We start from the raw sequence: 144,179 nt of genomic DNA, 5'->3' as shown, positions 1-144,179 counted from the left end.
ACCGTGGGTACCATTTGTTGGTGTTAATTAGATATATATCTATACCGTGGGTACCATTTGTTGGTGTTAATTAGATATATTTCTATACCGTGGGTACCATTTGTTGGTGTTAATTAGATATATTTCTATACCGTGGGTACCATTTGTTGGTGTTAATTAGATATATATCTATACCGTGGGTGTTATTTGTTGGTGTTAATTAGATATATTTCTATACCGTGGGTACCATTTGTTGGTGTTAATTAGATATATATCTAACCGTGGGTACCATTTTGTTGGTGTTAATTAGATATATATCTACACCGTGGGTACCATTTGTTGGTGTTAATTAGATATATTTCTATACCGTGGCTGCCATTTGTTGGTGTTAATTAGATATATATCTATACCGTGGGTACCATTTGTTGGTGTTAATTAGATATATTTCTATACCGTGGGTACCATTTGTTGGTGTTAATTAGATATATATTTATACCGTGGGTACCATTTGTTGGTGTTAATTAGATATATTTCTATACCGTGGGTACCATTTGTTGGTGTTAATTAGATATATTTCTATACCGTGGGTACCATTTGTTGGTGTTAATTAGATATATTTCTACACCGAGGGTGTCATTTGTTGGTGTTAATTAGATATATTTCTATACCGTGGGTACCATTTGTTGGTGTTAATTAGATATATATCTATACCGTGGGTGTCATTTGTAGGTGTTAATTAGATATATATCTATACCGTGGGTACCATTTGTTGGTGTTAATTAGATATATTTCTATACCGTGGGTACCATTTGTTGGTGTTAATTATATATATTGTTATACCGTGGGTACCATTTGTTGGTGTTAATTATATATATTGTTATACCGTGGGTACCATTTGTTGGTGTTAATTAGATATATATCTATACCGTGGGTACCATTTGTTGGTGTTAATTAGATATATATCTATACCGTGGGTACTATTTGTTGGTGTTAATTAGATATATATCTATACCGTGGGTACCATTTGTTGGTGTTAATTAGATATATATCTATACCGTGGGTACCATTTGTTGGTGTTAATTAGATATATATCTATACCGTGGGTACCATTTGTTGGTGTTAATTAGATATATATCTATACCGTGGGGTACCATTTGTAGGTGTTAATTAGGTATATTTCTATACCGTGGGTACCATTTGTTGGTGTTAGATATGTTTCTATACCGTGGGTACCATTTGTTGGTGTTAATTAGATATATATCTATACCGTGGGTACCATTTGATGGTGTTAATTAGATATATTTCTATACCGTGTGTACCATTTGTTGGTGTTAATTAGATATATTTCTACACCGTGGGTACCATTTGTTGGTGTTAATTAGATATATATCTATACCGTGGGTACCATTTGTTGGTGTTAATTAGATATATATCTACACCGTGGGTACCATTTGTTGGTGTTAATTAGATATATTGCTATACCGTGGGTACCATTTGTTGGTGTTAATTAGATATATATCTATACCGTGGGTACCATTTGTTGGTGTTAATTAGATATATTTCTATACCGTGGGTACCATTTGTTGGTGTTAATTAGATATATATCTATACCGTGGGTACCATTTGTTGGTGTTAATTAGATATATTTCTATACCGTGGGTACCATTTGTTGGTGTTAATTAGATATATATCTACACCGTGGGTACCATTTGTTGGTGTTAATTAGATATATATCTACACCGTGGGTACCATTTGTTGGTGTTAATTAGATATATATCTATACCGTGGGTACCATTTGTTGGTGTTAATTAGATATATATCTATACCGTGGGTACCATTTGTTGGTGTTAATTAGATATATTTCTATACCGTGGGTACCATTTGTTGGTGTTAATTAGATATTTTCTATACCGTGGGTACCATTTGTTGGTGTTAATTAGATATTTTCAATATCATTGGTACCATTTGTTGGTGTTAATTAGATATTTTCTATACTGTGGGTACCATTTGTAAAGCCATCAAGGCCTTGGGATTTCCCATTGCTCATACTTTTAAAGCTTTCAGACATTTCTCTACCTTGAGTGGACCATTCATTGAATTACTCTGTTCTATAGTCATTTTATCTAAATATGTTTCATTGTCATTGAAGAAGGTTGATTTGTTTATTTTTTAATAAAACTGTGATTGTTCTTTTAATATATCAATGTCATTTATCTCATTTCTCTCAGATTGCATTAGTTCATTAATGATCATTCTCTTAGTGTATTGGCTTTGTTCACCACCTATTATTCCTTAATCTATCTGTCATCTCCTTCCCCGACTCTGGGTAACTGATAGATTTCACCCTGATCATTAATGTCAGAGTTCCCCATAACACTTTACCATCTTTGTTATCTACTGTATCCTCTCTGTCGTCGTTATCATCTATCCTATTCTGAGAAATCACCTCGTGTATGGTGTTTTAATCATGTTTACTCTGTATCCCCCGATAAATCATTATAAAATCTTCATTCGAATATAAGTTTGCAGTATGACGAGATCAGAAAATAGTTCAACCGACTTTTTTCCTCAAATGGACCAAAACCGTGTATATTTTCCTTGACTTTTCATTTAACTCTCACATGATATCTACTAAGTCTATGTTTTACATGATATTAAGAATTTGTCTATTAGCCTCTTTATTATTACGATTAATACTACTAGTTGTATCAATTTTACATTCTAAGGGGACACTCAAATCGCTTGCAAGTATTGTAGTATCCTTCGCAAGGAATACTTTGTACGCCAGTAAAGATTCTTGATTGCCATCATTGGGACCATATATGCCATAAAGGGTTGGTTTTATATCTTGTATTACAATATTCAATAACAAATCCTTTCCTTTTTTGTCTTGGACATTATTTCTAACCTCCTGTTCAAAAGAGTTTTTGAAACAGAATTGCAATACCACTGCTTTGAGAGGCAAAAACACTTTCCTTCTCTATTCGTATTCCATACGTTTTCAGTACTTGAATCACGTTAGAAATCTGTTAGAATAGAAATGATATACTTGGGTCGACATCCTGTCTCTTGATGACACCTCTGGAAAGGCCAAGGGAATTCAAACATCCTACTCTTATTGCAGTAAAATTAAAACTAAACAAGAGTTAGACAACATTTGATATGATCTGATATTTTATATACAAAGGGGGGACACGTCAAAATATCAGTCATGATAAAAAAGAGAGGTCAGATATACCTTAAGGGTGACTCAACAAAATATCAGTCATGGTAACGAAAGGAGGGCACATATAGGAAAGGGGGACAGGACAGAATATCAGTCAAGTTAACGAAAGGAGGGCACATATACGAAAGGGGGACAGGACAAAATATCAGTCATGGTAACGAAAGGAGGGCACATATAGGAAAGGGGGACAGGACAGAATATCAGTCAAGTTAACGAAAGGAGGGCACATATAGGAAAGGGGGACACGACAAAATATCAGTCATGGTAACGAAAGGAGGGCACATATAGGAAAGGGGTACAGGACAGGGTGGTTTTTCTCCGGGTACTCCGGCTTTCCTCCACCTCCAAAACATGGCACGTCCTTAAATGACCATGGCTGTTAATAGGACGTTAAACAACAAACAACAAACAAACAAATATACGAATGGGGGGACAGGACAAAATATCAGTCATGGTAACTAAATTGACATTAGCCATACAAATACAACATCGGACCACACTATTTCGGGGATGAATGAAACAGTCCAACTATTAAAAAAAACAAATCAAAAAGTCTCATTCTGTCATGAAACAAAAATTTAATAAAGAAATTGCTTCCCCCAATAAAATCGAAACTAAACGTAAATTCCCTACTACAAATATATCAACTTAACATAACTGCCGACTGACGCCAAAATCATTCTCAAATCCACTTACCCTGGAAATACCGAAACTATACTCTGTTCTAGAAAACCAAAACTATACTCTGTTCTAGAAAACCGAAACTATACTCTATTCTAGAAAACATAAATAGCACACGTTCACTACTTTACTTAATTAGAATACACATACAAATAGCATATATGATAAATGGCTAGTAACGCGACTTTTAGTAAGGTTTGTGAAAGCTGTTAAAAGAACAGAAATAGAAATTAAGAAGCGCACCACGGTTTGCTTTACTCAATAAATCTGCAAGAGACTTATTTTGTGATTTTATCCAAAAAGGAACCCAGATGAAAATATCCTTTACAATAATAATGAACGCTTGGTGTATTATGACGACTAGATCTGGACAAACCATACAAAGTGAGACAAAGGCAAAGTCACCAGTTCTCAATAGTATTACTACATGTATTTATACAATAGAATGACATGACGTAACATTGTTCTGTGATAATAAAAATGGTAGTTCCTACTCCTGCTTAGCGCTCAGCATAATAGGAGTGGGACGACTGGTTCGCGCGTTGTCAGTATAATGTGACCGGGTGGGGTATCCTGCTGAGTGTCTTCGGCAGTTGCTTCAGTGAGGTAGCACTATAAATCGGCAAAAGTATCCGGCCTATCACAAGGAGACCTAACACAGACATACCGCAGCCTCCTAAAACACACATACGCACTCACCACACGCATGCTCTGAACATCTCTGAAAAGCATGTTGCGAACTTTTGTTGAGGTAAATGTAAGTTCCATCTTGGACTACACTCGTTTTGTCGCCAAAAAATGTTTTTGTAAACACTGCTATGGTGCATTGTTTCATCGCGTGTTATATGTTTTATACCCAGGTGTTTTGGCATAAGGGAGACGACAACGGGCGAACCAGTCGTCCCACTCCTAATATGCTGAGCGCTAAGCAGGAAGCAGAACTACCATTTTTAAAGACTCTAGTATGTCCCCCAGCTACCTGACCAAAGGTACGGGTGTCCCCCAGCTACCTGACCAAAGGTACGGGTGTCCCCCAGCTACCTGACCAAAGGTACGGGTGTCCCCCAGCTACCTGACCCCGATGATTTCTCCGGGTACTCCTGTTTCCTCCCACACTGAGACCCCTCACTTCCATCGGAGACAAAAGGATTTATAGATATAAATTGGTATAACTTATTCCGGAACTGTTCTAAAATAAATACAGTGTATATCCTTAATGTGATGAAGCTTGGTCCAGACTGAGTAACTCGTCAATTCGAGGGTGTTGCGGCAAGGACATGTATTTAAAATACTGAGTGATATGATTTTATCTATTATATACTGTGTAATATATAGCATGCTCTTCTCATATGTTTTGTAGATAAGATCATCATTACCATTTTTTTTTTAATTTCATCGTATTTTTCACGGTTTGTTACTGTCCATCAGTCTGTCCATGCATTTGTATTCCTTTATCGGTATAGAAATATGAATTTATTTAATACAAAATATTTGTAAAATGAAATAACTTAAATACTCCGTCAATATGTACGCCATGACTGTATCGGTATGTTTAGGGGATCTTACTCACCGTTGTAACGTGATGACCAACTAAAGAGGATTATGATACGATAGCCACGGTTGATTCAGCATGTCTGACCTTGGTGTACACGAGGAAATAAATCGGTTAATAACCGCATTTTGTCAAATAATTGACCTCACTTATAAACATTCAGTAACATTGTCAGTAACATTATCATAGGCATTGCCATACACATTGTCAGTTATATTGTCAGTTACATTATCATAAACATTGTCAGAAACATTGTCATAAACATTGTCAGTTATATTGTGATAAACATTGTCATAGGCATTGCCGTAAACATTGTCAGTTATATTGTCAGTTACATTGTCATAGGCATTGTCAGTAACATTGTCATAAATATTGTCATAAACATTGTCATAAACATTGTCAGTTACATTGTCATAGGCATTGCCATAAACATTGTCAGTAACATTGTCAGAAACATTGTCAGTTACATTGTCATAAACATTGTCAGTTACATTGTCATAAACATTGTCAGTTACATTGTCAGTTACATTGTCAGTTACATTGTCAGTTATATTGTCATAAACATTGTCAGTTACATTGTCATAAACATTGTCAGTTACATTGTCAGTAACATTGTCAGTTACATTGTCATAAACATTGTCAGTTACATTGTCATAAACATTGTCAGTTACATTGTCAGTTACATTGTCAGTTACATTGTCAGTTATATTGTCATAAACATTGTCAGTTACATTGTCATAAACATTGTCAGTAACAGTGTCAGTTACATTGTCAGTAACATTGTCATAAACATTGTCAGTAACATTATCATAAACATTGTCAGTTACATTGTCAGTAACATTGTCAGTTACATTATCATAAACATTGTCAGTAACTGTTGCAGTTACATTGTCAGAAACATTGTTATAAACATTGTCAGGAACATTGTCAGTTACATTGTCAGTAACCTTGTAAGAAACATTGTCAGTAACATTGTCAGTTACATTGTCAGAAACATTGTCATAAACATTGCCAGTTACATTGTCAGTTACATTGTCATAAACATTGTCATAAACGTTGTCATAAACATTGTCATAAACATTGTCATAAACATTGTCATAAACATTGTCAGAAACTTTTTCAGGTACATTGTCAGAAACATTGTCAGTAAAATTGTCAGTTACATTGTCAGTAACATTGTCAGTAACATTGTCATAAACATTGTCAGTAACATTGTCAGTAACATTGTCAGTTACATTGTCGGTTACATTGTCATAAACATTGTCAGTTACATTGTCAGTTACATTGTCATAAACATTGTCAGTAACTGTTTCAGTTACATTGTCAGTTACATTGTCAGTTACATTGTCAGTTACATTGTCAGTAACATTGTCAGTAACATTGTCATAAACATTGTCAGTAACATTGTCAGTAACATTGTCAGTAACATTGTCAATAACATTGTCAGTTACATTGTCAGTAACATTGTCAGTAACATTGTCATAAACATTGTCAGTAACATTGTCAGTAACATTGTCAATAACATTGTCAGTAACATTGTCAGTTACATTGTCATAAACATTGTCAGTAACATTGTCAGTAACATTGTCAGTAACATTGTCAGTTACATTGTTAGTTACATTGTCAGTAACATTGTCAGTAACATTGTCAGTAACATTGTCAGTAACATTGTCAGTTACATTGTCAGTTACATTGTCATAAACATTGTCAGTAACTGTTTCAGTTACATTGTCAGAAACATTGTTATAAACATTGTCAGTCAGTTACATTGTCAGTTACATTGTCAGTAACATTTTCAGTAACATTGTCAGTAACATTGTCAGTAACATTGTCAGTTACATTGTCATAAACATTGTCAGTAACTGTTTCAGTTACATTGTCAGAAACATTGTTATAAACATTGTCAGTCAGTTACATTGTCAGTTACATTGTCAGTAACATTTTCAGTAACATTGTCATAAACATTGTCAGAAACATTGTCAGTAACATTGTCAGTAACATGTTCAGTTACATTGTCAGTAACATTGTCAGTAACATGTTCAGTAACATTGTCAGTTACATTGTCATAAACATTGTCAGTAAAATTGTCAGTTACATTGTCAGTAACATTTTCAGTAACATTGTCATAAACATTGTCAGTAAAATTGTCAGTTACATTGTCAGTAACATTGTCAGTAACATTGTCAGTTACATTGTCAGTAACATTGTCAGTTACATTGTCAGTAACATTGTCAGTTACATTGTCAGTTACATTGTCATAAACATTGTCATAAACATTGTCATCAACATTGTCAGTTACATTGTCAGTTATATTGTCAGTAAAATTGTCGTTAACATTGTCATAATATATCAGTATTCGCTCTGACGTTTTATTATATAATCCCTGGGAGCACGTGTCATTTTAACCGAATTTAATGTTCTATACACACTAGAGAGGGTCCAAAAACTCCACTTAGACTGTAACCAAATTCTCGTGTCCCTGTGGACTGACGAGTTAGACTGTAACAAATTCTCGTGTCCCTGTGACGTAGACTGTAACAAATTCTCGTGTCCCTGTGGCCTGACGAGTTAGACTGTAACAAATTCTCGTGTCCCTGTGACGTAGACTGTAACAAATTATCATGTCCCTGTGGACTGACGAGTTAGACTAACAAATTATCGTGTCCCTGTGGACTGACGAGTTAGACTGTAACAAATTCTCGTGTCCCTGTGGACTGACGAGTTAGACTAACAAATTCTCGTGTCCCTGTGACGTAGACTGTAACAAATTCTCGTGTCCCTGTGGACTGACGAGTTAGACTGTAACAAATTCTCGTGTCCCTGTGACGTAGACTGTAACAAATTCTCGTGTACCTGTGGACTGACGAGTTAGACTGTAACAAATTCTCGTGTCCCTGTGACGTAGACTGTAACAAATTCTCGTGTCCCTGTGGACTGACGAGTTAGACTAACAAATTCTCGTCTCAAATTCTTTGACTACTTAATTTCTGCTTTTCTCTTTTGATAGTTATGTTTTTCCACATAGGTGCTTGCTGTCCTTTCTGTATAATTTTATAACCGGATTGTTGTTCACCAGTAATTAATTAAGTAATTAAGCATATTAACTATACTATATATTAGAATCCCCAAAAATGTCGTATTTTATAATTATTGGCAATTCACACTTTTTTTATTCAAATCGTTGGCAAAAACTCCCATTCTCTGAGTGTAAAAAAAAAAAATTCTCGTGTCCCTGTGGACTGACGAGTTAGACTAACAAATTCTCGTGTCCCTGTTGACTGACGAGTTAGACTAACAAATTCTCGTGTCCCTGTTGACTGACGAGTTAGACTGTAACAAATGCTCGTGTCCCTGTGACGTAGACTGTAACTAATTCTCGTGTCCCTGTTGACTGACGAGTTAGACTGTAACAAATGCTCGTGTCCCTGTGACGTAGACTGTAACAAATTCCCGTGTCCCTGTGACGTAGACTGTAACAAATTCTCGTGTCCCTGTGACGTAGACTGTAACAAATGCTCGTGTCCCTGTGACGTAGACTGTAACAAATTCTCGTGTCCCTGTGACGTAGACTGTAACAAATTCCCGTGTCCCTGTGACGTAGACTGTAACAAATTCTCGTGTCCCTGTGACGTAGACTGTAACAAATGCTCGTGTCCCTGTGACGTAGACTGTAACAAATTCTCGTGTCCCTGTGACGTAGACTGTAACAAATTCCCGTGTCCCTGTGACGTAGACTGTAACAAATTCTCGTGTCCCTGTGACGTAGACTGTAACACATTCACGTGTCCCTGTGACGTAGACTGTAACAAATTCTCGTGTCCCTGTGACGTAGACTGTAACAAATTCTCGTGTCCCTGTGGACTGACGAGTTAGACTGTAACAAATTCACGTGTCCCTGTGACATAGACTGTAACAAATTCTCGTGTCCCTGTGACGTAGACTGTAACAAATTCTCGTGTCCCTGTGACGTAGACTGTAACAAATTCTCGTGTCCCTGTGGACTGACGAGGTTCCTTGTCTGACTGTCATAATCTAGAAAATCTGGACAGAGGCTGACATTTGATGTGACACATCTAATTAAATAATTCTAAAAATAATTTGATGCTGGAATGCTTTATCAACTGTGATTATAAACATGAGGAATGGTGGAGAAAAATTACATCTAATTTACGGTTACTCATCTCTGATGAACAGATTGTACGGCGGGGACACGATTGGGTGGGAGGGGGGGGGGGGGGGATTATATAGGCTGAAAAAGTTGTACATATACTATAACAAACTCTTATAAATACTGAAATTCTTATTTATTTTCGTTTTGGTAATATCTATATTTCATTTAGATATTTAAAGTTTAAAGTTTTATCTCTTTCACTTCTTTTGGCTAGCTACTGGGGGGAAATGTTAACTTGAAAAACCAATCCGAGAACAGATTGATGTTGCTGCATGTGTGCTCTCGCTATTGTGTAAAGTGAGACCGGGTAAAGGGGTGAGGGTTGGTGGTGGTGGTGGTGGTGGTGGTGGTGGTGATGATGGAGGGGGGGGGGGGTGATGGTGTGGGAGGGGTGTGGTGGTGGAGGGAGGTGAGGGGGGATGATGGTGGTGGAGGGGGGTAGTGGTGATGGTGGTGGTGGTGGATGGGGGAGGGGGGGTGATGGTGTTTTGGTGGGTGTGTGGTGGTTGAGTGGAGGGGTTTGGGTGGTGGGTGGAGGGGGGAGGGGGGTTGTGTTGTTGTTGGTGGTTTGTGTGTTGTTGTTGGAGGGGTTAGGTTTTTTTTTTGTGTTTTTGTGGTTGTGTTGGGTTGGGTGTGGTGGTGGTGGAGGGGGGGGGGGGTGAGGGGGGGGGGGGGTGATAGGGATGTCGACTGTATCTCGCTGCATGTGGATCGTAGGATCGTAAATAAACTGATTCAAGCGATCTCCTTGACATCCGTCCTCATTTGACCCTGGCTGTTGGTGTCTCCTTGACATCCGTCCTCATTTGGCCCTGGCTGTTGGTGTCTCCTTCACATCCGTCCTCATTTGACCCTGGCTGTTGGTGTTTCCTTGACACCCGTCCTCATTTGACCCTGGCTGTTGGTGTCTCCTTCACATCCGTCCTCATTTGACCCTGGCTGTTGGTGTCTCCTTCATCCGTCCTCATTTGACCCTGGCTGTTGGTGTCTCCTTGACACCCGTCCTCATATAACCCTGGCTGTTGGTGTTTCCTTGACACCCGTCCACATTTGACCCTGGCTGTTGGTGTCTCCTTCACATCCGTCCTCATTTGACCCTGGCTGTTGGTGTTTCCTTGACACCCGTCCTCATTTGACCCTGGCTGTTGGTGTCTCCTTGACACCCGTCCTCATTTGACCCTGGCTGTTGGTGCCTCCTTCACATCCGTCCTCATTTGACCCTGGCTGTTGGTGTTTCCTTGACACCCGTCCTCATTTGACCCTGGCTGTTGGTGTCTCCTTCACATCCGTCCTCATTTGACCCTGACTGTTGGTGTCTCCTTCACACCCGTCCTCATTTGACCCTGGCTGTTGGTGTCTCCTTCACACCCGTCCTCATTTGACCCTGGCTGTTGGTGTTTCCTTGACACCCGTCCTCATTTGACCCTGGCTGTTGGTGTTTTCTTGACACCCGTCCTCATTTGACTCTTACTGTTGGTGTCTCCTTCACATCCGTCCTCATATGACCCTGGCTGCTGGTGTTTCCTTCACATCCGTCCTCATTTGACCCTGGCTGTTGGTGTTTCCTTGACACCCGTCCTCATTTGACCCTGGCTGTTGGTGTTTCCTTGACACCCGTCCTCATTTGACCCTGGCTGTTGGTGTTTCCTTGACACCCGTCCTCATTTGACCCTGGCTGATGGTGTCTCCTTCACATCCGTCCTCATTTGACCCTGGCTGTTGGTGTCTCCTTCACACCCGTCCTCATTTGACCCTGACTGTTGGTGTCTCCTTCACACCCGTCCTCATATGACCCTGACTGTTGGTGTCTCCTTCACACCCGTCCTCATTTGACCCTGGCTGTTGGTGTTTCCTTGACACCCGTCCTCATTTGACCCTGAGTGTTGGTGTTTCCTTGACACCCGTCCTCATATGACCCTGACTGTTGGTGTCTCCTTCACACCCGTCCTCATTTGACCCTGGCTGTTGGTGTCTCCTTCACACCCGTCCTCATTTGACCCTGGCTGTTGGTGTTTCCTTGACACCCGTCCTCATTTGACCCTGGCTGTTGGTGTTTTCTTGACACCCGTCCTCATTTGACTCTTACTGTTGGTGTCTCCTTGACACCCGTCCTCATTTGACCATGGCTGTTGGTGTCTACTTGACACCCGTCCTCATTTGACCCTGGCTGTTGGTGTTTTCTTGACACCCGTCCTCATTTGACCCTGGCTGTTGGTGTTTCCTTGACACCCGTCCTCATTTGACCCTGGCTGTTGGTGTTTCCTTGACACCCGTCCTCATTTGACCCTGGCTGTTGGTGTCTCCTTGACACCCGTCCTCATTTGACCCTGGCTGTTGGTGCCTCCTTCACATCCGTCCTCATTTGACCCTGGCTGTTGGTGTTTCCTTGACACCCGTCCTCATTTGACCCTGGCTGTTGGTGTCTCCTTCACATCCGTCCTCATTTGACCCTGGCTGTTGGTGTCTCCTTCACACCCGTCCTCATTTGACCCTGGTTGTTGGTGTCTCCTTCACACCCGTCCTCATTTGACCCTGGCTGTTGGTGTTTCCTTGACACCCGTCCTCATTTGACCCTGGCTGTTGGTGTTTTCTTGACACCCGTCCTCATTTGACTCTTACTGTTGGTGTCTCCTTCACATCCGTCCTCATATGACCCTGGCTGTTGGTATTTCCTTCACATCCGTCCTCATTTGACCCTGGTTGTTGGTGTTTCCTTGACACCCGTCCTCATTTGACCCTGGCTGTTGGTGTTTCCTTGACACCCGTCCTCATTTGACCCTGGCTGTTGGTGTTTCCTTCACATCCGTCCTCATTTGACCCTGGCTGTTGGTGTCTCCTTCACACCCGTCCTCATTTGACCCTGACTGTTGGTGTCTCCTTCACACCCGTCCTCATATGACCCTGACTGTTGGTGTTTCCTTGACACCCGTCCTCATTTGACTCTTAATGTTGGTGTCTCCTTGACACCCGTCCTCATTTGACCATGGCTGTTGGTGTTTCCTTCACACCCGTCCTCATTAGACCCTGGCTGTTGGTGTTGTCTTGACACCCGTCCTCATTTGACCCTGGCTGTTGGTGTTTCCTTGACACCCGTCCTCATTTGATCCTGGCTGTTGGTGTTTCCTTGACACCCGTCCTCATTTGACCCTGGCTGTTGGTGTTTCCTTGACACCCGTCCTCATTTGACCCTGGCTGTTGGTGTTTTCTTGACACCCGTCCTCATTTGACCCTGGTTGTTGGTGTTTCCTTGACACCCGTCCTCATTTGACCCTGGCTGTTGGTGTTTCCTTGACACCCGTCCTCATTTGACCCTGGCTGTTGGTGTTTCCTTGACACCCGTCCTCATTTGACCCTGGCTGTTGGTGTTTCCTTGACACCCGTCCTCATTTGACCCTGGCTGTTGGTTTCTCCTTTACACCCGTCCTCATTTGACCCTGGCTGTTGGTGTTTCCTTGACACCCGTCCTCATTTGACCCTGAGTGTTTGTGTCTCCTTGACACCCGTCCTCATATGACCCGGTTGGTGTCCTAGACACAAGTCCTCATGGAACCCTGTTAAACAAATATCGGACGACACATATCGTCGCGTTACATGTATATATCTCTTGTTTTCAACATCATAAACTGGAGCCCAAACTTTTCTATGTTGATATGTGGTCAATGTAATATATCTAAACATTAGTATCACGAACTTCTCCTCCCACGCTTCAATATCTGACATCAAGAATAAATAACAACAGACATCAATTACTCTCATTTATTGTGATTGTGATTTATATTAGACAAGACTATTTAACGAATTATACGGTCGTGGAATACACAAATTGTCATTAATTTCAAACAAACGATAGTAATGACTTATTACTGTTGATCCGTGTTGTAGAGCGTGGTAGTTATGACCTGTTTCTCCTCCGTGACAATCGGAATCTGGTGCCTGGCATTACAAATGACTGATATATCAAATCACGTTTCTGAATTATGTCCTTAGCCCCCGGTCGGATTAATCATTTATAAATTAGCCATGTTTCTGATCGCTCTATCTAAACATCTGTATATATGTCACGGACGTAACAATCGTAGGATGTTTATCGCACGTTAGAATTGTTGTATATGTATATCAGCTTCAGCACGTAGCCTGGGTTAATCAAGTTTTAAATCAAATATCTGTTTTCATTTTACACTGGATTTGGGTTTTTTTTTTACGAAAACTTCTCGTGGAATTATGATCAAATACTTAGACAGGCTAATTCAATTATATTATTGTCTTCGAATAAACACCGTTCGGTTTTATTGCATTGAAAAAAAGTAAATTGAGTCTCGAACTCTAAATACTCAAAAAAGGAAGGCGGGCACGGGTGTTAAATACTGAAAAAGAGAGTAGGCAATCCTGTTTATTATTGAAAAGGTGTGCAATACTTAAAAAGGAGACAAGGCAAGGGTGACCAATACAAAAAAGGTGAGTAGACAAGGGTGTCCAATACAAATAAGGTGAGTAGACAAGGGTGTCCAATACAAAAAAGGTGAGTAGACAAGGGCGTCCAGTACAAAAAAAGTGAGTTGACAAGGGTGACCAATACTGAAAAAGGTGAGTAGACAAGGGCGTCCAATACAAAAAGGTGAGTAGACAAGGGTGTTCAATACTGAAAAAGGTGAGTAGACAAGGGTGTTCAATACTGAAAAAGGTGAGTAGACAAGGGTGTTCAATACTGAAAAAGGTGAGTAAACAAGGGTGACCAATACAAAAAGGTGAGTAGACAAGGGTGTGCAATACTTAAAAAGGAGACCAGGCAAGGGTGACCAATACAAAAAAGGAGACAAGTCAAGGGTGACCAATACAAAAAAGGTGAGTAGACAAGGGTGTCCAATACAAAAAGGTGAGTAGACAAGGGTGTTCAATACTGAAAAAGGAGACAAGGTAAGGGCGTCTTGAATATACTGACGTATCTATTTTCCTTTGTCTTCCATGGTATTTTTTTCAATAGCAAATGTATATGAATGGAAATTAAAGATTTTTTCATGAAATAGAAAGTTATATCATGTTTCCTTCGGAGGAGGAGGGGGGGGGGGGATTTGGTTTACATAAGTGTGTGTGTGTGGGGGGGGGGGGGGGGGGGGGGGGTACATTCTCATTTTTACTGACATGTTCATCATAAAATGGACACGTTATTATACAGATGTAACACAGTTCGATGCAATTGAGCTAGCAGATACAACACCGTCAATCTACGGTGAGATATATTATGTGTGTAGGGACAACACCGTCAATCTACGGTGAGATATATTATGTGTGTAGGGACAACACCGTCAATCTACGATGAGATATAGTATGTGTGTAGGGACAACACCGTCAATCTACGGTGAGATATAGTATGTGTGTAGGGACAACACCGTCAATCTACGGTGAGATATAGTATGTGTGTAGGGACAACACCGTCAATCTACGGTGAGATATATTATGTGTGTAGGGACAACACCGTCAATCTACGGTGAGATATATTATGTGTGTAGGTACAACACCGTCAATCTACGGTGAGATATATTATGTGTGTAGGGACAACACCGTCAATCTACGGTGAGATATATTATGTGTGTAGGGACAACACCGTCAATCTACGGTGAGATATATTATGTGTGTAGGGACAACACCGTCAGTCTACGGTGAGATATATTATGTGTGTAGGGACAACACCGTCAATCACGTCAATCTACGGTGAGATATGCTATTGGCCTGAAGTAGGGATAATACTGATGAATTTTCGTACAGTACTAATTCATAATGACATCAGACAAAGGAAATTTAACACAGATAACTAAAAACACAAAACTCAAATATATCTAGAATCTCTTTGAAAGCAGATTTTATGTTTATTCTAGATGATGATGAAAAAGAAAACCAGATTTTGTACATTGGAAAATCTCCAAAGCCACTGCGACTTTTCTTTGAAACAGATATTATGAATAAAGCATTAAAATATTGGAGAAAATAGTGTGTTTTCGTCTGTTATGTCTTACTCGTTATTACATGTTTTGGTATTTCTCTTCAAACTGCTGATATGCTGAAAAATCTTCCACAACTACATGCATGTATCGAACATCTTCCATCAGTATGTTTGAATTTTTTGTGTAATGAATGATTTCTGACAAATGTCACATGTGTATGGCAGTGTAGCTTATATATGTCGTGAAAGACGAATCATCACCGTGTATGACCGACACCGGATATAGCTACATCTGAAGCGGTAAACAATTAGATGCTGGAGTGAGATTGCGGTAAGTTTTCAAACTAGTTTGTATGAAATCAAGCTTAATGTCAGATGCACAACAAATAGCAAAAGATGTCAAACATATGTTTAGTGAATGTTTACTCCACAGAAACGTGATGGAAATTGCTTCAGAAATCAACGTTGAATTTGTAGATTTAAAAAAAAAATGTATTCTAGCTAAAAACTTGATAAAGTTGATCAAGGTATGACTATAAAGTGGAATCGCCAGAACTATGTACTGATCCCACAATGTAAATATCGGAAAATGCAGAAAACAAAATCTGTCAGTGTACGGTGTATAGTAGATTTCATACTTTTAGCTACATGTATACGCCGTACATCTAATAACTACACGCCGTACAGTAGCTTAACTACGACAATTCATGTATCTCGCATATTTCTTCATGTATCTCGCATATTTCGTGCATTCCAATAACTGCCATTGAATAGAATTGTTTTACTCTATAATATGTATCATTTTAAATGGCAAACTCTATAAAATAAAATCTTAAGATACATTTTCCATGTCTAAAACAGCGCTCATGTGAACGTTTACTCGCTACCGGGAGGCTGATTTTATGTCATAGAAACGTATTTGTTTGTTCATTGAAAATCGCATACCACGGAATCATCAATTAATCATATTCAAACATGCATGACAAATTTGGAGTATAATCTTAGCTTAAAGCTTCATTAAATACCAGAATATTTACCGTGATTTGACCTCTCGTTGTGTTTTTGTCCGCTTCAGCTGATGTAGCTATATCCGGTGTCGGTCATACACGGTGATCATGGGATATTGAATGCCTTCGCAAAGCGTATCCGTCCTTAAATGTCTTGGAACAAATGTTTTAAACGTTCTTGTTTCTCTGCAGTTATTCTAAGCAGTTACACGTATCGAGGAGAAAAGGGTGTTTGAGAACGAAAGCGCTTTGGGAAACGTCGAGTTCCGGTGAAAGTGCTTTCCTTGTTGCGGTCCGGTCCGGTCCGTGCACAAGTTAAATCAATGATATATGTTGAATATTTGGAGAAATACACTTTCTTTGCCACAGCCGAGGTGCCTACCTCCATTAAAACTACCCCCAACAGTTGGCTGTTGGCCTACACGGTGATATTGGATGTACTGACAGACGAGGCCAGGACCTGTGGTCGAATCAGAGTCCCATAGCCCTCGGTAGGTGTCTTCGAGGTAACGTCAGACATACAAAACAATACCCGAGTTTAAAGAAAAAGGTAGAGTGGGCCGTCGAGAAAACGCAATTCAACACCACATAACAATTTCAGGCTATCATACATAGTACATCGTTACAGTTTACGGAGTAACTCGCGACACCACTCTCGCATACCAAAATAGCGTACCAGTAAATCCAGCAAAGCAACACTACAGTAGGCATGTAAAACTCGAACTCCCCACTCCGCTCTCACTCTCTCCCCTTTTATACAGAAACCAGCGGCAGTAGCGCTCGCTGGAGCAGGAGTTCGAAATTAGTGTGACGAGATGGTATAAAGTGTGACGAGATGGTATAAGGTGTACGAGATGGTATAAAGTGTAAAGTGTGCGAGATGGTATAAAGTGTACGAGATGGTATAAAGTGTGACGACGAGATGAGGCTGTAGACTGAGAGAGAGAGAGAGAGAGAGAGAGAGAGAGAGAGAGAGAGAGAGAGAGAGAGACAGACAGACAGACAGACAGACAGAGAGAGAGAGAGAGAGAGAGAGAGAGAGAGAGAGAGAGAGAGAGAGAGAGGTGAAAAATTCCAGGCTGTTTGTTTTGGAAAGAAAACCTTTCACCATTTTAACATTTTAAACCCTGAAATTGTCTGTGAAGATAGTACAAAATTATTAGGCATTGATATCGACCATCTTTTAAAATTTGACAAACATATTTCAGTTCTATGTAGAAAAGCCTCCAAACAGTTAGCAGTCCTAAAAAGGATCGGACATTTTTTACCAAAAGCAACCAAAATTTTAATCTACAAATGTTTTGTTTTATCCAATTTTGATAACTGTCCCCTTATCTGGCATTTTTGCAGTGTTTCTGCAACAAAGAAAATTGACAAGGTGCAAGAAAGGGGCTTGCGAGTTTTTGTCTTTGAAAAAATTATCGTACTTCTGACCTGAGAGAACTACTTACTAAATCTGATTTATCTTTCCTCCATATTCACAGGATGAAAATTATGGCCTGTGAAGTTTTTAAATTCTTTAATAATATTGCTCCGGATTATATTTGTAATCTTATTAATAAACAAAAAACTTTGTGTAATTTCAGGGCAGAGAAACCTTCAGGTACGGGGCGTCTCGTATATGGAACAGCCTTCCAAATACCAGGCGGAAAGTTGAAAACTATGTAGAATTTCGGAGGCTGTTCCGTATGTGTGACGGCCCGGACTGTAAGTGTACATTGTATGTTCAGCTGTCTTTTGGTGTACGCCTTTCTGTTTTTTATTCCTTACACTCCTTATGTGTGATTTCAGAGAGGTGACATCTCGTGTTCTGCTCTGGATATTTTATGCTTTGTGTCTCGTATATTTTGTCTCTAGTTTCGATTATATTTTTCTGTATTTCAGTTTAATTTTATTTATTTAAATGAATATCAAGATTATTTTTTCTTTTAATGTACACTATATTAGTGTGTATTCTGGAAATTTTTACTCTTTGCTACACTAGAATATATGTACATGTATATTACACTTTTCTATAGTGTTTTAATTAAAACTTTAGTAAGTTAACAGTTTCTATGTTATAGATTCTACTGGTGTTCATTCTTAGATCTTTGTTTTTCTTAATCCACAAATCTGTGTTTTAAATATCTGTGATGTAACTATCTAACTAATGCTGTGATATATTTGTAAATGGAGACTAAGTATTAACCCTTTGAAATCTAAAGTTGTTCACTTTCGACCTAAATCCATTAAAGAAACAGGTGTCCAGTTTACATGCGGAAAACATGTCCTGGATATTACGAGCAGTTATAAATATCTTGGCCTTTCGCTTGATGAACAATTAGATTTAAAACTTGTCGTAAAAAAACCCTAGCTAGATCGACAAGTAGAGGTCTGGGTGCGTTGACAGCTAAGTTTTTATCTGCTGGTGGTATGACGTACGCTGGTGGTATGACGTACGCTGTTTTTAGTAAATTATATGAATCGCGTGTGGAGCCTATCTTATTGTACTATAGTACCATTTGGGGACAATCCGAACATCGGGCTATTAGTAATGTACATAACAGAGCAATGAAATTATTTTTAGGATTTGGAAGATGCTCTTCCAATTTAACTAAAAAGGGCGACATGGGTTGGTTGTCTTGCGTTTCTAAACAACAAATCGAAGTTTTTAGATTTTTTCTGTAAATTGAAATCTATGACCGGATTCTGTATAAAGTTTATTCATGGTCTTTAAGGAAAGGTAAATCATTGGATTCAAGAGCTAAAATTCACGAAATGAAGTGTGAGTACAATAAAGTCGTGAACAACCTCGAACAGAAAATTGACAAGTTATATAAAGAAAAGGACACAGCACAGAAAAGAAGGGAAAAAACACAAACAGAAACGCGACAACAGCTAAAACAAGTAACAGACAATAAGCATGAAAACAAAGCCCTACTTGAAACTGTGAACGAGCTCCAAAGAGAACAAACAGCAAACAAGGCGGAAATTGAGGCTCTGAAACTAGAAAATAAAAAAATCAGAAACGAACTTAATGAAATTAATGTAATTTACCAAGATTCATGTAAGAAAATTGAAGATGTCGAGAAGCAGGTAGTCACCGTGAAAAAGGACATGAAACAGATTGTTGAATCCGCTTCAGACTTCAAAAATATGGCGAGTCGGTACGACAATGACCAGTTAAACGGCGTCGCAAGTACTAAAAAGTCGCTCAAACTATTATCGGAACGCGTTGGTAACTACATCAAATGCTACGATTCCGACATGACCAAAACTCAAGATTCAATACAAACATGTGCATCTTCTGTAGAAGGGATAAAAAAACAACTAGACAAGTTGAGGAAAAAAGTTGATAAGAGCGAGTCTCAAGGTTCATGTAAATCAAAGTCTACTATTGATGATCGCGCAAAGCATACTGTAGAAACATACAACAGATTCAGTGTGCTAGACGCAGACACAGTTCCTCAGTCGAGAGGTATACAACGACATGACCCCGAAACACAAACGAACGCACCCCTCAGCCACAAGTGCGTGGATATACCAGAGACTCACACGAATGCGCCTATCCATTCGAACTCCGCAACAACGTCAGGCGCGAGTCCACCCAGTAGTACAGGAGTAGAAAACAACGACAGTAAGGTTTGCGGAGAGAAAGCCAGAGAAAGGGAAAGTCGATCGTACTCCACGGTTGCATCAAGTGCTATCCCTGTACATTTTCCCACTTCGGCTTGTCGAAGTAACACATCCGCTCCCCGTTGTGAAAAATCTGATTTTGTAAAAGAACAGTCAAGCTTGGCAGACCGATTTGTTGGATACAAGGCTGTGTCGAGACAAAAAATAAGCCGGTTCTATATACATGGTATTAACAAGAGAATAGCGTCAGAATCAGCGATGAGGGATTTTCTTCATAAATCAGGTGTGCGCGTGACGCATATAAAGTATTTTCAGAACAGTTGGAAATCCACAGCCTCCGCCCAACTAAATATACAATCAGAGGACGTCGGAATCATATCGGCTGGTGGCTTCTGGCCTAGTGGAATCGGTATGAGAGAATGGGTTCCGAGACAAGTCTTTTACAACCAAATCAATGATGGTTGACTCAATTAACATGATGTGTTGGAACATAGAGGGCGTTATGGCCGGCTCTCCATATTTACTGGAATGTTTAGAAAAATATCATATAGATATTTGTGGTCTTTCAGAACACTGGGTGAGAGAATATAATTTATCTTTCTTCGACATGTTTAAACAGTATGGTTATACTATGGAAACGTTTTAGGGCCTCTACTTGTTGTGATATATGTCACTTTCTCGACATAATTTATGTCGATTTGTTCACTCCTAACAAGACATGTCGTCATTGAGATGTCGACATGTTAAAATAACATCACAATTTGTCGTAATATTTAAGTCGCGAAACAAAAATATCAAGATGCATCAAGTCGATTTAGTTATGATGTCGATATATGAAAGTCGACTTTTTCGTAACAACACAACTTACCGTCGTATTTAAGTCGTATAAACAAATTAAAATGTTGAAATGTGTTGCGACTTGTCGTGAAAACTAAATTACGTCGATATCACGAACATCGACTTGATGCTTTAGATCGCCTTTTTCGGTGTTCGGATCATTTTTTGCTGTTGATGAAGAAGGCTGGCTGCATGTAAGTACTTTACTTAATAATACAGATTATAATTTAATATAATTCCCATTTAAATGCGTAGAAGTACATGTATGAAGTTAATGATTGAATTAATTATGTTTTTTTTTGTTTATGCTGTATTTATAAGATAGCATTGCCATTGCACCGTATTATATATGCAACGTGAAACTTAACCATATTTACTAATTTAAAAAAGAGCTCCTATCTCTTTTTGTATAAATAGGGGTAATTACACAGTAACCATTGTTTTAGCCTTGTGAGTACTTATGCGGTTTATCTAGTTAAAATAAATCAATGAAATTGCATCAGTTATATACGTTGATTTCCGGATTTACGAGCCCGCTGTCGGTTTCTCGAGTTAGTTGGCCTACTTCTTTGTTGTTCCTGACGCGGGACTGTTTGAGGCGGTAGGTAAGGCCTTGTCCAACGATATTACACTGTTGAAATTTTGATATTGGGATTAATTCAGGCAAAAAATATCATCGTAAAACACACATGCGGATCTTCCTAAAAATGAGCATTACCAACTAGAAATAACTGTAAGTAGGCCTAGTTCATATTGGTCTATATTTAGAAATATGTCATAGCTCATACTTTTATTTAAAAAATTACAGACTCAGTAAAATGGAAAAGAACGAGCTCGAGGAAGCAACACAGACAACAAAACCTTTCAAGGTTTTTTCCAGAGACAGGGAGGCTAGGAAGGGTACCAAGGTCAAGGTCACCATTACTATTTATAGAAATCTTTGTCAGCGCTCTTTCGACTTCATTTTTGAACGGATTCTGAAGAAACTTCATATATGGGTCCAGCATTGGAATACCTTGAACGAGTTTGTGTTTCAGGGTGCCAAGGTCAAGGTCACCATTACTATTTATAGAACATCTTTGTGAGCGCTATTACGACTTCATTTTCGAATGGATCATGACCAAACTTCGTACATTTATTTATAATAATTTATTTATATTGGCAATGAGCACATGCTTGATAATAACTCCTTCCATTTCTATTGAAGATCAGTGTAAATGACAACTGATATTATTTTAATGTCCAATAACCCCACCCACCATTTTGCGTCAAGAGTTCATGTGATAGCATGCGAGGGGAATTGTATCGCTTGCGATGCCTTGTTTACATGTATTTTTTGTTTAAGCGTAACATATAACTACCGGTAGTTTAAACAAGCAACGCTGTAAAACTACAGTATAACAGACCATGCCATTAGTGTCAAGCCAAGATCCTCTTTGTAAATTCATTATATGATTAATGCATTTTTTTATTTGTTAGTACAGTAACTTAGAAACTAGTTGTTGTAATTATTTTCTTTAAGGTTAAAGTTCCAGTAAAATTTTTATTACGAATATTGTCACAAGTTCCTGTATTTTTTATGATTCCAAATGTCTGCTTCCCGATTTTTAAAATAAGAAGTTGAAACTGCCACAAAGTTGGATTCTGATGATATCAACTGAGAGTTGAAACTTGCATATGTGCCGTTTTTTTTATTCAGAAAATCTTTGCAAAGTTACTGGGAGGAAAGAACTGAGGTTACTGTTGAATTTAATTGTGTTTTGATTAAACATATCAATACAATTGGAAAGAGACTAACTTTGTTTTATTTTTTACTTTTACCTGGAATCCTTTTTACTTGTACATGTACATCTGACAGGAATCGATGGAGGAAATAAAGGAAATGAATGAATAACAAATCACAAATCCATCACATTTACCATGTAAAGATTGTTTGGACAGTAAAAGCACTGTATTAAACTATGCAGTCGAGCAGCACACCGAAATTCAGTGCTTGTAAAAATAAAACTTTATGATATTCATTTCCTTCGAGCTCTTCCATTTTTTCATGCATGTTTGCTCTTTGATTTCTTGCATGTATTTTTGTTTGAGAGTAATGTATAACTGGTTTATACAAATAAAGCTGTAAAACTATGATGTTTGTGTGTTATGCTTCATAGTTCCCTGATGCAAAGTAAATATCAATATAACTTTAGTTTATTCCCACTTAATTGAAATGAACATACACATGTAGCTAGATTCGACCAAGAATCAAACAGAATTATTCCATTACGAACATATGATTTAGGTATGTTTCACAAGTCAGGTTCTTTTATGTATGTTTTCTCTTCGTGTTACCTTTTTGACGAATCCTAAATTTGAGTACAAATCAGACTTTGATTGAATGTCAAAATGTAGGTCTATAGGTGACCTGGTTTTGGTCCACGACTCATCGTCTCTGCTAGATGGACTAACAAACCAATCATGAAGTTCCAGTACCATATAATAAAAATAGAATCAGGGCAGCGTTTGGAGATTAAAAGAATATTAATGATTCTTGAAATTGTGTATAATTGTAGATGTGCTGTCATGACGTTTATAGTTACATAATAAATGAAAGCATCAAACTCTCATATGTAGTACAGCAGATAACTGTGGTATTAATTGGATTTTCACCTATTAATACAGATATCTGTATTTAAAATAAAGATATCATTATTGATTTAAAAAATAAAGATATCTTTAATTTAAAAAGAGATATCTGAATTGAATCAGAGATATCTATATTTAAAATACAGATATATCTGTTTAAACACAAAGTAGATATCTTTAAATATTCAAATACAGATATCTCTAATTTATTTAAAGATATCTTTATTTCAATAAGAGATATCTGCATTCCATTGAAAATAAAGATATCTTAAATTCAAATACAGATATCTCTGATTTAAATACATATATCTCTAATTTGAATACAGATATCTCTAATTCAATTAAAGCTATCTCAAATTCAAATACAGATATATCTAATTGTTGTAGAAATACCGATTTTTCTATTTGAATTAAAGATATATTTATTTTCAGTAGAAATTGAGATATCTGTATTTAACTTACATTTAACATACAGTGAAACCTCGTTAACTCGAAGTCGATGGGACCGTGATACAACTTCGAGTTATCGAGTATTCGAGTAAAGTGTAGCTGAATTTATAGCATTTAGTTAGTTGGGACCAAAAACCACTTCGAATTATCCAGGGTTTTTTGAGATAAGTGAGTTCGAGTTAACAAAGTTCGACTGTATCTTTAATGATCGAGATATCTTTATATAAATTACAGATATCTCTGATTAAATAAAGATATATCTAATTAAATAGAGATATCTTCATTTTAATACGCAAAAAGAGGCCCAAGGGCCTTAACGGTCATCTGACTATCGATCATGGGTAAATATACATCAGAGTCCGCAGAATATTTACCAATGGAATTTGGTCCCTCCCCATGGGGGTAACGTGAAACTCCAAGGTAATGTAATTCCTAATTTCTGTAAAGGACCTTATAATGCTTTCATCTATGAAGAGTATTTCATTCTACCTTATCTAGAAGTTAAGAGGACGTTTTTAGAAATTTTGGCCAATTTGACCCTTTTTGGCCCCTCCCCCTCAGGCCCCAGGGGGTTGGGGACCATATAATTCACAAATTTGGTAGACCTTCAGACATAGAAGCTACCTGACAAATTTCATTGAATTTGGTTTAGCAATTTTGGAGTGAAGATGAAAATGTAAATTGTTTACGACGGACGACGACGGACAAAAGGCAATCGCAATATGTCATCTAACCCTTCGTGACCCAAATTAAAACCCAAACAGCTTGCCATAGATAACTGGCGATTTTCAGAGGACTACTGTATTTGATGGATCACTACGGGAAAAGAGGCAGCACAAACTGTACATTGATTAACCTGGATCCAGAGTTTCCTACATGATAGGACACAAAGGGTATATGGAACACCGTTTTAACACAAATTCAATAATTTGAAGATATCTTCAATTCATTAAAGAAATCTTAAAATGGCAAAACGTATTTAAAGATATCTTTAATTCAATTAAGGGGTCAGTACTGGGTCCGTAGCTCTTCGTCGTCTTCATAAACCACTTGCCCGAGTGTGTGCAGTCGAGTGTGCGGTTATTTAAGCAATTAATATTGTAGAAAATGTTGTTATATGGCCTTACATTTGTATGACACCCATTGATATTGATGACAAACTAAATAAAGTCCGTTAGGGCTTTAAATGTAAGTTTAATTTGTCAGCAATTGAAATGTGTGTCATAGGACCATAACAACATTTGCTAAAATATTCATTACTTATATTTACATTTGAATACAGTTATATGATTTATTTATTGGAAACAATTAGGTCATTTTGTTGTAAGATCAATTCAGTATGGATTTAGTCATCAAAATTTATCAGTAACACAGAAGCAATTAAGGAATTATAACATGTTTACCAAAGGGAGATAAGCCAAGACAGTATTTGAATAATTGGAGACCAATCTCACTTCTGAATACAATCTATAAAATTGCTTCAGGCGCTTTTGCTAATAGAATAAAAGCTGTTTTAGATTAACTTATTAGTTCTGACCAAACTGATTTTATTTCTTGTAGACACATAGGGAAAAATACTAGGATTATAACCGACATTATGCACTATACAGAAGAAAATAATATTCTGGGTATGATACTTCCTATTGATTTTGAAAAGGCTTTGGATACTGTAAGTTGGAATTTTATCGAGAGAGTCCTTACATTTTTCAATTTTGGAAATGACATCAGACAATAGATACACAATTTTCAAAAAGGGTCAAGCTCGTCAGTAAATCAGGGGTAGGGGGTGTGGTGGATTTGTCACCATTTTTAAATATTAAGCGTGGATGTCGACAAGGGGACCCAATATCCCCATAGCTATTTATGTTATGTGACGAAATACTTGCCATTATAATAAAAATATAAAAGGAATTAATATGGATGCCACTCCAATACTATTGTCCCAATACGCAGACGACACTTCAGTAATACTTGATGGATCTAGACACTGTTTGAGAGAGACACTTAATGAGTTAAAAGAATATGCTAATATTTCAGGATTGAAAATAAATAAAAGTAAAACTAATGTGATTTGAATTGGTAATAAGAAATATAGTGAAGAGGAATTTTGTCCTGAATGGTATTTACATTGGGGAAGCAGACAGTTTACAATGATTGTACAAAAGACACACATGATTGTAAGCACCTTGAAAAATTTTAATCAGGTATTGATTTTCATGTCGATTTACACAGAGTTGTTAAAATGAATTTTGACAAAAAGTTAGTGAAACTGAAAGCTTTATTGAACATCTGGAACAGAAGAAAACTTACACCTTTTGGTAAATTACATATAATTAAGTAACTTTTAATATCTCAATTTAATTATCTTTTTACAGCTTTACCCAATCCCGACACATGATTTATCCGAAGATTTAATACTGAACTCTATATTTTTTTTAGGAGTAGCAAAGTAGACAAGGTGAAAAGGTGACCATGTATCACCACGCGTCAATGGGGGACTTTGATTATTTCCCCAGTACGTTGGTTGGGAGGTACATCAGGATGTGGTTATTTACTTTGGGGGTATTAGCCTGGTAGGCATATAAACCACACCCTTCTGAAACCTCTCTGTTGGTGACCACGTGGTGATATTGAGTCTTTTAGATTGAACTGCAGACACTGTCACTTTTCTCTATAATGTTTATTTACACATAATTTTTACAATACAACAATTCCTGTTAGGCGCTGGCCCATACTTATACTGGGTAATTCCTTGGGTACGCGCCTCACAACTTCTTGGCTCACTCTGGTGTTTCCAACTCACATACTCTCTCTCTCCGAGTGTCTATCTCTAAGTCTCTTCTTTATTTTATAATTCAAACATTCCTTATATAATTCCTAATTATTTACATTCTGACATATATCATTTGATTGGTCGATTTACCTAAATTGTGGGGGAAGTCTACATATTAAGCTGTTGACCAATTAGTATGACCGACCACTGTTTATACTACCACTGGACAATTATATACAAAGACCCTAATTAACTAAATATGTCCAGACCTGTTTTGTATCTAGATAAACTGGTTTACTTATAATATTTGTTGTGCAAGGTATTTAACAGAAACAATTGTCACTGGTTTTTAGCCTAATCTTGTTTATATAACTTATTGAAACATCTCACAGACTACATAATTATTAAAGTACAATGCCATGTCTAAAGACTGGATTATCCCCTGGGCAAACATTCTTAAATTCTGATAGTTTCTCTATACTTGAAAGACCTAAATAATAAACAATACTCTAAAATTAAAATTAACACTAAACTGTTATCATATATGAAAACTATCATTTTTATACCATGATACATTCCTCCCTGTTAGTTATTAAAAAACTATGCCGAAGGCGGATTAAAAATGGTAGATATACAGTCTATTATTATGGGATTAAAACTAACTTGGATCAGGAGGTTGTACTCTAAAACAAGCAAGTGGAATTGTTTACTAAGAAATACCATTGATAAAATACCATTGATACAGGACTTTTGGCTAACTGGGGTCCAGAATACATCAAAGAATGTTAAAGGAAGTGTAAAAATAGTTTTTGGAAAGATGTATGCAAAGCTTGGAGATATCTTAAAGATCACGAAAACCTTTTAACTAGTAAGAATGCTTCCATACTGAAAACTCCTATTTGGTTTAATGAAAATATAAAAGTAAATAGAAAACGGTATTTTACAGGAACTGGTACAGTAAGGGCGCAAGTTTAATTAATGACCTGTTTATATTACCAATTTCAAGAATTTAAAGAAAAAATATGACATCAATACCAACTTTCTTATATTCCATGGTATAATAAGTTCTGTGAAAAATTACATTGCACATAAGGAATTAGATAACAAACTTCCATCTTATTCGATAATACCCCCTAACCTTGAAATTTTGTATAACAAGAGACTCAAAAGATTTCTATAATAGACTTTCTTTAAATAACTGTGTTTCTACTGGGAAAAGAAAATGGAATAACATATTTCAATTTGATGAGCAAACTTGGAAAATTATTTATCTGACTCCTTTTATTGTCACTAAAAGTTCAAAATAACACTGGCTTCAATATAGAATAAACCAGCATATATTAACTACCAACTCATATTTATTCAAAATTGGATTATCTGATCATCCGCAATGTTTCTTTTGCAAAACAGAACAAGAAACAATAGTGCATTTACTGTGGGAGTGTAAGGAAGTGCAGACTTTTTTTGAGGAGTTTGTGTTTTTGTTAGATTCTTTATTTATACCATTTACTATCAATAAAGAAACTTTCATCTTTGGTATGAGAAACAACAAAAATGTGTATTTTAAAACTGATAATTTTATTTTACCCCTGATAAAGCAGTATATTTACTCAGCAAGATGTTTACAACAAGCCTTCTCAATACCCGTTCTAAAATCTATAATCAAAGACAACTACAGAATTCAGAAATATGGATGCACAAGTAAAGGTAATGAAAGCCTAGTGCTTAGTATAATTTAATGATAACTGGAAAAAATGCCATGAGGGCTGTTTTAAATAAAAATCTCCAAGAAGTTCACAAAATTGATATAATTTTAAGAATTACTTGTCATGACTAGAAACTAAGCATTGGCCACGGATTGTTGACATTAACAGTTCAGGCTTTTGTAAATACGAGTTATTAACTAATGAAATGTCAATTGCACTTTTTTCTCAGGGGCTCTTTCCCAAATTAGCTGACAAAAACCCTGCTGCAACCGATTCCCACATCTCTTTAGTCGCAGGATGTGGGAAAGTTAAAAGAGGTTTTTTTTTTTAAATGTTTTTTAACTTTGTGGATGTGAGGGTTTCATGGGTTAATATAGAGAGATGTGCATATTAACCCTCAAGTTGTGTGCATTTTACTGCTGCTTGTGGCAGGAGGTTCCATTGTATTATTGAATGAAAGAATGAACATTTATATGTGTCCTTTGTTTGAAGTGATAGGTTTGAGTGTGAGTGAGTGTGTGAGTCTGGTTCCTGGGTTAGTTGGTATTAGTGTGGAGTACAATTCTGTAGAGTAGTATGAGACAGGTTTGCATGCATCTTGCTTGTAGTGCTGGGTACTGTAGTGTATGTAAAATGTCAGAGACTAAACTAGTGTTGTGGTATCTGATTTGTACGTATCATGCTGCTCCGCGTTGTGTTTTAGCTCACCTGGTCCGGCCGTCCGTCAACAATTTCTTCAAATGACTTCTTCTTCATAACCGCTGATCATAATCTAACCAAATTTGACTGGAAACATCCATATGAGATAGGAATTCAAAATTGTACAAATGGTGGGGCTACCCCCGGGGCCTGATGGGCGGAGCCTAAAGGGATCAATTTGTCTATAATGATATAAACGACTTCCTCTGTGAAAGTAAGCAATGGATCTGACTCATATTTGGCTGGTAGCATCCTTATGGGTTGGCAATTCATAATTGTACAAATGGTGGGGCTGACCTCCCTGAGTGGTCTGAAGCGCGGGGTCAAAAGGGGTCACTTAACCTATAATAATATACAGCAGTACTATTGTAGCAGATCTTTCCAATATTTACTGAAATATCCAGGTGAGCGATACAGGCCCTGTGGGCCTCTTGTTTCCATTCGTTGTGTTTCAATTTAGTGCGTGGGTCCCAGATGGAGGCACAGTACTCCAGTTTGGGTCTTTCTATGGCTTTGAATGCATGTTTATCTATGTGTGCTGAATTTATGTTTCAGTTGCGTTTAAGAAAACCTAGTGACCTGTTCGCGTTACATGTAATGTTATTGATAGGCTTGTGTTTTGCAGTGTAATGCCTAGATATCTGCTGGAGTCAACTGACTGTAGAATGGGATTGTAAAGTGTGTATTGGTGGGTTATCTTGTTATGTTTGGGTGTGATGTACATTACATTTGTCTGGGTGAAAAGACATGAGTAAGTCAGACTCCCATTTTTTGCTACTGTGCGGTCGTGTTGTAGTTTGAAATTGTCGTTTGCAAGTGATGCATGTGAAATATATGGATCTGTAATTTACATAGTACTTATTATAAAAATTACAACATCGGATTTCGGTATAATTGAAGTTTAACATGTCAATCAAATTTAGCACCACTGAGGAGTCCTAAGTGTATGGTGCGGTTAAACTTACTTGGGTATTTTACCCGGATTTTACCTACATTTGTATGGCGAGTGTCGTCGATGAAGCAGAGAACGCTTACTCTTCTGGAACACCTGGTTCTATTCTCCTTGTACCTTTCAGGAGTCTCCATGCATGTCTAGATTTTTGTTGATGTTTTGCCCTTGTTTAATCGATGTTGAGTTTGAATTATGATTATGTTGAGATGATGGTATTTCTTATTATTTGCAAGACTTTTAATAACGGACGATGAATGGCTTCTTTTTTCGTTTATGCAACTTTTGTTCCTATTTTGTTTTGTAACTCCTAGTCTATTGCAACAAGAGCATATTTAACTAAAAATTTCGATCAATCATGGTTTGCAACGAATGGTGTTTCAATTTCTTAATTTGAGCCGACTCTCATACAATGCACTTAACATCCACGCTGCACAACAAATTGTCTTCCCAAATGTTATTTCAACAAGACTTTGGAGATATGATGCAGTCGTTTGTTAGTGACCAGAAAGAACTAAACCTACAGTGATCAACTGCTGGCAGAAGATGCAGAACAATCATCCTGATAACTATGAAAGCCAAAACAAGTGGTTGTTTGCTTACCACTGTAAACGTCAAACCATAGAATGATCTTTAAAGAAGGCTGGATATCACATGACTGTGATAAAGGCGGGTAAAGTAGAGTATACGGTAAAAGTAGATCATAATTTTTCGAGTTTAGAATTAGGGTTTAGGATTGATCAATTTAAAGGTTGGGGTTAAGGTTAAGGAGTTTGTGTTGAAGGTTAGGTTAGGGAATAATAATCAATATGCTACCATCACCAGTGACATTTGTCAGCTAAGATTACAATGTCGGTATTTCATATTATTTATTGCAGAATAAAAACCTCTGTGAAAATAATGCAAAGAAACATTAAAGAAAGTTGAACCCCAATCATCGCACCTCCATCTCAACAGCTTCAATTAGTCCACGAAATGAAACTGGGAATGGTGTCCACAATGACTTACAGCTGGACTGGATTTTCCGAGGTTATCGTCATCTCTAAAAAGAGTTGCACAGATGAGAATCTCACAATCTTTTTGTTGTGGTAGAAGCCATGTTTTGATGTGATATTAGGTTGACAAAATAGTACTTTATGCACCAGTCAACCTTAAAGGCCGAAATCTGTTTAGGTACTGATGTCAAAATTGCAAAAATGCAAACGTTCCAAGTAAGTTGGCAAATATTATTCATTATCGACACAGTCACAATATCATACCTGAAACTCAAAATCGGTCAAACGAGGGCAAACCATATTGTAAAATGTAAAATATTCATTAGCTCACTTGCCCTTATGCCATGGTGCGGTGTCCGTCGTCCGTCCGTCCGTCCGGCGTCAACTTTTTCCATTTAAACGACTTCTTCTCATTAACTAAAAGGCCTAGACACCTCATATTGGTCCAGTAGCAAGCTTGGATGGAGGGCTACAAAGTTTGTTCAAATGAATGACCTTGACACTCATTCAAGGTCACATGGGTCAAATAGGCTAAACTCTTCAAACGACTTCTTCTCATGAACCAAGAGGCCTAGTGACCTGATATTGGGCCAGTAGCAAGCTGGGATGGACCGCTACCAAGTTTGTTCAAATGAATGACATTGACCTTCATTCAAGGTCACAGGGATCAAATAGTCTAAAATCTTCAAACGACTTCTTCTCATGAACCAAAATGCCCAGAGACCTGATATTAGGCCAGTAGCAAGCTTGGATGTAGGGCTACAAAGTTTGCTCAAATGAATGGCCCTGACTTTTATTCAAAGTCTTTAAAGTGGTTTAACTCACACTATGTTCATAAGTTAGCAGGTGAGCGATTCGGGCACATTGTTACTTATTTTGCTGGTAACTATAATAATCCCCCAATAAACAAGAAATTGAATAAAAGACTTGGACGCTTGTTAATTCTAAGATAAAGCAGTATATATATATTCTCTAGCATATACTGTATGTATTATAAATAAACAAAGCAAAACCTGCTTAATGTAGACGATATATAGAGGATCTCAAATGGGTTTTCATTTCGTATTCGATTTTATGAAACGACTCTTGAAGTTACTTATTGTTTTGCGAGCCTGTGGCGAGCAAAAATAATAACTTCGAGACGAGTTTCATAAAATTGAATATGAAATGAAAGCTCATTTGAGATATTTTTTATCGCATAACTTAATAGGTTTCTCTTTTGATAGATGAAAGTCCAAATCGTGTTGGAATAGGCAGATATTTCTATTCCGCCATCTTCATTTCATAACATCGCGTAATTGTTTCCAATGTCACGTCATTGTTCTTGACAGCACGTCATTGACTCTGTCACAACGTCACAAAGGTTCATATGTAACTAGTTACAAATACGAAAAATATTAAACGGGCGAATTCACTGGATAACAGCCAAGTTGTGGGATAATATGAATTATCCAATATATCGAATGCAGAGATGAAATCAGCAATTAAAACATGTACCGCAAGTAAGTAGTAATTTTTTGGATATATACATGATAAATGATCTTCTGTTTGGATAATTCTTCCCCGTTAAGAAGATTCACACAAAAAGTTGCCCAAACAAACTTTTTCATATAATTCACCCCTATTTTCACATTTGAATGGCAGACATCTTCAAAAATATCGAAAGTAGTTTTGTCATCTTATTTTATAAACTTTACATTTTAATGGTCTGAAAGTGCTTCCTGGATATTTAAGGATTAGCTTGAATATATTTTTATGTTATGGAGATGTAACACAAAAATCAGAGTAAGCGGTTTATGAAAAAGAGTACACTCTGATTTTTGTATTACAGCTTCATAACATAAAAATATGTTCAATTTAATCCTTAGAATTTAATTTACTACACGAAATTCTGTGAAAATTCCAATTTGTTCAGCGAATATATTTTTAAAGAAATCACTGCGCCATATTGTATCAGCCAATGAAAAACGACGTTACAAATGGTGACGTCATTTTTACGTAATGAGATGACAATCTCTCCCAGGGTTCCTTGCGCTATGCTCCATTCACCTCTGTCAACGTCTCACAAAGTACGCCAAATCGCGACGTTATGTATTGTTATGTGCATTATGACGTCACATAACACAGCGGCCGGCGTATGCAAATCGTGACAATTGGCTCACAAATACCCGTCCGCGATATAAAATCCATAACGTTTATGTAAATATTCTAACGGTCTGGTTATTTTCACGAACAATTAGAAATATTTTATAAATGAACCAAACAGAAAGAAGTTAAGAAATGCTTTAAAAATATTATCAATGGTCTGAAATACGTTTTACAAGAATCTTGAAATTCTGGTGAGACGTTGACAGAGGTGAATGTAGCAGAGCGCAATGCACCCTGGGAGAGATTGATGAGATGATAACGTTATTTTTTCAGTCAAAAGAAATGCTTGTTGCAAGGAAAATTGAATTTTATATATACAAAGTTTAATATGATTGAAGGCAAAGCCTTGGAAGAGCGCAGTTACATATGTAATCTTTTAAACTAATTAAAACAGCGTTACTCGGATTAGCATTCGTACTGTCAACTGCAGAACTGATCAAACTGATTGCCTGTATCGAAATTCTCTGGAAATAGTAGCGTCATCTTTGACGTAGACTGGATTACCTGCCTTAGTACCAATTCTCTCCGCTAGGCTGCGCTCATTAATACTAATTTTCGGAGCGAAGCCTAGCGGAGAGAAGAAAAACTACGGCAGGCAATCCAGTCTATCTTTGACGTTGTATTTAATGACGTCACTCATGGCAACAAACAGCGTTATCTCGTATGCGTTTTTGTTTCCGACGCAATTTCAATGCGAAAATAAAAAACAAAAGCAAATTAGTCATACTTTCTTTTTTTTTAATTTAAAGCAAAAGAAATGTGGCTAAAATATTTCCATACTCCAATTAAGTTTTTTTAAAAGATAGCAACTTCCGGTGACTTTGGTTTAAGGTTATTTCATCATTAGACTGGATTGCCTGCCGTATTTTTTCTACTCTCCGCTAGGCTTCGCTCCAAAAATACAACTACGCGAAATTCTTTGAAATTAGTATTAATGAGCGCAGTCTAGCGGAGAAAATTGGTACTAATGCAGGTAATCCAGTCTATTTCACCATGAAATACTACTTCCGGTTTTGGACCATTAGACCATCTTTGTCCGTATGTATGGAAAGGGAGGCAACTCTTTTTAGAGGTACCACTTATCAGTCATAGACAGAGCTCCGCTCGCGGCCCTTCGAGCTGCGCTCTTATAAAACTTGGTTTAGTACCCTTACCTCACCATGCTTTAAATTCATTATCAGCGTTATAGATACATAACCTTGCAAATAGTTGTAGATAACTTCTCATAAGGGCCGTTCAAGTAGCACTTAATTCCAGGTACCTACTTTCTAAACACAACTTTAAAGAGCTTTTTTGTTACTGAGAAGACGTCGTTTGAACGAAAAGTGTTCGTGCAGCGGACGACGACGGACAGAGCAAGATGGCTATCTGTCATCCTGAACCTCCGAGTCAGATGACCTTAGAGATAGGTATCAAAGTATCATGAAGAAGAAACAAACAATGTTTCCATACAACGTCTATCAATTATTTAATCACGCATACTAAGAAATTGATAATTAATCACATGTAAGTAATCTAACAATCAAAACATTAACACTTAAAGCTATCTAATGAAGTAGAGATTCGAATGCATTATATCTTTTTTTATCTATATGCATCAAAATAAGATCCACACTCAAATCCTGAAAGGTTAGCATGTAGATTGTTCCAATATTATGAACGTAATCATTCTTTATTGAGGTCCATTAAATTGGTCAAACATCTGTATCAAAGCAATCAAGAACTCATCAGCATCCCTTAGTGTTTGAATACGAGGAATTTCGTCTCTAGCCATTCCAGTTGCAAGTTCAAGAATTTGCAGCAACTCATCTTTACAACCTCGAGACGGATATTCTGTTGTGTATTCACTTGCGATTTCGTCTATGGTCTCCAAATTACAAGGAAGTGGATGAGAGCAATCAGAAGTTTCGTAGATATCAGGTTGATGGTAAAGTACATCTGGGATTCCGTGAGGTATTCGGAGTTGTCGTTGGGCTCTGATTCGGTGAGAGTTCCAGTTCAAGACGAATATATCCAATTGTTCTTGAATGATGGGTAAATAACAAAATCGTATGCATTCAATATGCAGAGGATTTGTTGTATCCAACATGCCGCTATCTCTCATGTCTTGGAATTTATTTCTCCAAAAGTCAGTGAATGTAGTTCTTAAGGTACCCCATAAACGTTCAATTCGTTGGTTACCGCTTGATCTGGCTGTAATGTAACTTCTAATGCCGTCCATTTCATCACCGTGATGCATTCGGAGACTCGTTTGCAAGTCCTTTACTAATACATTCTCGGTACCAGCATCTCCTCTTACAATGTGCGGAACCCTTCCCAGCGTGATGATGAACTTAAGATATAAGTTTGCAATTAATTTTGGATTGTTATTAGAAAATCCAGCTTTTAACCACAATATCTTTCTTGAGAATCCATCTATAGCTCCATGAATAGCAACACCAAACGGTTTAAGCTTATCATATCCATCGATGTGTACGAGGTAGTTAGGACCTTTGCTATAATATAATCTCCGTCTTAAGCAACGTCTTGATCTCAGATACACTCCTTCTACGTCCATGATGCTTAAACATGCTCTTACTGTGTTCTGAGTTACTCTTATCCCATGGACAACATTTAGTAATCTCCACATTGCTTTGTAACCTAAATTGCAAAAACCATCTCGGTGCATATCAATAATTTTCTGTATTATTATTTGTAATGGAACTTCACATGCGTGTCTCCTTAATCGAAGTCTTAATTTCATTCTTTTCAGTGTTGACGTACTTATGAGAACTCCATGAACAAACAAAAGAAAACCGCATATTTCGCGTGAATTATACAAAAGTCCGAAGTAGTATCTGACTAGGTCTTCAACTTGTGCATTATCGCCTGGGTATGGAATAACAGCCTCTGACCGCATTAAACAACACAGAAATATCAGGTACTGAAAATAGAACCACATTATTTTGATATATATAAGCACCTTTATAAGCTTAGTACACATACAGCTATAAATAATGCACGATATACACAAAGAAAACCTCATTTTAAGTTATGGAGATAAGCCTCAAACTGTGTAATATGTGTGAGAATGAACAGTATCCGTCAGGGCCGAGATTTGTTCATTCTCACACATATTTCCCAGTGTGAGGCTTATTTCTAACTTAAAACATAGCCATCCTTTGTGTTAATATAGAACACATATACGTTTAATTTAAACCAGAAATGCAGCCTTTTGTTTATTAACTTTCTAAAACAATGCAAACTCTAGAGCAACATACTAGTAATATATGCAGGTGCATTTTGTGCAAGTTAACAAGTTTTGTTCTCATTCAATTTTCCCCTATTTTGCTTTGAAATACAGAAAATGTGACCTTTTGTTTGTTGCTTAATGCGAATACAAGGGGATTATGACGATATTACCTTTTACTTTGTTATATGTTACTGTGTTATATTAGAGTCACATATAAGACGGTAAAAGGTAACATTTAGAACAGTTACAGGAAAATAATTTTGCATATGTAGATATTTCTTTCTTTTTTTTTAACAAATCAAGAATTTATCGATCTTCAATATAAATAGACAAACAAAAACAATAAAGCTTAGTTATAGTAATTCACTCATATTGTTTTCATCAAATACATTGTATTTTCATTACGTTCATGATAATAAAATCCTTGGCAAACTATGTAAATTACTTGTATCATGCATATACTTATTTGTATCGCATTAACAGTGTTGAACCTACCTTTGATAATTCCATCTTTATTATCAGCGTCGCCAACATCCAGCTATACACTCATGCATGGACATCACCAATGATGACTGTACACGAAGGAAGTTACCAAGTGATTTCACAACAAGACAACATCATGATGTCGACTTCTTTATGTTTCAAAGACAAGTCAATTTGATCATGTCGACATGGTGTTATAACTTTTGTTATACGGGCGACTTTATTAAGTCGTCTTTATGTCTAGATCGGTACAAGTCGATTTTGCACTAAGTCGTCTGTCGACTTTCGAAACAATTATCGCGATGGTTCATCTCGACATTCTGTGTTCTTTACTGCCAAGTCGAACAAAACATATCGCCAAGTCATGATAAATGCTCGTCATGTCGTTTTATTTAAGTCAATTTAAGTAAGTTTTATCACACCAAAAGAAGGTCCAAATACGTTTCCATATTATACAGCTATAGTTAAACCGGTTCATGAAATTGACCCTTTCCGGTATAAATGTAACGTTAGAGGTGGTGTGGTAATTCTTTGTAAATCTAACAATTTTATTTTTTCGGAAATAGAGGTTGAAAGTTCAAGGATAGTTGGTGTGGAGATTCAAACTCCCAATAAGGAATATTTGTACTGTTTCGCAGTTTATATGCCAGCCTCATCAAGACCAATTGATGTTTTTATTGAGCATGTTGAAATTCTAGAGTCACTAGTTACAGTTTACTCAAAAAAGGGTAGGGTTTTTATAATTGGTGATCTGAATGTTAAAATCAGAGGGCACAGAAGTAATTTTGAAAAAAATGAAAGGTCAAGTGTATTCCAATCTTTTTTAGATAGAACTAATTTGTATTCTGCTAACGTTCAGTTAAATTGTAAAGGACCAGTGTACACCTTTTATCCTCAAACAGGACACTGTACTACCATTGATCATATCTTAATTCAGTCAAACGTTTTTGACTTGATAAATTACTGTGAAGTACTAGACGATGATCTTCATAATTTATCGGAACATCACCCTGTCATATGTTCCATATCCATACCAGTTTCTGCCCCTCATTCTGCGGGATCTGCATATGTAAAATATAATTGGAAAAAGGCAAAAACAATCAATGCCTTGAAATGTTATACAATATGTCTAGATGATAATTTAAGTTCAGTGATTATACCTGAAGGTATTATATCGAATAACGACATTGACGGATATTATTCTAACATAGTATTGTCAGTCAAGAAAGCTGCTGACTTAACATTACCTAAAAGTGAATACAAAAGTTATCTTAAACCGTATTGGAACGACGAAGTATCACAAATGCATAAGGTAATGACTAATAAAAGGAAACGTTGGATCTTAGAAGGTAGGCCAAGATCCGGAAGCGTCAGTTTTTTGGAGTATAAACAAAACAAAGCTATTTTTCGCAGAAATTTACGTACTGCCTTTCATACTTATATGTCAAATCAGTTTTCTGAAATTGATAAGTGTGGTGAGATAGACCAAACATTGTTTTGGCAATTGTATAAACGTAAAGTTAATAAACGACCCCAATCACAAACTGAATTAAGGTACAATGGTAAAACCTTACGTGAGCCTGCTGACATTGTAGAGGCATGGGCGTTACATTTTGGTACGATATTTCAAGATAAATCGGATGAATGTTTTGAAACAGGCTTTGAAAATGATATTAACACGCATATTGACAATATTGAGTCCAATGTTAAGTTTGAACAGGATAATTTCCTGAATGACGTCATTACGTCAGTAGAGATATCGACGTCATGCAAGAAACTCAGCACAAATAAAGCTGGAGGGCATGATGGTTTAGTTTATGAGCATTTTAAGTACGGAAGTAATAAACTATTCGAACATATGGCTGCGTTGTTCAATATGATAATAAAAAATGAATACATCCCAAAACAGTGGAAAAAGGGATTAATTGTTACGTTGCACAAAGGTCAAGGGAAAGTAAAAGATGATCCCAATAATTATAGAGGCATCACCCTACTGCCAGTCATGTTTAAGTTATTTGAAATGTCTATATCAAATAGAATCAGCCCAGTCATATGTTCTGATACGTTTCCCAATAAGCAGCAGTCTGCATACCAAAGTAATCTGTGTAGCCTATGCACATCTTTTAACTTACAAGAATGTATTAATTATAATTTAGAAAATGGATCAAATGTATATGTTGCATTTTTAGACAGCAACAAGGCGTTCGACACAGTGTGGCACGCAGGTCTTCTTTTTAAAATACATGAAATTGGACTGAGAGGCAAGATATGGGTTATTCTTAAAGAAATGTATACACATGTAGAAAGTTCAATCTTATTTAATGGCTTAACATCACCTTTGATCAAAATGGAGAGAGGGATTTTGCAAGGGGGATCTTTGTCTGCCAAACTGTACCTAATTTTCATAAACGAATTATTGAATGAAATGGAAAATTGTGGAAACGGCGCAGTTATTGCAGATTTAAAAGTTAACATCCCAACTCAGGCAGATGACATTTGTCTTGTTAGTACAAATTTTCAAAGCCTACAAAAAATGGTTAATATATGTGAAACCTATAGTAAGAAGTGGAGATTCACTTTCTCATCTACGAAAAGTAAAATTGTATTGTTTTCTGAAAAACGCATATCCCATAATATACAAAATGTCTACCTATACAAATTTGTACTGCCTGTAGTTGAAGAAATTAAACATGTCGGAATATTGTTAAACGGCAGAAGAAATTCAGTTGAAAGAACTACTAGAGCATGTTGTAAATTAAAAACTGGTGTTATGTCTCTTCTAAAATCTGGGGCTCATCCCAACGCACTTAACCCTCTCACTGTTGCTAAATTAGTCAAAATTAAAGTGTATCCTTCTGCACTTTTCGGATGTGAACTATGGTTACTCTCCAAAACTGAAGTATTATTATTAGAAAAGGCACAAAATTTTATTGTGAAAAGTATTCAAAGGTTTGAAAAGAGAACTAGGACAGACATGTGTGTATCATTGCTTGGCTGGACTAGTATTGAATCTTATATTAATATCAAGAAATTATTATTTCTGGGACGAATTTATAATATCGATAATAGTATGCTAGTACACAAGATATTTATTACTAGATTTTTTATGTTCATTGTAAACAACGAAAAACAACAGGGATTTATACCCGACATTATTTCTATCTTAAGAAAATATTCATTGTATGAGACTTTTGTTGACTATATAAAGCTAGGGTATTTTCCGGGGAAACTACAATGGAAAAAAAGTGTCTATGAAAATGTATATAGAGTAGAGGAAACTGCATGGTTAGAACGTATGCATAACCACAATGACTTTTTCAGATTTAAATTTATTCATTCTAAGATTAAACCACATTATTTATGGAAATTGGCTATTAAATATCCTCAGTATTATAAATCTATACACTGTATCATAAAATTATGTACAACATCTCGTATGTTGGACCATATGGCTTTATGCCACTACTGTGGTATTTTATACAACGATACTTTAATGCATATAATTCTACATTGTGAAAAGAATACTGCTATTCGTGATAAATTATGGTGTTTTTTATTTAATATGTTGGGTATTGATTTTATTGCGTACCTTCACAATTTATCAGATTTTGAACTAGTTAATGCTTTATTAGGAAGCAAGTTAGACTATGACATGTCTAACGAAGACAACGAATATGTAAGATTAGCAAATGTAAATTTTCTGAATGAAATGCTTAAAAATATAACCCAATTTGCTAACAATTGATGTTTCAATATAATTACTTGTGTGTGAAATAACTTTGTATATGTATATTCAGACTATTCTTGTTTATATGTTGATTGTATGATGTAATTATTCTATTTGTGAATCTTCATTTGTGGAGGAAATAAAGAGAATAATAATAGTACCATTTGGGGACAATCCGAACATCGGGCTATTAGTAATGTACATAACAGAGCAATGAAATTATTTTTAGGATTTGGAAGATGCTCTTCCAATTTAACTAAAAAGGGCGACATGGGTTGGTTGTCTTGCGTTTCTAAACAACAAATCGAAGTTTTTAGATTTTTCTGTAAATTGAAATCTATGACCGGATTCTGTATACAGTTTATTCATGGTCTTTAAGGAAAGGTAAATCATTGGATTCAAGAGCTAAAAGGCTAGCTAGTAAATATGGTATCACCAATATTTTAATTGATGCTTCTAATTCAACCAAATCCGTTATGTTAAAAATCAAAATATTAGCTGCGCCAAGTTGATGAAGAGGTGTGGATCCCGACCTCTGGTATGATAAAGATAACACTAAGGGAAATAAGTCAAGTACATACCGATTATTTAAAAAGGATTTTAAACCGGAATCGTACGTCACCAGTTATCAGCTAAGTTAAGAAGTGGCAGCTTACCGCTCCAAATAGACGGGTAGATTGACACTTCCTATCATCCCAATAAATAATAGGTTGTGTACATTTTGTAATTTTAAAGTAGAAAATGAAATCCATTTTTTATGTGAATGTAATTTTTATTCTGATCATAGAGTTCCTCTTTTTGCGAAAGCAAGTATTTTAGATGATTCATTTGTTTCCATGAATTGCAAAGATAAATTTATTTTTATTATGAATGAGGAATCGCTGTAACCTCCTTTAGCTCGGTCAATCTTCCTTTTTATGAAAATGAGACGTTATAGACTGTGATACAATTGCTACATATTAGGTATTTTATCTGTATTATGTCTGTAATTAATGTGTTCCAATTGATGTATTGGTGATGGTATGGCGACTTGTCAGTAGGGGGCTCCCAAACCACTATCGCTCTTCCTTCATTGCATTTTAAAGCACAAATATTCTGTAAAGTATTATATTTTGGTATAATTTATCAGATAATTATTGATATTGTGATGACGAGGATAGGGTTGTGCAACTTGTCGGTAGGGATTGGCCCAACCACTCTTGCACTTCTCCCACCCTCGTATATAGGTTCTATATTTTGCATGTTTATTTATAATATATATATATATATTCTGGACCTTAAGTGTCTCGTAAGTCAGATTTGGCTGGGCATGTTTTACAAATATATTTGTCGAGTTTTGTGAAAAAAAATGTTGTAAAATATGTGCGACACGTAAATGAAATATTTTATTATTATTATCATTTATATTTATGTTGTTGGTTGTAGGCCTACAAATGTATATCTATTTTTGATTTATGTTTGTCGAAATACAAGCTCTTTCGAGTTTAACGTACCCTATATGTTACTCCGTGTATTCGACGTAAAGTGTCTTGTATCTTGCTTCTTTATTCTTAAATTCAAAACCTGAGTGTGTGTTACTGTATTAAGAAACTGGCGGGTGTTATCGTTTCATGAAATTGTCACATGTGTTAAGTTTGTTTTACCAGAAATGATTTTATCAGAATTTCCTAATCCCCTTTTGAACAACTGGCCCTGGTCATAGATGTGCGAGAGCTACGTTTACCATCTCGTCACAATATATTTGCACTTTGTGTCAATAGAATCGTATTAAGACGAAACATCTTTCAGAGTAGATGGAATCTTCTACCATCTCGGACACTACATTAGACAGTGCTAGTACGTTTCACATTGGTCATTAGTCTGATGAAGGTGACAGTGTAGTCATCGAAACGTCATGCTCTTTAATATCATATTGGTTGTGTCGCATAACTTCTATCATATATATTAAGCAGGTGCCCGATTTTTACAGCTCATTTCCGGCATAAGTTCCTGTGGTTACAACAAACAAGATGGCGGCAACATTAGCAAACTTCGTGCCAGGCAAATGAAAAACGTTCTTTTTCTGATACCGGTTTAAAAAGTTAACAGAGTTAAATATTACATAATCATCGGACTTAGATTTTAACAATGGCCCGACATGAAGTCGTTCATAGACGCCGACACCGACCTACATCTGTAGATTTCGGGGAACCAAAACAGCGATATGTTGATACTTGGGCGGGTACATTCGATACACAGTTGTATGGAGACGATATTCAGGCGCTGTGTCATAATACACAAATTAACAAGGAGCTCTTGAAGGAATCCATGAATATAAAAGGACCAAGAATGAAATACGTCTTACAAACAGACGAGGCAGTACCGGCGAAAAAAGGTAAATCTCGGGTACAGATAGCTACCAGTACTGTAGAATATGTATAGAGGATACATGGTCAATGTCTTAAGATATAAGCTGTATTTTGGCGAGGGTAAAGAAAGACAAAATTGGTGAGCCATCTTTCTGTCCCAAGCCAAAAATACAGCTTATATTTTAAGACACTGACCATGTATTCTATTCATCCTGCAATTAACAGTCATAAAAAATGGTCATTTTGAAGTGAAATTGTATCAATAATAATCCAAATATGTTCGCCTATTAAATGTTTTTTCACTTATTTAGTAGTAGACTTATTGAATAGACGCACGTGCTAAGATTCCAAAATACAGATGTTTGCCGTCACTGCCGTATATAGCAAAACTATATATGGTGGGTGTATTCCGACAATGCGGTGGCAGTTGTAGGATAAAATCAGATATATGAGTATGTTTATAGAAAAACAAACCAGTCCAATGATCACACGGATGTCAGTAATTATGCAAAGAGTTCACCTAAACATAGATAATCAAGTATTGGAAATATTACACTAATGCCTACAATTAATAAGGTTTTGGTGATTTTAATATTAGCTATAATGCTTTTTAATTAGCTGTGCACATGGTTTATATATAGGACAGTGATCATAAGAACTGTCAATTATCAACTGCAAGAAGTTTATGTTTGTCCATGAAACAATTTTTTTATCATCTACAGCTGCCAAAGATTCGCCTGTCCATACCGCATGGCATGATACCAATGTGATGTTTACCAGTTCTGCAGTATTAGACAATCTCAAAAAACCAGGATTGATTACAGAGGACATGGAGACAGAGTCTGTTATAGCTCAGAATTATGGAGGTGACAACAGGAAAACCTATACTACTGCTGCACAATTATAAACCTCATGTAGTCTATGTATTTTTACTGTTAAAGCCACATACTCCCAAACAACCTATTCAACAACAACAAATTCAAGTTGCACACATGTATTAATGGCAATCCAAGATGCTCATTCACGCTCTCCTAACATTAAAATGACCACGGGCCTGGACGCTTGACTGGGGGGGGGGGGGGGGGGGGGGGTGATGGTCCTTGAGACATCAGTGTATAAAAATAACTCGCCGCATTTATATTTATCGCGAGATTTGTCACGGAGCCGAGAACAAGGCTATAACAACAAACACTGCACATAAGCTACACACATGGCCGTTGTTTACATATCGAGCATACATGAACTTTGTCTAATAATGCGCTTTCATTTAAACATGTTAACAGAATATTCGCGTAATACCCAGTTAACTGAACAAAATAAACAAACATAGTTTACATCGAAATACTTAATTTTAAAATGTAGCAATATACATACAACAAAACATCGATCAATTGTAGACCAGTGAAGTTGACTATGTTCAAAAGCTAACCAGCAATCCTTCGAGTCTATTCCCTTTTCTTCTCTCGCTAAGTTCCAATGAATAATTTCCTTTCCTAAGGAAATACTCGGGTTTTGCCGATTCGACATACTTTTGCGTCTTTTATTTAGCAGAATATGTCTGCGTTCTCGCAGGTCCATGCTTTTGGCGTTCTGCCATTTTGTATGGACTGTAAAACCCGCCGTTGCATTGTGGGACTAATTTTCAGAGAAACTTGGTCCAGCATCCACAGTTATTATTTTTGGGAATTCCCCGTATACTTTCATAAATACACATTTTCTTTCAGTTTCTGATTCACGATAATCTGTTAGGTATGTATCAAGTCCAAAAACTGTAAAAAGCTCAAAATGTAAACATTGATATATGTTTCTTTAGGAGTATGTGGCTTTAAAGTACCCAACATAATTCTCTAACAAATATGCAGCTTAGCAACAAAGAGACTACACAGGGTGACAAGATATTTTTACATGCATAGAGCAAGGGTATGTAAATTTGCACACCTGGCAATTTTTTTAGTTTTTCCTCTATGTGGTCGATGACAATGCTCTTTTGTTTATATGCTGACAAATGCCAGACTTTCACTGAAATTTTGCCATTTTAGATATAATCTTTTCAGATTAAGTTTGTAATGAAAACAGAATTCGACTGATAAAAAGTTATGACTCTAGATCTCTTGCAATAAGATTGGTATCAGATGATTAAATGTCTTATTTAAAACAATTAATCCCAGTGGTTGATTGGAATATGCATTTGCACATATTTAGGGAAAATATATATCCTTTGATCAAAACATAATAAAAACTGCAATACATATTGGCTTGTTTACATTACCTCACTAGGGAGCTGCCATATCATTTAAAGCAGATATATGCCAATATGGCAGTAAATCGACACTTTCCATATTCACAACTTTTCTGTTTTTAAAGATTATTTCAATCATGGCATTGGGCTTAATCTTACTTTAAGATGTTGTTTGCCTACAAATTGGTTGAAAGCTATTTTTATAAACAAAATTAAAGGTGGAGTTAGGTGGGTGTGCAAAACTACAAATTCAGAAATAAACACATGTTAACAACAGCTCCCATGTGCAGTGATATACATATGCACATCAGGTTACACACTTGTAAGTTACGAAGCATTTGTACATCTAAGTGAAGTGTTAGGTTTTCTTTCTCAATTTGAAATTAATTTGATGGAATGTATTTAAATACATACCAAAATTGTGCAAAATTATGTCCCCCACTCTATCATAAATACTGCATGTACTTATGATAAAACAATTACCTTAAGTAAATTCATATCATATTAAGTAAAATATATATTTATTTCAATGTAGGGTTTTATTGAGATATATATTTTCCTGATGAATTGTTGTTTTGTTATTCAAGTCAGTATGAAATTTAAGGTTGTTTTATACATTTTGTATATATAATATATATCTATATCTTAATATGTGAGTATGATGTTGATAGTTGAATCAGACTTGGATGTTATACATAATTTCTTGAATAAAAATTTAATATTTGCTTTAGATATAAGTTATCACTATAGTACAATATGCTGATAAAATTTTATCCAAGATTTAATTAAAGATTATCTGAAGATTTTTATTTTTTGCAAGTAGAAATGCGTTAATTAGTGGTACTGGCTGTCTGATGACCTTTGTAATGTAGTTGTAAAGGTTTAATTGTAAACTTTGGATAACTTAAAACATTGATACAAATGTTTGAGAGTATATTATGAATAATCATTAGTACTAGTATAAGTTGTGATCCTAGATAATTATATTTCTTGTTTCCTTTCAGGAAAATATGTCAACAAGTTCTGTTATTTTTGTTCTACTATGGAGGAACATGAACGACATATGCTGCTTCAGGTTAGTTGTTTCAAAGAGAAAGATATTCTTCAACTTGTGTTACTCAATGATTAGAGTATTTATAACTCTTGCTATATGTATAATGGTAAAAAAACTTATTGTTATTTATTGATATGAATAGGGATTTAAAACTTCTTGTTTTCACAGAAATATTTATGATAATTTGATGATATTTTAACATTTTGTTGTTACTACACACATCAGAGGAAGAAACGTCCAGTGACAGCACGCCCTAAAATTGAATATATTGCTCCTCGTCCAAGAGTGAAGAAGAAGAATGAGGAAGAAGAAAGAATCCCTGTTCATGAAAATCTCTATAAAGTTGATGTTTATACCGGAGACATTGAATTGGCTGGGACTACCGCTAATGTAAGGTTATTACTAAAAGTTATAATTCTGATGGTCATCATGCAATGAAAGATTAATTTAACCTACATTATGGAAATTTGTTTTGTAGAATTTTCTTTATGATGAGGATATATTTTCTAGTAATGTTCTGACCTAAAACATGAAAAACTGTACAAAAGTATAAATGGGACATTTATTATTTTTCTGCTTAAACAGAAATTAGGATTGTATGCTATGTCATTATAGTCATGAGTGCATTTAAAAGCTTTTGTCATGATTCCAACTATTTAATTTTTGTTTGAAAATTTTGATTTATTAGATTAGAACAACAGTAGTAGCATATGCCCCCCCGCCCCCAACAACAACAACAACCCCTCCCCCTAAAAACCAAACCAATTGACCAGACTGAACTGGAGTATCAATGATCATTTATTTCAGGTGTCGATTACCATTGTGGGAGACAAAGAGGTTCTAGACAAGACCAAACTGACCAAAGGTAGAGGGTCATCTAACTTCTGCTTCATGATGAATACAAAAGAAACCTTTTACCTAAAGGGGCCAAGATTAGGAGTATTACGCATGGTCACTATTGAGGTAAGTGACGCGGAGAGAGAAACAACAGAATGATTGTACTACCGAGATCTGATATATCATGGTCACTATTGAGGTAAGCAACGCGGAGAGAAAAACAACAGAATGATTGTACTACCGAGATCTGAGATATCATGGTCACTATTGAGGTAAGCAACGCGGAGAGAGAAACAACAGAATGATTGTACTACCGAGATCTGAGATATCATGGTCACTATATTGAGGTAAGCAACGCGGAGAGAGAAACAACAGAATGATTGTACTACCGAGATCTGAGATATCATGGTCACTATTGAGGTAAGCAACGCGGAGAGAAAAACAATGATTGTACTACCGAGATCTGAGATATCACTTCATATATTTTTCTACTAAAGAACATTTACATATATAGTACAACTCAGGAAGCTAAAGTGAAAACAATGATTTAATTTCAAATGTCAACATTGGAAAATAAAAATGCCTAGGTCCTAACTGGAGATCCACCCATCACATGTAGTTTATTTTCTTTGTAAACTCGTGTTCAGATTCATTTTGTTTTACAAACTCATGTGCAGTATTGTTTTGAGTCAAAATTCAAAATGATGATGAACCTTCCCATATATAACTGATACAAAATTCACTTGAAATAGAAAGAAAATAAATACATTTGTATACATGTATTTGTTACGCTATACATTGTACTCCTTAATCATGTGTGTGTATGATGTGTTGTTGTGGAACTGTGTTTCCAACAATATCTTTTGAATGATACACCACAGACACTGACGCGCCCAGTCCAGGCCATTGTTACCGGGTAATAGATGTTATTAGCTCACCGGTTACGAGTAACTGAGAGCTAATGCTGTCACCCAGGCGTCGGCGTCGGCGTCGGCGTCCCACCCCAAAACTTTAAAGTTTTTGGGGTAAGTTTTTGGAAAGCTTGTAAGTCCATAAATATACACCTCCTGCCCTTCTAATTTGGTTTATACATTCATTAGAGGTCTAGGAGTGATGTTATGGCAAAATCATGCAGAAAAATATTGTGATTTTTTCGCATTTTACCATTTTGTGGACTTAACTTTTTTAGCACCAAAACCCACATTAAAGTTTTTGGAGTAAGTTTTTGGAAAGCTTGTAAGTCCAAAAGTATACACCTCATGCCCTTCTAAATTGGTTTATACATCCATTAGAGGTCTAGGAGCGATATTATGTGACATACAATTTCAAAATGACATGCTTATACATACATAAAAAATGAATGCATAGTGTGATTGCTGCCACCGGTGAGCTTTCGCAATCATTGATTGCACTTGTTTTGGGTTTGTTGACAGCATGATGGTATGGAGAAAAAACATTCATGGTATTTAGAGAAAATAAATGTTACGGACATGAAGACTGGACAAGAGTGGACATTCTACTGTAAGAACTGGCTCTCTCTACACATCCCGGACTACTGTATGAAGCGGGATCTGATGGGAGAGGAGAAACAGATTCCTCAGGAAGGTAAGATAATAATTTCTCACAGTGATGAAAAGTCATCTTAGTTCTTGCTGCAAACTTGGCTTGAGGTTGCATAGCAATGGCTACATTTAACTTTTTATATTTGTATGTACCAGTACTTTTTTTTTTTTTTTTTTGACATATTTTGTATTTATACATGTTTCCTTTGTTTGATGTTGTTTAGTTTAATACCCTTTTCCTCGCCATCTGTTCGCCCTATTGACCAATTAAGTGTTGATGGCCATTAGGAATATGATAATAATAATTGGCTAGAGGTATTATCACTTATAAACCATACATACTAGAGTGTTACAACAACTGACTCGGTCAGCTCATGTGACAGTATGTCACATTCCACTCCTTAAAAATAATGGAGCCAAGGCCCCAAAAGAGTAGTACACTGTATATAAAGTTAACATTCAGCATTTTTCACTTAAGAATATTCTATTGTTCATATCTTAGATAGAATATGAATTGAGCAACAGGAAAAGCCTATGGAACCACCCTCCTTAAAGGTCTACCAGTCATCACAACTTTTTATCTAAGTCTATATTTTTATCTAAGTCTATATGGGCAATCATTATGTGATGATTGCATGTCGATATGCAATTATATTCAGAAAAAAACCTTGTTATTCAGAATATGTTATAACGGTAACGACGGGGAAGAAGATGATGTCCGGGACTGATGCCAACATCTTCGTCACTCTGTATGGGTCACAGGGCGAGAGCAAGAAAATCCTTCTGGTCGACAAAACATCAGGGAAGAAGGCATTCGAGAAGGGAAAGTCTGATGTATTCGCAGTCGCAATGCCATCTCTGGGAGATCTTAGGAAACTAAGGTATAAACTCAATGGAATACATGATTGTTTTGGACCAAACATGTACATGTACAAACACATGTATACAAACAAACACATACAAACAAACACATGTATACAAACAAACACATACAAACAAACACATGTACATTCAGATTCTGTTTTGTCAATATAAAAATGAATATCTTAAAAAAATACCTGTGACGGATGAATAAAATAAAAGTTTTAGTTTAATCTGTAATACATTTTAATTTTGTTTTCTAGGATTGAACATGATGACAAAGGGTTTGCCTCAAGTTGGTATCTTAGCAATGTAGGTATACTAAGTTATGTATACATGTAAATAAATGAATTAGTGATTGATAGCAATGTAGGTATACTTAGTTATGTATATATGTACATGTAAATAAATGAATTAGTGATTGATGGAACAGGTAGAATTTGGTAGATCATCTAGAAAGCTTTTTATTTTCTTAAAATATGTATATGTCATACAGAATACATATATTTGTGTACAATGTATACATCTATAATGTTGGAAGTTAATGTAAGATTGGAATTAATTGATAATACCATGTAACTTATGATTTCCTGTATAATATGTTACTGAACAGCCAGTATTTCTAGATCTGAAGGTATGTACTTAGCATGATAACCTTTCCTCACCTACAGGTATAGTTATAGAACTGCTGCTTCATCCTAAGGCTCACGTCTAAACACAAAGTGCATGATCACCAAACTACTGGAAAATTGTTTTATGCATGATGTTTATTATCATTTAGTTTATGTTTTTGATAGAAAAAAGTGCCACACCAGTTTTGGGTTCCATCAATTCATCACAATACAAATATTTTTGTATGTGTTGTGCTCACAGTTGAAACTAGAATGTACCTGGTGTTATGCTCACAGTTGAAACTAGAATTATTTAATTGTACCTGGTGTTAAGTTCACAGTTGAAACTAGAATGTACCTGTTGGATTTTCAGGTTTACAGAATGTCACAAAACGGCTCTAAAGTCGGATACTTAGTCTGGTTATATTTATGATATGAATTTAAGTGGTATTAAAATTTCTGTTTGAATGGAAATGATCAGAAAACTATCCAAGTAAAATGCCTTGTGTATATATGCAACACTAGCAAATTTTCTCTCCATTTTCTTCTGGAAGTCGGATCATGAAATTCTACAATAGATGTCTTTGTGATATGGGTAGATTTTAATTTGTTAACCAATTACCACAAACCCCTCAAGTCTCCTCATAGGTCTCACATACATCTGAAAAAATCATCTACAAGATGCATTTATAAATCTGATAAAAGCAATATATTCTGTGTATCGGTTGAAACAGATCTCTAATATCTTACAAATATTTATTGTCATAACAATTTATGAATTTTGAAATGACAATGATAATCATTATTTTTCTGGAAAAATATGGAAAATATGTCGCATCTAGTCCATGAAGAAGTGTGAGCTTTGATATTGAAGATTTGATACTAATCTACTTTTTTTTCCACTTAAAGATTGAAGTTTTCCTCAGCTCCAACAGAGCTCAGAAGTACTATTTCCTATACAATGGATGGATCGGTAAAGATGTTGGCGATGGTAAACTCTACCGTGATATCAAGGCACAGAAATTTCTTCCCAAAGAGCTCACCTCAGGTAGATATTTACTTTCCCTTACATAAAAATGTACAGTAACGTGCCAAAAGTATTCGGTCACATAATATTCTTACTATATATTTTATGCATTTTAACAAATTTTCAATAATTTTTTATGACTTCGTTTTTCAATGTATTTTCTTGTAATTCCATACACTAGTAGACAATTGTTAGCTCATTCACCTGAAATTTTCGACATACTTTTCCGCTGCTTAATTTTCCTAAAATAGATATATATAAGCATGTTGCCCGAAGTGTGACGTCACTTTGTTCTTTATTCTTACTCAATAGTTTCATTGCTACTTTTTTTAGAACTTAAACATGCAATATTTCTTGAAATCAGCTACAGAAATTTATGCAAATATTATCAGAGGAAACAGCAAATAATTATTTACATGTATGTTAAATTTCAATAAATTCTGTTGAAAAAACGAAGTGGTAAAAATTAATTGAATATTTGTCAAAATAGCATGAAATATATTATAGTAAAAATATTGCCTGACCGAATACTTTTGGCACGTTACTGTAAATCATCTACACTGTGTGAGTGACCAAATATTGTCATCTAATTACACGGTACTTTAATGAGCAATCAATAACTAACTATGTACATGTATATACAATGTATGTGGAAATATTTATAGATAAAGGCTTGTGTTAAAAGATCTGATCATTTTCTTAGAAGACCTATTCATTTAGAAATAGTAAAATTAATGTTTAAGAATTTAATTTTAGAAAATTTAGAAATGGAAATAAGAGATCAATCACAGTTTTTTTTTAAATATTTTTTTTTAAAGAAAATACAATTAATTTGAAAAGTTTTATGATGTTGAATAAATCAGTTAGTGATAAAAAATAAACAACTGTTAGATACTGTGAATTAAACTGTTATATGAAATCATTAAAATCCCATGATGATAGAAGATAATTTTTTTTTTAGATATTTGAATTAATTGAATTCGGACATTATTTCATCATATTGGACTGAGAATTATTAGTTATTTTTGAAATGCAGAAGCACAATACATCATAATATTCAACAATCACAGTAGGTGCTTAAATAAAGGTCAAGGTCATAACAAAACTGGTCGTCATAGCAATTCAGAGGAAATGGCAATAAGGGATATTGTGTCTTGGCATATTTTTTCTTCTTTCCCACCTGGGTCAAAGTTCACTTTAGGTCATATACATGTATCAGGATATAATATAAAGCCTAGATCAAATCCTTATTGCATACAACAAACTGATTTAAAAAAAATAAAAATAAATAGATAAATAGATAATATCAAGACATTTTGTAAAAATATTTCACAAGATTGTAATTTTCTGAGAAAAGGAACATTTTCTCAGTTAAAAATAGTTAGATTTTGAACTCGACACAGTGTGTTAAGTATATACTATACAATGTTGTGTTTACAGATGGAAGAGGTAAAGTATTACGTCCATGTGTGTTGTTCCGTTTTACACTGTAATACAGCTACACTGTTATACAGTTACACTTAAGTTAAATGTCATCACATGTGATGTAGATGCAGTTTCTGGATATATTTGTATATTTACAAACATAGTTTTTTAATGATGGCGGTTGGTAGCATGGTATCTTATAAAAACAACTTTATTATACTGGTGAGAAAATAATGGGAGGGAACACATGTCACTGTACTAATATTGGGAACAAAATGATCAATATATATTGATAGATATGTTTATAACATCTACATCACAAACACCTGATGTCCACCAGCACAATTCCCCGGGTGATGGTCCAAGTCATATTAAAATGTCTTCAGACTAGAAGATTTGTTATGATGAATGCTTGTTGAAATATTGTGTTAAGATTGTTCAGGATACAACACAATGTAAAACACAGGGGCTAAAATATACTGTGGCTGTCCAAACATCAAGGCTGTAGATTACAGAACTGATTACTATATTCAAAATTCTCCCAAAATATATAAAAACCCCTGTGTCATGAACTATTTCACTGACTGTTCACTGTCCTGTATTGCATATTGCTTTTTAAAAAAAAAACATGCCTGTCACGTCAGACCAATGACGTTAAACCCATCACCTTAGACCCGTCACATTAGGCTCATCACTTTAGGCCAGTCACATTAGGCCCATCACGTTAGACCTGTCACTTTAGGCCCATCATGTTAGACCTGTCACAATAGACCTGTCACGTTATAGACCTGTCACGTTAGAGACCTGTCACGTTATAGACCTGTCACGTTATATACTTGTCATGTTATAGACCTGTCACGTTATAGACCTGTCACGTTATAGACCTGTCACATTATATACTTGTCATGTTATAGACCTGTCACGTTATAGACCAGTCACATTATAGACCTGTCATGTTATAGACCAGTCACTATAGACCTGTCATGTTATAGACCTGTCATGTTATAGACCTGTCACGTTATAGACCTGTCATGTTATAGACCTGTCATGTTATAGACCTGTCACGTTATAGACCTGTCACGTTATAGACCTGTCGTGTTATAGACCTGTCATGTTATAGACCTGTCATGTTAGACCTGTCACGTTATAGACCTGTCATGTTAGACCTGTCACGTTATAGACCTGTCATGTTATAGACCTGTCATGTTATAGACCTGTCATGTTATAGACCTGTCATGTTAGACCTGTCACGTTATAGACCTGTCATGTTATAGACCTGTCACGTTATAGACCTGTCACGTTATAGACCTGTCACGTTATAGACCTGTCATGTTATAGACCTGTCACGTTATAGACCTGTCACGTTATAGACCTGTCATGTTAGACCTGTCACATTATAGACCTGTCATGTTATAGACCTGTCATGTTGTAGACCTGTCATGTTATAGACCTGTCACGTTATATATAGACCTGTCACGTTATAGACCTGTCACATTATAGACCTGTCACATTATAGACCTGTCATGTTATAGACCTGTCATGTTATAGACCTGTCACGTTATAGACCTGTCATGTTATAGACCTGTCACGTTATAGACCTGTCACGTTATAGACCTGTCATGTTAGACCTGTCATGTTATAGACCTGTCACGTTATAGACTTGTCACGTTATAGACCTGTCACGTTATAGACTTGTCACGTTATAGACCTGTCACATTATAGACCTGTCACGTTATAGACCTGTCATATTAGACCTGTCACGTTATAGACCTGTCATGCTATAGACCTGTCACTTTATAGACCTGTCACGTTATAGACCTGTCATGTTATAGACCTGTCACGTTATAGACCTGTCACGTTATAGACCTGTCATGTTATAGACCTGTCATGTTATAGACCTGTCACGTTATAGACCTGTCATGTTATAGACCTGTCACAATAACCTGTCATGTTATAGACCTGTCACGTTATAGACATGTCACAATAACCTGTCACGTTATAGACCTGTCACGTTATAGACCTGTCATGTTATAGACCTGTCATGTTATAGACCTGTCACATTATAGACCTGTCACGTTATAGACCTGTCATGTTATAGACCTGTCACATTATAGACATGTCATGTTATAGACCTGTCACGTTATAGACCTGTCACGTTATAGACCTGTCATGTTATAGACCTGTCACGTTATAGACCTGTCATGTTATAGACCTGTCATGTTATAGACCTGTCACATTATAGACCTGTCACATTATAGACCTGTCACGTTATAGACCTGTCATGTTATAGACCTGTCACATTATAGACCTGTCATGTTATAGACCTGTCATGTTATAGACCTGTCATGTTATAGACCTGTCATGTTATATACCTGTCATGTTATAGACCTGTCATGTTATAGACCTGTCACGTTATAGACCCGTCACATTATAGACCTGTCATGTTATAGACCTGTCACGTTATAGACATGTCATGTTATAGACCTGTCATGTTATAGACCTGTCACGTTATAGACCTGTCATGTTATAGACCTGTCATGTTATAGACCTGTCACGTTATAGACCTGTCATGTTATAGACCTGTCACGTTATAGACATGTCATGTTATAGACCTGTCACGTTATAGACCTGTCACGTTATAGACCTGTCACGTTATAGACCTGTCACGTTATAGACCTGTCACGTTATAGACCTGTCATGTTATAGACCTGTCACGTTATAGACCTGTCATGTTATAGACCTGTCATGTTATAGACCTGTCACGTTATAGACCTGTCACGTTATAGACCTGTCACGTTATAGACCTGTCATGTTATAGACCTGTCATGTTATAGACCTGTCACGTTATAGACATGTCATGTTATAGACCTGTCACGTTATAGACCTGTCACGTTATAGACCTGTCATGTTATAGACCTGTCACGTTATAGACATGTCACGTTATAGACCTGTCATGTTATAGACCTGTCACGTTATAGACATGTCACGTTATAGACCTGTCATGTTATAGACCTGTCATGTTAGACCTGTCATGTCATGTTATAGACCTGTCATGTTATAGACCTGTCACGTTATAGACCTGTCATGGACCTGTCACGTTATAGACCTGTCATGTTATAGACCTGTCACGTTATAGACCTGTCATGTTATATATAGACCTGTCATGTTATATATAGACCTGTCATGTTATAGACCTGTCATGTTATATATAGACCTGTCACGTTATAGACCTGTCACGTTATAGACCTGTCATGTTATAGACCTGTCACGTTATATATAGACCTGTCATGTTATAGACCTGTCATGTTATATATAGACCTGTCACGTTATAGACCTGTCACGTTATAGACCTGTCATGTTATAGACCTGTCACGTTATAGACCTGTCACGTTATAGACCTGTCATGTTATAGACCTGTCATGTTATAGACCTGTCATGTTATAGACCTGTCACGTTATAGACCTGTCACGTTATAGACCTGTCATGTTATAGACCTGTCACGTTATAGACCTGTCATGTTATAGACCTGTCACGTTATAGACCTGTCATGTTATATACCTGTCACGTTATAGACCTGTCACGTTATAGACCTGTCATGTTATAGACCTGTCACGTTATAGACCTGTCATGTTATAGACCTGTCACGTTATAGACCTGTCATGTTATATACCTGTCACATTATAGACCTGTCTCGTTATAGACCTGTCATGTTATAGACCTGTCATGTTATAGACCTGTCATGTTATATACCTGTCACATTATAGACCTGTCATGTTATAGACCTGTCACGTTATAGACCTGTCACGTTATAGACCTGTCACGTTATAGACCTGTCACGTTATAGACCTGTCACGTTATAGACCTGTCATGTTAGACATGTCATGATAGACCACAAGACAGGTAGACTTTTTGTTACAGTTGACTTACCTGTTCTGAATTCCTAGCAAATTGATAAATTCGCTGTTATACTCTAGATTGATATTTTAAAATACACATCACTTTGAATTGCCTAGGATTGACATTTTATAATGATTGAAATGTGTTGCCAACGGACATTTATGTGTCAGTTATGAAATCCACTTTTTTTACTTTTATTTTCAAAACCACTGGAAAATATAACATAGTTTACCAAACCTTGATTATCAAAGAAATAAAATGCAGTATTGGATCAGTGACATTTGTGGTGACATTAACACAAGTGTTTGTATAGTATATTTCTTTTCAGGCAACATTGTTCCAGTTCAACAAAAACGTAATTTTGACAAATCTTTAGATTGTTTTTAGGTGCTGCCCTGTCTTTTTATTTATTTTTTTTTACATTCCTGAATTTGTTATTGTTATTCAGCAATAAAGTTTTAGTTTTTTACTTTTGTCATGTTTTTAAGAAATAGACAGTAGCATGATTTACCACGGTAACTGATCAGGTAATCAGTCTCCTAATGCATTATCTCCCTTTGTTTCTGTGAGGTATGGTCCATCACATCACTGTTTACCCATTACACATAGCTCATGTGCTGACATCCCCCCCCCCCCCCTTTATCAAAACATATTGCTTTATTTAAGGATAATATCTAAATTAATCTGTCATTCATTGATTTATTTGACAAATTTGCTTTTGTTTATTATTATTGAATCACTTGGGGTATATGTCCCAAAGACAAAGTAATGGGGTATGTCATAGTGACAAGGTAATGGGGTATGTCCCAATGACAAGGTAATGGGGTATGTCCCAATGACAAGGTAATGGGGTATGTCCCAATGACAAGGTAATGGGGTATGTCCCAATGACAAGGTAATGGGGTACGTCCCAATGACAAGGTAATGGGGTACGTCCTAGTGACAAGGGGATGGGGTATGTCCTAGTGACAAGGTAATGGGGTATGTCCCAATGACAAGGTAATGGGGTATGTCCCAATGACAAGGTAATGGGGTATGTCCCAATGACAAGGTAATGGGGTACGTCCCAATGACAAGGTAATGGGGTACGTCCCAATGACAAGGTAATGGGGTATGTCCCAATCACAAGGTAATGGGGTACGTCCCAATGACAAGGTAATGGGGTACGTCCCAATGACAAGGTAATGGGGTACGTCCCAATGACAAGGTAATGGGGTATGTCCCAATGACAAGGTAATGGGGTATGTCCTAGTGACAAGGTAATGGGGTACGTCCCAGTGACAAGGTAATGGGTATGTCCCCAATGACAAGGTATGGGTATGTCCTAGTGACAAGGTAATGGGGTATGTCCTAGTGACAAGGTAATGGGGTACGTCCCAATGACAAGGTAATGGGTATGTCCCAATGACAAGGTAATGGGTATGTCCTAGTGACAAGGTAATGGGGTACGTCCTAGTGACAAGGTAATGGGGTATGTCCCAATGACAAGGTAATGGGGTACGTCCTAGTGACAAGGTAATGGGGTACGTCCCAGTGACAAGGTAATGGGGTATGTCCCAATGACAAGGTAATGGGGTATGTCCTAGTGACAAGGTAATGGGGTATGTCCTAGTGACAAGGTAATGGGGTATGTCCCAATGCAAAGGTAATGGGGATGTCCCAATGACAAGGTAATGGGGTATGTCCAATGACAAGGTAATGGGGTATGGTCCCAATGACAAGGTAATAGGGGTAGTCCCAATGACAAGGTAATGGGGTATGTCCCAAATGACAAGGTAATGGGTATGTCCCAATGACAAGGTAATGGGGTACGTCCCAATGACAAGGTAATGGGGTACGTCCCAATGACAAGGTAATGGGGTACGTCCCAATGACAAGGTAATGGGGTATGTCCTAGTGACAAGGTAATGGGGTATGTCCCAATGACAAGGTAATGGGGTATGTCCTAGTGACAAGGTAATGGGGTATGTCCCAATGACAAGGTAATGGGGTATGTCCCAATGACAAGGTAATGGGGTATGTCCCAATGACAAGGTAATGGGGTATGTCCCAATCACAAGGTGATGGGGTATGTCCTAGTGACAAGGTAATGGGGTATGTCCCAATGCACAGGTGAATGGGGTACTGTCCCAGTGACAAGGTAATGGGGTATGTCCCAATGACAAGGTAATGGGGTACGTCCCAATGACAAGGTAATGGGGTACGTCCAATGACAAGGTAATGGGGTATGTCCCAATCACAAGGTGATGGGGTATGTCCTAGTGACAAGGTAATGGGGTATGTTTCAATGGCAAGGTAATGGGGTATGTTTCAATGGCAAGGTAATGGGGTACGTCCCAATGACAAGGTAATGGGGTATGTCCCAATGACAAGATGATGGGGTACGTCCCAATGACAAGGTAATGGGGTATGTCCCAATCACAAGGTAATGGGGTTACGTCCTAGTGACAAGGTGATGGGGTATGTCCCAATAAGATTATGATGAGTACCATAAAACTCTGTTATAGATCAAATCCCTGTATGTATAGAAAAGAGGCATGCTATCGTCAGTGTTGTAGTATGTGGTCTATCTGTGTTACACCACATAGTTATTGATAGTTTATTAGACCGTAGTGCTATCGTCAGTGTTGTAGTATGTGGTCTATCTGTGTTATATACCACATACCTAGTTATTGATAGTTTATTAGACAGTAGTGCATGTGTTGTTAGTCGATTGTCTGCATGTCAGTGGAAATGGAATGCTTTATATGTACTATCATCAAAGTTTTAATTCATTCTGATGAAATACCGGTACACTGATTTTATATCAATAATACCAGGTCATTGACATAGTGTACATTGACTTGCTCTCTTCAGAAATTAAACAATAAAGCCAGGATTTCATTTCTCTTAAAAAGATATTTTGAAGTTTGTTTTCAATTCCAAATGATACTTAAACACATCAACTAATCTTTTATATTTGTATCAGTTCTAATATGTAAAATCCTCTTTACTTTCCCAATTCTTACAGCAAATTGAACAACTGTTATTTTGTTTATAAGTAAAAGAAATAAATACAATGATAGATGATGTTTTTTTGTTGATTCCTGATTTTGTTTACTGTATATCAGGGTCTCGTACAACATACCAGATAACAGTGAAAACAGGAAACGTCAGGTATGCAGGGACGGACGCTAATGTCTTCGTCAAGATCTACGGTGAAAAGGGATCTACCAAGAAACTTAAGTTAGATGACTCAAAGAATAACTTTGAGAGGGACATGACTGATGATTTTACAGTAAGTAGAGTTTGGGTGTTATCAAACTTAATACATTGACAAAGTTGGAGAGATGAAACATTTCTGTGTCGACCATCTGATAATGGTGGGCTATTCGAATTCCCCTGTCCTTGGTCTGGTGTCCATGGTCTGGTGTCCTTGGTCTGTTGTCCATGGTCTGGTGTCCATGGCCTGATGTCCATGGTCCGTCGTCTGTAAACAATCCATGTTATTGCTATATCTTGAAAAGTACTAGAGGAATAATTCTCAAAATTCACTTTCCCAGTAGCTTCCAGTTGTTTATGTTATCAGTTTATTAAGAAGAGAAAAAGAAAGAAGGGAAATTTAGTGAAGAGAAGATGAGTCTGACATAGAAACAATAAAGATCTTCAATGGTGGGTGCCAAGATCCCTCTGTGATCTGCTGTTTACCATTAATACTATTAATACATTTGTAGATATTCATATGGTATTCCGCTGTTATTGATAGAATTCAGATTGCAATCACAGTCCAATCTACATTCAAAAATTTGACCAGCCTTTATAGACAGGTTTGACTGTAGTAGAGTTATGGCCCCTTGGTTTTCCTGACAAGCAGTCTTTATATACAGGTTTGACTGTAGTAGAGTTATGGCCCCTTGGTTTTCTTGACAAGCAGCCTTTATATACAGGTTTGACTGTAGTAGAGTTATGGCCCCTTGGTTTTCCTGACAAGCAGTCTTTATAGACAGGTTTGACTGTAGTAGAGTTATGGCCCCTTGGTTTTCTTGACAAGCAGTCTTTATAGACAGGTTTGACTGTAGTAGAGTTATGGCCCCTTGGTTTTCTTGACAAGCAGCCTTTATATACAGGTTTGACTGTAGTAGAGTTATGGCCCCTTGGTTTTCCCGGCAATTAGCCTTTGTAGACAGGTTTGACTGTAGTAGAGTTATGGCCCCTTGGTTTTCCTGACAAGCAGTCTTTATAGACAGGTTTGACTGTAGTAGAGTTATGGCCCCTTGGTTTTCTTGACACGCAGTCTTTATAGACATGTTTGACTGTAGTAGAGTTATGGCCCCTTGGTTTTCCTGACAAGCAGTCTTTATAGACATGTTGGACTGTAGTAGAGTTATGGCCCCTTGGTTTTCCTGACAAGCAGTCTTCATAGACAGGTTTGACTGTAGTAGGATTATATGACCCCTTAGTTTTCCTGACAATTAGCCTTTGTAGATAGGTTTGACTGTAGTAGAGTTATGGCCCCTTGGTTTTCCTGACAAGCAGCCTTTATATACATGTTGGACTGTAGTAGAGTTATGGCCCCTTGGTTTTCCTGACAAGCAGCCTTTATAGACAGGTTTGACTGTAGTAGAGTTATGGTCCCTTGTTTTTTTTTAACATTTTCTAATTTCTCACAGGTGGAAGAAGTTGATGTGGGAAGCATGACTAAGATCTTGGTAGGCCATGACAACGCTGGAGTAGGGGCCGGCTGGTTCTTAGATTATGTAAGTACTGACAATAGACCAGCTATTCTTAACAGATTTTATAAGTCAATAATAGCTCTCTCTTGACTTCCATACATATACTCCAGAAATTGTGTTTGCTTGCTAATGGAATCTATGTCATTCACCCAGGCAAAACAACTAAAGTTTTTTTTAAATGTTATTTTCTAATTGATTGAGGATTTGTTCCAAACATTTTTATAGATCAAAGTTATTTTCACAACTGTTTATGTGTGTTATGTTTTAGAAATCTAAGAACTCTTCATAATAAATCATATCACACAATGAAATCTAATTTCAATTTCAATTTTTTTTTTTCCAGATTTATTTAAAACTTAACAAAGGCCTTTATTTTAATTGGAATGAAATTGATTGATATGGTGTGTCATTTTGAAATATTCAGATCAAGATAACCCGTCAAATTCATCGAGCAGAACAGGAGAAATACCTAAAAAAGGTGAAACTAGAAATGAAGAAAAGACAGCTGAAAAAGAAACAGAATGAATTGGATTCCTTAGAAGATGGAATGAAAAACATGGGAAGCCGTCCTCGGAGTGCTCTGAGGAGAGGCTCAGGAGAAGATCTAGTTTCTCAAGGCAGAAGTTCGAAAAGAAGAGGCTCTTCTTCCCAGGATCAAATACTGGAAAACAGGCTTTCTGTGAGGCGAGGTGAGGGAAAAGGTGATTCCAGAAAAAATAAGAAAAATCGAGACTCATCCAGTTCTGATTCATCTGATTCATCCAGTGAAGAGGAATCTGATGGATGATAAGAGAAGAAAGAATAGAAAAGGAAAGAAAAATCAAAAGGAGAAACGAAAAGAAGAGGAATTGGTATTTAAGGTTCCGCTGTACGAAACTTGTCAGTTTGTTTGTAAGAAATGGTTGGCACAAGACGAAGGTGATGGATTGTATGAACGAGATTTAGAGGCCAAAAGTAAAGAAATGTTTTATAAGGACACATAGTGGATCAAGCAAAATAGAGATGAATTCAGTAAAAGTAGATATAGGGGATCAAGTGAAATAGAGATAATCCAGTAAGTAGATAGATTTAATTTTTATTGTTAATTTCTACTTAAAAAAGAACTGAAATGTAACAGTGTATCTCCTAAATTGGTGGACTCTTCATTAAATATCACAGTTTAGTTTTACTTTAATAATTACCTCATGTTCCTTAGATATATTGTATATATATGCTTCACTGTAGTCTGTTCCAGGAATGATTTTATTTGAAGGGTGGAATAGGTCCTACTGTAGGCTGTTTTAGGGGTAATTTTATTGGAAGGGTGGAATAGGTCCTTTTTGAGAGGCCCTCCACCCATAAAATATTGAAACTGATCAATATTTCTGGTAAATGTACAATATGTTTGTATTCCTGATTCAAACTACAGTGTGACCATAAAATCCATCCCCTGCCATTCAATTAATTATGGCATAGCCTACATTTCTAATCAGGGTAAATTAGAGCTAATTGATATACATGTACATTGTATCTTCCATGTATACATGTAAATGGAAATCAATGTTTTGTTTAGAAATTAGATTTCTATCAATGTTTCACCTTTTTTCATGAAATTAATTTGTATATATTTTTTTACGAGATTTGAATTCACCCGACATTGTTTAAATTCCATTATACAAGATAAAATTTATATTTCTAACATTCTGTGATTATGTTCATGTTGTTTTTTGCGATACCTTTGATACGATTTGTATTTCTAATATTCTGTGATCTGTATTTTTCCATGTTCATGTTGTTTTTTGTGATACCTTTGATTAAAGTGCAATTAACATATCATTCTAAGTAGTCAACCTACGTTTTTGTATCAATCTGCCGTCCATTTAATGAATGATGACCTTTCGTACCAATAAATATTGATAATGTTTGGTACATTGTTTATATAGATATTTTATTGATAATGTTTGGTACATTGTTTATATAGATATTTTAAGCCACACCAAATTAATTGTACTTCGATTCTTTACATTTTTGTAATGGCACAGAGTACAATTTTTTATCAATTATACTTTTTCCTCATATTTCGTTAGTTTTGATATAAGTAATTACAAAGAAAACATAGCTGTGAAATAGAATTTTTGAATAGGCTTGGTAAAATTGCTGAGAAATTGTAAGAAAGTGTTTTAAATATTTCAGAATGTTCAGAGTGATGAATTTTTTTTTTCTCTCTTTGATTTGAATTTTGGATTTAAGAGTGAGGTGAGTAATTCCTACATTTCTACAGGGGAATTTTGTGTGACCTTATCATATATATATCACTTGTTACAGAATGTTTATTCTCGTCCGTTAGTGGTCTTATTGTATATATATCACTTGTTACAGAATGTTTATTCCCGTCCGTTAGTGGTCTTATTGTATATATATCACTTGTTACAGAATGTTTATTCCCGTCCGTTAGTGGTCTTATCGTATATATATCACTTGTTACAGAATGTTTATTCCCCATCTGTTAGTGGCATTTTTTAGTAGCTACACTATATACTGTCAACATATCTATTTTAGCAGTCATCTTAATATTTTAGCACTTTTTGTGTGGAGGCCTCCCGTTAAATGATGCTTGTGCTAATTGAAGTTTATTAATATATATATTTTCTATGGCCACAACTTATCGTATCATAAGTTTATTAATATATATTTTCTATGGCCACTACTTATCGTATCATAAGTTTATTAATATATATTTTCTATGGCCACAACTTATCGTATCATAAGTTTATTAATATATATTTTCTATGGCCACAACTTATCGTATCATAAGTTTATTAATATATATTTTCTATGGCCACTACTTATCGTATCATAAGTTTATTGATATATATTTTCTATGGCCACAACTTATCGTATCATAAGTTTATTAATATATATTTTCTATGGCCACAACTTATCGTATCATAAGTTTATTGATATATATTTTCTATGGCCACAACTTATCGTATCATAAGTTTATTAATATATATTTTCTATGGCCACAACTTATCGTATCATAAGTTTATTAATATATATTTTCTATGGCCACAACTTATCGTATCATAAGTTTATTGATATATATTTTCTATGGCCACAACTTATCGTATCATAAGTTTATAGATATATATTTTCTATGGCCACAACTATCGTATCATAAGTTTATTAATATATATTTTTTCTATGGCCACTACTTATCGTATCATCAGTTTATTAATATATATTTTCTATGGCCACTACTTATCGTATCATAAGTTTATTAATATATATTTTCTATGGCCACTACTTATCGTATCATAAGTTTATTAATATATATATTTTCTATGGCCACAACTTATCGTATCATAAGTTTATTAATATATATTTTCTATGGCCACAACTTATCGTATCATAAGTTTATTAATATATATTTTCTATGGCCACTACTACTGTTGTTAGTGTGCCAGGTCACCATTATATTATATATTAATTACTCTGTTTAGGGCTACAACTGGAGTTCATCAAAATAATGATGTTTACCGAATTGTTATGTTCTGCCAAAGGAAGTCATCAAAAAGTACATGTATACAGTTTTAAAATTCCATTGTAACACCTTAAAACTAAAGTTAAAATGTTAATATTTTACGTATTTAAATGCTGAACTTTCTTTGTTGAGAAATATTTTTGTTTGAATGAGAAATCATTGTATGTATTTAAAGGATGAAATTTCTTTGTTAATGAGAAATCATTGTATGTATTTAAAGGATAAGATTTCTTTGTTAATGAGAAATCATTGTATGTATTTAAAGGATGAAATTTCTTTGTTAATGAGAAATCATTGTATGTATTTAAAGGATAAGATTTCTTTGTTAATGAGAAATCATTGTATGTATTTAAAGGATGAAATTTCTTTGTTAATGAGATTTTATCATTTGATGTTAAAACCTGCCTTTTATGGAACTGATCAAACAGAATAGTTAATATGAACAAAAAAAATGATATCCTCACTGAAAATGAAGATAAAATTATGACAGTTTTTTTAGGTTTTATTGGATGTAGAGAATGGTCACACTCATCACTATGTACAGCATTCAACGGGATATCATATCATTTAATGGAAAACTTTGGCAAAACATCAAGTATATTCTGACGTTTCAATAATCCAACTCCTGCCATGTCTACCACACAATACATTTAATTATTGTGGTAAATCCTACCTATCTGGCCGTGCGGGGCCTGAACATAACTTTAAAATTCATATCCCCCAAGTGTTACAGATATATACACCATTTGATAGCCTATATTTTGGTTTCAATGTTTTGTTTATTTCTACATTGTGTTGTAATTATTTTACCATAAGATATAACTATATATTGCTGATGTAAAACTGTTGAGGAAAACTTGCCCAATCTTTATTGCACTTGTATCATTATGAAGTACAGGCAGGAGAAAAAAAATATTAAGGAATTTTAGATAAAACTAGAGAACCAAGAAAAAAATATCACATGTGAATTTTATTATAAGTGTAATGCAAATTTTGAATGTAAATTTTAAAATTTTTAATACATGTAGATATTAAATTATATGATGATTTATTCGAGGATTCTGAAATCCATAGACATTCTTAATTGTAGGTGTACATGTACATTAGACATTCTTAATTGTAGGTGTATATGTAATATACATTAGACATTCCTAATTGTAGGTGTACATGTACATTAGACATTCCTAAGTGTAGGTGTACGTGTTCATTAGACATTCCTAATTGTAGGTGTACATGTCATATACATTAGACATTCCTAATTGTAGGTGTACATGTTATATACATTAGACATTCCTAATTGTAGGTGTACGTGTACATTAGACATTCCTAATTGTAGGTGTACATGTTATATACATTAGACATTCCTAATTGTAGGTGTACATGTAATATACATTAGACATTCCTAATTGTAGGTGTATATGTACATTAGACATTCCTAATTGTAGGTGTACGTGTACATTAGACATTCCTAATTGTAGGTGTACGTGTTCATTAGACATTCCTAATTGTAGGTGTACATGTAATATACATTAGACATTCCTAATTGTAGGTGTATGTACATTAGACATTCCTAATTGTAGGTGTACATGTAATATACATTAGACATTCCTAATTGTAGGTGTACATGTACATTAGACATTCCTAATTGTAGGTGTACATGTAATATACATTAGACATTCCTAATTGTAGGTGTACATGTACATTAGACATTCCTAATTGTAGGTGTACATGTACATTAGACATTCCTAATTGTAGGTGTACATGTACATTAGACATTCCTAATTGTAGGTGTACATGTACATTAGACATTCCTAATTGTAGGTGTACATGTACATTAGACATTCCTAATTGTAGGTGTACATGTAATATACATTAGACATTCCTAATTGTAGGTGTACATGTACATTAGACATTCCTAATTGTAGGTGTATATGTACATTAGACATTCCTAATTGTAGGTGTACATGTACATTAGACATTCCTAATTGTAGGTGTACATGTAATATACATTAGACATTCCTAATTGTAGGTGTACGTGTACATTAGACATTCCTAATTGTAGGTGTACATGTAATATACATTAGACATTCCTAATTGTAGGTGTACATGTAATATACATTAGACATTCCTAATTGTAGGTGTACATGTAATATACATTAGACATTCCTAATTGTAGGTGTACATGTACATTAGACATTCCTAATTGTAGGTGTACGTGTACATTAGACATTCCTAATTGTAGGTGTACGTGTACATTAGACATTCCTAATTGTAGGTGTACGTGTACATTAGACATTCCTAATTGTAGGTGTACATGTAATATACATTAGACATTCCTAATTGTAGGTGTACATGTAATATACATTAGACATTCCTAATTGTAGGTGTACATGTACATTAGACATTCCTAATTGTAGGTGTACATGTAATATACATTAGACATTCCTAATTGTAGGTGTACATGTAATATACATTAGACATTCCTAATTGTAGGTGTACGTGTACATTAGACATTCCTAATTGTAGGTGTACATGTAATATACATTAGACATTCCTAATTGTAGGTGTACATGTACATTAGACATTCCTAATTGTAGGTGTACATATACATTAGACATTCCTAATTGTAGGTGTACATGTAATATACATTAGACATTCCTAATTGTAGGTGTACATGTACATTAGACATTCCTAATTGTAGGTGTACATGTACATTAGACATTCCTAATTGTAGGTGTACATGTAATATACATTAGACATTCCTAATTGTAGGTGTACATGTACATTAGACATTCCTAATTGTAGGTGTACATGTAATATACATTAGACATTCCTAATTGTAGGTGTACATGTAATATACATTAGACATTCCTAATTGTAGGTGTACATGTAATATACATTAGACATTCCTAATTGTAGGTGTACATGTAATATACATTAGACATTCCTAATTGTAGGTGTACATGTAATATACATTAGACATTCCTAAGTGTAGGTGTATATGTAATATACATTAGACATTCCTAAGTGTAGGTGTACATATACATTAGACATTCCTAATTGTAGGTGTACATGTAATATACATTAGACATTCCTAATTGTAGGTGTATATGTAATATACATTAGACATTCCTAAGTGTAGGTGTACATATACATTAGACATTCCTAATTGTAGGTGTACATGTAATATACATTAGACATTCCTAATTGTAGGTGTATGTACATTAGACATTCCTAATTGTAGGTGTACATGTAATATACATTAGACATTCCTAATTGTAGGTGTATATGTAATATACATTAGACATTCCTAAGTGTAGGTGTACATATACATTAGACATTCCTAATTGTAGGTGTACATGTAATATACATTAGACATTCCTAATTGTAGGTGTACATGTACATTAGACATTCCTAATTGTAGGTGTACATGTAATATACATTAGACATTCCTAATTGTAGGTGTACATATACATTAGACATTCCTAATTGTAGGTGTACATGTAATATACATTAGACATTCCTAATTGTAGGTGTATATGTAATATACATTAGACATTCCTAATTGTAGGTGTACATGTACATTAGACATTCCTAATTGTAGGTGTACATGTAATATACATTAGACATTCCTAATTGTAGGTGTACATGTACATTAGACATTCCTAATTGTAGGTGTATATGTACATTAGACATTCCTAATTGTAGGTGTACGTGTAATATACATTAGACATTCCTAATTGTAGGTGTACATGTAATATACATTAGACATTCCTAATTGTAGGTGTACATGTACATTAGACATTCCTAATTGTAGGTGTACATGTACATTAGACATTCCTAATTGTAGGTGTACATATACATTAGACATTCCTAATTGTAGGTGTACATGTACATTAGACATTCCTAATTGTAGGTGTACATGTAATATACATTAGACATTCCTAAGTGTAGGTGTACATGTAATATACATTAGACATTCCTAATTGTAGGTGTACATGTACATTAGACATTCCTAATTGTAGGTGTACATGTACATTAGACATTCCTAATTGTAGGTGTATATGTAATATACATTAGACATTCCTAATTGTAGGTGTACATGTTATATACATTAGACATTCCTAATTGTAGGTGTACATGTACATTAGACATTCCTAATTGTAGGTGTACATGTAATATACATTAGACATTCCTAATTGTAGGTGTACATGTACATTAGACATTCCTAATTGTAGGTGTACATGTAATATACATTAGACATTCCTAATTGTAGGTGTACATGTACATTAGACATTCCTAATTGTAGGTGTACATGTACATTAGACATTCCTAATTGTAGGTGTACATGTAATATACATTAGACATTCCTAATTGTAGGTGTACATGTACATTAGACATTCCTAATTGTAGGTGTACATGTAATATACATTAGACATTCCTAATTGTAGGTGTACATGTAATATACATTAGACATTCCTAATTGTAGGTGTACATGTAATATACATTAGACATTCCTAATTGTAGGTGTACATGTAATATACATTAGACATTCCTAATTGTAGGTGTACATGTACATTAGACATTCCTAATTGTAGGTGTATATGTAATATACATTAGACATTCCTAATTGTAGGTGTACATGTACATTAGACATTCCTAATTGTAGGTGTATATGTAATATACATTAGACATTCCTAATTGTAGGTGAACATGTTATATACATTAGACATTCCTAATTGTAGGTGTACATGTACATTAGACATTCCTAATTGTAGGTGTACATGTTATATACATTAGACATTCCTAATTGTAGGTGTACATGTACATTAGACATTCCTAATTGTAGGTGTACATGTACATTAGACATTCCTAATTGTAGGTGTACATGTAATATACATTAGACATTCCTAATTGTAGGTGTACATGTACATTAGACATTCCTAATTGTAGGTGTACATGTACATTAGACATTCCTAATTGTAGGTGTACATGTAATATACATTAGACATTCCTAATTGTAGGTGTACATGTTATATACATTAGTTCTTCTAGTCAAGATGGTGTCTTGGTGTGGACTTTATGCTAGGATTTAAATTTAGTCAAGACTTTTATCGACTTGAAATATTTCTTTTATATGAAAATAATTATGTATTATTCAAATGATAATAATCTAATGTTGGATATCATAACTGCATTAGAATTATGATATAACTGGTACATAATAGGCCAGAATCCCATTATTTTAGAGAGGGTAGAATCATCATTTAGTAGATATAAAGATATATAGGGTATGTAGTTGAGTATATTATAGGTGACTTTTAAAGATATGTACCATAAATATTCGCGTATATATATAGCTGCATTTTTTTTCAAAATTTGACAAGTGAAAATGTAGAATGTTGATCAGGGTAAATAGGGTGGTGGTGTGGATACCATTTGTGTAGATTAAATCATTATAGTGTTACAGCACCATGTTTTGTCAGTGTAAGTAATGGAAACAATGTTAACTACTGCTGTCTTCATGGTTTGGTTTTCTGACACGGCGTTGTTAATAATAAGTTTAAGACTACTACCTTTTCCAGGTACAGACACTACTACTATCAAACTGGCTGTATCACGTACTTTCACATCCTATAGCTGATGTATATAGTATCAAACTGGCTGTATCACTTAATTCATATCCTATAGCTGATGTATATAGTATATCTCCCTTTCAACCAACTTTTACATTCCCTGTTTAAAGTTCCTCTATTTTAAATCAAATGACATTGTATATTTTAATACGCAAATCCTGTTTACGAAGTAGGGAATGTGTGTGAGAATGGTGCTTATGTGTACCCTTACAAAGATAACATGTTATATGTAGGAGTCAAGATGTCAGATCTGGACAGAAATTTAATGACTAATAAAATTAACAGAAAATTTAGTAGTGTATGTTTGTTTTTTCAAGACATCAAATTTAAATTAGACATAATGCCAAAAGAGAAAATAGGGGGTCGGCAAAATGTAAGACTTCAAAATCATATTTGTAAGCATTTTTTATTAACTACAAAAGAAATAAATAGGTTTATTATCAAACATGTGGACGGTGCAGGATATCTACATGTAGGAACCTAGCTCCCACATTTTATCAACATAATTTGCACTAAAGTTGCATCATATGGCATACACTATTATTACTGATTTGACCTTGAACTTAAAACAAATGAATAAAAACACCATTCATCCTTTATTTCAATGTTTTAATTTCTCACAATTGTAAAAGTATCACAACTTCTAACAGTTTCTACAGAAGACTTGTGAGGACATGGCCAGTCGTTTAAACGACTTTCTGATAACTGTTTGAGAAGTACACATATAGTCATTCATAATGGAAGATTTGGTCTAACAAATTCTACATTAAACAAAATAATATCATTAATGTTTTGTATATATTCTGAGATTGGTGACTGATGAGGAGCTGTATAGTAAACTGATGTTAAGACAGTGTGATGACTGATGTTAAGACAGTGTGGTGACTGATGTTAAGACGGTGTGGTAACTGATGTTAAGACGGTGTGGTGACTGATGTTAAGACGGTGTGGTGACTGATGTTAAGACGGTGTGGTGACTGATGTTAAGACAGTGTGGTGACTGATGTTAAGACAGTGTGGTGACTGTGTGGTGACTGATGTTAAGACGGTGTGGTGACTGATGTTAAGACGGTGTGATGACTGATGTTAAGACGGTGTGGTGACTGATGTTAAGACGGTGTGGTGACTGATGTTAAGACGGTGTGGTGACTGATGTGTAAGACAGTGTGTGGTGACTGATGTTAAGACGGTGTGTGACCCGTGGTGGGTGTGAGGTGACTGATGTTAAGACGTTGTGTGGGTGACTGATGTTAAGACGGTGTGGTGACTGATGTTAAGACTTTGGTGTCTGGTGATGATGTAAGACAGGTGTGAAGCCTCGGTGTGGGTGGGACTGATGTTAAGACAGTGTGTGGTGATGATGTTAAGACGGTGTTGTGACTGTGTATTGATGTTAAGACGGTGTTGTGGTGGTGACTGATGTTAAGAGTGGCATTAGCGGTGTGGTGACTGATGTTAAGACGTGGTGGTGACTGTGTGGTGACTGATGTTAAGACGGTGTGGTGACGGTGGACTGTGTAAGACGGATGTGTGTTGACGGTGGTGGTGACTGTTGTTTAAGGTGTGGTGACTGATGTTAAGACGGTGTGGTGACTGTGTGGTGACTGATGTTAAGACGGTGTGGTGACTGATGTTAAGACGGTGTGGTGACTGATGTTAAGACAGTGTGGTGACTGATGTTAAGACGGTGTGGTGACTGATGTTAAGACTGTGTGGTGACTGATGTTAAGACGGTGTGGTGACTGTGTGGTGACTGATGTTAAGACGGTGTGGTGACTGTGTGGTGACTGATGTTAAGACAGTGTGGTGACTGATGTTAAGACGGTGTGGTGACTGATGTTAAGACGGTGTGGTGACTGATGTTAAGACGGTGTGGTGACTGTGTGGTGACTGATGTTAAGACGGTGTGGTGACTGATGTTAAGACGGTGTGGTGACTGTGTGGTGACTGATGTTAAGACAGTGTGGTGACTGATGTTAAGACGGTGTGGTGACTGATGTTAAGACGGTGTGGTGACTGTGTGGTGACTGATGTTAAGACAGTGTGGTGACTGATGTTAAGACGGTGTGGTGACTGATGTTAAGACTGTGTGGTGACTGATGTTAAGACGGTGTGGTGACTGATGTTAAGACGGTGTGGTGACTGATGTTAAGACGGTGTGGTGGACTGATGTTAAAGACGTTGTGGTGACTGTGTGGTGACTGATTTAAGACAGTGTGGTGCCTGATGTTAAGACGGTGTGGTGACTGATGTTTAAGACGGTGTGGTGACTGTGTGATGACTGATGTTTAAGACGGTGTGGTGACTGATGGTGACTGTGTGGTGACTGATGTTAAGACAGGGTGGTGACTTGATGTTTAAGACAGGTGTGGTTGACTGATGTTAAGATGAAGTGTGGTTGACTGATGTTAAGACAGTGTGGTGACTGATGTTAAGACAGGTGTGGTGACTGATGTTAAGACGGTGTGGTGACTGATGTTAAGGACATGTGTGGTGGACTGATGTTAAGACGGTGATGGTGACTGATGTTAAGACGTGTGTGGTGACTGATGTTAAGACGGTGTAGTGACTGATGTTAAGACGGTGTGGTGACTGATGTTAAGACGGTGTGGTGACTGATGTTAAGACGGTGTGGTGACTGATGTTAAGACAGTGTGGTGACTGTGTGGTGACTGATGTTAAGACAGTGTGGTGACTGTGTGGTGACTGTGTGGTGACTGATGTTAAGACGGTGTGGTGACTGATGTTAAGACAGTGTGGTGACTGATGTTAAGACAGTGTGGTGACTGATGTTAAGACGGTGTGGTGACTGATGTTAAGACAGTGTGGTGACTGATGTTAAGACTGTGTGGTGACTGATGTTAAGACAGTGTGGTGACTGATGTTAAGACAGTGTGGTGACTGATGTTAAGACGGTGTGGTGACTGATGTTAAGACGGTGTAGTGACTGATGTCATAATTTGGCAAGAAATATATCACAAAGACAAATTCTATTATAACATTCAGACAAAATGTAAAACAAAAAACAAAAAAAAAAACTATATTTCGGTTCTCCAATATTGCATCAGAGTTAACACTGTTTATATAAACAGATATCTCTACCAAGAAAGCGGACACCATTGTTAATGCTAGTTTGTTCATTCATTATTTGTGTTTCTAGCCACTAATTACGTGACTGTCATGGTCTTTGTGCCAACATCCTGATTTATCAGTTACATCCCTTGGTTCAGTCTGCCAGTACAGGGATGGTTACTAAAAGTAAGTGATAACTGTTTGCCAGATTATCGTATATTTTTGTTCCGTAGAATTTTTTTGTCCCCACCATACAGAGAGTGATATCTTGATAGCCAATGATGACCAAGAATGTTTGCCAGATAATCGTATATTTTTGTTCCGTAGAACATCTTTGTTCCCCCAATCTACTGATTACATGTTCCCTATAACAAAATATTTTCTCTACTCACTGGTATTGTGGTAAAATGTACATCTTTTGTAAAACGTTTTGTATATATGACAGATTTGCCTGTTGGATAACTTACATATTTGGCAGCGAAGAACTATGGCACTCCAACAACCACACAAAACATGTATCTGGTAAATCAGTGACAGAAATCAAACTCAAATCTGACACCAAATGAGTGAAATTTACAATCTGTGTAAGGGAATCGGTTCTTACAAAATGTAACACAAAAAACACCTGAAATATCATTGTAATGGTTTCATACAAATTAACTCCGATTACAGCCACACTGTTACCAAATACTTAATGAAAATTCCACATGTAAGGAACAAATTAATACTTAATGTCCCAATATACAAAGGCTTCGGATGATGTTTTTTTAATTCTGTTGCTGATACAAGTGATTAAAAAGACACAGAACAGAACAGAAATTGGAGGCCTCGGGCACATAGCAGCAGAAATATAAATTGTAGCCTTTGTCACAACTTGAATATGAATTAGTTTCCAACCCAATTTGCCTGTTCCACATGGTAACTTTACTTAAGGCACCAGCATTAACCTAACAACAGTGACCTATACTGGTATCCTAACAACAGTGACCTATACTGGTATCCTAACAACAGTGACCTATACTGGTATCCTAACAACAGTGACCTATACTGGTATCCTAACAACAGTGACCTATACTGGTATCCTAACAACAGTGACCTATACTGGTATCCTAACAACAGTGACCTAAACTGGTATCCTAACAACAGTGACCTATACTGGTATCCTAACAACAGTGACCTATACTGGTATCCTAACAACAGTGACCTATACTGGTATCCTAACAACAGTGACCTATACTGGTATCCTAACAACAGTGACCTATACTGGTATCCTAACAACAGTGACCTATACTGGTATCCTAACAACAGTGACCTAAACTGGTATCCTAACAACAGTGACCTAAACTGGTATCCTAACAACAGTGACCTATACTGGTATCCTAACAACAGTGACCTATACTGGTATCCTAACAACAGTGACCTATACTGGTATCCTAACAACAATGACCTATACTGGTATCCTAACAACAGTGACCTATACTGGTATCCTAACAACAGTGACCTATACTGGTATCCTAACAACAGTGACCTATACTGGTATCCTAACAACAGTGACCTATACTGGTATCCTAACAACAGTGACCTATACTGGTATCCTAACAACAGTGACCTATACTGGTATCCTAACAGTGACCTATACTGGTATCCTAACAACAGTGACCTATACTGGTATCCTACTATTACCAGACCTGACTAACACAAGTGTTCACTACAGATATCATCGGAAACCCACTGATCTGTGGATTGAGTCAGCAGAGTCTGGTGGGTTTCTGGTTTACCGGAGGGAATATCAAACACACATTGGCACAGATTAATCATACATGACTGGCACCAAACAACCATTAAATAACAATTTTTTTTTTTGGGGGGGGGGGGGGGGGCTCCTATTCTAGTAAATATTTGAGAAAAGAAAAAAGACCCTCAAACCTAAGCACTGTCAATTTCATTTTAAAATTGAACAGTTCTAGTCTGTATTTGTCGTGAACTTGTGAGTTAATTAAGGAGTCGATATATTTAATAATTAGAAGAAGCAATTCCAAGCAAGCAGCTTAAGCGAGGCAGAAGTTATAGATGCAGTTTGATTCAGTCCATTGCACAAACTCAATAAATTAGCGATTGATAGGTGTTAGATGGTGTTAAAATTACACCGCATCCTTATGTGTAAATGTTTGATAATGGTAATTATACATTGAGATATCACAACACTTGTATAAATACAGTCAAAAGAGGCCTGATATCTGTGGGATGAGTACTATGAGTATAGTTTATCAGTGTGTCTTTGTAACAAAGTGTATTTATCGTTTATCAGATTCACTTGTATGTAGCAGACAGGTGTAAACACAGTTTATCTATGAACTGCAAAACAATTACATTTCATTTTCAACAAGACATAGAAAAATAAAACATAAAATAAAACAAAACTTTCAATTAAGGATTCCATGAGACTCAATCCTTGTAAAAAAAGAAATAATGTACAATTGATAAAACAAATTCACATACGGTGCTATGTATGAATGAATTTAAAACAAATTCAAAAATGACTTTGAAGCAACTACGATTAATGGAATATAAACTTAATTAAATTAAAAGCACTTTACAGGCAAATCATATTTACAGCATTCAAGTTCAAACATGTTTTTCCAATAAAGCTGTTTATTTGAATGATTTGCATAATGAATATTTGAAGTAAATGAAGTGTGCCAATTTGGGCCTTTCTGCAGCCAATCAGTGATAAGACTAATATTTTGGAGGCAGATACTTCAGGATGATATTGTGTATTGTATTATGTTTCTTGTGGAGTTACAGAAAATTGGGAGTCAAAGTGGGAGGGTGGACAATTAACACTTTTTGTTAAATTTCTTACAAACTAGATATTGTAAAGACCAAAATTGGCACCCCTCTTTCAAACCAGATAATCTGCTGAGTTTTGGCTCAGATACCAAACAATGTATTTGTTCTTCTTAAAAAGGCAAGACCTTTTCTCATGAAAATCTGTGTGCTCTTTGTAATTTAAGGAGAAGTCCATGTACTACCAAAGTTGTGCTCCAAAATATCAAATTAGACGGACATAAAATAACAAAGTTAGATATATCTTTTTAGAAAGATTTTTTTTACCAAATTGAATTAAAACAAAACTAAAATAGATTTACTACACAAGAGTTTATGTTACTTAATGCATAGAAAGTTAATTAAATCTATAAAAGTCATTCTTCAAAACTATATCTTGAAAGAAATTATTTGGATAAACTTAATAAGCTTATAACTCATTTTCCAAGTGTTCTTAACTACACATGAATTAATTTTATGTATATATTAAATACATGCACATCTTACCATGACAACTACTGGTATCAGGACAAATATTTTTAAAGAATTTCACTTGTACCCCATTAACATATATCCGAATAACTTTCACAAAAATTGATGGTAGTAAATTTAAGTGTTTTTGTAACATGTTCTGAAATTTATCCAAAGTTTCATTTCTATTTCATTGTATTGATTTCATTGTAATTTTTATTGATCGTTTAATCTGAACTTAATGACATCAGATGACTTTCACTACATGTCAGATTTGATTAATGATATATATCTTTGGATAATTTCTTCTTATAAAGCATCCTTGAACTCCACGGATTACGATTACATATGCTTGTATGCGATAATAACCCCGGAAGGGTCAAGGATGCTTTTAAGGGGCATCACAAAATATTAAGGAAGTTCAGGAATTATTGAAATTCAAAATTAAAAAAATTATTACCACTGGTTACCAAGGTAATGATTTTAAAAAGTTATATATGGCAAAAAATGTAATATGCAGTGTACATCAATATTACTTGAGTGTTTGTATCAAGGAAGTGGGGGAACAGAATATAAACAACTCCTATAAATACTCATTGTTCAATATTTGGCATCTAATACATATTGTTCAAGCATTGAATTAATGTTGTCCTATCTTCTCTTAAACAACAAGATCTCCCAGAGGGATCTTGGCCACATCCATCGAATGATCTTTATCTTCTCCCTATTTTCTCTTCCGCCTTCTTTCCCTCTTATTACTCTGATAACAAGAACAAGTGGAACCTACATGTGAAGTTTAAGAAACATCCCTCCAATTCTTTTAAAAAAAATAGCTATAATAACAAACTTCAATCCAAGGTTACCTGTCAGCCATTTTGTTTTTCTGATCAAAAATCTAATTTGAATTGGCACAATGAGGTACCAAGGGAAAACTACACAATTATCATGAAGTTTGAGGAATATTCCTCCAGTACTTTTCAAGAACTAGCTATAACAATCTTAAATTATCGAAATCCAAGATGGTCGTCTGTCAGCAATTTTGATTTCTGACCAAAAATCAAATATGAATTGGCACAACTAGGAACTAGGGGGAAGTACACATGAAGTTTGAGGATTATCTCTCCAGTATTTTTCAAGAAATAGCGATAACAATGATTGCTTACGAAAGGAAAGACGCTGGACAAAGGGCGATTTGAATAGCCTACATCTGATAATGACGGGCTAAAAAATATTGCAACTAGCAAAGAAAATATTTAAGAGCAATCAATGCATATTAAATTTATTTCTCTTTCCACCTGAACCAAACACTGTACAATACAAGTTGGAAACTTTCTGGACAAAAATTTTAGTGAATTTTTAAATAAATGTCTTGAACCTGTTAACAAGTGTAAAACATAATAGCTGTGATTTGAAAAACATGATGGCACTTTCTAATTCATATTTCTGTTTCTGTTGAAATGGTGCGTATTCGACCTGGTGGTTTATGGACTCTAAGACTACCAGAGCTTCCGATGCCACCATTAGAACAGTTTACATCCCGACCCATAGAAACCTGCACCTCCTTATCATGCACAACAACATCCAGTTTACACCGTAGACAGATGTACATCCGGCGCGGTTTACGTTTGGTCTCTGGCTGAGTTAGTACCTTGGCTATGAGATTCATTGGCACCGAGTCTGTAGAATTTTTGTTTGTGTCTTTGATAGATTTCTGAGAGCTGTTGTTGATAGAGTACACCATTGCTGTTGGAGGAAATGTCTGCATAGGTACACGGATCAGTTTTGTCGATTCGTTCTGTGGACCATCCTCACAATTGATGATTTCCTCTCTTGTCATGTGACTTTTGACTCTTTCCTGGAGTTCCATTGGGAGCTGTAAAAACAATTTTTTTGCTTTAAAAACGTCATAAATACTTTGCAATTTTTAAAATCACAAATTGAATATAAATTTAACCAAATGCATACTACTGATGACATTCTTTTAATTTCTATTTCCCCTATTGGGCCCCGTCCCTCTGGCCAGAGAGAGGTCAGAGTCACCATTTATGCAAAATCTATTCCCCTTCCCCTAAGGATGTTTCTGACTGAATTGGGTTCAAATCCATTTATAGCTTTATGACCAGTAGCAATTTAAAGAAATAACCTCTTTTTTCCCTATCAGGCCCCTTAGGGGACAGAGTCACCATTTATGAAAAATTTATTCCTCTTTCCCCAAGGATATTTCTGATAAAGTTGGGTTCAAATCCATTAAAAACTTTGACTAGTAGCGATTTAAATAAATTACCTCTATTTCCTCTATTGGATGATGCACCATAGTACACGAGATGATATAAAGCTACATATAATACCAATGATTTGAATAAAGAAAATCTATTTTCATAGTCAAAATTATTATGTTTGGATACAAACCGTATTCAGCTTGTGGGCCACAAAGTTTGAGGGTTTACATTGCAGGAGCTGGACAGCGTAATTACAGTCCTTCCTGGTCTGTTCCTGTATCAACAAATAGATTACATTGATTAATTACAGACATATACATATATATACATGTACAACACATAGAGTACAGTTATTTATACTGTTCCTGTATCAACACATAGAGTACAGTTATTTATTACAGTCCTTCCTTGTCTGTTCCTGTATCAACACATAGAGTACAGTTATTTATTACAGTCCTTCCTTGTCTGTTCCTGTACCAACACATAGAGTACAGTTATTTATTACAGTCCTTCCTTGTCTGTTCCTGTACCAACACATAGAGTACAGTTATTTATTACAGTCCTTCCTTGTCTGTTCCTGTATCAACAAATAGAGTACATTTATTTATTACAGACATGTACATATGCCTGAACATGAGTACATGTATACAGAACAAATAGACTCAGGGATAGCATCTCAGAATGATTAGATCAAATTTGTATTACACACTTAAATTTGTATGTCAACAGCTAATTGATTTATGCAAGCTGTTTTTGAGTAAGATGTTTAAAATTCAAAATATATCTACACTTTATATACTGTGAGTGTTGTGTGTGTATATACATGTAGTTGTTTTGATGTTGTTTTTTATTGTTTGAATTGTATTTATATACTCTGTACTGATGAATCAAATGGTTTAAAGTATAAAAGAACTGAACTGAATGGAAAATTGAAATGAAAAAAGCTTTTTTCTAGCACAAGGATGTCTTAATATCGGAAATGTTAGGGGAATCCCAGAGTATCTATAGAAATGTCGGAGGTATCCCAGGGTATCTATAGAAATGTCGGAGGTATCCCAGGGTATCTATAGAAATGTCGGAGGTATCCCAGAGTATCTACAGAAATGTCGGAGGTATTCCAGGGTATCTATAGAAATGTCGGAGGTATCCCAGAGTATCTATAGAAATGTCGGAGGTATCCCAGAGTATCTACAGAAATGTCGGAGGTATCCCAGAGTATCTACAGAAATGTCGGAGGTATCCCAGAGTATCTATAGAAATGTCGGAGGTATCCCAGAGTATCTATAGAAATGTCAGGGGAATCCAAGAGTATCTATAGAAATGTCGGAGGTATCCCAGACTATCTATAGAAATGTTGGAGGTATCCCAGGGTATCTACAGACATGTTGGAGGTATCCCAGAGTATCTATAGAAATGTCGGAGGTATCCCAGAGTATCTATAGACATGTTGGAGGTATCCCAGAGTATCTATAGAAATGTCGGAGGTATCCCAGAGTATCTATAGACATGTTGGAGGTATCCCAGGGTATCTACAGAAATGTCGGAGGTATCCCAGAGTATCTATAGAAATGTCGGAGGTATCCCAGAGTATCTATAGACATGTTGGAGGTATCCCAGGGTATCTACAGAAATGTCGGAGGTATCCCAGAGTATCTATAGAAATGTCGGAGGTATCCCAGAGTATCTATAGACATGTTGGAGGTATCCCAGAGTATCTATAGAAATGTCGGAGGTATCCCAGGGTATCTATAGAAATGTCGGAGGTATCCCAGGGTATCTACAGAAATGTTGGAGGTATCCCAGAGTATCTATAGAAATGTCGAGGTATCCCAGGGTATCTATAGAAATGTTGGAGGTATCCCAGAGTATCTATAGAAATGTCGGAGGTATCCCAGGGTATCTACAGAAATGTCAGAGGTATCCCAGGGTATCTACAGAAATGTCGGAGGTATCCCAGGGTATCTACAGAAATGTTGGAGGTATCCCAGAGTATCTATAGAAATGTCGGAGGTATCCCAGAGTATCTATAGAAATGTCAGAGGTATCCCAGAGTATCTATAGAAATGTTGGAGGTATCCCAGAGTATCTACAGACATGTCAGAGGTATCCCAGAGTATCTATAGACATGTCGGCGGTATCCTAGGGTATCTATAGAAATGTTGGAGGTATCCCAGGGTATCTATAGAAATGTTGGAGGTATCCCAGAGTAACTATAGAAATGTCGGAGGTATCCCAGAGAATCTATAGACATGTTGGAGGTATCCCAGAGTATCTACAGAAATGTCGGAGGTATCCCAGAGTATCTACAGATATGTCAGAGGTATCCCAGAGTATCTACAGATATGTTGGAGGTATCCCAGAGTATCTACAGATATGTCAGAGGTATCCCAGAGTATCTATAGAAATGTCAGAGGTATCCCAGAGTATCTATAGAAATGTTGGAGGTATCCCAGAGTAACTATAGACATGTTGGAGGTATCCCAGAGTATCTGCAGAAATGTCGGAGGTATCCCAGAGTATCTACAGAAATGTCGGAGGTATCCCAGAGTATCTACAGACATGTCAGAGGCGTGCCTAGTCATTGGTCGACCACACACACCCGTTCTCTGTATAACCTGTCTTTAAAGACAACCTGTCTAATGAAACGTTTTACTACCCACACACACCCGTTCTCTGTATAACCTGTCTTTAAAGACAACCTGTCTAATGAAACTTTTTACTACCCACCTTGTAATATTTTTGGAAGGGTTGACTGTTTAACACACAGTGACATCAGACCTTAACCTCTGAGGGAGAGGGTTTGTATAGGTATTGTCTGTCGGCCAAATCACATTAGATCATTTTGATTTAAAAAGAAAAAATTTAAATGAAAATAAGACTTAATCAGATTTACATGAGAATGCCTATGAAATCTGAACCTACATAGTCTGTACCTTACACACACAACACTTACATTTTCCTCCTCCAGTTCACAAACAAGAGATTTGGCTTCCACTAGTTTAGAGGTCATGAGGGCCAACTCTTTCTGAAGACCCATCTTATCCCCTTCAAATCCATTCACCTAGGAAGAAAATGAACATTTAAATACTTAGCATAAAATATATGTGAACATTTATCTAAAAATATAAAGGAATGTTATTTGTCCTTGGTAAATAGCTATTTAATACTAATCTATGGCTCTGAACAACAACATCTCTGACAAGCGAAAACAAAATAATTAAACTGATAGTAAATGTAATAACAATTAACATTGTAATGGATCGAAAATTTCTCTAGAATTTCAAATTTACTTTTTTCTTATTTATAAAGAACACAATAAATACATAACAGATAATGCTGTATATAGCCTATACAAATGTTCTGATAACACAATGGATATTTTGACCAAGCACCCCACATGCATATTTTAAATAGAATCAGTGTTTTGGGAAAACTATTCCCAGGTTTACATAAGTAAAGCTGTATATATATGTAGGTGTAATACCACAAGGTTCTTACCACTTTCAACAGTTTGTCTTCCAGTCCATGGTTCACCTTTTGTAACCTTTTATGACTTTCATACAACCTGTAATTATTAATCAAATATATCAACTACAGATTGATTCGGTGAACAAAATCATGCGTCTCCTCTTCTCCCTTCCTGGACATTGATTTTTTTCCACTCAATTGTCGAATGTTGAAGTCAAATTTATAATATAATATATAACTTATAATAAGATGTCTTAAATGGTCTAAAGTTATTGCGAGATAAAAAAATACTTTGAAAATTGCACTTTGACCTTTGACTTTGAAAATAAGGTCAAAGTGATTTGATGGCAGTGCATTGCACATCAGCTTTAAGTAATGCAAGTACATGTATACTGCAAATTTCATTGAGATATCTTCAACGGTTAAGACAATATGGCCCAGACAAAATTTACAATTATATAATCATTTGAACTTTGAACTTGAGGTCAAGGTTGCAATGATCCAATGACATAGCACAGCACTTCGTCAGTGGGTGATAAAGCTATACAGCAACTTTAATTAAGATATCTTGAACAGTTTATAATTATCACCCAGACAAACATTATCAGAAAAATGTACACTTATCTGACCCTTGACCATTAACCTTCAGGTCAATATAACAACAGTCCAATGATACAGCAGTACACTTTGTCAACCTTTAGGTCAATATAACAATAGTCCAATGATACAGCAGTACACTTTGTCAACCTTTAGGTCAATATAACAATAGTCCAATGATACAGCAGTACACTTTGTCAACCTTTAGGTCAATATAACAACAGTCCAATGATACAGCAGTACACTTTGTCAACCTTTAGGTCAATATAACAATAGTCCAATGATACAGCAATATACTTTGTCAACCTTCAGTTTACCTGTCCTATGGTCAGGTACCCTGTAGGTAAGTTGACCTGTCGTATTGTCACAGGTACAATACCCTGTAGGTTAGTTTACCTGTCGTATCGTCAGGTACAATACCCTGTAGGTAAGTTTACCTGTCGTATCGTCAGGTACAATACCTTGTAGGTAAGTTTACCTGTCGTATCGTCAGGTACAATACCCTGTAGGTAAGTTTACCTGTCGTATTGTCAGGTACAATACCTTGTAGGTAAGTTTACCTGTTGTATCATCAGGTACAATACCCTGTAGGTAAGTTTACCTGTCGTATTGTCAGGTACAATACCCTGTAGGTAAGTTTACCTGTCGCATCGTCAGGTACCCTGTAGGTAAGTTTACCTGTCGTATCGTCACAGGTACAATACCCTGTAGGTAAGTTTACCTGTCGTATCGTCAGGTACAATACCCTGTAGGTAAGTTTACCTGTCGTATCGTCAGGTACAATACCTTGTAGGTAAGTTTACCTGTCCTATCGCCAGGTACAATACCCTGTAGGTAAGTTTACCTGTCGTATCGTCAGGTACAATACCCTGTAGGTAAGTTTACCTGTTGTATCATCAGGTACAATACCCTGTAGGTAAGTTTACCTGTCGTATCGTCAGGTACAATACCCTGTAGGTAAGTTTACCTGTCGTATCGTCAGGTACAATACCCTGTAGGTAAGTTTACCTGTCCTATCGTCAGCTACAATACCCTGTAGGTAAGTTTACCTGTCGTATCGTCAGGTACAATACCCTGTAGGTAAGTTTACCTGTCGTATCGTCAGGTACCCTGTAGGTAAGTTTACCTGTCGTATCGTCACAGGTACAATACCCTGTAGGTAAGTTTACCTGTCGTATCGTCAGGTACAATACCCTGTAGGTAAGTTTACCTGTCGTATCGTCAGGTACCCTGTAGGTAAGTTTACCTGTCGTATCATAAGTAACCCTATAGGTAAGTTTACCTGTCGTATCGGTCCCGGAGTTTGGCGAGCTCGTCGGTGAGTTTGAGTACCTCGTACTCTGCCAGCTGTTTACTGTCGATGATTTCATGTTCGATCTGTGAGATGTGGTTGTTACTCTTCCTCAGCTGACTCTCCAGAGCCTCGATCTCCTGGTGTAGGTCCAGACTGTAACAGACCCATCAGTTATACATTAGGTACATGTACTTACTTTTTGTTGTACCTTTACATTATAAGTACAGCAATTGAAGCAAAACATTAGGAAGATGACCTATATTCCTATCTGACACAAAATGTCATCACCACCTAACACTCCGAACTTGTGGAAATTCTCGGGTTTAAATGAAACCTTCCATAAGTATATAGTAGCAGTGTACAGTAAAAAATCCCAATTCTGAAAAATATTGCACATATGTTTTAGTCAATATGTAAACATAGCAAGTTAACCCCACCTAAAGTATATATAGTATATATATTGTTACCTGACTTTCTATGTAAATTATTTGTAATCCATACAAGATTTGTAATTCTAACACAGCTGTGAAGGATATTAAGTAAACTTATTTTTTCTATGTTTTTAAGACCTGTGAAAACCATACAAACCACTTCTTTCCTCTGGCCATGACACTAGACATGGTATCAGGGCCAGAGGAAACTCGGGCTAATGATTCGCAAACATGCCAGAAAAAAATTGGGAAAGAAATAAGTGGGGAAATCTTATGTTTATTTTTTTTACTAAGGTTATATAGACAAGGAATGTTGACATTAATATTGCTTCCTTGAAAATGGCCAAGAAAACATATAGGATCAGTAGGGTTAGTGGAAACACAGGTATTGTTTTAAGGCTATATCATATAATACTAAGATGGTATACAATGCTTCGTTTAAACATCATTTTAATTCAGCTGACTAATATTCAGTTTTAAAATAAATTTCAATCAAAGTAATGAAATATAAGGTGATTCAGCCATCAATCTGAGCAGGTAATGATATGGCATAGTTAAGATGAATCTTAGCTGTTCAAGATTATATACTTAAAACAAACAGGTTTTCATAAAATTTTATTTATTCCAAAAGCATGTTTTTGTACTTAAAGTCAAGTTGTCTGTCTCAACAATCTGAACTCTACACCAAGTATTCACCGTTTTCCTTTTCTTTTCCTTGCTTAAACTTTTGTTATTCATTGTTAATATATGGTCTAGTATGCCAATAATATGTTGTCCATCCTCAATATATTTGCTGTTTATGATAAGGTGATAGATTTACATAAGTGTCTGAGACACTTGTTTCTATTTCCTATTCTGTACATCCAATTTTGTAACTATACATGTTTTTGAAATGTCTGAATAAAAGAAAGTTTAAACTAAACTAAGATGAGTTGGCGTCACTGATGCTAGCATGAATACAAAGGATTTGTTTAGCCATTGAAAAATTCACCCTTCACCAGTATTAAACGTGGCAATACAATACTACTGATTTTGACAGTCGTATTTCTTTTTTTTCTATATCGCTGTATACTTTCAGAGTTGTTATTTGATGAAATAAAATGTTGTTTCCCTAAATATTGATTATCAGTTTCCAAGATTTATTGTTTCCCTAGCTACAAATTATCAGTTTCCATGTTATATTATTTCCCTAGCTACAAATTATCAGTTTCCATGTAATATTATTTCCCTAGCTACAAAGTATCAGTTTCCATGTAATATTGTTTCCCTAGCTACAAATTATCAGTTTCCATGTAATATTATTTCCCTAGCTACAACTATCAGTTTCCATGTAATATTATTTCCCTAGCTACAAACTATCAGTTTCCATGATATATTGTTTCCCTAGCTACAAACTATCAGTTTCCATGTAATATTATTTCCCTAGCTACAAACTATCAGTTTCCATGATATATTGTTTCCCTAGCTACAAATTATCAGTTTCCATGATATATTATTTCCCTAGCTACAAACTATCAGTTTCCATGTAATATTATTTCCCTAGCTACAAACTATCAGTTTCCATGTAATATTGTTTCCCTAGCTACAAATTATCAGTTTCCATGTAATATTATTTCCCTAGCTACAAATTATCAGTTTCCATGTAATATTATTTCCCTAGCTACAAACTATCAGTTTCCATGTAATATTGTTTCCCTAGCTACAAATTATCAGTTTCCATGTAATATTATTTCCCTAGCTACAAACTATCAGTTTCCATGATATATTGTTTCCCTAGCTACAAATTATCAGTTTCCATGTAATATTATTTCCCTAGCTACAAACTATCAGTTTCCATGATATATTGTTTCCCTAGCTACAAATTATCAGTTTCCATGTAATATTATTTCCCTAGCTACAAACTATCAGTTTCCATGATATATTGTTTCCCTAGCTACAAATTATCAGTTTCCATGATATATTGTTTCCCTAGCTACAAATTATCAGTTTCCATGTAATATTATTTCCCTAGCTACAAACTATCAGTTTCCATGTAATATTATTTCCCTAGCTACAAATTATCAGTTTCCATGATATATTATTTCCCTAGCTACAAACTATCAGTTTCCATGTAATATTATTTCCCTAGCTACAAACTATCAGTTTCCATGATATATTGTTTCCCTAGCTACAAATTATCAGTTTCCATGTAATATTATTTCCCTAGCTACAAACTATCAGTTTCCATGTAATATTATTTCCCTAGCTACAAATTATCAGTTTCCATGTAATATTGTTTCCCTAGCTACAAATTATCAGTTTCCATGTAATATTATTTCCCTAGCTACAAATTATCAGTTTCCATGTAATATTATTTCCCTAGCTACAAATTATCAGTTTCCATGTAATATTATTTCCCTAGCTACAAATTATCAGTTTCCATGTAATATTATTTCCCTAGCTACAAACTATCAGTTTCCATGTAATATTATTTCCCTAGCTACAAACTATCAGTTTCCATGTTATATTATTTCCCTAGCTAGCTACAAATTGTCAGTTTCCATGTTATATTGTCATCAATGTCACAATTGTGTGGTAGTTAGTTAGGTAAGACCTTCCATCTATGATGAGTATTTGATTCTTCATTATTTGGGTCTTGAGAAGAGAAGATTTTTTGAAATTTTAGTCAATTTGAGCTGTTTTGGCTCCGCCCCTTAAGCCATATTATTCACAATTTTGGTTAACCTTTGGCCATAGAAGCTGCCAAATTTATAGACAGGTTGTAGTCCCGATGGAGTCCAATGTATTAGCCACAGTGTTGTGCCTTGTGTTAGTCAGGTCAACTAGGATAAACTCATCAAGTCAGGAAGGGTCAGTTACGATCAAACTGTGGTGGGGTTTTGTAGATACATGGAAACAGATCTCAACTGTTAAAATCAATCCGAGATGGCTGCTTGTTGGCCACAGCAATCTTGTTGGCCTTAGCTTTACCTTTCTTCATTTTTTTCCCAATCAGTCCCATAATTGAGCATGAACAAATGGGGACCAAAGGAATTTTTGTATGTACTATTAATAATATAAAATCTGTAAAAGAACATTTGGAGAGAAAAAGCAATAACAAACTTCAATTGTTATGAGGAAACTAACCTTTCAAATTTTACAAAATAAATTCCAATAATTTTCAAAACATACCAGGGTATTGATATCAAATTTCATGTTTTAAAATCAAAAATGGATGCATGTCGGTCATTTTCCTCAAACTTAAATGGGCACAACTACAGACTGAGGATAACCTAACTTCAAGCTTTTAAAAATCTTTCCAGTACTTCTACACAAATAGTGATTACATGGATTGTTTAGTCAAGGATCTCCGGACCACTGACGATGATGGATCCCCCAGACCACTGACGATGATGGATCCCCCAAACCACAGACAATGATGGATCCCCTAGACCACAGACGATGATGGATCCCCCAGACCACAGACGATGATGGATCCCCCAGACCACAGACAATGATGGATCCCCCAGACCAGACAATGATGGATCCCTAGACCACAGACAATGATGGATCCTCCAGACCACAGACGATGATGGATCCCCCAGACCAGACAATGATGGGTCCCTAGACCACAGACGATGATGGATCCCCCAGACCACATACAATGATGGATCCCCCAGACCATAGATGATGATGGATCCCCCAGACCACTGACGATGATGGATCCCCCAGACCACAGACGATGATGGATCCCCCAGACCACAGACGATGATGGATCCCCCAGACCACTGACAATGATGGATCCCCCAGACCACAGACGGTCATGGATCCCCCAGACCACAGATGATGATGGATCCCCCAGACCACTGACGGTCATGGATCCCCCAGACCACAGACGATGATGGATCCCCCAGACCACTGACGATGATGGATCCCCCAGACCACAGACGATGATGGATCCCCAAGACCACAGACGATGATGGATCCCCAAGACCACAGACAATGATGGATCCCTAGACCACAGACGATGATGGATCCCCCAGACCACAGACGATGATGGATCCCCCAGACCACTGACAATGATGGATCCCCCAGACCACAGACAATGATGGATCCCACAGACCACAGACAATGATGGATCCCCCAAACCACAGACAATGATGGATCCCCAAGACCACAGACGATGATGGATCCCCCAGACCACAGACGATGATGGATCCCCCAGACCACAGACAATGATGGATTCCCCAGACCACAGACGATGATGCATCCCCCATGGCCAGACCACAGACAATGATGGATCCCCCAGACCACAGACGATGATGGATCCCCCAGACCACTGACAATGATGGATCCCCCAGACCACAGACGATGATGGATCCCCCAGAACACTGACAATGATGGATCCCCCAGACCACAGACAATGATGGATCCCCCAGACCACAGACGATGATGGATCCCCCAGACCACTGACAATGATGGATCCCCCAGACCACTGACGGATCCCCCAGACCACAGACGATGATGTATCCCCCCGACCACAGACGATGATGGATCCCCCAGACCACTGACGATGATGGATCCCCCAGACCACAGACGATGATGGATCCCCCAGACCACTGACGATGATGGATCCCCCAGACCACTGACGATGATGGATCCCCCAGACCACAGACGATGATGGATCCCCCAGACCACAGACGATGATGGATTCCCCAGACCACAGACGATGATGCATCCCCCATGGCCAGACCACAGACAATGATGGATCCCCCAGACCACTGACGATGATGGATCCCCCAGACCACTGACAATGTACGATGGATCCCCCAGACCACTGACAGGGCAATTTGATCAACAGCCAACCAACTGATGATGGGTTAAACTGAGAGTAACTTTTAAAAGAAATGAAAATATCAACCAATCTGTATTTTATTATGAGCATACACAGCTGTATTAGAGACCTGCCAACATCACATTTTAACCTTGAGTATGTTCAGATGTCCAAATGCTTTCTCAAGAAAACATTTTTTGCTGCCTGAAATAGTTTTTACCTCTTGTTTTCTTTTTTCACCCAGCAGAATCAAAAATATATATTTAATACATATTTGTGTTAGAATCACAGGGGCTAGACACATACCTGAAATTATAATAATGAACCAGAATGAAATACTCGACCCCAGGGTCCGGCCCCTTCAGTGATCTGGATGTCAGACACAAGGGATAAAAACATATATGTACCTAGTCCCTGTGGTTAGAAAAACAAAAAGATTATAGATCAAGGCAGTATATATATATTTGCGTTTCTGAAGCCCTTCTCACCTATGACCCCTGAAGAATCTACAAATCTACGGGTAGATATATCAAGCTTTGTTTATATCATACAGGATTAAGAAGAAATTAAATAGTCTCCAGAAATATCCCTCGTTACCTTTGATGTTCATCTACTGGCCAAACTGAGGCTCCATCTGACCCTACCTGTCTGTAAACATCAAAACACGACAGTGTTGTCCCTAATGATCAATTGTAATAAAAAAAAAAATGGTTGGCTTCATATACAATGTACATATATTTTGTACAGGTACAACTGGTTATAAATAATCAACAATTAAATTCTATACTCAATTAATGAGGTGAAATTACTTAATTCAATTCTTGTTTAAGACTCTCACTGAAATGATACTTTATTGACTGATTGACTGCTTATTGGAGCTAATTAACCTAAACTGAAAGTAAACAAGAAGCCCAGAGGGCCTGTATTGCTCACCTTGACATTTCTGTAATTATGACATACTCTATGATATATACTCTCATTGAAGTTAAATTTCAAATATTTTCATACTTTTGAACTGCCAACAATAATTCAAACTACATGTGGACAAAATCCTGTAATTCTTGAAAAATATTTTTTTTTGTTGCTATATTTCTCTTATTGGGCCACGTCCCTTCTGCCTAAAAGGAGCCACACACTCCGTTCAACATTAGATCTCTATTGCCAAATGATGCTCCAGACCAAATTTCATCAAAATTCATTCAGGCATTCAGGACAATTAGGGATTTAAAGGATCTACCTCAATTTCCCCTATTGGGCTCTGTCCCTCTAGCCCCAGAGGAGTAAAACCCTCTGTTTATACAACATTACACTTCTCCTTAGCCCAATAATGCTCCAGACCAAATTTCATCAAAATCCACTCCGGCGTTCAGGACAAGTAGAGATTCAAAGGAAATGCTGACAGACGATAGACGACAGACACTGCACCATGACATAAGCTCACCAGCCATTCAGGCCAAAACTGGTGAGCTTAATAAGCTGCTGATCACTTCATATAAATGCTTAAAAATCTAAATGGAGTGATCATTCATTTTGACACATTCTTTTCCAGTTTTGCTATTTTGTTAAGAAAGTTTTTCTTGATATTCACTTTCCTTTTTATTTCTCTATTTTAAATAATGTTTTTTTTTTTTTAGGATTTTGTGAATTTTATAAAGTGTTTAACCTTACCTTGAGTGGTTAGAAAAACATCCCCTACAAGTGCATCCACAGTCCTGTCAAATTAAGACAATTTTGTCAATGAATAAGTAAAACTCAGATACAAGTGTTTATAGAATTAAGGTTTCTTTTCACTTTTAAAATATTCAAATCTAGAATGTTGACTATACATTATATTTATTAAACAGAAAAACAAATTTAATGTTTTGAGGAATCAAAACAAGAAAAATAAATATTCCTGGGTTTTTTAAGCCATTTAATAGCAGTATAATACTCAATCCTGAAAATTAGCAGTCAGAGGCATTTAGTAGTGCTTATATTGAGAAGTAATGATAAAGTGGTACTTTCTGAGTGGAATTGGCTAAACAGAATCCAAGATATTTTACAGAAGCCAATTTTCTATTAATAGACATTTACTTTGACTTTTGACCTCTAAATCTGAAAGCAATGCCAAGCAATAATGATCCATGAGGAAACAATAAAAAAAGTCTGAGGGAAATTGGTCAGACAAACAGATATCTCCAGAGGATATTACACATTCCCTTCCATTATTAAACGGGGGGGGGGGGGGGGGGGGGGGGGTTAAAGATTTTATACCTCCATCATTAATTAAAATACATATATATACATCAGGCGAGTCCTGTTATACATATACATCAGGCGAGTCCTGTTATACATATACATCAGGCGAGTCCTGTTATACATATACATCAGGCGAGTCCTGTTATACATATACATCAGGCGAGTCCTGTTATACATATACATCAGGCGAGTCCTGTTATACATATACATCAGGCGAGTCCTGTTATACATATACATCAGGCGAGTCCTGTTAAATACATATACATCAGGCGAGTCCTGTTATACATATACATCAGGCGAGTCCTGTTATACATATACATCAGGCGAGTCCTGTTAAATACATATACATCAGGCGAGTCCTGTTAAATACATATACATCAGGCGAGTCCTGTTATACATATACATCAGGCGAGTCCTGTTATACATATACATCAGGCGAGTCCTGTTAAATACATATACATCAGGCGAGTCCTGTTATACATATACATCAGGCGAGTCCTGTTATACATATACATCAGGCGAGTCCTGTTAAATACATATACATCAGGCGAGTCCTGTTAAATACATATACATCAGGCGAGTCCTGTTATACATATACATCAGGCGAGTCCTGTTATACATATACATCAGGCGAGTCCTGTTAAATACATATACATCAGGCGAGTCCTGTTATACATATACATCAGGCGAGTCCTGTTAAATACATATACATCAGGCGAGTCCTGTTAAATACATATACATCAGGCGAGTCCTGTTATACATATACATCAGGCGAGTCCTGTTATACATATACATCAGGCGAGTCCTGTTAAATACACATACATCAGGCGAGTCCTGTTATACATATACATCAGGCGAGTCCTGTTATACATGTACATCAGGCGAGTCCTGTTATACATATACATCAGGCGAGTCCTGTTAAATACATATACATCAGGCGAGTCCTGTTAAATACATATACATCAGGCGAGTCCTGTTATACATATACATCAGGCGAGTCCTGTTAAATACATATACATCAGGCGAGTCCTGTTATACATATACATCAGGCGAGTCCTGTTATACATATACATCAGGCGAGTCCTGTTATACATATACATCAGGCGAGTCCTGTTAAATACATATACATCAGGCGAGTCCTGTTAAATACATATACATCAGGCGAGTCCTGTTATACATATACATCAGGCGAGTCCTGTTAAATACATATACATCAGGCGAGTCCTGTTAAATACATATACATCAGGCGAGTCCTGTTAAATACATATACATCAGGCGAGTCCTGTTATACATATACATCAGGCGAGTCCTGTTATACATATACATCAGGCGAGTCCTGTTATACATATACATCAGGCGAGTCCTGTTAAATACATATACATCAGGCGAGTCCTGTTATACATATACATCAGGCGAGTCCTGTTATACATATACATCAGGCGAGTCCTGTTATACATATACATCAGGCGAGTCCTGTTATACATATACATCAGGCGAGTCCTGTTATACATATACATCAGGCGAGTCCTGTTAAATACATATACATCAGGCGAGTCCTGTTATACATATACATCAGGCGAGTCCTGTTATACATGTACATCAGGCGAGTCCTGTTAAATACATATACATCAGGCGAGTCCTGTTAAATACATATACATCAGGCGAGTCCTGTTAAATACATATACATCAGGCGAGTCCTGTTATACATATACATCAGGCGAGTCCTGTTAAATACATATACATCAGGCGAGTCCTGTTAAATACATATACATCAGGCGAGTCCTGTTATACATATACATCAGGCGAGTCCTGTTAAATACATATACATCAGGCGAGTCCTGTTAAATACATATACATCAGGCGAGTCCTGTTATACATATACATCAGGCGAGTCCTGTTATACATATACATCAGGCGAGTCCTGTTATACATATACATCAGGCGAGTCCTGTTATACATATACATCAGGCGAGTCCTGTTAAATACATATACATCAGGCGAGTCCTGTTAAATACATATACATCAGGCGAGTCCTGTTAAATACATATACATCAGGCGAGTCCTGTTATACATATACATCAGGCGAGTCCTGTTAAATACATATACATCAGGCGAGTCCTGTTAAATACATATACATCAGGCGAGTCCTGTTAAATACATATACATCAGGCGAGTCCTGTTATATATATACATCAGGCGAGTCCTGTTAAATACATATACATCAGGCGAGTCCTGTTAAATACATATACATCAGGCGAGTCCTGTTAAATACATATACATCAGGCGAGTCCTGTTAAATACATATACATCAGGCGAGTCCTGTTATACATATACATCAGGTCTGAGTGGAGGACATTAATTAAATGAGTACTTACCGGACAAGAGTACTTACCGGACAAGAGTACTTACCGGACAAGTCTGAGTGGGGGACATTAATTAAATGAGTACTTACCGGACAAGAGTACTTATAATTACCGGACATGAGTACTTATATTACTGGACAAGAGTACTTACCGGACATGAGTACTTACCGGACAAGAGTACTTACCGGACAAGAGTACTTATATTACCGGACAAGAGTACTTACCGGACAAGAGTACTTACAGGACAAGAGTACTTACCGGACAAGCTTGAGTGAGGGACATTGATTAAATTAGTACTTACCGGACAAGCTTGAGTGAGGGACATTAATTAAATGAGTACTTACTGGACAAGAGTACTTACTGGACAAGAGTACTTACTGGACAAGAGTACTTACCGGACAAGCTTGAGTGAGGGACATTAAAGACACATCAGAGGTCACCCTTTTATGCATGGTTTGTGATTTGTTGTCGTGGAAATGTTTCATTAATATGGCTGTTATCGCTCAATGCTACAGAATGTTGAATTCCAGTTACTCATTTTTGTCATGGTTAATTAGGAATCATAAGAGGCTAAAAACATCTGAAACTGGAAAACAAGAAAAAAAATACAAATTATTGGGATTTAACTACAACATATATATCATTAAAAGGTTTAAATATGTACTTAACTTAGACATGCGACTCATTTCCCAATTAGGTTTTGACTGACAATTAACCCTTTTAAGAATAGATCTTGAAACGTTTCTTCAAAATAATATTCTCCTAACAACCGATACCGTTTTTGTCAGAATTTCAATGAAATTTAAAACGACAGGCCTTGAAAAAAACTAGAAATCCATAAAGTTGATCTGTCACATGCGCCTACTTATTTGAAAGAGTATCATCTCAAAAATTTCACTGTCACCATATGAAAAGATGCTTTCTGTTGCTGATGGGTTGGTTTATAGAGTTTAACATTCACACAACATCTGAGGTAATACATGTACATGTATGTTGATGATATCATGATTGCATGATACTATTGTGTGTGGCACAACTCCCTAAAAATGGAATTTGACACTTAAGATTAAAAGCGTAATCCCTCAATCATGAAAATGTCATGTATCAAGGGACATACTGATGTGAAAATGGCAGTGTAAAAATTATGGCAAAATTATGGCAAAATAATGGAAAATAATTAATTATGAGGATTTCCTATGTGCAAAAGGTTGTGATATTATCCTGTATATCATACAAATGATATTATTCTGGTTATCATATAAATGATATTATACTTATATCATACAAATGTTATTATTTTGTATATCATACAAATGTTATTATTCTGTATATCACACAAATGATATTATTCTGTATATCAAACAAATGATATAAAACTGTATATCATACAAATGATATTATACTGTATATCAAACAAATGATATTAATCTGTATATCATACAAATGATATTATACTGTATATCATACAAATCTTATTATTCTGTATATCATACAAATGTTATTATTCTGTACTATATCATACAAATGATATTATTCTCTATATCATACAAATGATATTATACTGTATATCATACAAATGTTATTATTCTGTATATCATACAAATGATATTATTCTGTATATCATACAAATGATATTATACTGTATATCATACAAATCTTATTATTCTGTATATCATACAAATCTTATTATTCTGTATATCATACAAATGATATTATTCTGTATATCATACAAATAATATTATTATGTATATTATACAAATGATATTATACTGTTTATCATACAAATGTTAGTTTATTATTCTGTATATCATACAAATGATATTATTCTGTATATCATACAAATGATATTATTCTGTATATCATACAAATGATATTATTATACTGTATATCATACAAATGTTATTATTCTGTATATCATACAAATGTTTTTATTCTGTATATCATACAAATGATATTATTCTGTATAGCATACAAATGATATTATACTGTATATCATACAAATGTTATTATTCTGTATATCATACAAATGATATTATTCTGTATAGCATACAAATGATATTATACTGTATATCATACAAATGTTATTATTCTGTATATTATACAAATGATATTATTCTGTATATCATACAAATGATATTATTCTGTATATCATACAAATGATATTATTCTGTATATCATACAAATGATATTATTCTGTATATCTTACAAATGATATTATACTGTATATCATATAAATGATATTAAACTGCATGTATATCATATAAATGATATTATACTGTATATCATACAAATATTATTATTCTGTATATCATACAAATGATATTATTCTGTATATCTTACAAATGATATTATTCTGTAGACTATATCATATAGCTACAGGCATTTCATTCATACCCAGAACGCTATTGTTTTGGATATATTGTGGACATGCAAATGAATGTGATTTTGTGATGTTTCTCTCCAGTTTTCTCAAAAAAAACTTGATTGATTGACATAATACATTGGTACAGGATGATTACACATGTTCATAGTTCATAGTATTCGACGTCCTTGTAAGCTTGTGGCTTCTGTTGACGCATCTTCATGGTTGTACACTCATTTGCAGGTTGCACAGAGGACACGTATACAACTTTTATATATACATTAGTAGCAAGAAGGTAAAAACTTTACTGGATGATTGACCCAATGCTTAGTGAGCCTAGATTTAAAAGTATTAAGGGACGGGGAATCTACTACTGGTGTGGGAAGTCGATTCCGTGTACAAATGTATTTACAATCCTATTTTTAAAAGCTTGTCCCCTAATATTAGTGTTGTACCTAATCTTTTTAAGTTTTTTGGAATTCCCTCTAGTATTGAGGTTATCAAGTGTCAGTAGGTATTACTTGTTGGTTAGATATGTCCAAATTGTTAATCAGTTTATAGGTTTGAACCATGTCTGCTCTTAATCTCCTATATTCAAGTGATGGAAGTCCCAGATGACAGATGTGAAGGTAAGAAAGCAATTAATCGTTCATCATGAACATAGACAAATATGTGATAACTTTTAATGAATTTCATTTTTGCCAACATTTCCCCATTATTTTATACCCTATCAACGTCAGTGAATAACTACTATTTTGGTGTGATTTTTTTTCTATGCATGTTTTGATAATAACCTGTTTTCATTCAACTGAAAGTATCGACTATCACGACCATTGCATACCACTAATATGGATCTGGCCGTGAACTGTTAAAGGTACAGTATAGTTCCTACTGTGAGAAAAGGGTCAGCACGTCATTCATACCTGCTCGGCCATACCGACCACGTCTTTTAGCCCCAGGTCACTCGCTGTACAGCATATGTACCTGTAACTAGAGCCCCTGCAGTCATAATGCAGAGCAGATCATCACTCAGCAACACAACGTGAAGTTTCTGTCTAACCGTTTTAACAAAGGTGAAGTTCATTCACTTTTGGTGGTTATGTTATTATATATCTTACCTGCATGAACAGAACGCTTTCTCTTAATTTGAAAACACGTAATCAATACCGATTCACAATCCTCAGGTTTGTTATCAACATCAACCCCCGTCAATTTTGACATTGCCACGAAACTTCCGGTTAGGCAAACTAGAGTTATCTACCCTTGTGAATTAAACCATTTCCTGTTCTTCCCGCGTCATTGGTTACTCTTTCTAACTTTCTGAACTCTCAGCAAGTTGGCAATGCTTGCATAACTAACGACGCAAATTATCCGCCTGCTGTAGATTCAGACAATGGTATATCACAGTGTTCTCTTTGTATATCACAGTGTTCTCTTTGTATGTAATTCAATATTTTGTATTCAACCAAGTGAACTGCAGTTTACAACACTTTCGAAGTCGGGTTACACCTTCGGTCCTTACATTACTACTTACAGTACTGACTACACACTTCATTATTCTGTTTCACATATAGGCCTACATGTCGACCTGCGCGAGTGTATATAGTGTGATTCTATATATTTACCAATGCATGGTCCTTGTTGACATTTAATCGGGGGGGGGGGGGGGCATGCACTTAGTATGCTGGTTCGAGCTATGAGTGACTGAGGCCTTGAACTTCAAGGTCTTCTCGACAAGCGGGTTCCATGCAATGATGGTGCATGGGAAGAAATAGTTCTTATATCTTTCCGTTTTTGCATACGGGACCTTAGATCTCCTATAGTGGTTGTATGTGTAGCGGAACTGGACCGGGTCGATCATTGGCGACCAGGTAGCTCAATCGGTAGAGCATCCGGCTAGTGTTCGGAGGTCCCGGGTTCGAACCCCGGTCTGGCCGTGCATTTTCCCACTCCTACTACATTTGGTGCCTGTGACCAAACCTTGTTTCAAGTGAGGTGAATACTTGACAAGGGGATACCCGAACCTGGGTTGTGAGTTGTGAAGTCTTCGGGTCGAAGACTTAAAAAAAAGGGAGGGAAGAGTGTAGCGGAACTGGACCGGGTCGATCGTCGGCGACCAGGTAGCTCAATCGGTAGAGTATCCGGCTAGTGTTCGGAGGTCCCGGGTTCGAACCCCGGTCTGGCCGTGCATTTTTCCACTCCTACTACATGCTTTTCGATGGTATTATTAAAGGACAATCCGCTGATATCTCTCTGGCAGATTTTTCGTCATTCCCTTTGTAGCTACAGTACATAATCAAAGTGTTTTTGCAAACTACACATGGCCTATATCTATTATACTGTTGCAATAAAAAAAAAGATACATGCAAGTTATTATAATTTAGTATGCAGGATTCGAGCTATGAGTGACTGAGGCCTTGAACTTCAAGGTCTTCTCGACAAGCGGGTTCCATGCAATGATGGTGCATGGGAAGAAATAGTTCTTATATCTTTCCATTTTTGCATATGGGACCTTAGATCTCCTATAGTGGTTGTATGAATGCTTTTTGATGGTATTATTAAAGGAGAATCCGCTGATATCTCTTTGGCAGATTTTTCGTCATTCCCTTTGTAGCTACAGTACATAAAGTGTTTTTGCAAAACTACACATGGCCTATATCTATTATACTGTTGCAATAAAAAAAAGATACATGCAAGTTATTATAATTTCCTCCTTAAACAATAGATATGCCATTCCTCATTTGACCAAACTCTATCATGCACATCCAGTCTATATCCGTCTCCGGAACAATCTGCCACCAACATCACATTCATAAAGGTTGACCTGTCATAGCATCATCTTCATTAGGACAAATTTTAAGCTAGGATAACAGTTGTCCACAAACAGTAATAAATGACATGATAAGCCTTAATTTCATCCTTTATTTTTGTCAAATTTTTGTGTAATGTTAGAATTGATTCACATTATCTGGTTGGCTCGAAGTACAGTTAAATCATCCAGAAAATTTTCATTATGTATGAAATATTGTTAAATGGCTATATAGAACACATATATCTCACTACGTCATGTTTAAACTTTGTTTGACTATGTGTGTTATATATATATATATATATATACAATGTAAATTATTCTATATATTAATAAGCCAACATATTATCAAAATGATTACTTTATGTTGTTGGTTTTTTTTTTATATTTTTCTGAACAACAGGTAGCCAATAGACGGACTATATAATGGTGAATTTTAAAATGAAGTTCACTTAATGATGGATCTCACAGTGCAGTTACCACAGGAACTGGTGGAGAAAATTATATCTTTCCTCCATGTAAAGGATATTGGAAGATTTTCAAAAGTGTCTGTTAGTTGGAGGGAAGCAGCAAACAAAGATCCAATATGGTAAAAAAAAATGTTTTTCATATTGAAGAAACATCATTTCCCTTTCTTCCTCAAATCAAAGATGCATTTCATTTATTTGACTGGGTGAAGATAAGTACCTCTGTACTTACCCATTTACCTAATAATTAGTCAATACCAGGTAATAAGTAATTAGTCTATTCCAGGTAATAAGTAATAAGTCTATTCCAGGTAATAAGTAATAAGTCTATTCCAGGTAATAAGTAATTAGTCCGTACCAGGTAATAAGTAATTAGTCCATACCAGGTAATAAGTGATTAGTCCATACCAGGTAATAAATAATAAGTCTATTCCAGGTAATAAGTAATCAGTTCCTACCAGGTAATAAGTAATTAGTCCACACCAGGTAATAAGTAATTAGTCCATACCAGGTAATAAGTAATTAGTCGATACCAGGTAATAAGTAATTAGTCGATACCAGGTAATACGTAATTAATCCATACCAGGTAATAAGTAATTAGTCCATACCAGGTAATAAGTAATTAGTCCATACCATGTAATAAGTAATAAGTCCATACCAGGTAATAAGTAATTAGTTCATACCAGGTAATAAGTAATTAGTCCATACCAGGTAATAAGTAATTAGTCCATAACAGGTAATAAGTAATTAGTCCATACCAGGTAATAAGTAATTAGTTCATACCAGGTAATAAGTAATTAGTCCATACCAGGTAATAAGTAATTAGTCCATACCAGGTAATAAGTAATTAGTTCGTACCAGGTAATAAGTAATTAGTCCATACCAGGTAATAAGTAATTAGTTCATACCAGGTAATAAGTAATCATTCCGTACAGGTAATAAGTAATTAGTCCATAACAGGTAATAAGTAATTAGTCCACACCAGGTATTAAGTAATTAGTCCATACCAGGTAATAAGTAATTAGTCTATTACAAGTAATAAGTAATAAGTCTGTACCAGGTAATAAATACTCATGTTTATTGCTGCTTAGTAAAAATATTAACAAACAATATTTCATTTTTCATGGAAACTCACACATACAGTGCTATCTATCACCATCTTAAAATCTGTTTATAATTGTTACCAGAATTGTACAGTGTTTTAACATCTGAGTCAAAGTTCTTGTCCAGTGATGATAGCACATTGCATTTACTATTTCTATTGTAGCAAAGTATTGTAGAAAAATAACCAAGTGGTATTACATTTGTATGTGATGTTGATTTAAATATTATAACTTGGAGTTTAAAGATTTTTTAAAGGTCAGGGCTTGATCAGCAAAGCCCCAACCTAAACTTTAAAAAGAAACTCTTTCTGTCTCTGTTTACCTGATGTTTACCAAATACTATCAATTGATATCCACAGGTTACATGAGTGTATGGCAAAAGGATGGTTAAGATATGGAGTCAACAATGAAATTATCAATGCATGTTCCCTACCACGGAAGGATACAAATGTGTCACTTACCTCCCCTGTCTTCAGCTTGTTTAGTAAGATTTAATTTACATTATATACAGTATGACATATCTACATATACATATCATCTAGATTAGAGAATCTGTAGTACATATTAGACCATATACATATGTACATGTCTTCAATATAAAATACATATAAAAACTTTCATCATGATTAAAAGTTATATATTTATTAGTGTAATTCATCAAAATATTCATTTTCATAATAAAATAGAAAAAAGGGAACAGTTCGTGAACACAATACAAATCCAGAACTGTAGATTTAATTAAATTTGTATCAGTATATCACACTCTTTTTAAGAGCATACATGTACATGTATATGGAAATCTATTTTAGGTTTTTGATTGAAATCCCTTTGAACACTAAAACTTGTTTCTGACAAAGAATCGGCTTCAGAGACAAGCTTTTCAAGCTAAGCAAACAATACACCAACTTGCTGGTGACACTTAAACATAATTAACATTTCTATACATTCAATTCTTAAATATTCAACTATAAATAGTTTATCACTTTTGTCAGTTCCAGAAGATACCAGATTATCTCCCCTATGTAAGTGGAAGGATATATTTATACGAGTGCAGCACCTATCAAAAAACTGGGCTAAAGGACGATACACAGTGGGCCCAATTCTCCGAGGTCACAAACAGAAAGTGTCAGCCATAGCCTGCAATGGTGAGAAAAAAAGAACTTTTTCATCATAAAAATGTATATGTTAACCAATATGTTCCTTTCTCTGTCTCTTAAAAGTCATTGTATAGTTGTTATAATCTCAAACAAATAATTAGATTGAATGATTATGTGCTGCTACTTGGTCATAAACCACAAATGTTGTATAGTAGATATATAGTAGTTATATAGTAGTTATATAGTAGATATATAGTAGATATATAGTAGATACAAATGTATATAGTAGATATATATAATAGCTAGTAGATATACCGTAAATTTTCCAAGGGGGGGTGGGGGGGGGGGGGGGTGGGGGGGCGTTGGTAAGTTGTGAGATCTGTTGTATGTACCCATTTCACACCATGAAGTGGTACTGTGTATATAGTTACTGAAACTTTGTTTTGTGGTTTGTGTTAGTTTTATGTTGGATATCCTTTAAATAATTACCTCTGGACACACGTGGATGGATATATAACTGTGCCACGGTAAGTTCTTTTTCTCGAATTGAGGAATTTTTCTTTCCAAAAAAAGGGAGGGGGGGGGCGTTTATTAGGGTGGGGGCGTTTATTAGAATAAATACAGTATGTATTAACCTAAATGATACCATCTTGTCTCAACTCTTGTTCTCAGCTTCTTTATCCTCTTAACAATATAAAATACCGGGCTTAATACACACTCTATACCATCTTCAGTATACAATATCTGAAAGTATTTGAAATATTCTACTTGTTTTCTGTAGAGAAACTTTTTATATTTACAGGTACCAGTGTTGTGAGTGGAAGTGATGATAAAATTCTCATTATCTGGGACTTGGCTACATGTACAGAAGTCAAAACTCTCCACATGCATTCAGATAGTATTACTTCACTCATACTTAGGGTAAGATTGATACATCGTTTGTCATTACTCAGGGTACTGATAATACATGGTCATACCATGGGTGGGCCATACTCATAGAGATACTCATGTTACTGGGTCATACCATGGGTGGGCCATACTCACAGAGATACTCATGTTACTGGGTCATACAATGGGTGGGCCATACTCACAGAGATATGATACTCATGTTACTGGGTCATACCATGGGTGGGTCATACTCACAGAGATACTCATGTTACTGGGTCATACAATGGGTGGGCCATACTCACAGAGATATAATACTCATGTTACTGGGTCATACCATGGGTGGGTCATACTCACAGAGATACTCATGTTACTGGGTCATACCATGGGTGGGTCATACTCACAGAGATACTCATGTTACTGGGTCATACCATGGGTGGGCCATACTCATAGAGATACTCATGTTACTGGGTCATACCATGGGTGGGCCATACTCACAGAGATATAATACTCATTTTACTGGGTCATACCATGGGTGGGCCATACTCATAGAGATATAATACTCATGTTTTTGGGTCATACCATGGGTGGGCCATACTCACAGAGATATAATACTCATGTTACTGGGTCATACCATGGGTGGGCCATACTCATAGAGATACTCATGTTACTGGGTCATACCATGGGTGGGCCATACTCATAGAGATATAATACTCATGTTACTGGGTCATACCATGGGTGGGCCATACTCATAGAGATACTCATGTTACTGGGTCATACCATGGGTGGGCCATACTCACAGAGATACTCATGTTACTGGGTCATACCATGGGTGGGCCATACTCACAGAGATACTCATGTTACTGGGTCATACCATGGGTGGGCCATACTCATAGAGATACTCATGTTACTGGGTCATACCATGGGTGGGCCATACTCATAGAGATACTCATGTTACTGGGTCATACCATGGGTGGGCCATACTCATAGAGATACTCATATTACTGGGTCATACCATGGGTGGGTCATACTCATAGAGATATGATACTCATGTTACTGGGTCATACCATGGGTGGGCCATACTCATAGAGATACTCATGTTACTGGGTCATACCATGGGTTGGCCATACTCACAGAGATATGATACTCATGTTACTGGGTCATACCATGGGTGGGTCATACTCATAGAGATATAATACTCATGTTTTTGGGTCATACCATGGGTGGGCCATACTCACAGAGATACTCATGTTACTGGGTCATACAATGGGTGGGCCATACTCACAGAGATATAATACTCATGTTACTGGGTCATACCATGGGTGGGTCATACTCACAGAGATACTCATGTTACTGGGTCATACCATGGGTGGGTCATACTCACAGAGATACTCATGTTACTGGGTCATACCATGGGTGGGCCATACACATAGAGATACTCATGTTACTGGGTCATACCATGGGTGGGCCATACTCATAGAGATACTCATGTTACTGGGTCATACCATGGGTGGGCCATACTCATAGAGATACTCATGTTACAGGGTCATACCATGGGTGGGCCATACTCATAGAGATATAATACTCATGTTACTGGGTCATACCATGGGTGGGCCATACTCATAGAGATACTCATGTTACTGGGTCATACCATGGGTGGGCCATACTCATAGAGATATGATACTCATGTTACTGGGTCATACCATGGGTGGGCCATACTCATAGAGATATAATACTCATGTTACTGGGTCATACCATGGGTGGGCCATACTCATAGAGATACTCATGTTACTGGGTCATACCATGGGTGGGTCATACTCACAGAGATACTCATGTCACTGGGTCATACCATGGGTGGGTCATACTCATAGAGATACTCATGTTACTGGGTCATACCATGGGTGGGCCATACTCATAGAGATACTCATGTTACAGGGTCATACCATGGGTGGGCCATACACATAGAGATACTCATGTTACTGGGTCATACCATGGGTGGGCCATACTCACAGAGATATAATACTCATGTTACTGGGTCATACCATGGGTGGGCCATACTCATAGAGATACTCATGTTACTGGGTCATACCATGGGTGGGCCATACTCATAGAGATACTCATGTTACTGGGTCATACCATGGGTGGGCCATACTCATAGAGATACTCATGTTACTGGGTCATACCATGGGTGGGCCATACTCATAGAGATATAATACTCATGTTACTGGGTCATACCATGGGTGGGCCATACTCACAGAGATACTCATGTTACTGGGTCATACCATGGGTGGGCCATACTCATAGAGATATAATACTCATGTTACTGGGTCATACCATGGGTGGGCCATACTCACAGAGATACTCATGTTACTGGGTCATACCATGGGTGGGCCATACTCATAGAGATATAATACTCATGTTACTGGGTCATACCATGGGTGGGCCATACTCATAGAGATACTCATGTTACTGGGTCATACCATGGGTGGGTCATACTCACAGAGATACTCATGTTACTGGGTCATACCATGGGTGGGCCATACTCACAGAGATACTCATGTTACTGGGTCATACCATGGGTGGGCCATACTCATAGAGATACTCATGTTACTGGGTCATACCATGGGTGGGTCATACTCATAGAGATATAATACTCATGTTACTGGGTCATACCATGGGTGGGCCATACTCATAGAGATACTCATGTTACTGGGTCATACCATGGGTGGGTCATACTCACAGAGATACTCATGTTACTGGGTCATACCATGGGTGGGTCATACTCACAGAGATACTCATGTTACTGGGTCATACCATGGGTGGGCCATACTCATAGAGATATAATACTCATGTTACTGGGTCATACCATGGGTGGGTCATACTCACAGAGATACTCATGTTACTGGGTCATACCATGGGTGGGTCATACTCACAGAGATACTCATGTTACTGGGTCATACCATGGGTGGGCCATACTCATAGAGATATAATACTCATGTTACTGGGTCATACCATGGGTGGGTCATACTCACAGAGATACTCATGTTACTGGGTCATACCATGGGTGGGTCATACTCACAGAGATACTCATGTTACTGGGTCATACCATGGGTGGGCCATACTCATAGAGATATAATACTCATGTTACTGGGTCATACCATGGGTGGGTCATACTCACAGAGATACTCATGTTACTGGGTCATACCATGGGTGGGTCATACTCATAGAGATACTCATGTTACTGGGTCATACCATGGGTGGGTCATACTCACAGAGATACTCATGTTACTGGGTCATACCATGGGTGGGTCATACTCATAGAGATATGATACTCATGTTACTGGGTCATACCATGGGTGGGTCATACTCACAGAGATACTCATGTTACTGGGTCATACCATGGGTGGGCCATACTCATAGAGATACTCATGTTACTGGGTCATACCATGGGTGGGTCATACTCATAGAGATACTCATGTTACTGGGTCATACCATGGGTGGGTCATACTCACAGAGATACTCATGTTACTGGGTCATACCATGGGTGGGCCATACTCACAGAGATACTTATGTTACTGGGTCATACCATGGGTGGGTCATACTCATAGAGGTATAATACTCATGTTACTGGGTCATACCATGGGTGGGTCATACTCATAGAGGTATAATACTCATGTTACTGGGTCATACCATGGGTGGGCCATACTCACAGAGATACTCATGTTACTGGGTCATACCATGGGTGGGCCATACTCATAGAGATATAATACTCATGTTACTGGGTCATACCATGGGTGGGCCATACTCACAGAGATACTTATGTTACTGGGTCATACCATGGGTGGGTCATACTCATAGAGGTATAATACTCATGTTACTGGGTCATACCATGGGTGGGTCATACTCACAGAAATACTCATGTTACTGGGTCATACCATGGGTGGGTCATACTCACAGAGATACTCATGTTACTGGGTCATACCATGGGTGGGCCATACTCACAGAGATACTTATGTTACTGGGTCATACCATGGGTGGGTCATACTCATAGAGGTATAATACTCATGTTACTGGGTCATACCATGGGAGGGCCATACTCATAGAGATACTCATGTTACTGGGTCATACCATGGGTGGGCCATACTCATAGAGATACTCATGTTACTGGGTCATACCATGGGAGGGCCATACTCATAGAGATACTCATGTTACTGGGTCATACCATGGGTGGGTCATACTCATAGAGATACTCATGTTACTGGGTCATACCATGGGTGGGCCATACTCACAGAGATACTCATGTTACTGGGTCATATCATGGGAGGGCCATACTCATAGAGATACTCATGTTACTGGGTCATACCATGGGTGGGCCATACTCATAGAGATACTCATGTTACTGGGTCATACCATGGGTGGGTCATACTCATAGAGATACTCATGTTACTGGGTCATACCATGGGTGGGCCATACTCACAGAGATACTCATGTTACTGGGTCATACCATGGGTGGGTCATACTCATGGAGATATAATACTCATGTTACTGGGTCATACCATGGGTGGGTCATACTCATAGAGATATGATACTCATGTTACTGGGTCATACCATGGGTGGGTCATACTCACAGAGATATGATACTCATGTTACTGGGTCATACCATGGGTGGGCCATACTCATAGAGATACTCATGTTACTGGGTCATACCATGGGTGGGCCATACTCATAGAGATACTCATGTTACTGGGTCATACCATGGGTGGGTCATACTCATAGAGATACTCATGTTACTGGGTCATACCATGGGTGGGCCATACTCACAGAGATACTCATGTTACTGGGTCATACCATGGGTGGGTCATACTCATGGAGATATAATACTCATGTTACTGGGTCATACCATGGGTGGGTCATACTCATAGAGATATGATACTCATGTTACTGGGTCATACCATGGGTGGGTCATACTCACAGAGATATGATACTCATGTTACTGGGTCATACCATGGGTGGGCCATACTCACAGAGATACTCATGTTACTGGGTCATACCATGGGTGGGCCATACTCATAGAGATACTCATGTTACTGGGTCATACCATGGGTGGGCCATACTCATAGAGATACTCATGTTACTGGGTCATACCATGGGTGGGTCATACTCATAGAGATACTCATGTTACTGGGTCATACCATGGGTGGGCCATACTCACAGAGATACTCATGTTACTGGGTCATACCATGGGTGGGTCATACTCATAGAGATACTCATGTTACTGGGTCATACCATGGGTGGGCCATACTCATAGAGATACTCATGTTACAGGGTCATACCATGGGTGGGCCATACTCATAGAGATACTCATGTTACTGGGTCATACCATGGGTGGGCCATACTCATAGAGATACTCATGTTACTGGGTCATACCATGGGTGGGTCATACTCATAGAGATACTCATGTTACTGGGTCATACCATGGGTGGGTCATACTCATAGAGATACTCATGTTACTGGGTCATACCATGGGTGGGCCATACTCACAGAGATACTCATGTTACTGGGTCATACCATGGGTGGGCCATACTCATAGAGATACTCATGTTACTGGGTCATACCATGGGTGGGCCATACTCATGGAGATATAATACTCATGTTACTGGGTCATACCATGGGTGGGTCATACTCATAGAGATATGATACTCATGTTACTGGGTCATACCATGGGTGGGTCATACTCACAGAGATATGATACTCATGTTACTGGGTCATACCATGGGTGGGCCATACTCATAGAGATACTCATGTTACTGGGTCATACCATGGGTGGGCCATACTCATAGAGATACTCATGTTACAGGGTCATACCATGGGTGGGCCATACTCATAGAGATACTCATGTTACTGGGTCATACCATGGGTGGGTCATACTCATAGAGATATAATACTCATGTTACTGGGTCATACCATGGGTGGGTCATACTCATAGAGATACTCATGTTACTGGGTCATACCATGGGTGGGTCATACTCATAGAGATACTCATGTTACTGGGTCATACCATGGGTGGGCCATACTCACAGAGATACTCATGTTACTGGGTCATACCATGGGTGGGTCATACTCATGGAGATATAATACTCATGTTACTGGGTCATACCATGGGTGGGTCATACTCATAGAGATATGATACTCATGTTACTGGGTCATACCATGGGTGGGTCATACTCACAGAGATATGATACTCATGTTACTGGGTCATACCATGGGTGGGCCATACTCATAGAGATACTCATGTTACTGGGTCATACCATGGGTGGGCCATACTCATAGAGATATGATACTCATGTTACTGGGTCATACCATGGGTGGGTCATACTCATAGAGATACTCATGTTACTGGGTCATACCATGGGTGGGCCATACTCACAGAGATACTCATGTTACTGGGTCATACCATGGGTGGGCCATACTCACAGAGATACTCATGTTACTGGGTCATACCATGGGTGGGCCATACTCACAGAGATACTCATGTTACTGGGTCATACCATGGGTGGGCCATACTCACAGAGATATAATACTCATGTTACTGGGTCATACCATGGGTGGGCCATACTCACAGAGATACTCATGTTACTGGGTCATACCATGGGTGGGCCATACTCATAGAGATACTCATGTTACTGGGTCATACCATGGGTGGGTCATACTTATAGAGATACTCATGTTACTGGGTCATACCATGGGTGGGTCATACTCATAGATATACTCATGTTACTGGGTCATACCATGGGTGGGTCATACTCACAGAGATACTCATGTTACTGGGTCATACCATGGGTGGGTCATACTCACAGATATATAATACTCATGGACTGGAGAGCTCTTAATGTCAATTTTATGTGAATTTTCACCAAAGATTAAACAAATTTGGAATCATATTAAAGCTTCACAATTTTTTTTAATTTTTTTTTTTATTATTATTTCAATTTTTAATGCATTCTATATTGTAATTATAGAACATTTAACATAATCTATAAGGGAAAATAGAAATATATGTTTTGTGACCTCGATATGACCTTATTGTTACCAGGGTAACACAGCCATCACTGGGTGTGCTGACAGTGCAATTCGTGTGATAGATACTCTCAGTGGACAGATCATCTTTACACTAATGGGCCATGCAGGAAGTATCGATCACTTGGGAATTGTGGGTAATAGTCACCTGATCAGCGCTGCGACAGACAAGTGAGTCACATTGATTATGTCCTGGTACAAAAACTTCAACTGTGTTTGCTCGCTCGACTTACCTGACTAATTAGAAGGAAAATGTAGCCCCTGAAAAATAAACAATGGCATAAAAATATTATAAGGAAGTAGTAAAGCGTGACTTTTTGTTAATATGAACATTTCCATACATACAAATGTAAAACAATACATGTATTAGTTGAATTTCTATCATCCAAAAAATATTCCTCATATTTAACAACCAAAAAATGTGTCAAATTAAATCTGTATTTTGTTTTCTGAACACTGATTTTTTTTCTTTTTTTTTTTTTTTTTTCAAAATTAACCAGAAGGAATTAAAGTGGTGACATACTAAGTGTATATTAAATGGTGACATACTAAGTGTATATTAAATGGTGACATATTAAGTGTATATTAAATGGTGACATATTAAGTGTATATTAAATGGTGACATACTAAGTGTATATTAAATGGTGACATATTAAGTGTATATTAAATGGTGACATATTAAGTGTATATTAAATGGTGACATACTAAGTGTATATTAAATGGTGACATATTAAGTGTATATTAAATGGTGACATACTAAGTGTATATTAAATGGTGACATATTAAGTGTATATTAAATGGTGACATACTAAGTGTATATTAAATGGTGACATATTAAGTGTATATTAAATGGTGACATATTAAGTGTATATTAAATGGTGACATACTAAGTGTATATTAAATGGTGACATATTAAGTGTATATTAAATGGTGACATACTAAGTGTATATTAAATGGTGACATATTAAGTGTATATTAAATGGTGACATACTAAGTGTATATTAAATGGTGACATATTAAGTGTATATTAAATGGTGACATACTAAGTGTATATTAAATGGTGACATATTAAGTGTATATTAAATGGTGACATACTAAGTGTATATTAAATGGTGACATATTAAGTGTATATTAAATGGTGACATATTAAGTGTATATTAAATGGTGACATACTAAGTGTATATTAAATGGTGACATACTAAGTGTATATTAAATGGTGACATATTAAGTGTATATTAAATGGTGACATATTAAGTGTATATTAAATGGTGACATACTAAGTGTATATTAAATGGTGACATACTAAGTGTATATTAAATGGTGACATACTAAGTGTATATTAAATGGTGACATACTAAGTGTATATTAGATGGTGACATACTAAGTGTATATTAAATGGTGACATACTAAGTGTATATTAAATGGTGACATACTAAGTGTATATTAAATGGTGACATACTAAGTGTATATTAAATGGTGACATATTAAGTGTATATTAAATGGTGACATACTAAGTGTATATTAAAGTGGTGACATATTAAGTGTATATTAAATGGTGACATACTAAGTGTATATTAAATGGTGACATACTAAGTGTATATTAAATGGTGACATACTAAGTGTATATTAAATGGTGACATACTAAGTGTATATTAAAGTGGTGACATATTAAGTGTATATTAGATGGTGACATACTAAGTGTATATTAAATGGTGACATACTAAGTGTATATTAAATGGTGACATACTAAGTGTATATTAAATGGTGACATACTAAGTGTATATTAAATGGTGACATACTAAGTGTATATTAAATGGTGACATATTAAGTGTATATTAAATGGTGACATACTAAGTGTATATTAAAGTGGTGACATATTAAGTGTATATTAAATGGTGACATATTAAGTGTATATTAAATGGTGACATATTAAGTGTATATTAAATGGTGACATACTAAGTGTATATTAAATGGTGACATATTAAGTGTATATTAAATGGTGACATATTAAGTGTATATTAAATGGTGACATACTAAGTGTATATTAAATGGTGACATACTAAGTGTATATTAAAGTGGTGACATATTAAGTGTATATTAAATGGTGACATATTAAGTGTATATTAAATGGTGACATATTAAGTGTATATTAAATGGTGACATATTAAGTGTATATTAAATGGTGACATACTAAGTGTATATTAAATGGTGACATATTAAGTGTATATTAAATGGTGACATACTAAGTGTATATTAAATGGTGACATACTAAGTGTATATTAAATGGTGATTTTTTTTCCAGAACAGTACGTGTGTGGTCTCTTCCTGATCGGCAGCTGAAGTGTGTCTTCCGGGATCACACTGATGAAATTGAGGTACCTTACTGTGATTGACATTGTATTTATTTGTATGTAAGTAGTGATACATTCGATGTACCTACCTAGGTAGAAATCGTAATATGTATATTAACATTATATTGATAATAACTCTTTAGACAGAGTTTATATGCCTCAGCCTATCAATTCTAAACGCTGAATGTTAGATTCATTTTACTCGATCTTGACTTGATGAAATTTGTTTGATAATCTTTACACTTTCCATTTTACTTAGAAATATAAAATCTTTTCTTTTAATTCACTTTTATGGTTCTTGTTTAATATAAGTTATACTTTTTCAATTTTCAAATGTCGATTTTGCGTATTGTATGCAGCAAAATTGTTTTTGATTTTATGACATCATCTTTTATTTTATTTTACCAATTCACTGACAAAAGAAAATGTGTTTTATAATAGTATGACTTGTAACAGCTTTCAGGTCATATTCCCTTCATTCAAATCACTCCACACATTTTTCTTTGTTGTATATTTTACACCTGTTGTATGTTATTATTTTTGTAACACCTGTATTTCCAGTGTCTGTGTTGCCATGGTAACTTTGTTCTCACTGGGTCCTGGGATAAAACCATGTTTTTGTGGGACATTATTAAAGAAAAACAGATCCATAAGTTTGAAGGCCATGAAGAAGGTATATTGTGTGTTTGAAAGCTATACAGTAAAAATATTTATCAATAACCCTATTGTCTATTTTTTTTATACTTTTACTTATCAATATAGTAAATATGATATATGTTTATAAGTATCATAGTCTCATGTTTATTATACTCAAAGATGATCCTTTGGTGATTTTTCAGCAATATTTCAATGTATTGAATTTGGACCCTATAGATCAGCTACAATCACTTTTTATACTACTCACACAGTCTACTCTCTCCATTTGATGTAGATATTTTATACTACTCACGCATCTACTCTCTCCATTTGATGTAGATATTTTATACTACTCACACAGTCTATACTCTCTCCATTGGATGTAGATATTTTATACTACTCACACAGTCTACTCTCTCCATTGGATGTAGATATTTTATACTACTCACGCATCTACTCTCTCCATTTGATGTAGATATTTTATACTACTCACACAGTCTACTCTCTCCATTGGATGTAGATATTTTATACTACTCACACAGTCTACTCTCTCCATTGGATGTAGATATTTTATACTACTCACACAGTCTATACTCTCTCCATTGGATGTAGATATTTTATACTACTCACACATCTACTCTCTCCATTTGATGTAGATATTTTACATAATTAACACATTTTGAGGCAAGGTAATTTTCTTATCAGTCTAGGTTTGTAGGAGACAACACACACACAATTTTCTTTTGTTTTTAGCTTACAATCTGTCAGAATATGATTTCCATGTTAATTAAGTTAAAGTGCAGTTACTTTTAATTTCTTAATCAAAGAAATGTACATTTTGTATATTAAATACACCCACTGTATGTTAAATGGTCTTTACAACAGTAATTCAATGTTTGTGAAAATTCTTACAAAAACAACTAAAATCTAAATGAATCTCTCTGCCATATTCACAGTAAATTTGGATATTATAATGAAATTCATGGTAGATATCACAATTTGAACTTATAGTACAGCATATGACATGAGTTTTAAAAAAATCATTCATTTTTATTACATTAAGAAGTGAAATTCCACAAGAACTATAAGGTTATGCTGAGTCTAAAACATCACAAGTTATCTTCAAACTGCTATATACCTTATTCCTGAAACTAAACTCGTGTTTTATATCAGGGGAAATAACTCTTGCATGCTTCTAAGTATTCATGCACACCACATTCATTTTAGATGTTACATTGCACTGACACTGGCATGATTAATTAATTTTGTTTTAATTTTATCACTTAAAACCAAATAACGTAACAGACATGTTTTTAGATTTAGAAATCTGTAAGTTTCAGACAAAGAATAGCTCCAGCCAAAATCAAGGAGGTCACATGCATGCTCTTAGATTGATCTGTGTCAATCAAGACAGTTAATAATGTACAGACCACCAAAAAATACATACAACTTGATTTTATTTCTTTGCCAGATGATTCATATATGATTATCAAAGATGCTAAAGCAGACAACCGAGTAATTATGATCAATCGAAGGATGTTGTGTATTTTCTGTATGTTATCAAATGATAAAACCTTTACACCATTCCCTGCATGGTTATTACATCCCAAAAAATTCCATCACATTCTACCTCTATATTTGATATATAATTTTTGGTCATATAAGTGATCATTTGTAGGACTTTTGGGGTCACCTGACCTGAAGGCTCATGGTGACCAGTATTACAATGGCCTTTTGTCCATTATGTGCGTTGTGAATTATGCGTGAACTTTTCCTTTTTGCACACAATAACTTGAATGGATTTCACAAATCTTGATATACAGCTTTATATCAATAAGATCTCAGACAAGTTTGAAAAGAGAAATTATTCGACAATAACTTACAGAGTTATAGCCCTTTGTAATAATATTATTATTGGACTTGATGAACACGATAACTGGAGTAAATATCAACCAATTTTAATGGAATTTTATATGCAGCTCTCTATCAACAAGATATCAGATGAGTTCAAAAACTTTGACAGTTTAATGGTATGCACATGTTGGTCCTGACTGACCCCCAGTGGCTGATTGGTGGTGTCAAATTGACTGAAATTTCAAAAACATCTTCTTAAGACCAAAATAAGGTAGAATCAAATACTCTTCATAGATGGAAGGGTCTTAAAGGTGCTTTACCAAAATTGTGAATTTCGTGATCCTAGGGTCTCATGTTTGCCCCTGGGGAGGGGGTCAACTTTACTCTAGTTTATATAGGGAAGTCACATTTTTGACTATTATTTTTTGGAATACGTTACCGTATGGAATCTTGTTGCAATTGAACCTTGTGCACACAATGACTTGATTAATATGAACAGATTTTGTTATGTTACTTGGTATGCAGCCTTATATATCAATAAGATCTCAGAGATCCACACTTGAGTCAATTCAACTGTTACTTACAGAGTTATGTCCCTTTGTAGTTTTATTTCCTTTGGATATTGTGAACACGATAACATGTGTAGTCTTTATGTATGGAATTCATGAAACTTGGTTTGCAGCCTTATTTCATTAAGACCTAAGTTGAGTTTGACAATAGGACTGATTAAAGGTTACTTATAGAGTTTTGACCCTTTGCAGTTTTATTACAATTGTAACTTGGTAAATATGAATGGAATCGAGAAAAAATTTGGTATGGTGTGAGTTTTATATCAATAAGATCTAGAACAATATCCTCATTGGGACTGATCTGACCATAATTGTTATGTTCCTTTACAGTTTAGGTCAAAGGTCATGATATTTGGCCTTTAGGATGCAGGGATGACACAGTACCAAGTCTATTACCTCGGCTGTCTTTCAAAGTCGCAGGAGTCAAATATGTTAAAATCATTTATCAGTACATGTATATATATCAGAACCCAGGTAACAGATAAGGCCTATTGGCCTCTTGTTATATTTTTTGGTGTTACCCCTGAGTTTCTATGCTGTAGGTGTACTTTTTGGTGTTAGTTAGAAATATTTCTGTATAGCATCATTAATTCTTTTTTATTGTAACAATCAGTTTCTTATTGTCAAATTTTCACATATTTCATTCTGAATTCTACCATGACTAAGGAATTGTCATGTATAAAACCCACTAAGAATAGATTGAGTTTGTTTTTCATGATATTATTTACCCAATAAAATGGCTTTTATTGATAAAATAAGATGTAAAAGTAATTGTCATTGAAATCCACAGTTGTGTACAGTATATTTGAATTATCTCCCTTTGTAATGCCCTTTGTTCCAGTTGTCAGCTGTTGTCAGTTTGATGATAATATTACTGTAAGCGGGAGTGCTGATTGTACTCTGAGAATCTGGAGCACAGAGTCAGGGGAGTGCAATCATACACTGGAAGGGCACAATGGGGAAGTGGTAAGTACTTGGAATAGCCTCTTGTTTTTAAGATAAGAAAATGTTGCGGCAACATACTGCTGGTTTTTAGATCCTCTGACCCAAAGGGTTTGGATGACCTATAGCCATCACGCTTTGTCTACTGCCATGTGCTATTGCACCATGCATCCTCAATCCTCTATGCATAAACTTTTCATATTCCATGCTTCTTCTCAAGTTACAAAAACTTGACTGAAATGATCCTGAAATGGTCGTAATAAAGTGTTATTTTTTAGGTCAGTCTAAAATCCAAGATGGCCACCATGGCCACCATCTTGAAAAACATATTTTAAACTTCTTCTCCTGTTCTGCTGGTGCCATTTAGCTGAATATTGGTAGGGATGTTAAGGAAGGGAAGCCAACACACTCATCTTGTTATCTTTCGGCCTTGTGAAAACTTTGACATGGCAGCCACAGCATCGATTTTGTAACATGATTGCACAGTCATGGTTTTCTGGAACAACACTGATTTTAATCTTCTTCTCAAGTTCCATCAGAGGGATTCAGCTCTTACTTTGTTTGTTAGATGGTCCTTACCAAGTGTTGTTATTTACTGGCTTCAAAATCCAAAATGGCCATCATGGCCATCATCTTGAAAAAAACATATTTTAAAGTTCTTCTCCATTTTCACTGGTGTCATCAGGCCTGAAACTGATGGGGTTGTTAAGGAAGGGAATCTAATAAAGGGTTGTTAATTTTCAGTTTTTTTATTAAAACATTGACACTGCAGCTGTGGTGGCCATTTTGTAACATGATTGCATAATTATGGTTTTCCTGAACAACACATTTTTCAATCTTCTCAAGTTTTACTTGTGGGTTCAGCTCACACTTTCTTCACCTGATCCCGAGATGGTCCTGACCAAGTGTTGTTATTTTTTTAGTTGGTCCAAAATACGAGATGGCCTCCATAGCCATCATCTTCATATCCACATTTTGAACTTGTCCTCTTGGTCCACCAGTGAGATTCTGTTCAAACTTGTGTTTTTATTTATTGATATGGTCCGAAATCCAAGATGGTCACCATCTTAAAAAAAACAACAACATATGTTTTGAGCAAACTTCTCAAGTTCAAACAATGAGATTCAGCTCTAAATTTCCTGAAATGATCCTAAGACTATCTTGTTAAAGTGTTATCATTTTTCAGCTTGGTCTTTTTCAGCTTGGTCTGAAATCCAAGATGGCTGCAATGGCCGCCCATTTGAAAAAATACAATTGAAACTTTTTCTCAAGCTGTTGGTTTCAACTCATACTTGCCTGAAATGATTCTGAGATGGTTCTGACGAATCTGACCACTTGTCTCTAGAATATTAAAATTATCAATCAAATTGAGGTTAATGATTTTGGTCTCGAGGATATGCTGATTCTAAGTTTCCAACTAGGGGGAGATAATCTAGTATTAGAATTTAGTGGAGCAGTTCTTCACAAAAAACTTAGGGACTGGTGGCCAGTCTAGGGACTGAACAATACCTTACACTTAGTTAGTACCACTGTACTGCTACTGAGTATGTATAGTATGATATGATTAAAGTCAGCTGACCATTAAGGCCCATGGTTCTCTTGTTTGGACTTGTCTTTTCCCCAGTATATATAATTTTTTTGGGTCCTGTTGAAAGAGATATTTATGCATATGAAGCAGACTTTTTATATCTTGTTTTAAAAATTTTCAAAAGATCTAGTGAAGTATGCATTATGAAAACATAATTTAGAGTGATGATATCTAAATCAAAATGAATATAGATATACAGCTGTAGGTATAGTAGAAATCAAAACATAATTTAGAGTGATAATATCTAAATCAAAATGAATCGATATACAGCTGTAGGTATAGTAAAAATCAAAACATATTAAAAAAGATATATGCAATCTTGCAGAATTTCCTTTCACAAATGTGCATTGATAGCAGATATTTAGTTGAAGAAAAAAAATACAATATTGCCAAAGCAGCTCCTTGGGGCAATAGTTATTGTTCATCGTATCTTTTCGAATTAGGCAACATATCCTATAGATATATGTGAAGCAAATGTTTCTTATTGATAAATACATCTCTGGGAGATAGTTGTGTAATGTTATAATAGAGGAACGATGGAGAATGGTATCAAACTCCCAACCAGGACAATTCTGTAATTTAAAGTTTGATAAGACATTGAGGGTGAGGCTATCCTTTACCACAGATACAATGTATATTTGACAAAGACCATATGACTCTTGAGTATATTATTGTTGTTGGTGAGGATCAGAATTAAATTTCATTTATACATGACTGTCGTGAGGGCAAGCTTGTTGGACCAAATACAAACAACGATAAAGACAACACAGAGACTAGTTAGAATTGAAATTGGCCGGACTTGAAAATATGAATTATCAAGTCTGACATCCAACTTGATATACAAGAAAAACATTTGGTCCTAGGTGGGGATAAAAAACGCCACCATTTTGTTCTACAATCCAGAACAACATACCCCACTTATCCTGTGCCAATCTCATCGTATTTGATTTTGTAAATCAGTTCAAATAGGTATTTCTTTATATATACATGATTTTGTAAATCAGTTAAAATAGGTATTTTTTTATATATACATGTACCAGTATGCTGAAATTGTTTTCTGAATGTGAAATCTTTTTTATCAAAATGATTTCTATCTACTGTATAATAGTTTTTGTTAGATTTTATTAAAGCATGTATGGGGCCGCGGTGGCCGAGTGGTTAAGGTGTCCCGACACTTTAACACTAGCCCTCCACCTCTGGGTTGCGAGTTCGAAACCTACATGGGGCAGTTGCCAGGTACTGACCGTAGGCTGGTGGTTTTTTCTCAGGGTACTCAGGCTTTCCTCCACCTCCAAAACCTGGCACGTCCTTAAATGACCCTGGCTGTTAATAGGATGTTAAACAAAAACAAACAAAATTAAAACATGTACATAAATGTACACTGTATATATACATGTATGTAATGACAAATGAAAATAAATAAGTAATTCAGACTTAATTAAGTTACAAGATCATTATAGAACTAGGCTGTAATTATAAGTTTTTTCAACAGTACTGTCTGGTATAGATTCTGTCATAACTGTAATCTTGTATTCGTACAGTAACCGTATATATTTTGTATTCGTACAGTAACTGAATATATCTTATATATGTACAGTAACTGTATATATCTTATATCCGTACAGTAACTGTATATATCTTATATTCGTACAGTAACTGTATATATCTTGTATTCGTACAGTAACTGTATATATCTTGTATTCGTACAGTAACTGTATATATCTTGTATTCGTACAGTAACTGTATATATCTTGTATTCGTACAGTAACTGTATATATCTTATATTCGTACAGTAACTGTATATATCTTGTATTCGTACAGTAACTGTATATATCTTGTATTCGTACAGTAACTGTATATATCTTGTATTCGTACAGTAACTGTATATATCTTGTATTCGTACAGTAACTGTATATATCTTGTATTCGTACAGTAACTGTATATATCTTGTATTCGTACAGTAACTGTATATATCTTGTATTCGTACAGTAACTGTATATATCTTGTATTCGTACAGTAACTGTATATATCTTGTATCCGTACAGTAACTGTATATATCTTGTATTCGTACAGTAACTGTATATATCTTGTATTCGTACAGTAACTGTATATATCTTGTATTCGTACAGTAACTGTATATATCTTGTATTCGTACAGTAACTGTATATATCTTGTATTCGTACAGTAACTGTATATATCTTGTATTCCGTACAGTAACTGTATATATCTTGTATTCCGTACAGTAACTGTATATATCTTGTATTCGTACAGTAACTGTATATATCTTGTATTCGTACAGTAACTGTATATATCTTGTATTCGTACAGTAACTGTATATATCTTGTATTCGTACAGTAACTGTATATATCTTGTATCCGTACAGTAACTGTATATATCTTATATCCGTACAGTAACTGTATATCTTGTATTCGTACAGTAACTGTATATATCTTGTATTCGTACAGTAACTGTATATATCTTATATCCGTACAGTAACTGTATATATCTTGTATTCGTACAGTAACTGTATATATCTTGTATTCGTACAGTAACTGTATATATCTTGTATTCGTACAGTAACTGTATATATCTTATATCCGTACAGTAACTGTATATATCTTGTATTCGTACAGTAACTGTATATATCTTGTATCCGTACAGTAACTGTATATATCTTGTATTCGTACAGTAACAGTATATATCTTGTATTCGTACAGTAACTGTATATATCTTGTATTCGTACAGTAACTGTATATATCTTGTATCCGTACAGTAACTGTATATATCTTGTATTCGTACAGTAACTGTATATATCTTGTATTCGTACAGTAACTGTATATATCTTGTATTCGTACAGTAACTGTATATATCTTGTATTCGTACAGTAACTGTATATATCTTGTATTCGTACAGTAACTGTATATATCTTGTATTCGTACAGTAACTGTATATATCTTGTATTCGTACAGTAACTGTATATATCTTGTAACTGTATATCTGGTATCCGTACAGTAACTGTATATATCTTGTATTCGTACAGTACTGCCTGGTCTACAATAAAGAGCTGATAGCCTCAGGGTCACAGGACAGTACCATTCGACTCTGGTCTCACACAGGTAAATCATGATGGTCTCTCTCTGGTCTCACACAGGTAAGTCATAATGGTCTCTCTCTGGTCTCACACAGGTAAATCATAATGGTCTCTCTCTGGTCTCACACAGGTAAATCAGTGGTCTCTCTCTGGTCTCACACAGGTAAATCATAATGGTCTCTCTCTGGTCTCACACAGGTAAGTCATAATGGTCTCTCTCTGGTCTCACACAGGTAATCATAATGGTCTCTCTCTGGTCTCACATAGGTAAATCATAGTGGTCTCTCTCTGGTCTCACACAGGTAAGTCATAATGGTCTCTCTCTGGTCTCACACAGGTAATCATAATGGTCTCTCTCTGGTCTCACATAGGTAAATCATAGTGGTCTCTCTCTGGTCTCACACAGGTAAATCATAATGGTCTCTCTCTGGTCTCACACAGGTAAATCATAATGGTCTCTCTCTGGTCTCACACAGGTAAATCATAATGGTCTCTCTCTGGTCTCACACAGGTAAATCATAATGGTCTCTCTCTGGTCTCACACAGGTAAATAATCACGGCCTCTCTCTGGTCTCACACAGGTAAGTAATAATGATCTCTCTCTGGTCTCACACAGGTAAATCATAATGGTCTCTCTCTGGTCTCACACAGATAAATCATAATGGTCTCTCTCTGGTCTCACACAGGTAAATAATCACGGCCTCTCTCTGGTCTCACACAGGTAAGTAATAATGGTCTTGGTACACAGGTACATTTGACTCACTAGTAGTTAGTTTCACATAGGTAAGTCATAATGGTCTCATATACAGGCAAGTTTTGCTCATGTAGTTTTTTGTAGTTAATTTAATAATTAATAAATCATAATGGTCTCTGTGAACAGGTTGACTCACTCGTTAGTCTCTCTTTGTTAAGTTAGAATGTCTCATAGGCCAGGTGACACGTACGATCAGGTAGCTTGATATCTTTCAGGTACAAGTTAAAATGGTCTCATTAGACAGGTAGGATTGACTGAGGTTGTTATTCAATCATATACATTTTGTATATAGTCATAGTGATCTGGGTACACAGACTAGATTGTTTTAAGTATAAGTTATATAGTATACGTGGGCTATGTCATTGTATGTCTCACTCTGATCCTGGCTGAGCTGCAAGCATGGATATAAGATTTATTAGTTTCTTTGTAAAACTCAATAATTGTCTACAGATTCTTAATTATTTTAGTTAGGTATATTTATTCAATCACCTGCAGTTGTGCTTCATGTTGAAATTATTATCCTAAAACTGTTGTAGAGAAAAACATAGTTACAGTATCCTTTGGAAATGACATACAGTAGATTAACATAAAGTGGACGTTCTGGGAGACACTTAGAGTCCAGCCTCCTGGTGTCTGAGAGGCTTCCTGATACAAACATTCTGACAGTTCCTCCATGTAAATCAGCTGTGTTTGGCATGTCTAAGACATGTGTTCCTCCCAGGCAGGGAAACCCCCTCCCCCAAGATTCCCCAGTAGGTTCCCCTACTGTGTAAACCCTGCCATGCCATTAGAAATAACATATGCCCTGCTGTTGTTTTAAAGAGAGAATTTGGGCTAAAATACAAATTGTGTTTTAATAACTTAAGTTTTCTTTTCTATTTTTTTCTGTCTGCAGATAATTTTGACAGAGAAAATTAAATGTACTTGAACATGTGCGTGTTTTGTTTGTTTTTGTATGTAAACCCTTATCTGTATTTCCATGACTAAGTTTAATGTAGATATATCAGCAAAATATTCATAATTTTATGGAACAAAAATATCTGGATATTTCTCAGCAGGTAATTTATATTGCTAAACAAACAGATACATCTATGACATGTAACATACATCATCACACAAAGAATATAGTGTTCATATTTTACTCTTTATTTTTGATTTTATGTGCAAAGCATGCACATTTTTTAAAGTTAAAAAATAAAGATTTTTTTTTTTATTGAAGAAATGGTTGATATATAGACTCTCAGAAATAGAACCATAATGTTGTGTAAATTTATCTTTATGTGATGTAAAACTCTGAGATAGAACTTTGGACAGATCTTCTGTATTCAGTTTACAGATTGTGTACATGATACATCAACATAAGTGTCAAACATCATGACGACTGAGATTTTACAATCTAATGTTACGAATCTTTCAAGCTTGAGTTTCATTGATAACCTCATAATCTTTTGAACATGCAGTTATGCTAAAAGCAGGAAGTTAAATTGATTTCATTAAAGAACATGAAAACACACCTTTTAATATTTTCTTTAGCTTCATCTGAAATGGATATTATAAAAAATGACATATATGTTTTATATATAATCACTTTGGTAGTTAGGTATGTTTTATATATACGTGTAATCACTTTGGTAGTTAGATATGGATATAATCACTTTGGTAGTTAGACACTTTGGTAGTTAGACACTTTGATAGTTAGACACTTTGGTAGTTAGATATGGATATAATCACTTTGGTAGTTAGATATGGCTATAATCACTTTGGTAGTTAGATATGGATATAATCACTTTGGTAGTTAGACACTTTGGTAGTTAGACACTTTGATAGTTAGACACTTTGGTAGTTAGATATGGATATAATCACTTTGGTAGTTAGATATGGCTATAATCACTTTGGTAGTTAGACACTTTGGTAGTTAGACACTTTGGTAGTTAGACACTTTATTAGTTAGATATGGCTATAATCACTTTAGTTGTTAGATATGGATATAATCACTTTGGTAGTTAGACACTTTGGTAGTTAGACACTTTGGTAGTTAGACACTTTGGTAGTTAGACACTTTGATAGTTAGACACTTTGGTAGTTAGACACTTTGGTAGTTAGACACTTTATTAGTTAGACACTTTGGTAGTTAGACACTTTGGTAGTTAGACACTTTATTAGTTAGATATGGCTATAATCACTTTAGTTGTTAGATATGGATATAATCACTTTGGTAGTTAGACACTTTGGTAGTTAGACACTTTGGTAGTTAGACACTTTATTAGTTAGACACTTTGATAGTTAGACACTTTGGTAGTTAGACACTTTATTAGTTAGATATGGCTATAATCACTTTGGTAGTTAGACACTTTGGTAGTTAGACACTTTGGTAGTTAGATATGGCTATAATCACTTTAGTTGTTAGATATGTTATATATAATCACTTTAGTTGTTAGATATGTTATAATCACTTTAGTTGTTAGATATGTTATATATAATCAGTTTAGTTGTTAGATATGTTATATATAATCAGTTTAGTTGTTAGATATGTTATATATAATCACTTTAGTTGTTAGATATGTTATATATAATCACTTTAGTTGTTAGATATGTTATATATAATCACTTTAGTTGTTAGATATGTTATAATCACTTTAGTTGTTAGATATGTTATATATAATCAGTTTAGTTGTTAGATATGTTATATATAATCAGTTTAGTTGTTAGATATGTTATATATAATCACTTTAGTTGTTAGATATGTTATATATAATCACTTAAGTTGTTAGATATGTTATATATAATCAGTTGGTAGTTAGATATGTTATATATAATCACTTTAGTTGTTAGATATGTTATATATAATCACTTTAGTTGTTAGATATGTTATATATAATCACTTTAGTTGTTAGATATGTTATATATAATCAGTTGGTAGAAAGATGATATGTATCGTTTATTTTCACTGGAATATCTCACACCAATTCTGACAACAATCACATTACTTATTGGAGAGTTTGTGTACAGGAAAACATAAGTTTTTTATACAATGAAGTATTGTTGTACATATTCACATATTGTTCAATATGTGTCAAACCTGTCTGAATACACTCCTGTATAATCCATTCATACCTGAAATGAAGCTGTCTCAATAATTTATAAATCCAGTTTCAATTACTGTCATTTTAAAATGTTCTCTAGAATCTAGGTTATATCCTCACGTCTTCAGTTTTAATTGATATATCTATATAATTAATTGATATAGCTATATAATTAATTGATATAGCTATGTAATTAATTGATATAGCTATATAATTAATTGATAAAGCTATATATTTAATTGATATAGTTATGTAATTAATTGATATAGCTATATAATTAATTGATAAAGCTATATAATTAATTGATATAGCTATATAATTAATTGATAAAGCTATATAATTAATTGATATAGCTATGAAATTAATTGATATAGCTATATAATTAATTGATATAGCTATGTAATTAATTGATATAGCTATATAATTAATTGATATAGCTATGTAATTAATTGATAAAGCTATATAATTAATTGATATAGCTATATAATTAATTGATAAAGCTATATAATTAATTGATAAAGCTATGTGATTAATTGATAAAGCTATGTAATTAATTGATATATCTATGTAATTAATTGATATAGCTATATAATTAATTAATATAGCTATATAATTAATTGATAAAGCTATATAATTAATTGATATAGCTATGTAATTAATTGATAAAGCTATATAATTAATTGATAAAGCTATGTAATTAATTGATATACATCTGTAGCTATGTAATTAATTGAAATAGCTATATAATTAATTGATAAAGCTATATAATTAATTGATATAGCTATGTAATTAATTGATATAGCTATATAATTAATTGATAAAGCTATGTAATTAATTGATATAGCTATATAATTAATTGATAAAGCTATATAATTAATTGATAAAGCTATATAATTAATTGATAAAGCTTTGTGATTAATTGATAAAGCTTTGTAATTAATTGATATATCTATGTAATTAATTGATATAGCTATATAATTAATTGATAGCTATATGATTAATTGATAAAGCTATATAATTGATTGATAAAGCTATATAATTAATTGATAAAGCTATATAATTAATTGATATAGATATAATTAATTGATATACATAGCTATATAATGTATAATGAAAAATGTATGAAACTTTCTTTAACCTTGAATATCACAATTTTTGTATGTTGAAAATCAGTCGGTGATTTTTATCAGTAATCGGTACAATGAGTTGGCCGAGAATAATCATTATCTCTTTTTATGATTATGAGAGTGAACAAAAAAAATGTAAGGTATATTGTAATTCATTTATTCAATTTGAGGGTCATTTCCTTAAAAACTGGACATTCATGTATATTTTTCACATGAATACGTATATAGTAGGGCCTACTTAGGGAATGATGTTTTGTTTAAATTGTATTAAAAAAAGCTCACTATCATATGACTAAAAGTTTCATCTCAATTAACAAAATTGTAGAAAACTATCGTTTTTGCTAAAGGAGAACAGACTTTTTTTCTAGATTTTAAAAGTGGTTAGTTTTTCTACATAGTACATAATCCAAGAATGTTTGTCGATTTTTGTTGTGTTGAACATATAAAAATAATTAAAAGAATTGAAAATATTTCTGGAAGTTGAAAAGCACACTTATCATGTAATAAGTTAAGTCTATAACACAGCGAGAAGGCTATATAAAAGCCATGAAACAATACAATAATTTGTTATTCATGTGGAAGAAATCAGCCCGATTCTCTGAAACATCTCCCTACATCTATCAACACTGCTTGGCTCCGATGTTTTACAACATTTGGCTGATTATGTTTTCAGCACATGTCTTGTTCAGATCGCTATTCCATTGTTTTTACTGCTTTTAAATCTGCTCCCCTTGTTGGTTGCCATTTTGAATCCATTTTTTTCACCGCTGGCAAATAATATTTTTGTATATCCCCCTCCGTGAATGCAGCCGTATCATATAAACTCGTGTCATTGCTGCACTATTTCGATATTCTATTTGCACCACAAGACCAGATGACTCGTAATGAAACATGTGCGTAACGTAACGGAAGCAGACGTCCTACTGCATCTTGTGCTGGGGTGAATTACAGACATATGTAAGTCTGTAGTGTTGTCATTAGTGTGAGAGCCGTATAGTAGCCTCATTAGAAGTAAATTGGCCATGTCCAACCCCCACTTACATTCCCATCCCTCAGGGGGTCACAAGTTAAGGGATACCCCATCCCTCGTGACAGGCTGATTGACAGGTCATATTCTCCTTTAAACATGTTTTTTTTAACCCTCCACACATTAGTAGTTATAAGTCTGTTGTACGGTAAGTTTCCATAACAATTGAACACCTGTAATAAGTTACCAACATGTTCTTGTCCATTTGTTATCTTAGTTCATTTAATTAATCTATAAAATGGAACATTTAATATGTGTTCATACAATGTAAATTTGTTAAGTTTGGCTCCTCATTCTTTCTCAGGGTGATTTAAAATATCAGTACCGTACAATGTATTTATTAACTTATTTTTACTCCAGTACTTTCCAGTATAATACAATGAATTATTAAGTTATTTCTACTCCAGTTCTCTCCAGTATAATACAATGTATTATTAGCTTATTTCTACTCCAGTTCTCTTCAGTATAATACAGTAAATTATTAACTTATTTCTACTCCAGTTCTCTCCAGTATAATACAATGTGTTATTAAGTTATTTTTAATCCAGTACTGTCCAGTATAATACAATGTGTTATTAAGTTATTTCTTCTCCAGTTCTCTCCAGTATAATACAATGCATTATTAAGTTATTTTTACTCCAGTTCTCTTCAGTATAATACAGTAAATTATTAACTTATTTCTACTCCAGTTCTCTCCAGTATAATACAATGTATTATTAACTTATTTCTACTCCAGTTCTCTCCAGTATAATACAATGTGTTATTAACTTACTTCTACTCCAGTTCTCTTCAGTATAATACAGTAAATTATTAACTTACTTCTACTCCAGTTCTCTCCAGTATAATACAATGTGTTATTAAGTTATTTTTAATCCAGTACTGTCCAGTATAATACAATGTGTTAATAAGTTATTTCTTCTCCTGTTCTCTCCAGTATAATACAATGCATTATTAAGTTATTTTTACTCCAGTTCTCTTCAGTATAATACAGTAAATTATTAACTTATTTCTACTCCAGTTCTCTCCAGTATAATACAATGTGTTATTAACTTACTTCTACTCCAGTTCTCTTCAGTATAATACAGTAAATTATTAACTTATTTCTACTCCAGTACTCTCCAGTATAATACAATGTATTATTAAGTTATTTTTAATCCAGCACTGTCCAGTTTTATACAGTAAATTATTAACTTATCTTTACTTCAGTTCTCTCCAGTATAATACAATGTGTTATTAAGTTATTCCTTCTCCAGTACTCTCCAGTATAACACAATGTATTATTAAGTTATTCCTTCTCCAGTACTCTCCAGTATAATACAATGTATTATTAAGTTATTTCTTCTCCAGTACTCTCCAGTATAATACAATGTATTATTAAGTTATATCTTCTCCAGTACTCTCCAGTATAATACAATGTATTATTAAGTTATTTCTTCTCCAGTACTCTCCAGTATAATACAATGTATTATTAAGTTATTTCTTCTCCAGTACTCTCCAGTATAATACAATGTATTATTAAGTTATATCTTCTCCAGTACTCTCCAGTATAATACAATGTATTATTAAGTTATTTCTTCTCCAGTACTCTCCAGTATAATACAATGTATTATTAAGTTATTTTTACTTCAGTTCTCTCCAGTATAATACAATGTATTATTAAGTTATTCCTTCTCCAGTACTCTCCATTACTCTCTACATTATTTGTTTTACTGAGTTTATTTCCCTGTCTACAACAATGTAGTGTCATTTTGAGGCAATTCCTGTAGTAGCTGGTGGCTACATACGGGAGGCATGTGTCATGCTATCTAGAACAATTTGGGTAAAATGTTATGCCCAAGGACACAACCATGACACCACCGAAGGGTCTGTGATATTGGCTTCCTAGGGAACAAAAATCTGTCATAGGGATCAAAGGAAACATGTATACATATCTTCACCTAATATTACGTTTACCATTTAACTGACTGAGTTGTTGTAGATTTCCAAATAATTGTTATGTATATATATACTTACATACAGGTTTTACCTTTAAGTACTCGGGAATCATAAGATAACATTTTAATTGCTGGCATTAATTTTTCAACTTAACATTTTTACACCTATTAATTAGTTAAACATTTAGTACACCTATTAATTAAACATTTATTACACCTATTAAACAATTAAATATTTACTACATCTATAATTTAATCAAACATTCATTATGCCTATTAAACATTCATCACACCTATCAATTAAACATTTATTGCATCTATTAATTAATTAAAAACTTATTAAACCTATAAACTGAATTTGCTAGCTGCACATAATTCTAAATTTAGATTGAGTGATTTAATTGAAAAGTTCAATATTATGTGCAGTAGATTAAAATGTTTTTATGAAATATACTTGAACTTTAAATTTTTTTTTTTTTTTTTTACATAATTTGACTTTTTCTCTGTATTCGAACATTAAAGATATTTACCATATTTAACTCTTCAAACATGACAATTTTGCCTGAGAAAAAAGCTCTCTCTTGTTATTGTTTTATATTGGAGGAATTTCCAAACAAAATTGTTGTTTGTTTGCATGAGGTGTAATGGAATGACAACATCTTTAATGCTACATTGTACTTACATAACAGATCCGCGGAGAATTCACACAAAATATAACATAACAGATCCGCGGAGAATTCACACAAAATATAACATAACAGATCCGCGGAGAATTCACACAAAATATAACACAACAGATCCGCGGAGAATTCACACAAAATATAACACAACAAATCCGCGGAGAATTCACACAAGACAGAAATATAACATTACAGATCCGCGGAGAATTCACACAAAATATAACATAACAGATCCGCGGAGAATTCACACAAGACAGAAATATAACATTACAGATCCGTGGAGAATTCACAAAAAATATAACATAACAGATCTGCGGAGAATTCACACAAAATATAACACAACAGATCCGCGGAGAACTCACACAAAATATAACATAACAGATCCGCGGAGAATTCACACAAAATATAACACAACAGATCCGCGGAGAACTCACACAAGACAGAAATATAACATAACAGATCCGCGGAGAATTCACACAAAATATAACATAACAGATCTGCGGAGAATTCACACAAAATATAACATAACAGATCCGCGGAGAATTCACACAAAATATAACATAACAGATCCACGGAGAATTCACACAAAATATAACATAAAAGATCCGCGGAGAATTCACACAAGACAGAAATATAACATAACAGATCCGCGGAGAATTCACACAAGACAGAAATATAACATAACAGATCCGCGGAGAATTCACACAAGACAGAAATATAACATAACAGATCCGCGGAGAATTCACACAAGACAGAAATATAACATAATAGATCCGCGGAGAATTCACACAAGACAGAAATATAACATAACAGATCCGCGGAGAACTCACACAAGACGGAAATATAACACAACAGATCCGCGGAGAATTCACACAAGACAGAAATATAACACAACAGATCCGCGGAGAACTCACACAAGACGGAAATATAACACAACAGATCCGCGGAGAATTCACACAAGACAGAAATATAACACAACAGATCCGCAGAGAACTCACACAAGACGGAAATATAACACAACAGATCCGCGGAGAACTCACACAAGACGGAAATATAACACAACAGATCCGAGGAGAATTCACACAAGACAGAAATATAACACAACAGATCCGCGGAGAATTCACACAAGACAGAAATATAACACAACAGATCCGAGGAGAATTCACACAAGACAGAAATATAACACAACAGATCCGAGGAGAATTCACACAAGACAGAAATATAACACAACAGATCCGCGGAGAATTCACACAAGACAGAAATATAACACAACAGATCCGAGGAGAATTCACACAAGACAGAAATATAACACAACAGATCCTGAAAATAAACTCCATTTCATTTTCTGCTGAATATTACAAGATTTTGGAGGATTTTCCTTTGGATATAAATTTTTTTGGAAAGAGTTAGTACTCTCTGCTTATTTCAATATATAAACCATTTCCAAAGATCATGTTTTAATCAGATATCTATAAGACTTGACAGGCTTTGTTACCATGACTTCTTGATTGTCTTTGTTACCATGACTACGTGGCTGGATTTGTTACCATGACAACTTGATTGTCTTTGTTACCATGACTACGTGGCTGGATTTGTTACCATGACACAACTTGATTGTCTTTGTTACCATGACTACGTGGCTGGATTTGTAACCATGACTACGTGACTGGATTTGTTACCATGACAACGTGGCTGGATTTGTTACCATGACAACTTGACTGGCTTTGTTACCATGACATAAAGTTTTGGTTTCTTAAACAGTATTTTGCTTGAACACATCTTTCTGTTATGTTTCAATATTTTTACATTTTGATGCAAGAATCCACTATGTCGGTTTGCCATAGAATTATTGATAATTTTATGAAAGAACTGCACTTTTCATTCTGAAGTACATTTGAAATTTATACTCTGCTTGAAGGAAACCATTGGAATCTGAAAGCTTGAACTGCTTGAGTGTGAGAAATATGGTTTCTACAGAAATCTTACTCATTGTAAAACAATGCACACATGTTACAGGAAAACATGTTATCACTGCCTCACTGCATTTCATTCATTGTTAAAACTGACGAACATGCCTAGAAATGTTCCTATGTGAAATATTATCTGGTGCCATAAACATGTATTTTAACATAAATCTTGTCAGCAACATGTCAAATTTAATGACAGGGTTTCCTCTTAAAGTATTAGGTGGCTGAGTTTGTCCAGGAAATGTAACATAGAAATGTTGTGTAAATATTTATCATGTTTACTTTCAATCATGCTTTCTAGTGTTATAACTACCACATGTGGTGGATTTAAAGTCTTCCCTGTCTTGGATTAAGAGTAAGAACTGTATGAAAAGGTATTAAGAAAGCATTTTTTGTTTGGAAGGTGGCATTTGAATCAAAATTTATTTGTTTATTCTATCTATAGCTCCCTACTTCACTGCGCAAATGCACCAACAAACCAATAAAAAAAATAATTTTCAGACATCCTTACGAAATTTTCCATTGTTCCAGGGAAATGTCTACATGTACTAACAGGCCATTTGGGTGTGGTTCGCTGTCTCCATATAAATAGTCAGCGACTAGTCAGTGGAGGTGACCAGAAAAAGATTGGCATCTGGGACTACAGGGTAAGGGTACTGTATAGGGGACTATAGGGTAGGTGTACTGTATAGGGACTATAGGGTAGGTGTGTTGTATGGGGACTATAGGGTAGGTGTGTTGTATGGGGACTACAGGGTAGGTGTGTTGTATGGGGACTACAGGGTAGGTGTGTTGTATGGGGACTACAGGGTAGGTGTGTTGTATGGGGACTACAGGGTAGGTGTGTTGTATGGGGACTACAGGGTAGGTGTGTTGTATGGGGACTACAGGGTAGGTGTGTTGTATGGGGACTACAGGGTAGGTGTGTTGTATGGGGACTATAGGGTAGGTGTGTTGTATGGGACTACAGGGTAGGTGTGTTGTATGGGGACTACAGGGTAGGTGTGTTGTATGGGACTACAGGGTAGGTGTGTTGTATGGGGACTACAGGGTAGGTGTGTTGTATGGGGACTACAGGGTAGGTGTGTTGTATGGGGACTACAGGGTAGGTGTGTTGTATGGGGACTACAGGGTAGGTGTGTTGTATGGGGACTACAGGGTAGATGTGTTGTATGGGGACTACAGGGTAGGTGTGTTGTATGGGGACTACAGGGTAGGTGTGTTGTATGGGGACTACAGGGTAGGTGTGTTGTATGGGGACTACAGGGTAGGTGTGTTGTATGGGACGATAGGGTAGGTGTGTTGTATGGGGACTACAGGGTAGGTGTGTTGTATGGGGACTACAGGGTAGGTGTGTTGTATGGGGACTACAGGGTAGGTGTGTTGTATGGGGACTACAGGGTAGGTGTGTTGTATGGGGACTACAGGGTAGGTGTGTTGTATGGGGACTACAGGGTAGGTGTGTTGTATGGGGACTACAGGGTAGGTGTGTTGTATGGGACTACAGGGTAGGTGTGTTGTATGGAGACTACAGGGTAGGTGTGTTGTATGGGGACTACAGGGTAGGTGTGTTGTATGGGGACTACAGAGTAGGTGTGTTGTATGGGGACTATAGGGTAGGTGTGTTGTATGGGGACTACAGGGTAGGTGTGTTGTATGGGGACTACAGGGTAGGTGTTTTGTATGGGGACTACAGGGTAGGTGTGTTGTATGGGGACTACAGGGTAGGTGTGTTGTATGGGACTACAGGGTAGGTGTGTTGTATGGGACTACAGGGTAGGTGTGTTGTATGGGACTACAGGGTAGGTGTGTTGTATGGGGACTACAGGGTAGGTGTGTTGTATGGGGACTACAGGGTAGGTGTGTTGTATGGGGACTACAGGGTAGGTGTGTTGTATGGGACTACAGGGTAGGTGTGTTGTATGGGGACTATAGGGTAGGTGTGTTGTATGGGACTACAGGGTAGGTGTGTTGTATGGGACTACAGGGTAGGTGTGTTGTATGGGGACTACAGGGTAAGTGTGTTGTATGGGGACTACAGGGTAGGTGTGTTGTATGGGACTACAGGGTAGGTGTGTTGTATGGGACTACAGGGTAGGTGTGTTGTATGGGACTACAGGGTAGGTGTGTTGTATGGGGACTACAGGGTAGGTGTGTTGTATGGGGACTACAGGGTAGGTGTGTTGTATGGGACTATAGGGTAGGTGTGTTGTATGGGGACTACAGGTTAGGTGTGTTGTATGGGGACTATAGGGTAGGTGTGTTGTATGGGACTACAGGGTAGGTGTGTTGTATGGGGACTACAGGGTAGGTGTGTTGTATGGGGACTACATGGTAGGTGTGTTGTATGGGGACTACAGGGTAGGTGTGTTGTATGGGGACTACAGGGTAGGTGTGTTGTATGGGGACTATAGGGTAGGTGTGTTGTATGGGGACTACAGGGTACGTGTGGTGTATGGGGACTACAGGGTAGGTGTGTTGTATGGGGACTACAGGGTAGGTGTGTTGTATGGGGACTACAGGGTAGGTGTGTTGTATGGGACTACAGGGTAGGTGTGTTGTATGGGACTATAGGGTAGGTGTGTTGTATGGGGACTACAGGGTAGGTGTGTTGTATGGGGACTACAGGGTAGGTGTGTTGTATGGGGACTACAGGGTAGGTGTGTTGTATTAGATAACAGGGTAGGTGTGTTGTATGGGGACTACAGGGTAGGTGTGTTGTATGGGGACTACAGGGTAGGTGTGTTGTATGGGGACTACAGGGTAGGTGTGTTGTATGGGGACTACAGGGTAGGTGTGTTGTATGGGGACTACACGGTAGGTGTGTTGTATGGGGACTACAGGGTAGGTGTGTTGTATGGGGACTACAGGGTAGGTGTGTTGTATGGGGACTACAGGGTAGGTGTGTTGTATTAGATAACAGGGTAGGTGTGTTGTATGGGGACTACAGGGTAGGTGTGTTGTATGGGGACTACAGGGTAGGTGTGTTGTATGGGGACTACAGGGTAGGTGTGTTGTATAGGACTACAGGGTAGGTGTGTTGTATGGGGACTACAGGGTAGGTGTGTTGTATGGGGACTACAGGGTAGGTGTGTTGTATGGGACTACAGGGTAGGTGTGTTGTATGGGGACTACAGGGTAGGTGTGTTGTATGGGGACTATAGGGTAGGTGTTGTATAGGACTACAGGGTAGGTGTGTTGTATGGGGACTACAGGGTAGGTGTGTTGTATGGGGACTACAGGGTAGGTGTGTTGTATGGGGACTACAGGGTAGGTGTGTTGTATGGGACTACAGGGTAGGTGTGTTGTATGGGGACTACAGGGTAGGTGTGTTGTATGGGGACTACAGGGTAGGTGTGTTGTATGGGGACTACAGGGTAGGTGTGTTGTATGGGGACTATAGGGTAGGTGTTGTATGGGACTACAGGGTAGGTGTGTTGTATGGGACTACAGGGTAGGTGTGTTGTATGGGGACTACAGGGTAGGTGTGTTGTATGGGGACTACAGGGTAGGTGTGTTGTATAGGACTACAGGGTAGGTGTGTTGTATGGGGACTACAGGGTAGGTGTGTTGTATGGGGACTACAGGGTAGGTGTGTTGTATGGGGACTACAGGGTAGGTGTGTTGTATAGGACTACAGGGTAGGTGTGTTGTATGGGGACTACAGGGTAGGTGTGTTGTATGGGGACTACAGGGTAGGTGTGTTGTATGGGACTACAGGGTAGGTGTGTTGTATGGGGACTACAGGGTAGGTGTGTTGTATGGGGACTATAGGGTAGGGTGTTGTATAGGACTACAGGGTAGGTGTGTTGTATGGGGACTACAGGGTAGGTGTGTTGTATGGGGACTACAGGGTAGGTGTGTTGTATGGGGACTACAGGGTAGGTGTGTTGTATGGGACTACAGGGTAGGTGTGTTGTATGGGGACTACAGGGTAGGTGTGTTGTATGGGGACTACAGGGTAGGTGTGTTGTATGGGGACTACAGGGTAGGTGTGTTGTATGGGGACTATAGGGTAGGTGTTTGTATGGGACTACAGGGTAGGTGTGTTGTATGGGACTACAGGGTAGGTGTGTTGTATGGGGACTACAGGGTAGGTGTGTTGTATGGGGACTACAGGGTAGGTGTGTTGTATAGGACTACAGGGTAGGTGTGTTGTATGGGGACTACAGGGTAGGTGTGTTGTATGGGGACTACAGGGTAGGTGTGTTGTATGGGGACTACAGGGTAGGTGTGTTGTATGGGACTACAGGGTAGGTGTGTTGTATGGGGACTACAGGGTAGGTGTTTTGTATGGGGACTACAGGGTAGGTGTGTTGTATGGGGACTACAGGGTAGGTGTGTTGTATGGGGACTACAGGGTAGGTGTGTTGTATGGGGACTATAGGGTAGGTGTTGTATGGGACTACAGGGTAGGTGTGTTGTATGGGACTACAGGGTAGGTGTGTTGTATGGGGACTACAGGGTAGGTGTGTTGTATGGGACTACAGGGTAGGTGTATTGTATGGGACTACAGGGTAGGTGTGTTGTATGGGGACTACAGGGTAGGTGTGTTGTATGGGGACTACAGGGTAGGTGTGTTGTATGGGGACTACAGGGTAGGTGTGTTGTATGGGGACTACAGGGTAGGTGTGTTGTATGGGACTACAGGGTAGGTGTATTGTATGGGACTACAGGGTAGGTGTGTTGTATGGGGACTACAGGGTAGGTGTGTTGTATGGGACTACAGGGTAGGTGTGTTGTATGGGGACTACAGGGTAGGTGTGTTGTATGGGGACTACAGGGTAGGTGTGTTGTATGGGACTACAGGGTAGGTGTGTTGTATGGGGACTACAGGGTAGGTGTGTTGTATGGGGACTATAGGGAAGGTGTGTTGTATAGGACTGCAGGGTAGGTGTGTTGTATGGGACTACAGGGTAGGTGTACTGTATGGGGACTACAGGGTAGGTGTGCTGTATGGGGACTACAGGGTAGGTGTGTTGTATGGGGACTACAGGGTAGGTGTGTTGTATGGGGACTACAGGGTAGGTGTGTTGTATGGGGACTACAGGGTGGGTGTGTTGTATTAGGGACTATAGGGTAGGTGTGTTGTATGGGGACTACAGGGTAGGTGTACTGTATGGGTCTACAGGGTAGGTGTGTTGTATGGGGACTACAGGGTAGGTGTGTTGTATGGGGACTACAGGGTAGGTGTGTTGTATGGGGACTACAGGGTAGGTGTGTTGTATGGGGACTACAGGGTAGGTGTGTTGTATGGGGACTACAGGGTAGGTGTGTTGTATGGGACTACAGGGTAGGTGTGTTGTATGGGGACTACAGGGTAGGTGTGTTGTATTGGACTACAGGGTAGGTGTGTTGTATAGGGACTACAGGGTAGGTGTGTTGTATAGGGACTACAGGGTAGGTGTTGTATGGGACTACAGGGTAGGTGTGTTGTATAGGACTACAGGGTAGGTGTGTTGTATGTGACTACAGGGTAGGTGTGTTGTATGGGGACTACAAGGTAGGTGTGTTGTATGGGGACTACAGGGTAGGTGTGTTGTATGGGGACTACAGGGTAGGTGTGTTGTATGGGGACTACAGGGTAGGTGTGTTGTATGGGGACTACAGGGTAGGTGTGATGTATGGGACTACAGGGTAGGTGTGTTGTATGGGGACTACAGGGTAGGTGTGTTGTATGGGACTACAGGGTAAGTGTGTCGTATGGGACTACAGGGTAGGTGTGTTGTATGGGGACTACAGGGTAGGTGTGTTGTATGGGACTACAGGGTAAGTGTGTCGTATGGGACTATAGGGTAGGTGTGTTGTATGGGGACTATAGTGTAGGTATGTTGTATGGGACTACAGGGTAGGTGTGTTGTATGGGACTATAGGGTAGGTGTGTTGTATGGGACTACAGGGTAGGTGTGTTGTATGGGGACTACAGGGTAGGTGTGTTGTATGGGACTACAGGGTAGGTGTGTTGTATGGGACTACAGGGTAGGTGTGTTGTATGGGGACTACAGGGTAGGTGTGTTTTATGGGACTACAGGGTATGTGTGTTGTATGGGGACTACAGGGTAGGTGTGTTGTATTGGACTACAGGGTAGGTGTGTTGTATGGGGACTACAGGGTAGGTGTGCTGTATGGGGACTACAGGGTAGGTGTGTTGTATGGGGACTACAGGGTAGGTGTGTTGTATGGGGACTACAGGGTAGGTGTGTTGTATGGGGATTACAGGGTAGGTGTGCTGTATGGGGACTACAGGGTAGGTGTGTTGTATGGGGACTACAGGGTAGGTGTGTTGTATGGGACTACAGGGTAGATGTGTTGTATGGGGACTACAGGGTAGGTGTGTTGTATGGGACTACAGGGTAGGTGTGGTGTATGGGGACTACAGGGTAGGTGTGTTGTATGGGACTACAGGGTAGGTGTGTTGTATAGGGACTACAGGGTAGGTGTGTTGTATGGGGACTACAGGGTAGGTGTGTTGTATGGGACTACAGGGTAGGTGTGTTGTATGGGGACTACAGGGTAGGTGTGTTGTATGGGACTACAGGGTAGGTGTTGTATGGGACTACAGGGTAGGTGTGTTGTATAGGGACTACAGGGTAGGTGTGTTGTATGGGGACTACAGGGTAGGTGTGTTGTATGGGGACTACAGGGTAGGTGTGTTGTATGGGGACTACAGGGTAGGTGTGTTGTATAGGGACTACAGGGTAGGTGTGTTGTATGGGGACTACAGGGTAGGTGTGTTGTATGGGGACTACAGGGTAGGTGTGTTGTATGGGACTATAGGGTAGGTGTGTTGTATGGGGACTACAGGGTAGGTGTGTTGTATGGGGACTACAGGGTAGGTGTGTTGTATGGGGACTACAGGGTAGGTGTGTTGTATGGGACTATAGGGTAGGTGTGTTGTATGGGGACTACAGGGTAGGTGTGTTGTATGGGGACTACAGGGTAGGTGTGTTGTATGGGGACTACAGGGTAGGTGTGTTGTATGGGACTACAGGGTAGGTGTGTTGTATGGGGACTACAGGGTAGGTGTGTTTTATGGGGACTACAGAGTAGGTGTGTTGTATGGGACTACAGGGTAGGTGTGTTGTATGGGGACTACAGGGTAGGTGTGTTGTATAGGGACTACAGGGTAGGTGTGTTGTATGGGGACTACAGGGTAGGTGTTGTATGGGGACTACAGGGTAGGTGTGCTGTATGGGGACTACAGGGTAGGTGTGTTGTATGGGGACTACAGGGTAGGTGTGTTGTATGGGACTACAGGGTAGGTGTGTTGTATGGGGACTACAGGGTAGGTGTGTTGTATAGGGACTACAGGTATGGTTGCTGTATGGGACTACAGGTAGGTGTTTGTATGGGACTACAGGGTAGGTGTGTTTGTATGGGACTACAGGGTAGGTGTTGTATGGACTACAGGGTAGGTGTGTTGTAGGACATAGGTAGTGTGTGTATGGGACTACAGGTAGCTGTATGTATGGACTACAGGGTAGGTGTTGTATGGGACTACAGGTAGTGTGGTGTATGGGACTACAGGTAGGTTTGTTAGTGACTACAGGGTAGGTGTGTGTATGGAACTCAGGGTAGGTTGTTGTATGGGACTACAGGGTAGTGTGTTGTATGGGGACTATAGGGTAGTGTGTTGTATTGGGACTACAGGGTAGCTTGTAACTGTATGGACACAGGTAGGTGTGTTGTATGGGACTACAGCAGGTTGTTTGTATGGGGACTAACAGGGTAAGTGTTTGTAGGGACTACAGGGTAGGTGTGTTGTATGGGGAATACAGGTAGTGTGTTGTATGGGACTACAGGGTAGGTTGTGTTGTATGGGGACTACAGGGTAGGTGTGTTGTATGGGGATTACAGGGTAGGTGTGTTGTATGGGACTACAGGGTAGGTGTGTTGTATGGGGACTACAGGGTAGGTGTGTTGTATGGGGACTACAGGGTAGGTGTGTTGTATGGGGACTACAGGGTAGGTGTGTTGTATGGGACTACAGGGTAGGTGTGTTGTATGGGGACTACAGGTTAGGTGTGTTGTATGGGGACTACAGGGTAGGTGTGTTGTATGGGGACTACAGGGTAGGTGTGTTGTATGGGGACTACAGGGTAAGTGTGTTGTATGGGGACTACAGGGTAGGTGTGTTGTATGGGACTACACTGTAGGTGTGTTGTATGGGACTACAGGGTAGGTGTGTTGTATGGGGACTACAGGGTAGGTGTGTTGTATGGGACTACAGGGTAGGTGTGTTGTATGTCACATGAACAGGATGTATAAACATTGTATTCTTATGTCTAACCAGCTTTTTCTCCAATCGAGGAGGGTCTGTTATACCCAAATTGTATTCATACATTTAGAATTTGAAAAAAATAAGGAGATTTCTTTGTAAAAGAATAATTTCTGTTTCTTTTCCAGACAGGAAAATTAATGAATATGGTACATCGTAACCCAACACGCCTACACTTGATGTGGGTCAGCGAAACTAAACTGGTTACTGCCTCTCCTGAACAACCCGGCACAATCACTGTGATGAGCTACTGGTGATCGAAATGAACGTGCAAACATTTAATTTCATGTTTAACTTAGCAATTGAGAAGACATATTCTATAATAGATGAATAACCTTCATTTAGATAATGGAAAACTTATATTCCAGACATATATATGTACTATTAGTTTGCGATTCTATATTATAAAATTTGGGAATTGAAATGCAGTTAATCTGAAATTCATTGAAAAGCAATGTGATATTAGCATTTTTAAGGTCATCTGACCCAAAGGGTAAAGATGGCCTAAATTTGTCTTAAAGCCATCATGTTTCATTCATTGTCGTCCACTGTCGGCCATCCGCCATCATGTGCTGTATTCAATTTCCACCTATGGATTTACCTCGAACCTGGATTTTTTATTTTTTTTGGCTGTCCAAAATTCAAGATGGCAACCATCTTGAAAAAGACATCTCAAACTTCTTCTCAAGATCCATTCAGCATAAACCTGCCTGAAATGAGCATGATGTAGTCCCGACCAAGATTTTTTTTTTTTTTACCTCAGTTCAAATTCCTATGCTAGGCCAAATTGCTATGGCAGCCATCTTGAAAACCACATATGAAACTTCTCCAGTTTCACCAAAAGTATTTAGCTCAAACTTGCCAGGAAGGCCCTGATACGTTTCTGAAATTTCGGGGTTGATTCAAAGTTAAAGATAGTCACTATGGCTGCCATTTTGAAAATCACAGTTTAAAAAACTTCTCCGGGTCCACCAATTGGATTTAGTTGGAACTTGCCCGGAAGGGTCCTTTGAGAGTCCTGGTCAAGTTTTCCCCATGAAATCCCTTCGTTGTCAGTACATGTACCACTATACCAATAGTGAGTATGTATATAACAACAATACTAGGGTTTCAGATGACTGATAAGGCTCATGGGCCTCTTGTTATGCTTACAGTATTGAGCTAAATAAAAATGATTGCAGTTTTTGTATAAAATTTTCTACCACATATACCATTGATGTGCCAATTTATCATTACAGTAATCAGTTTAAATTTTGATAAAAAAAGAGTACATTTACAGAATCTCAATTTATGAATTGACTTGATTTGAGTTAAAATATTATTGATTGTAAATAATATGAAGAATTGAAACATTATTGACATCCAAAATCAAAATCTTTTTTACAATAAAACTTCATATTGCTATCAATCTTAAAACTGATCATCAATGAACTGGAACACACATGAATGAACACCTGTCATGTATATTTCTGATAACAGTATGTATTTGTTTATTTTGGTCAAAGTTCAGGTACATGTTTTTTTCGAATGTTGGTATAATATCGTGTGATCACAATATTTCTTTTAATTTTTTTTTTTTTTTTTTTGTAAAATGATTTATAGTTTGCCATGAAAGATTATGATATATTTTTATGTGATTTCATTTGGAACATGTGAGTCATAGAAATGGTTGCATTGGATGTTATGCCAAAATTGTGTTAAACTTCTGCATTAAATCAATATTTTATATTTCAAAAATGTTTCTTTATTTATTTTTATCTATTTTTTATGGCCAACAATGAACTAGATTTGTGAATTACGATGGTTGGAGTGATGAATAAACAATATTGGCTGGAGTGATGAACAAACAATATTGGCTGGTTGTGGGGAATATAATAATACATGTACAAGGGTATATTGAAGGAGGATTATATTAATAGATACTTGGATTGAAAAGGCACAATTGGAAAGATCAAAGAAGATGTGGATATATTTGAAGGAAAAAACTTGTTGATGGTTTGAAGGGCATAATTGGATGGATAGATCAACAATGTTTGGATATTTGGACAGAGGAATACCTACTGATAGTGTAGTGGAAGAAAACTATTTGATAAGTGTAAAGAATAAAAGGAATGGTTAATTTGATAGAATAAACAAAAAAGAAAATCAAAATTGATAAACCAAGGGTATGATATGAACAAAATACAGATTCTGATGGGAAAGGTACAAGGAGAACACGACCAGGTGTTCTGATGGGGACCCAGGACAGGTACAAGGAAAACACGACCAGGTGTTCTGATGGAGACCCAGGACAGGTACAAGGAGAACAAGTCCAGGTGTTCTGATGGGGACACAGGACAGGTACAAGGAGAACAACACCAGGTGTTCTGATGGGGACTCAGGACAGGTACAACGAGAACAAGGCCAGGTGTTCTGATGGGGACCCAGGACAGGTACAAGGAGAACAAGACCGGGTGTTCTGATGGGGACCAAGGACAGGTACAAGGAGAACAAGACCAGGTGTTCTGATGGGGACACAGGACAGGTACAAGGAGAACAAGGCCAGGTGTTCTGATGGGGACCCAGGACAGGTACGAGGAGAACAAGACAAGGTGTTCTGATGGGAACACAGGACAGGTACAAGGATAACAAGACCAGGTGTTCTGATGGGGACCCAGGACAGGTATAAGGTGAACAAGACCCGGTGTTTATGAAGACTTGGTGTCTTCTGCTTCGTTGACAACACCAGCGGTGTAAATCTTGGTCAACTCTTGAGCACATCCAACTTCATGTCTCAGATGCCGAGGATGACCATACAATTTACCCATTGTCTTTATCAACCTGAATCCCTTGAAACCCTATTGTCATGGAAAACGTGATGTTAGAAACAAGCCGGAAGTCATTGACTTTCAATTAAACTGGCACATGTTAATACTGCTAATTTGGGGAAGCAATGATACTACTATCAAGAAAATTACAATATCATACAACTTTAACGTAAGTTGTCTCTGTTGGTTACATTATTGATAAAAAAACAAATGTTCTCGATTACAGGTTTTACTTAAACGGAACTCGGAACAAACTTCAGGCTCCCTTAATTTGATGGCTTTTTGACAAAGGCATTATGCATATCCAAGTCATTATAGACTTATTACATGTTACACAGGTCAATATATATATATATATATACAAATCCAAGTCATTATAGACTCATTACATGTTACACAGGTGAATACACATATATATATATACAAGTCAAATATTCTCATTTAAGCGAAGATCCACGACAAGATATGCTGGAAGAAATTTCAATAATCGATCCACTATCTTAGATTGTTTAAGCGTCCCAGTGGTCGTCTGCTACATTGTTTCGTTACGTCACGTCTTAAATGGTGCACGTGAGACATGGCTTTGTCTTGTCGTTTTCATAAAAGATGCATGTTTGATATTGATCAGTAGTGTCGCTGTCAGAAGGAACATGATTCTTTGTTACTACGTTGGTTGCTTGTGGAGACATTGTGAACGTAACGCCTAATTCTTATATAGACAACTTCATTGATGATGTTTTCAAGATTGGCCTTGATTGTTAGCAATTTATTTTCCGTTTCCAAAATGTAATTCTGTACTGAAAGGAAAAACAAGCATTGGTCTGTCTACGACGGGGAAATAAAGAATATGTTATGAAATATAATAGAGGTGTACTTAAAGCACAGGGAACCACTGTATCGTCCGCGGAAAGTTTATCATTTGACGAAGGTACTAAACATACATGGATGACATGTTCACAGACGACAGATTGATCCCTGTCTTTCATTACACCTGTCTGACCATGATTACATTCTATATAATATCTGCTTATTTACCGTAAACTGGACAATTTCTAACAGCGTTTGTTTCTCCCTTCAGTATATTAACTATTAAAGAATTTGTAAGTATTGGGTTCTTTTTTTTAAACTTAATCAAACGTGCCTCTTTTTCTTACTAGTAGTATTTTTTTAATTTTTTTTTTGTGTGTGATATTCTGTACATTGAAGTATATTTATACGTTTCATGTACATGTAGCTCGTTTTTATGAACTTTATGCCTTTATTAATTGTGTACAAAATAGAGTGCCTTGGAAAATTCATAATAATCATTGTCTTTGATGTCATCAAACTCACGTTTGTTCCAGTACAAAAGTACATACAATCAATATG

General features: G+C 36.4%; 4 protein-coding genes and 2 long non-coding RNA genes across 12 annotated transcripts; 4 read left to right on the top strand and 2 right to left on the bottom strand.

Moving 5' to 3' along the window:
- Positions 1 to 34,800: 34,800 nt before the first annotated feature.
- LOC117324540 lies at positions 34,801 to 37,194 on the bottom strand. The gene is made up of 2 exons (XM_033880451.1): positions 37,085 to 37,194; positions 34,801 to 36,280 (listed from the first exon to the last, which is right to left on the bottom strand). The coding sequence occupies exons 1-2, from the start codon at positions 37,121 to 37,123 to the stop codon at positions 35,030 to 35,032; spliced, it is 1,290 nt and encodes a 429-aa protein (XP_033736342.1). The 5' UTR covers positions 37,124 to 37,194; the 3' UTR covers positions 34,801 to 35,029.
- A 5,531-nt stretch (positions 37,195 to 42,725) lies between these two features.
- On the top strand, positions 42,726 to 62,206 carry LOC117324536 (lipoxygenase homology domain-containing protein 1-like). 2 transcript variants are annotated; one of them, XM_033880449.1, is made up of 13 exons: positions 42,726 to 43,173; positions 43,870 to 44,013; positions 46,391 to 46,461; positions 46,666 to 46,830; positions 47,248 to 47,403; positions 48,711 to 48,882; positions 49,519 to 49,720; positions 49,964 to 50,012; positions 51,221 to 51,359; positions 52,779 to 52,787; positions 59,771 to 59,937; positions 61,310 to 61,396; positions 61,797 to 62,206. In XM_033880449.1, the coding sequence occupies exons 1-13, from the start codon at positions 42,927 to 42,929 to the stop codon at positions 62,157 to 62,159; spliced, it is 1,971 nt and encodes a 656-aa protein (XP_033736340.1). In that variant the 5' UTR covers positions 42,726 to 42,926; the 3' UTR covers positions 62,160 to 62,206. The 2 variants fall into 2 exon arrangements, with proteins under 2 accessions (XP_033736340.1, XP_033736341.1); XM_033880450.1 differs by lacking the exon at positions 52,779 to 52,787.
- A 2,959-nt stretch (positions 62,207 to 65,165) lies between these two features.
- On the top strand, positions 65,166 to 69,019 carry LOC117324538. 4 transcript variants are annotated; one of them, XR_004532010.1, is made up of 3 exons: positions 65,166 to 66,056; positions 66,123 to 66,444; positions 66,788 to 67,519. It is a non-coding gene; the product is annotated as an uncharacterized LOC117324538 (long non-coding RNA). The 4 variants fall into 4 exon arrangements; XR_004532009.1 differs by having other exon boundaries at positions 65,166 to 66,307; positions 66,407 to 66,444; XR_004532012.1 differs by lacking the exon at positions 65,166 to 66,056 and adding an exon at positions 68,992 to 69,019 and having other exon boundaries at positions 66,430 to 66,444; positions 66,788 to 67,492.
- A 2,129-nt stretch (positions 69,020 to 71,148) lies between these two features.
- Positions 71,149 to 73,018, top strand: LOC117324539. Of its 2 annotated transcripts, none has more exons than XR_004532013.1 (3): positions 71,149 to 71,545; positions 72,093 to 72,538; positions 72,972 to 73,013. It is a non-coding gene; the product is annotated as an uncharacterized LOC117324539 (long non-coding RNA). The 2 variants fall into 2 exon arrangements; XR_004532015.1 differs by having other exon boundaries at positions 71,150 to 71,545; positions 72,093 to 72,687; positions 72,972 to 73,018.
- A 5,130-nt stretch (positions 73,019 to 78,148) lies between these two features.
- On the bottom strand, positions 78,149 to 97,936 carry LOC117324535 (tight junction-associated protein 1-like). 2 transcript variants are annotated; one of them, XM_033880447.1, is made up of 9 exons: positions 97,804 to 97,936; positions 94,719 to 94,909; positions 91,391 to 91,434; positions 90,320 to 90,370; positions 84,467 to 84,631; positions 82,618 to 82,684; positions 82,073 to 82,180; positions 79,310 to 79,393; positions 78,149 to 78,773 (listed from the first exon to the last, which is right to left on the bottom strand). In XM_033880447.1, the coding sequence occupies exons 2-9, from the start codon at positions 94,806 to 94,808 to the stop codon at positions 78,336 to 78,338; spliced, it is 1,047 nt and encodes a 348-aa protein (XP_033736338.1). In that variant the 5' UTR covers positions 94,809 to 94,909; positions 97,804 to 97,936; the 3' UTR covers positions 78,149 to 78,335. The 2 variants fall into 2 exon arrangements, with proteins under 2 accessions (XP_033736338.1, XP_033736339.1); XM_033880448.1 differs by lacking the exon at positions 90,320 to 90,370 and having other exon boundaries at positions 97,804 to 97,935.
- Positions 97,937 to 97,967: 31 nt separating this feature from the next.
- On the top strand, positions 97,968 to 141,735 carry LOC117324534 (F-box/WD repeat-containing protein 7-like). Its single transcript, XM_033880446.1, has 12 exons — positions 97,968 to 98,081; positions 99,898 to 100,083; positions 101,424 to 101,548; positions 102,057 to 102,209; positions 102,964 to 103,082; positions 110,140 to 110,294; positions 112,426 to 112,498; positions 113,036 to 113,147; positions 116,375 to 116,499; positions 121,104 to 121,179; positions 132,258 to 132,373; positions 140,133 to 141,735. Exons 2-12 carry the CDS (start codon positions 99,950 to 99,952, stop codon positions 140,259 to 140,261), a joined length of 1,317 nt encoding a protein of 438 aa, XP_033736337.1. The 5' UTR covers positions 97,968 to 98,081; positions 99,898 to 99,949; the 3' UTR covers positions 140,262 to 141,735.
- The last annotated feature ends 2,444 nt before the right edge of the window (positions 141,736 to 144,179 follow it).

Source organism: Pecten maximus, chromosome 3 (assembly GCF_902652985.1).
Source record: "Pecten maximus chromosome 3, xPecMax1.1, whole genome shotgun sequence".
In the NCBI taxonomy this organism is placed as follows: domain Eukaryota; kingdom Metazoa; phylum Mollusca; class Bivalvia; order Pectinida; family Pectinidae; genus Pecten; species Pecten maximus.
This window is presented reverse-complemented; position numbering and strand designations above follow the sequence as displayed.

Excerpts from the sequence above, each read along its gene's own strand:
- LOC117324534 (XM_033880446.1), top strand. The coding sequence starts at position 99,950 with ATGATGGATCTCACAGTGCAGTTACCACAGGAACTGGTGGAGAAAATT. Across the intron at positions 101,549-102,056 it reads CCCTGTCTTCAGCTTGTTTA|TTCCAGAAGATACCAGATTA; the intron begins GTAAGATTTAAT and ends CACTTTTGTCAG. Across the intron at positions 102,210-102,963 it reads GTCAGCCATAGCCTGCAATG|GTACCAGTGTTGTGAGTGGA; the intron begins GTGAGAAAAAAA and ends TTATATTTACAG.
- LOC117324535 (XM_033880447.1), bottom strand. The coding sequence starts at position 94,808 with ATGAAACATTTCCACGACAACAAATCACAAACCATGCATAAAAGGGTG. Across the intron at positions 91,435-94,718 it reads CCCTCACTCAAGCTTGTCCG|GACTGTGGATGCACTTGTAG; the intron begins GTAAGTACTCTT and ends TTAATTTGACAG. Across the intron at positions 78,774-79,309 it reads TGGCCCACAAGCTGAATACG|CTCCCAATGGAACTCCAGGA; the intron begins GTTTGTATCCAA and ends TTGTTTTTACAG.
- LOC117324540 (XM_033880451.1), bottom strand. The coding sequence starts at position 37,123 with ATGTTGGCGACGCTGATAATAAAGATGGAATTATCAAAG. Across the intron at positions 36,281-37,084 it reads TAAAGATGGAATTATCAAAG|TACCTGATATTTCTGTGTTG; the intron begins GTAGGTTCAACA and ends TTCTATTTTCAG.
- LOC117324536 (XM_033880449.1), top strand. The coding sequence starts at position 42,927 with ATGGCCCGACATGAAGTCGTTCATAGACGCCGACACCGACCTACATCT. Across the intron at positions 43,174-43,869 it reads GGCAGTACCGGCGAAAAAAG|CTGCCAAAGATTCGCCTGTC; the intron begins GTAAATCTCGGG and ends TATCATCTACAG. Across the intron at positions 50,013-51,220 it reads CAAGTTGGTATCTTAGCAAT|ATTGAAGTTTTCCTCAGCTC; the intron begins GTAGGTATACTA and ends TTCCACTTAAAG.